The sequence below is a fragment of the Lontra canadensis genome, unplaced genomic scaffold (genome assembly GCF_010015895.1).
Source record: "Lontra canadensis isolate GAN:19392208 unplaced genomic scaffold, GSC_riverotter_1.0 scaffold18, whole genome shotgun sequence".
Classification (NCBI taxonomy): Eukaryota; Metazoa; Chordata; class Mammalia; order Carnivora; family Mustelidae; genus Lontra; species Lontra canadensis.
The window spans coordinates 13,188,832-13,332,031 of record NW_022631012.1 but is presented as its reverse complement, the minus strand read 5'-3'; the positions used below and the strand labels follow the sequence as shown (position 1 = coordinate 13,332,031).

Below are 143,200 nucleotides of genomic sequence, written 5' to 3'. Positions count from 1 at the left end.
TAAAATCTGTTACAAAACCTTAATATTTGGGGGTGACTTTTTTGATACCTGTGTCCTTACTACATTCCCAGTCAATAAATTCTTCATGCTTGTGTTTGAACATTCTCAGTTAGTAGAGAAACCCTTACCTCTTCTGTCTTATGAAATACAACTTCTGTATACCTGCGGACTACTACACTCCCAAGTACATTAGCCGCTACCCACATGTGGCTCTCCGTCACGTGGGATGTGGCTGATCTAAATTGAGAGGCGCTGTCAAATACACATTGGATTTTAAAGACTTAATAGAAAAAAGAATGTAAGACCTCTTAATAATAATTTGAATACTGAAATGTTAAAATCAGTATTTTTGATATGTTGGGTTAGAGTATACTAAAATTACACTATTTTAAGTAGTTTTAATAAAGTTCCTTCGCAATACGAGATGACATCGTGTGGCTCACAGTGTATTCCTGTTGCGCAGCAACTTCTAACTTCTAACTTCTAACTTCTCCCTCCACTCTCAGCGCTCAGGGAATCTGAAAAGAATGTGTCATTTAGCTAGATATCTTCAAATGATGGTGGCAGTTTCCTTTCCACAGCTCTTTAAAATATTTCAGAATGTTTTCACAGTGGTAACTGTGTTGCCCCTCACAGCCAGGCTGATAGAATCAGAACTCAGGGTGGAGGCTTAGAGAGGTTTCAGTGACTTACATGCAGTCGAATAATTACCCATGGTAGAACCAAGGAACATGTATTCCTATGTTCTAATGCCTAGTCCAGTGAGAATTTCTTCCACTGCGTTACCAGTTTAAGGTAAGAAATACCCATTTTCTATTTACAATACTACCAATAAGCCTGCTTTTAAAATTCTTTTTAAAACCTTCACAAAGGAAATTTTTGAAGATACCCTAGAGAGAATAGTAAAACAAACGTCTTGTCTATTACCCAACTTCCGTAATGGTTAACAGTCTGATCTGGCTGTGTCCCCACTGACTTCATCCCTCTCCCCATATTTCGAAGTATGTATCAGATAATCACTTTATCTGTAAATACATATAAACATATGTAAAAGATAAAGTCTCTAACTTGTAAGTTTTTACCGCCCAGCTTCTTCGGCAACTTGCAGGGTGGTTTTCTTAATGAAAAGTCACGTTATCAAAACCAACTCAGCATCTCCACTTGTGTGACAGATTTGATAGTGCTGAGTGGTTATTAATACAGTTTTATTTGAGTTATTAATACACCGAGCTTATTTGGGTTGCTGAAGGGGTTATTCCCTTAAATTGTTTCACTTTATTCACACATCCTGAACCAACTAGTCATACTCCTTCTGAGATACTGACTTAGCTTCCAGATCATCTTTTAGAATTTTTATCATTTTATTTTATAATGGGAATCCTTCCAGAAAGTAAGATGGAAACAATTACTAATTTTAAATGAAGGTCACTGCAAATTTTTTGTAAATATACCTCAGCCCCAGGTGGTACACTGGCAGATGACATGATGCGTACAGATGTCTGTGTGTTCGCAGCACAAGAAGACCTAGAGACCATGCAGGCATTTGCTCAGGTAAATGAGACTTTATTTATTTTGGTTAGCTACTATCCATCTGAATAGGAAGAGTCTACTTTGAAGAGGTTGCAAGTAGAAGGTTGAAGGAATTTGAACTGAAGATTTAGAGATACTTTTTGGTGCAATATAATGAAATGTGTTAAGGAAAACAAAGCAGAAAAGATTGAATTAGTTATTTTCCTACTTGTCCCTTTGGAATTAATCCATTTTTAAGAAAAACCTCAAGCTGAAAAGGAAAATCATTTCCCTGTCATGATTTCCATCATAGAATTATTCTACATATAACTTTTTTTTTTTTTTTTTTTAGGATTTTATTTATTTGAGAGAGAGCGTACAGACAGGGAGGGGTAAAGGGCAAGCAGGGGCTTGGTCCCAGGACCCTGAGATCATGACCTGAGCCAAAGTCAGACACTTAACTGACTAAGCCACCCAGGCACCCCTGCGTATAACTACTTAAAGGTGAATAGGTTATAGGCAGATTAGCTTACCAATCAAAATTTCATTTGAAGGTTTCGTACATAGTTAGGTTTGTGTTATTATAAGCAAAGAATTCAAGTGTATCTAGCCTAGAAATTGGTTGTCTGTGTCATTAGGAAAGTAAAACTATATCTGTGCTCTTACTCTATTAATATTCTACAAATGGGTAAATGACTTGTATTTGAGCAATAATTAGTCCTTGCTTTAACATTTGGCAATAAAAGTCTGTTGTGGGGTGCCTTAAGTGTTAGATCATATACTGTAGGGTTTGGGAATTGACAGACTCTTCCTAAGCTGGCTTACACAGTTTGTAAACTCGTATCCAGCAGAAGGTTTTCTTTGATGTTCTAAAGATACTGAGAGATACTCAGATCTTTTAGGAATCTGGCAACTATAGTTATGAAATTATTAAATTCCTTTCTTCATAGGTTTTTAACAAGTTAATCAGGCGCTACAAATACCTGGAGAAAGGTTTTGAAGATGAAGTAAAAAAGGTATGAAGAACAGTATGCTTTGTGGGAACAAAAGGTTGGGGTCAAAGAGGAGAACATTGTATCTTAATTCTGCCACAAATTTGAAATGATTAGCTATTTATGTGGCCTGAAAGGTGGTTTGGGGTGTATCATTTAGTTCAATTTGTTATACACAGTTTCTTAGCTTGGTGTCCAAACAAGTGACAAAAGGCTAAAAGTCAAAATGAGGTCTGGTCAAGATAGGGGATAGAGGATCAGAGCTAAGCATATTGAGAAAGAAATTTTAACATACTTGCTGTTGGAGTCTTGGGTATTCTGTGTATAGGCGGACCAAAGAATCTAGTAACATTAATAGTAACATTTATCACGTATCAGGCAGTGTTGTAATTATTAACTCATTTAATACAAAAATCTTGCGAGGCAAGTTTTATTATCCACATTTACTTATGAGGAAACTGAGGCATGGAGGTTAAGTAATTTTGCCCAGGATCACTCGGCAAACAACTGAAATAAAAATTTGGATGGTCAGACCCCAGAGCCCACACTTTCTTAACCAATACAGTTTGCCTTACTGCTCCTCTTTATGTAATGCAGTTGCTCTTTTTAACCTTTAATTATTTACTTTTATAGCTGCTGCTGTTCTTAAAGGGTTTTTCAGAGTCGGAGAGGAATAAGCTGGCTATGTTGACTGGTGTTCTTCTGGCTAATGGAACACTTAATGCATCCATTCTTAATAGCCTTTATAACGAGAATTTGGTTAAAGAAGGTAATGACCTCTTAGTAAAGAGTTGACTTTGGTTGGCTGTGGGTGGGGATAAGATCATGAAAGATGTGAACTAACACAAAAGCTAGAATATAGTTTATGTAGATATGATTTGTGTAATTGTGTTAGTTTTCTTAACTATCTTTAAATTTAACAAAATTCACTAGATGATATTTCATATATACCTTTGGCTCTCTTTAGGCATACAGCAAATATCCAAAGCTCAGACAAAATGTGGTTTTAACCTAAAAAGAGAAATGCCAGGGAAACCCAGAAAGATTAATTCCAGTTGGGGGATATGTTGTGCCAAAAAAGGAAATAAGGTCCTTTTGTCATTTTCATAGTTAAATAATTCTTTATGGCTAAAAAACTAACTTTTTACATTTTTTTAGGTTTTTGTTTTGTTTTGTTTTTTGTTTTAAGGTTTTATTTATTTATTTGACAGAGAGACAGGGGAAGTGGGAGAGGGAGAAGCAGGATTCCTGCCAAGCAGGCATCCCAGTGTGGGGCTGGATCCCAGGACCCTGGGATCATGACCTGAGCTGAAGGCTGATGCTTAACATGGAGCCACCCAGGTGCCCCAAAAACTAGCTTTAAAACTAGACAGCTAGGTACTTAATAAGACACGTTGTCAAGTGTCAGTACTATTACTGTCATTTTATACATTTCAAAAGCAGTGTTAATAACTAAAAATACATAACTAGCAAATTATAGAAGAGAAATTGGAGTGAAATGCTAAGCAGTTTAGTGGTAGAAAGAAGTTTAGGGAGAAAGTGAGTAATTCTATGCCCCTTGAAAATAAGGGGATAGAACGGGTGAAATCCACTTATCTATTAAGTAAGCTCTTTTGTTCTACAGGGGTCTCAGCAGCTTTTGCTGTAAAGCTCTTTAAATCATGGATAAATGAAAAAGATATCAATGCAGTGGCTGCAAGTCTTCGGAAAGTGAGCATGGATAACAGACTGATGGTTTGTAGTTTGCTTCGTGCTTCCGTTCTTCGCGACACTTAAAGTGTGATGGGGGAACTTTAGTTTCTAATCTGTGAAAAGGGGAGGTGTTTTTCTTGATAGGATTAAAGATCGTTTAAACCGATTAAATTCTCCTTTCAGGAACTTTTTCCTGCCAATAAACAGAGCGTTGAACACTTCACAAAGTACTTTACAGAGGCAGGCTTGAAAGAACTTTCAGAATATGTTCGGAATCAGCAAACCATAGGCGCTCGAAAGGAACTCCAGAAAGAGCTTCAAGAACAGATGTCCCGTGGTGACCCATTTAAGGATGTAAGATATTTTTGTTTAAACCATCTTAATGATTTCTTTCTGGCAGAGAAAACGTTTATTCACTTGAGAAGTTTTCAAGTATTTCACCACAGTGGGTTTTCATTAATAGCTCTAGAATGTTCTGCGGGGGCTTCTCATCAGTCTTTTTCATATTTAGTGCTTTACTGGTGCCCAGAAATTACAATGCTTGGGGATTTTGTGGGGTGCAAGCCAGTGGATAAATCATCTATTTCCATCTCTGTCCTTTCCTAGCCAGTTTGCTTGTGTGTAAATGAAGGTTTGGACTAGAGGTCCATCCCTCCCAGTTCTGAAAGGTCTCTGCTTACGTGTGGTACACATGTAGTCATTGCCAGTTGCACAGAAAGGTGTTTCTATGTTTTTGTAAAAGGTCTGCGTTTGATGTATGGAGTGTACATACCAAAATTGATTCCTTTTACTAAATTTGAATTCTTTTTGCAGATAATTTTGTATGTCAAGGAGGAAATGAAAAAAAACAACATCCCAGAACCCGTTGTCATTGGGATAGTCTGGTCCAGCGTCATGAGCACCGTGGAATGGAACAAAAAAGAAGAGCTTGTAGCAGAGCAAGCCATCAAGCACTTGAAGGTATCAGAACTATGCCATTTCAGAACATTACTCTGCTCTTTTGAAAGTGGGGACACATGAGCTGTTACTGTACTTAGAGAATGTATCCCATCCTGTGGCTCCTGGGGATGAACACCAGCGAGTAGACAAATAACTATTCATGGTAGTTACAAACTATTGATGATCTTTTAAAAAAAGTCTGACTTCAACTTTCTTTGGTTCACGAGTTAAAAACAAATACACGTTTAAAAATAGCATATACCTGCAATTTGGTGTTTGCTTTTATGGGAGTATTGGAAAATAAGAGCCCTCCTGTTTTATCCTCTAAATCACTAACATCGTATTGACAGTTGTCTGGAAGCCCTGGTGCGATACTGCGTATTTGACTTAGACACTTTGTAGCTGCTGCTTTGTTTTATTTGCTTGCTTGTTTTAGTTTGCACAACGTAGAATATAATTCACAGTGATTTTAAAAGATCTGTTCTATATCTTAGGAATTTTGAAATGGAGGGTCATTGTAATAACTGGCAAAACTTTTTCTCCTTTCCCTTTAAAAGCAATACAGCCCTCTACTTGCTGCCTTTACTACTCAAGGTCAGTCTGAGCTGACTCTGTTATTGAAGATTCAGGAGTACTGCTATGACAACATTCACTTCATGAAAGCCTTCCAGAAAATAGTGGTGCTTTTTTATAAAGGTAATTTGAAATTTCAATTTGGTGATAGAAATCCTAGGGGTGCCTGGGTGGCTCGCTCACACAGTTAAGTGTCTAACTTCAGCTCAGGTCATGATCTCAGGGTCCTGGGATTGAGCCCCCATGGGGCTCCACACTCAGCAGGGAATCTGCTTCTCTGTCTCCCTCTAAACCACCTCCCCCCCATAAAATCTTAAAAAAAAAAAAAAAAAAAAGGGAATCCTAGAATATTGCTAATAATTCCAGTGAGGAGTTCTCTGAACATCAATTCCATAAAATATTTTACTTTAATCATGGGACAAAATTGTCTCTAATTGAATTGGGTGCTTTTTAGTCCACTTATATATCAAAACATCTCTAAACCTTACTAAGTTAAAACCTAAAATTGTCTTGATGTATCCTCAAACTTCACCTCCCATTCTCTATCCGTTCTCTTCCCCAGACACGCTTGTTACATTTCTGTAGTCTTTGGCCCGTGACAAGTTGACTTCCCTTCATACAACCCCATTACCCATTGTAGACTTATACTTGTCCTTCAAGACTGTAAAGATTATAAAACCTTCTGTTTAGTTACTATTCCATTTCTGTGATCCTATTTCAGAAAACTGGTCTAAAGTGGTAATAAAAATAAGCACTTTGTTGGGAGAGAGTCCATTGCAATATTTACATGGTTGTTAATAATGTTTTCTTCAGTTCTGCATAAATCAGAGCACTTTGACCCCAGTAAGTGTGGTTTGCGTGCACATGTATTATTTCCATGCCCTGGTTTTCATAAATGATTTTGTTGGTTCGTATATTCTAAACTTAGAGATCTGTATCCCCCTCCCCAGAATTTTTTGCTCTTAAGAAAGAGTAGGGTGATGAATTCCCAAGTATTCAGGCTCTGGTTATAGTTAGGTTTCTATATATAGCTTACAGTTAGGTTTCTTGAAAGTATGTCCCCATTTACATCCGCCTCCCACTCTTAATTATTTATAAAATCCTAGAAATCTTTGTTTAATTAATTTTTCAGTATGGGTTTGTAAAGTACATGGACTTATTTTTGTTTTTAGTAAGACCACAGTACCATTGTCACACATTAAAAATTTAATGTCATCCATCAGATACCCCTAATCATTTATCACAAGGTTTCTCAGCCTTGGTACTGTTGGTATTTTGGGCCATTTAACTCTAGTTGGTAACAATCCTGTGCATTGTAGAGTGGTGAGTAGCATCTCTCCCTGCTGTAACAACCAAGAATGTCTCTAAACATTGTCAGATGTCCCAGTGAAGGGGGCTGTAAGTTGCCTTCGGTTGGGAGAATCACTGGTTCAGTAAGTGTTTCCTAGTTGCTGGTCATACGTTGGCAACAAGTTGATAAAGCTTTTCGTAATGGAGGGCTGTCCTTACAGAATTGAAGAGACCAGTTGAGTGTTTCAAATACAGTAATTATCGATACCTTTGAGTAGGCTCAGTTTTGCCAGGCAGGCAGTTCCGCTTTAGGTGGCCTCTGACTCTGCCTGAAAAGCCCCGGATGTAACAATCGCTCTCTTTGTAGCTGAAGTCCTGAGTGAGGAGCCCATTCTGAAGTGGTATAAAGATGCGCATGTTGCAAAGGGGAAGAGTGTCTTCCTTGAGCAAATGAAAAAGTTTGTAGAGTGGCTCAAAAATGCTGAAGAAGGTAAGTCTTGTCTTTGGCGCAGTTCGCGTGGTAAAGCCCAAGAACTAATTTTAAAGCAGTCATAGAATGTAACTACCTTTTTTCATTGAGATAACCATTCTGTACCTCGAGTATAGATTTTTGTTCATTCGTGACAGACCTACCAATACTCACTTGCTTTAAGGCAGGTGGGGAGAACTTGACTTGAAATACTAAAGTATTTTGATGGCTTGGCCAATATACTAACATACGTATTCGAAGGAAAATGGAAAAATTTGAGACTACTTAATAAATACTAGATTTACAAATGAAGGTTTTTGAATATCCCCCTTTTAAGTAGGTGGTTATTAATAAAATTACTTAATTATAATAAAGAGCTTCAAAGTTAATAAATGGGAACTTTTTGCTTTCTGATATTTATATAATGCTTGACTGCATTTTTCCCCTTTTCTAGAATCTGAGTCTGAAGCTGAAGAAGGTGACTGAATTCTGAAACTACATCCTCAGTAAAGCAAACAGGAGTTGTAGATAAAATGTCATGTCTCATGTGTCCTGGTTCTTACATCTTCCTACCTCCCTATATCAAGCATGATATAAGGGCTTTCATGGCAAATTTTATTTTAACTGTTTCTATGGTTACTGGAAATGTTGGGTTTAGTTTCTAAAACCATGTTTTGAGTAGCTACAGGAGCTATAGATTTGAATCTAATGTTGCATTAGTCTTTTCAGTTATCTTCTACCTCCTGTATTTTCTACTGTAATAATGTAATTTAAGGCCTTCCACAATGAACAGTTCACTTTATTCCCTGGGTTTTCTATATAAACAGTTTTCAAGATATGATTTGGTTAAAAATAATTTGTTATAAATATTCTGTTTGCAAATTAAACTGTAAAAGTATCCAAAGTCTCAAAAGGCAATGATTTGTGTGATAATTTGGTATGCCCAAAGCCCTGCTCATCAGTGAAAATCTCCTATACAATAATTGAATTCATTAACATGAATCTTGAGTATTTGGACCATTGCTTGCATGTTGATATTTTCTTAAATTTTTAACCCTGGATGTCCTTGAACTCAGTTGTTTGCTCTCTGGTTTTCATTCTTTAGTAAAGCCATAGAGAACAAGCTTAAAAGTGAGTTCTTTGGGAAATTTTATATGGCAGAGGCAGTGGGAAGAAGAAAAGTTGAGCTTTTTCCCATTGAGAAACTTCTGCATTCAGTTTGTATCTTTCCCTGAAAAACAGAGGGATATTCTTCTCGTTATACCCATTTTCAAATGTACCTAACTAAAATCTTGTCATTTAAAGTATTTTACACTTATCATGCACTTCGTTTGAAGTTTTGGAAAGGACCCAAAAGAATGTGAGTTAGGGGCGCCTAGCTGGCTCAAGTCAGTAGAGCATTTGACTCTTGATTTCAGGGTCATGAGTTTGAGCCCCACACTGGGTATAGAGATTACTTCTTGGGAAAAAAAAAAAAATAGTGTGAGTAAGGGAAATGACTATACTAAACCCAGTGAGTTGTTAAATGTTAGGTAGTCAGCATGTTCTAATTGAGGCTCTTAAGTGTAACTCATTTCCTCTTGGCTTGAAGTATTTGTTGTAAAGAATGAAGTGTAATGGCCATACATTCCCACGTGACCACGTGACCACGGGTCAGCTTCATTCTTGTAACACGCTTACAGCTCGAGCGGCAGGCTGTTAACATACCGCGCTGCCATCTTTTTAAGTTGTCATGAGCCAAATATCTCTTTTGTACAATTGATCCATTTATTTTAGTGGCTGCCTTTTAACTTCCATTTTTCTTTTCTTGCTGCTACCCATATATATATTTTATATATATATTTTATATATATATATACACACACACACATATGTGTGTGTGTGTGTGTATATATATATATTTATAGTCATTAGAAAACAAAATACGACCAGAAACTTCATGTTAAAAGTGAACATTTTGAGAGGTTTTTTTTCTCGATGAAAGAAACTAACTTGGAATAATGCCACCAGAGACTGAATGGAAATTGCCCCTTTCAAAGGTGCCATTCTCATGAGCCAAGAATTTGGTGTTTAAAAGTTCATCTTGAGGGAATAACGTGTAATATATAACCTTATGAAGAAGAGCATTATAACAGACCATTGTGAATGGGGTAAAATTGTTAAATAAATAATTTTGATAAAGTTTTCATGCACAGGCAAAATGTATTCACTAGGTTTCTACATAGTGATCTGCTTTTACTTTGTAATTTGTAGTCCTCAAAAGACTTTTTTAAAAAAATAAAGTCCATCCTTACACTTAGGTTAGAGGTCAGTCTTCTTTCATTTGTTTATTTCTGTATATTCCATGTCAATACCTAAGAGTAGGTATATGTTATGTGTTCAGATGTCTCTACTGTGTAAGCATTGAGTAATTGTCCTTCTCATCCTTACTATTCCCAAACCAAACACCCACACAGAATTCTGATGTAGCGAAAACTACATTTAGTATATCTACAGCCAAACCATTGCATGTTACTGTCGTACAAAGTGTACCCTATTTTATTATATACTGTGTATAGTGAAAGAGTGTGTAGTCTTCCAGAACTACATTATGATCTTTGTCTGATCGTTGTTTTTTTCCTTCATAATGACAAAGTAGTATTTACTTACTACAGTATTATAGTAAATGGATAAGTATAAAGAAAGGGAATGCTTCCTAAAGACTGCAGATTTTCATTTTGAATTTTAATTGGTAATTTTGGAACTTGGCCTCCAGTGCCCACCTATGGCATCAAATATGTAATGCTTAATCTAGATGTTAAAATTGTACTTGTAATTATGATTGGATAAATGTTAGTTGAGTTTCCAAACTTGGTGTTGGTTTCTAAGGATAAGTCTTCTTAGGTGCCATAATTAAACATGTTTAGAGTTGATCATAGGTTTCTTAAGTATTGTCCTAGAGATATTTATTATTCTGTTCTTATGAAAATTCCAAATACCAAAAATTCTACAGGATATTTTGACAAAAGCATAGTGATGGTGGTGAGAGGAAGTGCATGTGACTAAGAGTTGTATAACTGCTTTACACATGAAAGAGACTAAGAGTGATATTTTTGTTGGCTTTTGGTCCCGCATGGCAGTGACATCACTCCTATTGCAAATGCATGACCTAGTATATCTTATTTTAAAGGGGAGGGGACCTAATGATAGCCATTTGCATTGACAGACATCTCTTAATGCACATGTGTCTCCTGAGGCGGGATTTTTCCTGCCAATCTTAACAATTGGACTTTACACCCCAGCCTGCCATAGGCAACACAGATCATTCCCCACTGGCTTGGAAAGTCTTCACAGATTCTTACTTGATTGTAAATGTTACATTAAGTAAAATCATTTGGGATCCTTCTAATATATAAAAGTCAAAATCCTAGGTGAATGGTTTAATTAAAGTCATTAGGCTAACACGTGGAGAATGGTATTGAAATTTACTGATGAAACTACAGGAGATTAGGAACTGACAGAAATATTGGTTGGCTTTAGGTGTAACAGATGCCAAAATTTTAGTGTGCATAATCACTTGGACTACTGGATTACCTTTGTGAAAGTTTTCTTCAGACGCTATTTACAGGTGACATGTAAAATAGGTTAAGCATTTCTTTTTTTTTTTTTTAAGATTTTTTATTTATTTTTTTTGTCAGAGAGAGAGAGAGCGTGCGAGAGTGAGCACAGGCAGATAGAGTGGCAGGCAGAGGCAGAGGGAGAAGCAGGCTCCCTGCTGAGCAAGGAGCCCGATGTGGGACTCGATCCCAGGACTCTGGGATCATGACCTGAGCCGAAGGCAGCCGCTTAACCAACTGAGCCACCCAGGCGTCCCAGGTTAAGCATTTCTGTGAGAATTCTGGTAAATTGCCTTGCCAAGATTTTTATGTAAAGTATTAATCCTTTAGCATTGATAGAAGGTGTTTCTTTTCACCAGCCTACTGAGGCCTAAATTTTAATATATAATTAAATAAGTTTTTCAGTAGGTTTTATTTAAGTGGACTCTAGAAGACGTAAGTACTTTTGACTTCAAAATAATTTATAATTGGCTTTTGTTTAAAAATGAATTGCAGTGGATTTGTGCCTCAACCCAGTCATCCCTAATTGTATGACAATGTGGATTAGAAAGCCTTCCCGACTCCCTTTGCCAGCTTTTCCCTCCCTGTTGAACTGGGCAGTGAGCAGCCATATCAAATCCAAGCCATTTTTAAAAATCTCTTTTTTATTTAAATTCATTTCGTTAGCGTAATGTATTAGTTTCAGAGGTCGAGGTCAGTGATTGTTCAGTGCTGCAGAGCACCCAGTGCTCCTTATAGCACGCGCTCCTTAGTGCCCACCACCCGGTTACCGCATCTGCCTCCCCTGCCCCTCCAGCAACCCTCAGTTTGTTTCCTCTGATTAAGTCTCTTACGGGTTGTCTCCCTCTCTGGTTTTGTCTTTGTTTTTTCCCTCCCTTCCGCTGTGATCCTCTGTTTTGTTTCTTCAATCCCACATGTGAGATCATATGATAATTGTCTTTCTCTGACTGACTTACCAAATCCAGCCTTTTTTTGTTTTTCATGCCCTTACAGTTTTTTCTCGTTCTAGGAGTGTAGTCTCCCCTCTTAATGAACTGAAAAAAGGATGAGGATACTTTACAAATGCACTCAGTCACGGTCAACTTAGTCATTTGTTTTAACTTAGAAATTTTTAATAAGAACCTTATCTAAATGAAAAGTTCAGCTGCTTATGGTGCCCACTGTAGTGCCATTGAGGAAACACTGGTGAGAAATCGACTATTTGAAGAGAACAATACCTTGTTCAAACTATGACATAATTAGAATGTTGATGACTGTTAAGCACAGGCTTGGGAATTGCATTAAGTGTATACGTTGAATTTGGGGTGTGACAAAGTTTTCAAATATAATTGAGCTATTCCACTTCAGGGGTTTCCATTCCATAGAACTGTCTTAAAATAAGGACAAAAATAGTTTAAACCATTTTTTACAGCTGAAATCCCAAGGGCTGTGCTTAAGGGTTGACCTAGAGGTTACTCAGTTAGGGAAATAAGGGACCCATTATAGACTGAAGCCTCTATTACTTCAAAAAGATGTTCTATGTTCTCTGGCATCTTAAGAATATTTTCTCTGTAAATACACCTCATTTCCATTCTAGTTAGGAGTCCTGGACCCCGGCATGGCACACAGTTGAAGAACGGAGAAAACGGGATAGCTGGTGCTCCAGCTAGTTGCTGGCGCTCAGAACCGCCTCCAGCACAGCCATCCCAACCAGTAATCCCATTGCTGCATTATTTCTGTGTTTACTGTGAAAAATCTGCTTCTTGTCTGTACCCTTAAAGTTGAATAAAATTTCATGAGACTCCTTGTTAACATAAAGAGAGAAGCGATGACTCTTGTTGCATTGGCGGTTGTTTGCTGATCACCTGGAAGCGCTGGAGTTGGTTATGGCCCCTCGTCCTGGTCCTTTTGGTTTGCGCTCGGTGTTGTAAATACCGTCAGAAAGACTGTGCCTCCGGAGACCTTCTCCTTCAGGCTACTTTTGCTTTTGTTTGGCTCAAATATACTTCAGACTCGTCCAAACAGTCAAAAAATATGAGTGTTTCACTTCATGAAATACTAGTGCGTCTACCCTCCCAGGAAAGTTACAGCTCCCCTCCCTTTAAGCCCTCTCATCTAATGGATCAAGTTCCGTCCATTTCAACTCCCAACTCCAGTGCCAGTTCAGGCCACCAGCGTCCATCAACAGCCAGAGTAGTCTGAACGCAAGTGAAGCAGTTGTCGGGCGGGATCTGCACGATTGATTCGCTTAATCTGCCTTTTTCTCTTACCCCTATATGTGCAGCATCAATAGCATCATCGGGTAGCAAGCATTAAACATTAGGTAAGTGAAGAAATGAGGACAGGCACAATACTGGGTTTGGTCAGAATACTGATGTTGATAGGAAAAATGGGGTGTTGACAGCACAAAGTTCTGTGAGTTAGGTATGCATAATTATTCAGGGGCAACTTAGACAAGGTTAAATCCAAGATGTCTGTTCTGTGGTTAGGATCGCTGCAAGTGACCAGACTAAGAGAAGAACCTGTCAGTCAACAAACTAAATACGTGTCGTCCAATGCCCCGCTGAGCTTTTAGCATGATGTGATGAACAGGACTGGATACCAAAATTCAGGTTTTCCAGAGGAAGTAGGTAATCAAGAGTGAGGTGAGTGCAAAATCAAGGGCATGGCAGGTACTAGCAAGTGGGACTGTCTGGTTTCAAGGGTTACATAATCTGTAAATGATTAAAACCATGCAAGAGAAATTACACTTCAAAAAAAGTAGTTTGTAAGTCCCTAACACTGAACAAAACAGAACACACGTGCCCACCAGAAACAGCCTCCTAGCTGTGTGATGGGCAAATAAGTCAATCTCTGAGCCTTGTTTTCTGCCTGTATAAAATAAGAATGACCATGAGTGAATGATGCCTATCTCATGGAGTGGTCAAGAAGTTTATAATAAAACACTTAAATAAAAGGAAGTGCCTTAAAACAGTTACCGGTCCTAATAATCACTCCGGGAACTGTTGATCAAGGATGTGTTTGGAAGAATAAAAAGCTACTGACGCTACTAAAACCCCGAATACAGGTTTCCTGTTGGATTTGAACCAGTAGAAAGTAATGAACTTCCCAAAAATAATCATGCATTGCTTTAGCAACTGTAGAAAGAGACATGAGATGAGCTGAAATCCTCATGGCCCAGCAGCAAGAACAAAAGTCGTACTTTGTGAGTGTGGTCAAGTACGCAGTCAATGTCCATTCTAATAACAATATAAAAGTTAGAAACCCACAAAGAGTCAATGGTAGCTGATAAATACGTTGAAAGCAAGCAAACAGGTGAGCAACTGGTGTGGTTTTAGCTTTCTCTGTTCTGCTAGGCCCCTATAGTGTGGCAGAGAGCTAGCCATAACTTAGATTGATACTGCAGGACCAAGGGAAGTCTCAGAAGTTGGGGGGCACTGGTTCCTTTAAGGTAAGGAGCAGGGCTGAAAACAGATGAGCATCTTTAAAAGAAGTAGCCACCTTCTCTGTCTGCTTCCCTTAACTTACACTGCCGGTGACTGCCCTTAAATTCAGCAGAAAACAGAAGGTTTACCATCTGCAGAAAGAAGGAAAAAAGGTGGGGGCTATGGATGGTGGGTATGGTAAGAGTAAGGGCACTGTATTAAGAATCAAAAAACAAATTAGTAAAACAGGTAGATCCCAGCACTGTACACTTGTGTGGCGGAGACTAACAGTGTTCCCTGATAATTATTCCCTGTTGTTTTTTTTTTTTCTTAGAATCCCCAACTTTTAGCTGGACACATGAGTGCTCAAAGAGTATCTCCTAGCCTCCCTTGTAAGCTGGCCACATGATTAAGTTCCAGATGATGGGATGGGCTATTTCCAGTGGCCTCGAAGAGACCATGTCTTCCCTTTCTTCTTCCTGTAGCTGGGAAATGGGCATCGGGACTGGGGTTCAAACTGGGCTCTTGGACCATGAAGATGAACAACAGACTTGCTGAGATTACAAAGCAACAGACAGATCCTGAGTTCTTTTTTTTTTTTTCCCCCAAGATTTTATTTATTTATTTGACAGCACAAGCGGGGAGAGGGTCAGGCAGAGGGAGAGGAGAAGCAGGCTCTTGCTGAGCAGGGAGCCCGATTCGGGGCTTGATCCCAGGACACTGGGATCATGACTTGAGCCTAAGGCAGGCACTTGAATGACTGAGCCACCTCAGCGCCCCTGAATATATGTTTTCATTTCTCTTGAGTATACACCTAGGATGGAATTGCTGGACCACATGGCAACTCCACATCTATCTTTTTGAAGAAGGACCCAAATGTTTTCCAGAATGGATGCACAATTTTTACATTCCCTCTAGCAAATTTCTCTACATGCTCAGCACATTATTGTTGGCCTCTGGTTATAGCCAACCTAATGAGTATGAAATGTTATCTCATTTTGGTTATTTGCAAGGAAACCTGATAAATAGTAATGTTGCATATCTTCTTGGCTCTTTGTGTATATTCCTTGGAGCTCTGTCTATTCAAATCTTTGGACTATTTTTAAGTGGGGATACCTTTCATTTACTGTAAAACTTCTTAACATATTCTGCATATGAGGGCACAATTCTTTATATGTTTTGCAAATATTTTATTTGTCAGTAGATTGTCTTTTCATATTTTTTTTAAGATTTATTTATTTATTTGACAGAGAAATCACAAGTAGGGAGAGAGGCAGGCAGAGAAATACAGGGAAGCGGCCTCCCTGCTGAGCAGAGAGCCCGATGCGGGCCTTGATCTGAGGACCCTGACTGAGACCATGACCTGAGCTGAAGGCAGAGGCTTAACCCACTGTGCCACCCAGGCGCCCTGTCTTTTCATTTTTTTGATCCTGTCTTTGAAGCAAAAAAAACCTTTGAATTTGTATGAAGTCCCATTTACCTATTTTTGTCTTTTATCCCCTGTGCATTTGTTGTCATATCAAAGTAACCACTACATTATCTAAGTTCATAAAGACTTATTCCTATGCTTTTTTTGCAAAAGTATTATAGTTTTGGTTCTGACATTTAGGTATATGATCCATTTTGAGTTTATTTTTTATATGTGGTGTGAGGTAGGGATTCAACCCCACTCTATGCATGTAGAAATCTAGTTGTCTTAATGACATCTCCGGAAAATATCAGTCTTTCCCCTTTGAATTGTTTTGACACCTTTTTCAAAAATCAGTTGCCCAATTTCTCCACTCTCATTTCAACTCCATTGATCTTTAGGTCTATCCTAATGAAAGTACTATCCAATCTTGATTCTCACTGTAGCTTTGTGGTAAGTTTTGAAACTGAGAAGTGTGAACCCTCCAACTTTGTTCTCTTTTAAAATTGTCTTGGGACTGCCTTGGTGGCTGAGTGGGTTGAGCATCCAACTCTTGATTTCAGCTCGGGTCATGATCTCAGGGTCATGAGATGGAGCCCCATGTGTGACTTCACACTCACCTTGGAGTCTGCTTGTCCCTGTCCCTCTGTTCTTCACCCCACTTGTGCTCTCATTCTCTCTCTCTCTCAAATAAGAAAAATCCCCAATTAAAAAAAAATAAATAAAATTATCTTGGCTATTTTGGGTTCCTTATATTTCCACATACATTTTAGAGTTAGCATACCCATTTCTGCTAAAAAGGAAGTTGAGATTTTGTTAAGAATTGTTGTATCTTGGGGCACCTGGGTGGTTCAGTGGGTTAAGTCTCTGCTTTTGGCTCAGGTCATGATCTTAAGGTCCTGGGATCAAGCCCCGCATGGGTCTCTCTGCTCAGCAGGGAGCCTGCTTCCCCCTCCCCCCCGCTCCCCTGCCTCTCTGCCTACTTGTAATCTCTCTCTGTCAAATAAATAAATAAAATCTTTAAAAAAAAAAAAAAAAGAATTGTTATATCTTAGGGTGCCTGGGTGGCTGTTAGTTAAGCGTCTGCCTTCAGCTCAGGTCATGATCCCAGAGGCTCAGGATGGAGTCCCGCATCAGGCTTCCTGCTCAGCAGGGAGTCTGCTTCTCCCTCTCCATTTACCCCTCTCCCACTGGTTCTCTCTCTCAAATAAAGTAGTAAAATCTTTAAAAAAAGAATTGTTATATCTTAGAACAATTTATGAGTATTGCCATCTTAACATTGTCTTACAACCCATGAATATGAAATGTATTTCCACTCATTTAGGTTTTCATTAATTTCTTTCAATGATGTTTTAGTAGTTTTCAGAATATAAGCCTAGAACTTTTTTGGCTAACTTTATTCCTAAATATTTCATTCTTCTTGGTGCTATTGTAAATGGAATTTTCTGAATTTCATTTTCAAATTATTAACTGCTAGTGTATAGAGATGCAAAAAATTGATATTTATATATTGGTTTTGTATCCTACAATCTCCCAGAACACATTTATTAGTTCTAATACTTTTTTTTAGTAGACTCCTTAGGATTTTTCTTGACACATATCAAGTTCATGTCATTTGCAAGTAGAAAATTTTACATCTTCCTTCCTGAGGAATTCTTGCCTATTTTCCTTGGCTAGAATCTCCAGTTCATTATTGAACAGAAGTGCCAAGATCAGACATTCTTTTTTTGTTCCTGATCTTCAGGGGAAAGTGTTCAAATTGTTCAGTTTTTTTACCATTAAGTACAAGGTTAACTGTGGGTTTTTCATAGATGTCCTTTATCAGATTGAGGAATTTTCCTCTTTCAGCTTTATTGAGATATAATTGACAAATAAAAATTGTATGTGTGAAGGGTGTACAAAGCGATTATTTAATATATGTATATATTGAGAAATGATTACAATAAAATTAATTAATACATCAATCACCTCACATTGTTATTGTGTGTGTGTGTAGATACTTAATATCTACTCCCTTGACAAATTTCAATATTCGATACAATAATATTAACTATAGTTAACATACTGCAAACTCCAAATTTATTCATCTCATGACTGAAAGTTTGTATCCTTTGATCAACATCTCTCCCGTCCTCTTTCCCTCATTCCCTGGAAACTACCATTCTACTCTCTACTTCTGTGGTTTTTAGATTCCATATATAAATCAGAATATACAGTATGGGTCTTTCTGTGTCTGGCTCATTTCACTTAACATAATGTCTTCCAAGTTCATCCGTGTTGCCACAAATGGCGGGTTTTCTTCTTTTATATGACTGAATAATATTCTAGGAATTTCCCTTCTATTCCAAGTTTATTGAGTGTTTCTGTCATGAAAGAATGTTGGATTCATCAAAGACTTTCCCACAACTGTTGAGATTATTAAGTGTTTTTTGTCTATTTATTGGATTAATTTGGTGCATTACATTGATTGATTTTCATATATTGAGCCATATTCTTTTCATTCCTGGGATAAATCCCATTTGTTCACAGTGCAATCTTTTCATATGCTTGCTATATTTGGTTTTTAGTATTTTGTTGAAAGTTTTTGCATTTGTATTCATAAAGGACATTGGTCTATAGTTCTTTTGTTTCCTTTTTGTTTTTGTTTTGTTTTTGTGTTTTTTTTTTAAGATTTTATTTATTTGACAGAGAGAAAGAAAGATCACAAGTAGGCAGACAGGCAGGCAGAGAGAGAGGGGGAAGCAGGCTCCCTGCTGAGCAGAGAGCCTGATGCAGGGCTCAATCCCAGGACCCTGAGATCATGACCTGAGCCGAAGGCGAAGGTTTAACCCACTGAGCCACCCAGGCACCCCTGGGTAATCTTTACACCCAACAAGGGATTTGAACTCTGATTTCAACAACCCTGATTTCAAGAGTCGCATGCTCTACTGACTGAGCCAGCAAGGTCCTCTGGCCTGCAGTTTTCTTTACTTGTGAGGTCATTGTCTGGTTTTGGTACCTGGTTAACATCAGCTTCATAGAATAATTTGGGAAGTGTTCCTCTTCTGAGTTTGCTAAGAGTTTACAAAGAATTGATGGTAATTTTTTAAACATTGGTGAAATTCACCAATGAAGCCATCTGTGTCTGGGCTTTCCTTTGTGCAAAGATTTTTTTTTTTTAAGTATTATTTTAAGTAATCTCTACACCCACATGGTGCTTGAACTCACAATGCCAAGATGAAAAGTCACATACCTTTTTGACTGAGCCAGCCAGGCCCCCCTCTTCATGCAAAAGTTTTTAACTACTAATTCAATCTCTTGTTATAAGTCTTCTGTTCTATTTTTCTAAGATTTTATTTGGTTATTTGACAGAAAGAGAGAGAGAGAGAGAGAGAGAGCACAAGCAGGAGAGCAGCAGGCAGATGGAAAGAAGCAGGCTCCCGGAGAAGCAGGGAGCCCGATGTGGGGCTTGATCTTAACTGACTGAGCCACCCAGGCACCCCTAAGATTTTATTTAAAATTTTTTTTAAATTTTATTTTTAAGTAATCTCCACACCTAACTTGGGACTCGAACCCACAACCCTGAGATCAAGAGTTTCATGCTCTGCCAACTGGGCCAGCCAGGCACTCCTATTCCATTTCTTCTATTTCATCTTAAATCAGTTATCGGTGAAAGGAAATTTGGCATTATGAATCAAAATTTTATTTTTTAAAGATTTATTCATTTATTTGTCAGAGAGAGCGTGCAAGAGAGCACAAGCAGGGGGACTGGCAGGCAGAGGGAGAAGGAGAAGCAGGCTCCCCTCTGAGCAGGAAGCCCAACTCAGGGCTCGAACCCCAGGAGCCCGGGATCATGACCTGAGCTGAAGGCAGACGGTAACTGACTGAGCCACCTAGGCGCCCCTAACTCAAAATTTTAAATAAGCGTACCTTTCAATTTAGCTCTTCCAATCCAATAATTCATTTCCATTATATATTCCTATATAAAAAAAAAATCACCCCCAAATTTAGTTACATAAAAACAACAACTGTTTTATTATGTTCACAGAGTCTGCGGTTCAGGAATTTGAGTAAGGCGCCGTGGAGACTGATCGCCTCTGTGCCATAACGTCTAGGTCCTAATTCAGGAAAATCTAAAGAGTGGAGAGAGGGAAGTAACTCGAATGACAGAAGTCTGGAAACACCTGGAAGCTGATCTAGGATGACTTGGAGCCTGACTGGAGGACTTACATGTGGCCCTTCTCAGTGACTTGGGCTTCTCATAGCTCGGGAGATGGATTCCAAAACTCAGCCCCTCAAGAGGGAGCTGCTGAGACCAAGTGTTCCATAAAAACAAGATGGAACCCGCAGAACCTTTTATGATCCTTGTGTGACTTCTGCTATTGTCTATTATTTGAAGCGGTTAGCAGCTCCAAAGAACATGTGAAGTTGGAGATATTGTGGCAGATATTTTTAGAAAAAGCTGCCACACCTATCTTAGAGAAAACTTGTATTTGTTCATTAAAAAAAGCAACTGGCACAATCTTATTTGTAAAGTTTAAAAATGTGTACATATGTACAGATACAAACACAGAGAGAAGGAACTGGAAGGGAGTGGGATCTCTGTACCCGTTATCTCGGTGATGGGGATGAAGGAGATGGGGTAAACCTGGGCTTTCATATATTTCGATCTATAGTATTTAAATTGTTTGAATCTTTTACAATGAGAATTTTTTTTAAAAGATTTTATTTATTTATTTGACAGGCAGAGATCACAAGTAGGCAGAGAGGCAGGCAGAGAGAGAGGAGGAAGCAGTCTCCCTGCTGAGCAGAGAGCCCAATGCGGGGCTCGATCCCAGGACCCTGAGATCACGACCTGAGCCGAAGGCAGAGGCTTTAACCCACTGAGCCACCCAGGCGCCCCTACAATGAGAATTATTAATCTATTTTTTTGCACAACAAAATAGTAATGTTGAAAATAGTTAAAAGGGGCACCTGGGTGGCTCAGTGGTTTAAGCCTCTGCCTTCAGCTCAGGTCATGATTCCGGGGTCCTGGGATCAAGCCCCGCATCGGGCTCTCTGCTCAGCAGGGAGCCTGCTTCCCTTCCTCTCTCTCTGCCTGCCTCTCTGCCTACTTGTGATCTCTCTCTGTCAAATAAATAAATAAAAATCTTTAAAAAAATAAAAAAAATAGTTAAGAAAATACCAGTTTTCAACAAATGACATAATGTATGGATACCTTTGATTTATAAGACAAAAGAATAATGTAAGGCAGGATATATATTGTAGAGGCTGCTTTTAACTTGATCAAGGCAAAAGGACCCACACACAAAGTATCCACAGGCCTTAACCAACCAATAGGTTACTTAGAATCAGGCAGGTGTACCAAAAAACGGAAATTCCATATGTTCCCATACCTCCTCACCTTCCCTCTTTAAAAACAACCCCCACCTGCTGCCTCGTGGCAGACAGTCTTTGCTTTGCCATCCTGTTCACTGCTCCTGGCAGTGTATACACTATAAACTTCTATCACCTTTGTTCTGCCTTGGGTGAATTCTCTCACCATGCCACTGGCCTCCCCACATCATCACCCAGCATCTGACGGCCCCCATCTGATCAGGAGAAACGCTCCATGTACAACATAATAAAATGCCATTAACTAAGGCTCAGAGATTAAGAAACACAGGGGTGGAGTGTCTGGGTGGCTCAGTTGGTTAAGCCTCCGCCTTCAGCTCAGGTCCCAGCTCCTGGAGTCCTGGGACCCAGTGCAGCATCAGGCTCCCTACTTGTGGGAAACCTGCTTCTCCCTCTCCTCCCAGCTCAGTGCTCTCTCTCTCTCTCACTTTCAAATAATTAAAAAACAAAACAAAACAAAACAAAAAAACACAAGGGTTTCCAGAGAGATATGAAATATATAAAAGGAGACTTTCTAGAACCTACGATTCAAAGCTCTTTGTAAAGGCAGAGCGATGGCAGTTATCCCACGCTTGACGCTTACCAAATTTACAAATCTAGCAGTGGAGTAAATTTCACATGATGCAGGGAAACTAAGAATTTACAGTGGGTAATATCCATTTACAAATATTAGTTGCTAATCTGCATACAAAATGAAAATCCCAAGTTTTGCTGTTTAGGAGAAAGTACCAAGCGTTTTTTGTTGGTTGGTTTAAACAAAATCTGAGGGATCCTTTCCATGCTCGCTTTTCTCTCCTTCAGTATTCTGTGGCTGTGATTTTGGCTTCCGGCAATGGCAGGATAACTTCTTCCAAACAAACTCTCTTACTAAGAATAACTAGAAAATCTGAACAAAATGTAAAATACATGAGCTTGCAAACACTGAGGAGTTACCAAGGCGGTGATGACTTGTGGGGCCAGTATCCTTGAGAAAAGGAAACGGGGATGCAAGGAAGCAACGCAGCAAAGTACTGGGGAATTGACCAAGAGTGGCTGAAAGGTTGAGCAGAATTTTAGGCAGCAGCATGGGGTGGAGGGAAAAATGGTGCCGGAAGCCTGCCAAGGAGGACCCCAGGTTTTTCACTTGGGGTCCTGTGGCAGACCCCATTGGAGCCCTGCCCATTTCCCTCAGGTCTTCCCATTACAGTAACTGGAGGTTAACTTCCAGGGGCCAGTATCTCATCTGCATTTCTTTTTCCGAAGTCTTCCTTTGGCTGGCACAGCCCACGCTGCGTTTGGCAGGCTGAGGGGCCAAGAACTCATTCTCTCCAGCCCAGCAGTCCTCGACATTGCCCCTGGGGGAGAGCATTCCTCGGCTCTTCTGCCCTGGCTCCCAGAGTTCCGCAGAGCCATTAAGCTCCAGGTACCCCCAACAGGAACTTCCTTGATAACGCGTCTGTCTTGGAGGTCAACTTTTTCCCTCGCCCTTCTTTCCTCTCTGATGGGTGTTTTTCTGGAATCACCTCCCAAATAATCTACTTGCGTTTGAAATCACGTTTCAGGGGGCGCCTGGGTGACTCAGTGGGTTAAAGCCTCTGCCTTCAACTCAGGTCATGATCCCAGAGTCCTGGGATCGAGTCCCGCATCAGGTTCTCTGCTCAGCGGGGACCCTGCCTCTCTGCCTACTTGTGATCTCTTTCTGTCAAATAAATAAAATCTTTAAAAAAGAACGAAAGAAAGAAATCACGTTTCAGAGCTTCTGCTTCTGGAAAAACTACCAACTAAAGCATTTGGGCCGCGAACTGGTCCTACAGACTGGGGTTCCCAAGATGGGACTCTGGGTGGGGTCGCTCCCTGACCGGCCGGTTCGCAAGGGCCACGTGTGGGGGGAGCAGATCGCCCCGGGAACGCGGTGGCACCGCCGCTGAGACGCCCAGTCGTGAACGGAGCGAGGATGCAGGTGGCGGGAGACGTGCGGGCTTCCACGGCGCCGCGGGCGCTGGCGAGAGGGCGACGGAAGCCGGAGAGACCCGGGCTCGGTCTTGCTAAGTGCGGTGCGTGGGCCCGGCTGTGACTTCGGGGAGCCGCGCGGGAGCCTGCGGGAGTCCCGGGACCGAGCCGTGGCCGCCGCTGCGCACCCGGGCTCCGCCGGCCCCCGGGGCCGGGGCTGCGGTAGATCCGAGTCGGCTCCTCTCGGCTACAGGAGCCCAGACGGGAGGACGGGCAGGGCCGGGAGGACGCGGGAAGTCCTTGGCAGCGGCCCGAACCCGTTCCGCCGCGAGGATTTCTTCCTCCCTCGCCCGGAGCCGGCGCGGCGCGCCCGAAGCGCCTCTGGTGAAGCAGAGGAAGGAGTGAGGAGTCGTCGCGGGCCTTAGACGTCTGCTCCGGGCAAGTCCCCCCATGACTGCACTTCGGGCCCGGTCCCTCCTCGGTCATCCTGGCTGTTGAGTCCCTTTGAAGCATGTGTTCTTTTGTTTTATTTAACTTTTTTTTTTTTTTTTTTTAACTTGAGAGCGTGTGTGTGCGGGCACGAGCGGGGGAGGGGGTGCGGAGGGAGAGGCACGAGCGGCCCGTGCTGAGCTCGGCGCCCGCCCAGCCCGAGAGCACGGCCTGAGCCGAAACCCGGAGTCGATCCTTCACTGACTGAGCCGCGGCTGCACCGACTCCGGGTTTGCGTAAGTCATTTGTTCAGGTTTGCGCCGTGAAGAGGACGAAACGCCTCCCGTCCACAGGAGCCTGTGTGGAGCCATGACACAGTTAAAGGTACTGCAGCGCCCCCTGATCAGGAGCACAACCAGGGGAGGTCTGCGGGAGTCAAGACCGATTAAACCCCCTTAAAGATTTTATTTATTTATCAGAGAGAGCGAGAACACAAGCAGGGGGAGCAGGAGAGGGAGAAGCAGACTCCCTGCTGAGCAGGGAGCCCGACGCGGGACTCGATCCCAGGATCCCCGAGATCACGACCCCAGCGGAAGGCAGTCGCGCAACCGACTGAGCCGCGCAGGCGCCCTCGAGGTTGCTTGATGGCTGAGTGAAGCCAGCGCCGTGCATAGACACAGCTTGTGCGTGTGCCCTCGGCGCGTGCCCAGGACCCAGAGCGGAGTCGCGGCGGTTGTCACTGTGAAGGCCCCGCGGGAGAGGAGGGACGGGGGTGAACGGGAGGCCCGGGAAGCCCGGGAAGCCACCCGCCGGGATCCCTGCTGCCCGGGGAGCGCGCGCGCGTGTGCAGGGTGGGGAGTGCCCGCCCCTCCCAGGGGCTCCGAGGAGGAGACTGGCTGACTGTGACTAAGAAGAAAATGATTTTCATTTAACACCACCTGGCCTAAGTATCCGTTAAGCTCGGAATGGCTCTCTCGGATTTCTTCCTTCCATCGGGTTGTCTGCAAACAACAGGTTTGGGTTTGGATCTCTTTGGTCTGGGAAGCTGTTTGTCTGGTTCAGTGGGTGAGCCCCCCGCCCCCCCCCCCCGCCTTTTGGGGAAGAACAAATACTAACAAATCCGGGCTCGGTTACAGATTCGCTTCTTCTGTGTCCTTTCTGAACTTTTGACTGGGAAGATGGGGGATACTCCCGTTCCCAGATAAAGTCCGTTAGGACAGATTTTGAATAAATGGGGCAGAGAAAGAGCAGGAGGGAAAGGCAGGAGCTGGACGTAAAGAAATGTGAGTCCAAACTTAAAATGGACCTCAGCGGGGCGCCTGGGTCGCTCGGTGGGTTAAAGCCTCTGCCTTTGGCTGGGGTCATGATCCCAGGGTCCTGAGATCCAGCCCCGCATCGCATCGGGCTCTCTGCTCTGCGGGGAGCCTGCTTCCCCCTCTCTCTCTGACTGCCTCTCTGCCTACTTGTGATCTCTGTCTGTCAAATAAAGAAATAAAATCTTTTTTTTTTTTTAATGGACCTCAGCCTTGCAGGTGGCACACCAGCCTCCTCTGCCCTCGCCCCCCCCCCCCCCCCCCCCCCTTGCAGGTACCACCAGCCGCCCCCATACCATCCTCAGGGCTGGCGATGCCAGCAGCTCCTGCTCCTTACCCTCATACCCCCAGCTGCTGGGCCACCTCCTCACGAGGTTCAAACTGCAGCATCTCCCAAATCAGCAGGGGCCCCAAGAGCTCCCCTGGACTTCGACCACCCACTTCAGATTTCCCCACAGGAGCCCCAAGTCAAATGGATGGTGGGAAAGAAACGGACTTTTAGCGGACACAGGTGCAACATGTTCAGTGGTAATGTGATTTAAATTTGTTGGTTTCTTTAAACCAGACACGTCTTTAGAGCTACCAGCATTAAATGTGAAACTTTTATTTTACCAAGGCTTACTAAAGGTCAAAGAAATTCATGTCATTTCTGTAGCAACTTGTCAGCAAAAAGAGGACATAGGGGCACCTGGGCGGCTCAGTGGGTTAAGCCTCTGCCTTCGGATCAGGTCATGATCTCAGGGTCCTGGGATCGAGCCCCACATTGAGCTCTCTGCTCAGCGGAGAGCCTGCTTCACCCCTCTCTCTGCCTGTCTCTCTGCCTACTTGTGATCTCTCTCTCTGTCAAATAAATAAATAAAATCTTAAAAAAAAACATTTCTAGGAATTATGAAATAAATTCATAAATTTCCAATCTAAAGAATTCTGATGTGGGGCGCCTGGGTGGCTCAGTCGTGAAGCATCTACCTTCAGCTCAGGTCATGGTCCCGGGGCCCTGGGTTTGAGCCGCTCTTGGGGCTCCCTGCTCAGTGGGAAGCCTGCTTCTCCCTCTCCCATTCCCCTGCTTGTGTTCCCTCTCTTGCTGTGTCTCTTGTCAAATAAATAAATAAAATCTTTAAAAAACTCTGGGGTAACAGAGAGTTTACAATTGTTTAACTACTTACTGTTTTCACTGGAAACTAAGATCACATTCATTCGCTCATTTCATTCCAGTATCGTTAATAACAGTGTTATATTAGTTTCAGGTGTACGATATAGTGAGCCAGTAATTCTGTATGTTACTCGTTACTCAGTGCTCAATATAGTAAGTGTACTCTTAATCCCCTTCACCTGCTTCACACATCCCCCCCCACCCACCTCCCCTCTGGTAACCCTCAGTTCTCTTTATTTAAGAATCGGGGCGCGGGCGGGGGTGGGGGGTGCTGCGCCTGGTGACTTAGTCGTTAAGCATCTGCCTTTGGCTCAGGTCATGATCCCAGGGTCCTGGGATCCAGCTCCGCTTCGGGCTCCCTGCTAGGCAGGGAAGGCTGCTTCTCCCTCTCCCACTCTCTGTTCCCTCTCTTGCTGTCTCTCTCTCTGTCAAATAAATAAATAAATCTTTTTTTAAAAAGTGAATCTGGGATTTTGGTTTTTGTTTGTCTCTTTTTTCCTTTGTTTTGTTTTATTTCTTAAATTTCACATATGAGTGAAATCACATGGTGTTTGTCCTTCTCTGACTGACTTATTTCATTTAGCCCTAGTACCCTCTAGATCCATCCATGTTGTTGAAGATGGCAAGATTTCAGTCTTTTTACTTATTTTTATTTTTTTAATGAGGAGGGATCCTGATGGAAGGCTCGATCCCCGGACCCTGGGATCATGACCTGAGCTGAAGGCAGACGCTTAACAACTGAACCACCCAGGTACTGCAAGATTTTATTCTTCTTAATAGCTGGGTAATATTCCACTGTATATATACACTACGTTTTCTTTATCCATTTATTTATTAATAGACACGAGCTGCTTTCATATCTTGGCTATGGTAAATAATGTTGCAATAAAAATAAGGGTGCATGTAGTCTTTTGAATTAGTGTTTCTGTTTTCTTTGGGTAAATATCCAATAGTGTAATTACTGGGTTAAATGGTAATTCTGTTTTTAATTATTTTTTTTTTTTTCAGTTTTATACCTTTATTTCACAATTAGTACTCATCCACAGTAACTGTCTGTAGAATTTGGAAAGTGGTGACAGGTACATAGGTAACCAGCATGTAGAGCTTGTCTGGGGAATCTTCATTCTCGTTAACGTTTTCTGGACAACTGCGCACGGATAGGGTATGGAACATTCCTTATTCTTTTGGCCCAGACAGCTTTGTTGCTCCTGGTGTCAGTGCGCTCATCTGGAGTTCACATCTCCTTCATGGCAAATTTCTGGATCTGAGTGCCCCAGGGGCACACTTCTGAAACCCACTCCATGGATGCGCTTGGGAACGTTGATGGTGTGTTCTCTGGTCACTACGGCGTTGATGGCAGAATGGCCTTTCTTCTACTCATCACCCTTCTTTGCCAGAGCCATTCTGCTGGGCCCTGGTTGGAAAGACTATTTTTAATTTTTTGAGGGACCTCCATATTGTTTTCCATAATGGCTGCACTGGTTTGCATTCCCACTGATAGCGCACAAGGATTTCTTTTTCTCCACATCCACACCAATACTTGCTGTTTTTTGTATTGTTGATTTTAGCCATTCTGACAGGTGTGAGGTGATATCTCATTATGGTTTTGATTTGCATTTCCCTGATGAAGAGTGATGTTGAGATTTTTTTCATGTGTCTGTTGGCCATCTGTATGTCTTCTTTGGAGAAATGTCTATTCATGTCTTCTGCCCATTTTTTTTTCTTCTGCCCATTTTTAATTGGGTTGTTTTTTGGTGTTGAGTTGTATAACATTTTGGATATTAACCCCTTATCAGATAATGTCATTTGCAAATATCTTCTTCCATTCCGTGGGTTCTCTTTTTGTTTTGTTGATGGTTTCTTTCACCTTGCAAAAGCTTTTTATTTTAGTATAGTCCAATAGTTTAATTTTGCTTTTGTTTCCCTTACAAAAAGAGACACATCTAGAAAAATATTTCTATGGCTGATGTCAAAGAGATTACTGCCTGTTTTCTTCTAGGAATTTTATGGTTTCAGGTCTCTCCTGTGGGTTTTTAATCCATTTTGAGTTTATTTTTGTGTATGATATAAGAAAGTGGTCCAGTTTCATTCTTTTGCATGTAGCTGTCCAGTTTTCCCAAAACCAGTTATTGGAGAAACCATCTTTCTCACATTGTATTTCCTGCCTCATTTGTTGAAAATTAATTGACCTTTTAATTGTAGGCTCATTTCTGGGCTATTCTGTTCTTTTGATCTATGTGTCTACTTTTGTGCCAATACCATATCGTTTTGATTACTACACTGATGTGTATTTTGAAATCTGGGATTGTGATACCTCCAGTTTCGTACTTCTGTTTCAAGATTGTTTTGACTATTTGGGGACTTTTATGGTTTCATATAAATTTGAGTGTTATTTGTTCTCTTTTTATGAAAAATGCTACTGGTATTTTGATAGGGCTTGCATTATACCTGTAGATTGCTTTGGATTGTATGGCCATTTTATCAATATTTGTTCTCCCCATCCATGAACAAAGAATATCTTTCCATTGTTTGTGTCATCTTCGATTTCTTTCATCAATGTCTTATAGTTTTTAAGGGTATTTTACTTCCTTGTTTAAGTTTATTCCTAGGTATTTTATTGTTTTGGGTACAATTGTAAATGAGATTTGTTTTTGACCTATTTGTTTCTTTTTTATGTTTTGATTTTTGAGTAATCTCTACACCCAACACGGGGCTCAAACTCATGACCCCAAAATCAAGAGTTGCGGGATTCAGGGGCACCTGGGTGGTTCAGTCAGTCAAACATCTGATGCTTGATTTTGGTTCAGGTCATGATCTCAGCGTCATGAGACTGAGCCCTATGTAGGGGCTCTGTGCTCAGCAGGGAGTCTGCTTGAGATTCTCTCTCCCTCTCCTTCTGCCTCTCCCTGCTGTGTTCACACTCCCTCTCTTTCAAAATAAATAAATAAATCTTTAAAAAAAAAAAAAGTCACATTCTCCACTGACTGAGTCAGCTAGGTACCCTAAGATTGTTTTCTTAATTTCTGCTTCTGCTACTTCATTATTAGTGTATAGAAATGCAACAGATTTCTGTATATTGATTTTGTATCTTGAGACTTTACTGAGTTCATTTGTCAGTTCTAGTAGTTTTTTTTTATGGAGTCTTTAGGGTTTTCTACATGTGTTACTATGTTATCTGCAAATAGTTTTACTTCTTCCTAACCAATTTGGATGCCTCTTATTTCTTTTTCTTATCTGATTGCTGTGGCTATGATATCCAGTACTATGTTGAATAAAAGTGGTGAGAGTGGACATCCTTGTCTTGTTCCAGATCTTAGAGGAAAAGCTCTGTTTTTCACCTTTGGGTACGATGTTAGCTATGTGTTTTTCATATATGGCGTTTATCATGTTGAGGTATGTTTCCTCTGAACCTATGTTGTTGGAAGTTGGAGACTAAGACTTATAAAAGTAAAAGTTCTAATAAATGTAAGTAAGACTGCTAGAAAATAAGGAAAGAAACTTTGTATGCAAGGAAAGTAAGATAAGTCTTTTTATAAGAAAGGTATGAGGAGGGGTGCCTGGGCGGCTCAGTGGGTTAAGCCTCTGCCTTCAGCTCAGGTCATGATCTCAGGGTCCTCGAATCGAACCCCACATCGGGCTCTCTGCCCAGCAGGGAGCCTGCTTCCCTCTCTCTCTGCCTACTTGTGATTTCTCTCTCCATCAAATAAATAAATAAATAAATAAAATCTTTAAACGAAAAAGAAAGGTGTGAGGAATAGGAATACATTTTTGTTGAAGGAAAGGAAAGTAATTTTTTCCTAAAATGAGATTGGTTGTTTAGAGAGAGAAGGCTTAAGACAAAATCTGAATGAAAAAGAAAGTTGTAGGTTTTGAAGGAAACCTTTGGAAAATAATTTTAATGCATGGTCAGGGCTAAGACTGGAATGAAGTACATAACCTTCTGTAGTTGCCTTTAGAATCTCTTACTGCCACTTTGGTAAAATAGATAATTCAATTTAAGCACATTCTTTAAAACCTTCTGAGGTTTTTGTTTGTTTGTTTTTTAAAAGATTTTATTTATTTATTTGACAGAGATTACACGTAGACAGAGAGGCAGGCAGAGAGAGAGGAAGGGAAGTAGGCTCCCTGCTGAGCAGAGGGCCCAGTGATGCGGGGCTCCATCCCAGGACCCTGAGATCATGACCTGAGCCGAAGGCAGAGGCTTTAACCCACTGAGCCACCCAGGCACCCTGAAACGTTCTGAGGTTTTTAACAGATTTCCCAAGACTTGAATTCTAAATGAAGTCTTTTTAACTAACTAGGCTTGTTTATTTGGTGTGTTAAGTTATGGGGGAAGCATTATCAAACATATGATGATAAAATTTCTTAGGTTATATTGCATGGGTAAATGCTATAAATGTTCTAGAAAATTTATTAAATTCCTAAAATTGGGCCCTGGTTACAGCACCATTTAAAGAGAAACTCTTCTCTTGCAGTGAGTTTGCTAAAAAAAATCCTACGCTGTACCTGACTGTGAGAGTAGTAGAGTCTAAAGAAAGCTACATTTATAGCCCTTCAATGCTAAAATCTGGACCCTGGTAAGAGAGTGGGGCTCTCTGATCTGGGATGGGATATACTTGAGAATCTTGAACCTCCAGATTCCCTGAACCCTCTGACATGGTTGAAATTACCCACTCCCCACACCCCTTGCAAGAAGGTAATGTCTCCAGTTCTCCGGATGGCCATGAAAAACCTTCACATAAAGCAGATGCCTCACAAAATGATTTATTTCCTCCTGAAGATCCGTCCTTGCCTGTCCACATTGCTTCTAGATTATAATCAGGATTTTCATCAAATCCTATGACTGCTTTGGGAGGAAAGGTATTTACCAAAAGTGTCACAAGATCTGGCTAGTATAGAGAGGAGGAACTGGAAGGGCATGACTAGAATTGAACTTGGAGGTGTTGGACCAGGGATGGGGAGAATGACTTAACACAAGGCTAGGTAAGGGAAAATTTGTTGATATGGGGGAATTTTCCCTTGGCTGAGGACTTAATTCCAAGGGCACCTGAAACTTGAACTGTATGCTGCTGAGATCATAACTTGAAACTCAGAGAAACTAATGGCCTACAATAAAATAAGGAGGATATGCTGGAATTGTCTTGACAGAATATTGAGGAAAAGGCCCGAGTTCTCAGAGTGATAATAATAGGCTAAAATGAATTTATGATGTTAGATGAGAGAATCCATCAGCTAACCATGCTCCACAGGAGCCACAGGACACTCTCACTAAATCAATAAGGAACAGGACACCCAGCATCACTGAGAAGCTTAGAGGTAGGTCTCTCCTATCCGCTAGGATTATCACTGGGGGGTGTTACTAAAGAACTGGGTTTTTAGCATCAGTTGGAATAAATGGATTCCAGAATAGTAGAGGTCAAGGTCCAGTATTTCATCATCAGAGGTGAGGTGGATGTAATTTGTCAGCAAATTCAAGTTGGCAACTAGGGGAGCCTAGTTGCCAACAGATCCCTTCAGGGGATCTGTGATAGCTATGTCACCCCTCCTAGTGTTGAGATAGCATTTAAGAGTGTTGCTTGATGTATATAAAGACCAAAAAAGTTCAAGAAAAAAAGAGCAGAAGGCTGATGTCAGCTACTATGGTAAAAAAATCACAGTGTATTTCCAGTTGCCAGATTTGAGTTGGTTCTCAGACTGACAATTCATAGATTGAAGGGAAGGCTGGGTTCCCTTAAGGAAGACTCCTTCAACACTTCAGCAAGTGTATACAGTGCGTCTTTCTTTGCTTTCCCCAAAGGCCATTACTATAGTAAATGTAAGCTGGGGAAATTGGGGGATATCAAGCTCTTTTGAGGGCCTTTTGAGTCAGGGTCTGCTATAAGACTGGGGGCATATGTCCCTCAAAATTTATATGTTGAAACTCTGATCCCAGTGTGGTGTTATTTAAGAGATAGGGCCTTGTAGGAGGTAATTAGGAGCCTTCATGATGGGATCGGTGCCCTTTGAAGAAGATACCAGAGAGCTTGCTCCTTCTCAGTCTCTCTCTCTCTCTCTCTGACATGTGAGGATGCAGCAAGGTCTGAAAACCAGGAAAAAGGTTTTCACCAGGAACCGAATTAATCAGCACCCTAAGTCTGGACTTCCCAGTCTTCAAAATTGCAAGGAAAAAATATTACTTAAGCCACCCAGTCAATGGTATTTTTGTTATAACAGCCCCAAAATAAGACAGGGTCTGAACTGGTATTTATTCTAGGGGAAACCGAAATAACCATCATGGCCTTCCTGTTAGAGTCAAGTCCGGATGGTAAATGGAGTCCTGACCCAAGTCTGTCTCACAGGGAGTCCGATGGGTCCCAAGGTCTTACTCTACAGTCATGTCCCCATTCTTTGAAATAAGAATGGACAGTTTAGCAGTTGACGAATTCCTAACATTGATTCCCCAGCTGCAGTATAAGAGATATTGAAGTAGCAAAGGCCGAGTGGAAGCCCCTAAAACTGCTTCCCACCCCAACCAAGATCATAAATCAGAAGCAATTCTGCATCTCCCGTAGAGTATTAAAGACCCATGAATGATAACTTCAAGGTCTTTAAAAATGTGGGGATGGTTTTATTTCCCATTTAACTCACCCATCTGGCATCTACAAAAATAAGATGGTAGATAACAATGGGTTACCCTCGATTTAACCAAGTGGTAGCCCCAATTTTAGCTGCTGTGTCAGGTTTAGTATCTACTAGATCGGATCAACACAGTCTATGAAACAGTATGCAAAACAGAAAAGAAACAGAATGCGGCTAGTGATTTGGCTGGTGCAGTGTTTCTAATCACGTAAGACAGAGGATGAGGACAGAAGCATGTCACATTTACATGGAATGGCCAGCAATTCCTCCTCACGGTCTTGTCCCAAAGCCATATTAGCTCTCCTACTCTCTGCCACAGGATCTGCACACTCCACAGAACATTATGCCAGTCCATTTGATCAATGACCTCATTTAAATCCAACCTGGGGAAGTGGCAGGTATGCTGACTGTTCTGGAAACACACCTGTAAGTCAGAGGATGAGAAGTAAATCCTCAGAGATCGAGTCTGCCATATCAGTGAAATTTTCAGGAAGAGGACCTGCCAGTACATTCTCTGCCAAGTAGTGAACCCACTGTACCTTCTACCAGTGAAAGAGAGGAGCAGTGCTTGGTAGGCCTCTTTATGCTTTTGGAAATAGCATATCCCACTTAGAAATACTGTTCTTACTCACTTATCAGGTAACTGGGAAGGCTCTCAATTTTGAGCGAGGCCCAGTGCAAGACCAAGCAATGCAGCAAGTCACACTGTGGTACATACAGCCCTGCCTCTTGGGTCCGGGAATATTGCGTGGTACTGGAAGTTTCCATGTAGAGACGGATGTTGTGGGAAAGCCTCCAAAGAAGTACAGCTGCGCAGATCTCTCAGATTCTGCTGGAAGGCTGTGCTGTCTGTAGTGGAGATCTGTTCACCATTTGAAAATAGCTTCTGGCATGCAGCTAACCCTGACCGTGAGACATCAAGTGAGTTTGTGACTCGAGCTGCCCACTCTAATCCGAGTATCCTCAGACATTCCTGCCCACCAGGCGCGCATGCGCGTGCGCGCACACACACACACACACACACACACACAGCCTCCTGTGAGATGTCTGATATAGGGTGGCTGACACATCTGTGCCTTCTCCATCTTTCTCTTTTCTCTAGGAGGAAGAAGGGAGAGAGTCTCTAGGTTGGCTTTTCTTGTTGTTGTTGTTGTTGTTGTTGTTGTTTTAGATTATTTATTTATTTATTTGACAGACAGAGATCACAAGTAGGCAGAGAAGCAGGCAGAGAGAGATAGAAGGAAACAGACTCTCTGCTGAGCAGAGAGCCTGATGCGGGGCTCGATCCCAGGACCTGGGATCATGACCTGAGCCAAAGGCAGAGGCTTAACCCACTGAGCCACCCAGGCGCCCCTTCTTGTTGTTTTTAAGTAGGCTCTACACCTAATGTGGGGCTTGAACTCACCACCCCAAGATCAAGAGTCTCATGTTCTACTAACTAAGCCGGGCAGGCACCCTGAGGGTCTCTAGGTTTTATTACTCTAAGAATATAAGCAAATGGCCCCAGGGCCAATGAACCTTTGAAATTTCTGGAGTAGTTCACTTTCTCTGATTTCCAAGATATGTTTGTCACTGCGTCATTCTTTAACCCAGAACGACAGTCCTTTTTGCTCAGGAAGCCCTAACTGTGAATAAACACCAAGTGTTCATGGAGCATTGTCTTCCAACACCACCTGTTGATGGGATACATTTTAGGCAGGTCCAGAGGGCACGAGTCGGTCACCTCTTGTACTTATGTTGCACCAGCTTTTCTCCCTCATCTGACACTGTAGGCCTTGGGGCAGTGGAAGAAGGAAGCGAGTGGGTGGCCTGTCGTGGATGGGACAGCTCAGGAGGTTGGAATATCTGAAAATAGGCTGCTTTCCCAGCATAGTCCCGCCCAACAGTGACTCTCGAAGATTGTGGTGAGGGAAAGAGCAGGCAGAGCTTGGAGCAGTATACCTGGCCATTGATATGTTTTAGAGACAAAGGTGGCCTGATGGGAAGATACACATGGACTCCTGAGCCTCAGGCTAGGGGCCTGGAAGGACTAACAACTGAGAGATTGGAAACAAAAGGTCTGGAGAAAAAGCACGGAGACAGACCCACAGGTGTGGGCAGAAGATACCCGCTTACTCAGAGCACGGCAGGCGCTGAAAATCAAGTGGTTGGGATGATGCACCTGTGAAAGGCCAGCCACCCCCACCCCCCCCTTTCCTGCCCTGGGGCCTTGAAACCAGGATGACAGGAATGGAGACTATGAGTGGATCCAACAGTAAAACTGTATTCTATCTAGTGGGGACATTAAGACTGATACAAACTGCCCCACTGGTATATGTCTGCCCTGCTGGCAGCACAGGTGATGCCTCCCACTGTGGTACTTGGCCTTGAGAAGATCGGTGAACCATCGGGTGGCAAACTTACTGTATCAGACTGCTTTTGCACTGGAGGCGACGGCGATTTCCCTAAGTGGAATTTGACACATACTCCAAATACAGGTTAGCCTTCCTTGCCCTAGGGCTTTGGCCAGCCAATATCTAGGGTTTTACAGAATGTCTGCTTTATCACAGTGGGATCTCGCTTAAAAGTCATATCCAAAACAGTTTATGACAGGGGCGCCTGGGTGGCTCAGTGGTTAAGCCTCTGCCTTCGGCCCAGGTCATGATCCCAGGGTCCTGGGATCAAGCCCTGCATCGGGCTCTCTGCTCAGCAGGGAGCCTGCTTTCTCCTCTCTCTCTGCCTGCCCTTCTGCCTACTTGTGATCTCTATCCATCAAATAAATAAATAATCTTTAAAAAAAAAGTTTATGACAAAAGAGGTGTTATTTTTTTTTAAAGATTTTATTTGAGAGAGAGTGAGCGAGAGAGCATGAGGGTGAGAAGGGGCAGAGGGAGAGGGAGAAGCAGACTCCCTGCGGAGCAGGGAACCTGACATGGGGCTCGATCCCAGGACTCTGGGAACATGACGCAAGCTGAAGGTAGACACTTAACCAACTGAGCCACCCAGCAAAAGACGTGTTACAGTGGGCACATGACCATGGGATTTACCAGTCCTACTATACCACCTCACCCCACAAGCTGCTGATCAGATAGAATACTGTTAACAGCCTCTTAAAAGTGTTGTCAAGACATCAACTCAGGGGTGATAATCTGAGAGCAAGCACTATCCTTCATGGTGTGGTGATGTGGTATATACTTCGAACCAGTGGCCATTGTGTGCTGCTATGTCCCCACTGGATAGAACTTGTGTCCAGGAAACAATAAGTGGAAGTAATTGCTTCATTCACCATTGCTCCAGCAACTCACTTGGGAATAAGTCCTGAACTAGAGGTTCTGTTCCAAGGACAGGAGGAAGCTTCCACAGGGGATTCCCGGTAAGAGTTCCATCAAACCTGCTGCTATGACTGCTGCCTGAGTATTTAGGACTCTTTATGCTGGTTGACCATCAGTGAAATAAAGATGGCAGCATATCGGCAGGGAAACTGGCCTGATTCCTCTGAAAGACAGGGTTGCTGCTACAGGAGCTGAGCACACACTCTCTTGGTACATCTAAGACTTGATAATTACAAGTGGGCAATTATACCAACCATGGCCTTACAAGGGCAAGGTAAGCAGAGACTCAGTTGTCAGAAGGGATGAAGGTATGGTCATCCCATCAGGAGTAGCCTTCTAGACCAGCAGAGTACAGATCTAGAATGTATGGTACAAGAGAGAGGTGATAAATATCAGTATGGACCCCAGGGCCAGTTACAGTAATGCAGTCTTTACAGCTTATTCTAATGAACTTACTGTTGAGTTCCTTTTTCCCCCTCTTAAAAAATAAATATATAGATACCTATATATCTATATATAGATATGTAAATAGATAGATGTACATCTATCTATCTATATATTTTTAAAGATTTTATTTACTTATTTTAAAAAAGATTTTATTTATTTGACAGAGATCACAAGTAGGCAGAGAAGCAGGCGGGGGGGGTGGGGTAGTGATGCGGGGCTCGATCCCAGGACCCTGAGATCATGACCTGAGCTGAAGGCAGAGGCCTAAGCCACCAAGGCACCCAGGTGCCCCAGGAGGTTCCTGATTTTAATACTATCAGACCTGATTATTTTATTTTCAAAGAATTATGACCATATATTCAAGACAGCAACAATGGAGGACTTTAGCAAAAAAAAAACTAGGAATGATGAACTAGAATCATTATAAAAACCCTAGAGCCAAAATATATCTGAAATTAAGACTTTGATAGATGAAATTAACAGAAGACTGGACAAACTAAAGAAGATCAATAAACTAGGAAACAGACCAGAAGAAAATCCCCAAATTGAAAGATGGGAGAATATGGGGATGCCTGTGTTGCTCAGTCGGCTAAGCGCCTACCTTCCACTCAGGTCATGATCTCAGGGTCCTGGGATTGGGTCCCACATTGGGTTCCCTGCTCAGCAAGGAGTCTGCTTCTCCCTCTGCCTGCCACTCCCCCTGCTTGTTCTCTCTCCCTCTATCTGGGAAAAAAAAAAAAAAAAAAAAAAAAAACTTAAAAAAAAAATGGAGATGGGAAATATAGAGAGACACTTCCAGAAAGACAGATTGAAGTATTTTTTCCCTGCTCCTTCCACTAAGTACAACTAAAATCCCCAAGTATTATATATAAAACAGAAGAGACTCTGAAAGGTTCAGAGAAGGCAGAGCAGATGGGGACCTTAGCTATATCGGAGGACTGACATGGCTACTTTTCCTGGCTTTTCTTTTTTTAAGATTTGACAGAGAGCACGCAAGCAGGGGAAGCAGGAGAGGGAGAAGGGGGCTCCCCACTGAGCAGAGAGCCCTATTGGGGGACCTACTCAGGACCCTGGAATCATGACCTGAGCCAAAGGCAGATACTTAACCCATTTAGCCACACAGACGCCTCCTTGGCTTTTATCTATCCTAGACTTGATGCTGGATAAGTTGGCAACCTGGAAACACCAACAGGTACAGACAAAAATCTTCAATAAAGTTTGTTCTTTCTAGCCAAAGGACCAGGAAAAGGGCAGGCTAGCAAAACAGAGAACTTTTTAAAACTTTCTTTGAGAGAAAGCAAGAGAATGAGTCAGGGGCGGGGGGGTGGGGGTGGTTGGAGCGGTAAAGGGAGAGGCAGGCTCCCAGCTTGAGCAGGGAGCCCAAAGTGGGGCTCAATCCAAGCGGACCCTGAGATCATGACCCGAGCTGAAGGCAGATACTTAACTGATTCAGCCACCCAGGCACCCCAAGACAGGAAACTTTTAAAAAGACAATGAGCGCTCTACTCCAGCCAAATACCACAGAAAAAAAACATGGCATTACTTCTACTCCTGCCAGCAAAAAATCAAGCAGGGATCCCAGATTTTCACCCCTGCCAGGCTCTAACAAGATTTCTCAACCCCTGACAAGGTGTTGTCAGAGGCTTGGGAACTGGGACTCTCATCCCTGCTGCGTGATGATGCTCCTTCCAGTCTCCTGTTGTATCCACTTGGAGAGCCTGGACTTTCCTCATTTGTGGTGGTAATGAGTTACCCCTCCCTCTTCCTGCTGATGTGGCATTTCAGGAGGCCAGGTGGAGCGTCTCAGAATTGTCCAGAGATAACATGGGTTGAGGCGACTTCACCCTGTGTCAGTGGAGCCATAGGAGGCAACAAGTGAAGAAGCAATCCTGCTGCTCCCAGCTAGAATGATAGCAGAGGACCAGTGGGGAGTAAGAACTCCCAGCTCTATCCAGGAGACATTCCAAAGTCCTGCAGCTAGTCCTGGCTAATATTCAAACTAGACAGTCTGGCTCTGGAGTTGAGATCCTCATTCTAGCAACAAGAATTTACACCATGACCTACAAATATGCTCAATTTTTAAATTTCTAAAAAACCCCAAACTCTCTTCAGCAGTGCAGGAACTGGACATCCACACATAAGAAGATTAATCCTTCAACAAAAATGAACTCAAAATGGATTAGACTTAAATATGAAACACAAAACTGCAGAACAAAGAAAACCTAGATGATCTTGGGTATGCTGACTTCTGAGACACTAAATTAGGCATAACCCATTAGAATTTACAATCTAGATTCTAAGAAAACTTCTGCTCTGTGAAAGACAAGCCAGACTGGAAGAAAATATTTGTAAAACACATCTACTAAAAAACTATTATACCAAATATAAAAAGAACTCTTACTATACCCTTACTATTTGACCTAGCAATTACTTATCTACCAAAAAGAACTGGAAACTTATGTCCACACGCAAACCTAACCATAGATATTTTTAGCAGCTTTATTCAGAATTGTCTTTGAAGCATGTAAATGTCCTTTAGTAAGTGAATGGATAAGCTATGGTACATCCAGACTATGAAATACTAACTCATAAATAAAAAGAAACGAATGATAAAGCTGTAAAAGATGGAGGAAACTTAAATATACATATTTAAGTGAAAGAAACCTGAAAGGCTAATTACAGGAGTCCAATTAGAGGACATTATGTAAGAAACAAACTACAGACAGTAAAGATACCAGTGGGTGCCAGACTATGGGAGGGGAGGGCAGGATAAAAGGCAGAACACAGGATTTTCAGAGCAGTGAAAATGCTTGGTATTCTCTAATGATGGATTCACGTCCTCTTCCATTTGTACAAACTCACAGAATGTGATGCACCAAATGTCAGCTATAAAGTAGTCTTTCTAGTTGATCATCTATGATCACCAGACTTTAGGTGATCATAGTTTTAACAAACATACCCCTTGGTGAGGGATGTTGATAACAGAGACGACTATGCATGTGTGGGAGTGGGAGGTACATAGGGAATCTCTGTTCCTTCCTCTCAGTTTTGCGGAGAACCCACAACTCTAAAAGTCTTAGAGAAACTAAAAAACAAAACAGAACGGGAAAAAAACCTGACTGTAGAGTCTTAAATGGATCAAGCATAAATAAAACCATAGACAAATGCCTGACTCACTAGTCACTTAGTATTTGACACTTCGCAACAAAGTATTCCGGAAGCTTTTTATTTCCTTAACATTTTATTTATGTAATCTCTATCAAAAAACTCCCCCCCCAGAAAACCAAAAAAATAAGAACTCTCTACACCCAGTGTGGGTTGAACTCACAACCCTGAGATTAAGGGTTGCATGCTCCACTGACTGAGCCAGCTAGGTGCCTCTCTGGAAGTTTTTGTTATTAACAGTCTTGAATGAGAATAAAGGGAGAAAAAAACTGGGGACTAATCTCTAGTTCTTTGTATTCTGTAAAATTTGGACAATTACATTTGGTTTCAAGAAGGCAGGCAGATGCTGGCAATCCCTAAAATAGAAACAAATCTAAGTATTTCCAAAGACTTAAAGGAAACCTCCAAAGATGGAAATACAGAGAAGAAAATGGTGCTAAAAACAAACTACAGATTCCTATAAATTTCGTTTAAGCACAAAAATTTTATTCTGAATAAATCATTTTATACAGCAATTACTGGAAAAAATGTTCATTACTTCAGCAATTTACTTAAATCAAATTATCCAAGCAAAATAAACATAGCAATACAAAAATTTAAGAATTTTACAAAAGCTATACAAAATAACTTATTATTTAAAAATTGGACTGATACAGTCTATAAAATCTCTTCAAGAGAACTATAGATCTATGTAGCTTTTTTTAGGGGGTAAAAGAAAGGATGCTTTAAGGCTTCTTTGAGAGTAATCCTTTTAGCTGGATCATACTCTAACATTTTCTCAATGAGGTCAAAGAGAAGCTCATGTTCAGCATCCTGAGAGAGCATAAATTCCTGAAAGGAAAAGAAATAGTCAACAGTCGAAAATTTTCAACTACCATTTATCACAACTTTATTTCTCTACCATAAAAAGAAGGGAAACTCAAGGTTTTAATTGTTTAATGGCCCAGACTCACCTTCAGAGGTTTACAGCGCCTTGAGACATATCTGCCAGCAGAACTGTGTTCGTCCCAGTCTAATCGATCATGATGGAAATATTTACGTTTCCTAAAAGTCAATATCCACTGATGTTTATAATGCTGACAATGAAAACTTAAAACATCTAGTGAAAATGACTGGTTTCATCAATTATTATGCTTTTATAGCTCAAAGACTAACACTTCACTAGAGACTTGAAAACAGCCTAGCTATTGGCTTCCCAACAAAGGAATCTGTTTAAGTGAAAAAGCATTAGTCTGACTTTTTATAAAGTTCTACAGAAGACCAAGCGGTACAAAGGATGGCACCTACTCTTACGTAAAAACATACCTGGTTTTCTGTATCATATGTTTTGGTAAAGGTCCAAGAATCCTTTCCATCATTGCCAAATGCTCCTTACTATCATGTGTCTAAAACAATGAACAAAACTTGTTAAGCACATTGTGTACTTTGTTCTCATTTAACAGAGCTGCTAAATTTCTAGTCCACAGAAATCAAAAGAAAGGTGATTACTAAAAAGGACAAATTTTTAGCAAGTTACAGCTGATGATAAATACTAAGGCCCACAGAACAAGCTCACCAGTGATTATCTCCAAATGAACAGGATAACTGTTACAATATACTTGAAAATTTTTTTAAGTAAAATGATAAATTATGAAGGAAATACAAATACCCAATTGCATGTTACAGAACCTTTATTCCTTTATACTTAACAATTAGTCTATAATTAGGGGAAAAAACTGCCTAAATGTGTATACTTTGCTTTAAAATGTTCACTCACAGAAACACCTTTTTTTTTTTTAAAGCACTTTTTTTGAGCAAAGCCACTGAAACCGATCACTTACTGGAAATACTGTAAACCCAAGGTAGTATTCAATAAGAATACAACCTATACTCCAGACATCACATGGCTGGGACCATCCTAAAGCTGCAAAGCAAAAGCAAACTGTTAGGAAAAAAAGTTTTATTTCTTGAAGACACTGAAAAACAAACATGAGCTTAATATCTTTAATGTGTATGTATTTTCTTTTTTTTTAAGATTTTGTTTATTTGATAGAGATCACAAGTAGGCAGAGAGGCAGGCAGAGAGAGAGGCGGAAGCAGGCTCCCTGCCGAGCAGGGAGCCCGATGTGGGGCTCGATCCCAGGACCCCAAGATCATGACCCGAGCCGAAGGCAGAGGCTTAACCCACTGAGCCACCCAGGTACCCCTAATGTGCGGTGTTTTTCTTTTTTAAGATTTTATTTGAGAGAGAGCACACGTGCGTGTCCTTCTGCACACACGAGCTGGGTCGGGGGGAAGGCAGAGGGACAAGCCGACTCCCTGCCAAGGGTGGAGCCCCCCAAAGTGGGGTTCCATCCCAGGAACCCGATCTCATGACCTGCACTGCAGTCAGATGGTCAGCTGACTGAGCCACCCAGGCACCACCTACCCATATTGTGTTTTAAGTTATTAATCTCTTAAAGGGAAAAAGACTTTAGAAAATCCCCACAAAGAATAAGACCAGAACTACAAAGGATATATACAAGTTCCTAAAGCACAATTAAGCAACTTACCCAAAATAACTTCAGGTGCCCTATAATGCCTTGTAGATACCAATGTACTGTGATGCTCATCATCATAAGTTGCGCTTCCAAAGTCTACAACTTTAATATCTGGATTTATTAAGGTACGTTCATCACGTTTCTGAAATCACAAATGATGGGATAAGGAGGCATAATATTAAGAAGGCATATGATATTAATTAATTTCAAACAATGAGAGTGACACACTGAAGACTTACTATTTTGGGATTATATGCCTCTGTGTAGTCAGACTGCACAAATAAGATGTTTTCAGGCTTTAAGTCTGTGTGAGTCAACTTGTTACTGTGCAGAACTGAGAATGAAACAGAAAGTTGTCATCTGAAAATCAAAAACCTAATCAAACTCAGAAGTCCTAGAAACAAAAACCTCTCTGATGCTTTTTCTACATGTCCAAAGTTTAAACATTCAAGAGGCTGCTAGAAAACTACCTACTACCCTCAAAGTTATTAGTCCACCAGCAGTAACCACTCAAAAGTGAAGTTATTTTTATTCATGAAGCCAAGATTTGCCTATTTCTAATGATGGCTTTTAACATTTATAAAATTGTGTGAATTATTTTTTGGTGGGGAAAGCATAAAATCTTTCCAAAAATAAAAAAGATTAAAGTCTTAAAATCTTTTTATTTTTTTAGCCATTATTTGGAAAGCAGATCCGTAAATAAGAAAGATTATCACAGCCGATGCTACATACAGAAATGACTACAGTCAAGAATTTGAATCTGGACTTCACCATAGAGACCATCAAAGCAGGTATCAGAACCAGAGTAGCAAGGAGAAGTAGAAGCAGCAGTTATAAACCAAGCTAAACTACTCTTCTACATGACAGTATTTTATTACATGATGGACAATATACTACTTACTGAATGAAAGCAAAACTGACCAACAGCTTGTCATCAACATCTTTCTCATTCCTACTCTTAAGTCAGGCTTATGTTAGATCCTATTTTTTTCTTAAAAGATCCAAATCAGTCTGGCATTAAGTTAGTCTCAATAACCTCAAGTTTCTTGAAGACATGCCAAGTACTTACAATTCACTGACTTGCATATCTGATATGCCATCTTCCTGATATGATCCAGACGAAATGGCAGAAAACCATTTTCCTTAATGAAGTCATACGTACTAAGTCCTAGTAGTTCAAACACAATGCAAATGTGACCATGATGCTCAAACCACTCCAACATCTGGACACAGCGGCTATAAACACATAAAAAATAACTGAGTACACCTTCTCACAATTCAAATCTATCTGAGAGCATCTTCTGAGTTCTACTTTGATACTTACAACGTACTACTGGGGTCTGTTGTATTCAAGTGTTCCAGAACTTGTATTTCTGAGCGAGCAGCTTCACAGTATCTATCCACATTTTTAACTATTTTTACTGCCACATGTCTACCTCCTCTGTTAGAGAAAGTTAAAAAAAATGTTAAAAATTATACCCTCTTCCACTTTCCTATTACTCTTTTCTTTCTTTCTTTCTTTTTTTTTTTTTGTTAAAGATTTTATTTATTTGACAGCCAGATCACAAGTAGGGAGAGAGGGCAGAGAGAGAGGGCGAAGCAGGTTCTCCTCCGAGCAGAGAGCCTGACGCAGGGCTCGATCCCAGGACCCTGGGATCATGACCTGAACCGAAGGCAGAGGCTTAACCCACTGAGCCACCCAGGCACCCCCTATTACTCTTTTCAAACTGTAACTACTTCTACTTTGACCCACTGTATTTGTTTTCTTGAATTTATGGTCTAGCATTCAGTTTTATCTGATTATACCCAAGTATTCTTTTCCAACAAAATTAACCCAGTTTTATAGGACTATAGCAACTCACTGTAAGCAACAAGAATGATCTTTATTTCTTTCTAAGACTTTTCTTGTCGGAGAGAGTGAGCGAGCAAGCACAAACAGGGGTAACAGCAGGTACAGGGAGGAGCAAGCTCCCCGCCCAGCAAGGAGCCCGATGTGGGACTCCATCCCAGGACCCTGGGATCATGACCAGAGCTGAGGGCAGACACTTAACCAACTGAGCCATCCAGGCATCCCAACAATGATCTTTAAGTATATGGTGGAATCAGTTGGTACAAATACATGTTGAATGACACAATTTTTTTCATCAAACCACCACTCATATGAATTCTTTTTTTGGTCCTTCAACTAAACTATGTATTAATAGCTATAATGTAACAAGATTATTGGGGTTATCACCACTCAACTCGTAGTCTAATTAAAACTCAATACATATATGTAAAACAGTTTCTTCTTTAATACTTGTCACTGACAAATATTTTATCAAATTCTTTTTTTTTTTTTTTTTTTGAGGAATTTTTTAAAATTTATTTGAGAGACAGACAGTGAGAGAGGGAACACAAGCAGGGGAAGCGGGAGAGGGAGAAGCAGGCTTCCTGCGGAGGAGAGAACCCAATGCAGGGCTCGATCCCAGGACACTGGTTATCATGACCCGAGCCGAAGGCAGATGCCCAACCACTGAGCCACCCAGGTGCCCCATTTTATCAAATTCTTCATTTTGTCTAGGTTACCAGAAAAGTTGGGATATGGATGGGGCATAGTAAGGAACTCTACTTCTCAGAGCCATACTAACCAGTAACAGGAAGCCTTTCCCAATAATTCACTTAGAAAAGCTCTGCCATTCAGAACTCAAATAGGAAAACAAAAAAAAAAACCACGTGATACCAATTTAAGAGTTCTCAACCATGGCTGTGTCATCAATTATAGCATTTTCTAAGAATACAGTGTCCAACTACCCTGAAGAATGTGTCAATATGCCTTGGGTGAGCCCAGTTCCAAATACCCAAGAAACCAAGGCTGTGGGAAGTTCTGATTTACATTAATGACTAGGGGAAAGAGGGAGGCCACAAGAACTGGCACAACTGTGCCCAGTGGGACAACAAAATACTTTCTAAAATAATAAAATCTGGGGCACATGGGTGACTCAGTTGTTGGGTGTCTGCTTTTGGCTTGGGTCATGATCCCGAGGGTCTTGGGATCGAGCCCCACATCAAGCTCCTTGCTGGGTGGGAAGCCTGTTTCTCCCTCTCTCACTCCCCCTGCTTGTGTTCCCTCTCTGCCAAGTAAATAAAATCTTTTTAAAAATAAATAAATAAAGCCAGTGGGCCTATCTAATAATAAAAAAAAAAAAGGATAAAATCCATTCTCAACTTAAAATCAAAGGCTACACACATTATTAATAGCTAGTGTTTAAAAATCCAAAGGACTAGAGAGCCTGGGCGGCTCAGTGGGTTAAGCTTTTGCCCTCCTCCCAGGACAGGATCTTGGACTCTGGGATCAAGCCCCACATCAGGCTCCCTGCTCAGCGGGGAGCCTATTCTCCTCCCCACCCCAGCCTACTTGTGATCTCTGTCAAATAAATAAATAAAATCTTAAAGAAAAAAAAGATCTAAAGGGCTGGCCACCCCCACTCCCCCAGCTTTTTAAAATATTTATCTAAGGGATGCCTGGGTGGCTGAGTTGGTTAGGTGTCTACCTTTGGCTCAGATCATGAGCCAAAGGCAGACACCTGGGTTCCAGTCCCCACATCGGGTCCCTTGCTCAGGAGGAAGCTGGCCAATCCCTTAGCCTGCCACTCCCCCTGCTTGTGCTAGGACAAATAAATTCTTAAAAAAAAAAAAAAAAAATTATTTATCTGAGAGCACACAGAAGAGGGGGAGGTGTGGGGAGAGGAAAAGGGAGGAGCATATTCCCTGTGAATAGGGAGCCCAACACAGGGTTTGATTATAGGACCCTCAGTTCCTGAGCTGAGCCAAAGGAGATGCTTAACCAAATGAACCACCCAAGTACCCCTATCAGGCTGGAATCTTTTACTGGGAGTTTCCTAGATCAAAGCCAAAAAAAAACCAAGTGAAAGGGTATGGTCAGACAATATTCTAAAGCTAAAAAAATTCTCTCATACTGCTGACAGCCCCAAATGCAATCTCAGGCTAGGAAACTTACGCTTTATGATCAACGCACTCCACAACTTTCCCAAAAGCTCCTTCTCCTAAAGTATCAACAATTTCATCTAAAAGAGAGAAATAAATCTCAGTTATATCAAGAAGTGGGAACAGTTTACTTATCATAATAAATGCTATCAATGCAGATTATTCTAGTTGATGCTACAAATTTCCTTATCACTAGACATTTTATTGGTCAACACTGTCAAAAAACATTTATAACTATTTTTAGATCTAAATTCATTCTTAAGCTCATTTTATTAACTTGATTTACTATTTTGGAAGTTCTGCTTAACAAATATTAAATTTCTAAAGAAAGAAAGAAACACAATCCCCCCCCACCAAAAGAAATGAAGAACAAACAAACAAAAAAACAGAGAAAGAAAAGATTTCCAAATCCCTGAAATCTTTATATATAGATTATGTTATCTGAAAAGTTAATAAGTGTTGAAAAATATTCTATACATCTTGCACTTAGTACGTCTCCACTCTGACAGATCAGGTGACCCTCCTCATCATCCTCTACACTCCTGGTTCTTTTCCTTCGGTGACTCTTCTGGAAACGTCAAGTGGGCGGCACCAAGATCATCCAGCCAATCAATATACCCGAGTGAATTCAGGGCAGAATACGAAATTCATTCAGCGGGGAGATATTCAGGCATTCAGATACACGCCAGGCCACAAACGGTTGGCAGGAGCAATTTCAAATTCAGTCCCCAGAAATTCACAGGGCACATAGTTTATGTTAACAGGAGAAAAACATGGCAAGGAACAGATTTTCAGATAAGATACTCAAAGTGGCAAGGCAACAAAACATAATACAATTGTTTTTCTTAAAAAAAAAAAAAATGCTTAATTGTAGCATTCACTGAAACATAATTTTAAGTTTCTAGTGTTCTAATTTAATGTTGTTAAACTGCAGGATGAAATATTTACTTGGTCAAAGTAGACTGTGGCCAAATTAAGATTTCCTAACTAATCTAAGAAAACAAATATTGAAACAGTAAATAAAATTAAAGTCCTAATTTTGGGGAGAAAAAAAAAAGATTTGGCATACAAGAACAACACTATGTCATTTAAAATGTCATCTGAACTAATATTCAAATTAACCCATAACCCATAATGTTCAATCTGTTAAGTGATTTGCTTAGTGAAAAAATTAGAGCATGCTTTATTAGAAAAAGACATGCCTAAACCCTCAACCATACAAAAATAAAATGCTTATTCTACTTTTGTGACAAGACTTCAATTTATCAAAACAAATCAGATTTCCTGAAATACCATAAAAATAAACTAATCTAATTACCTCCACTGATTCACTGGAATGACAATTAGTTGCCAATAATAATAAAATCTATTGCTATATAACTTAATATGTACTGTATTTCAGGAATTTCCTATTCAATGCACAAACATAAAAAATCCAAGTTAAACTGAGATGACTTTTTTTAAACAGAACTTTCTCAAATGATCAAACACAAATTCAAGTATTCCTGTTCCACGTGAGAAATAAAATTTACAAAATGTTTTAAAAGAGCTCATACCCCATGTGAACGATGGTGTGAAGTACTGTGGTGAATCCTGTGTTTGCTTTTATAACTACTTCTTCCACTTCTCCCAGAAGACTTGCTACTATGGTTCTGATATCTGCTCTCATGGTCTCTATGACGATGTCCAGGTTCACATCCTTGACTGTAGTCATTTCTGTATTCATCAATGTAGCGTCGACTATGATAATCTTTCTCATTTATGGATCTGCTTTCCAAATAATGGCTAAAAAAATAAAAAGATTTTAAGACTTTATGCTTTCCCCACCAAAAAAAATCCACACAATTTTACAAACATTACAAGCCCTCATTGGAAACAGAATGGAATGTGATTCATCATTACTTACGCAATACTGTGATTTTAATCAGGAAAATATACCCCAACTTTTACTGAGATATGGTTGACGTACAGCATTGCAGTGAAATGTATTTTTATATTGAGACACTTTAAATACCATCCTTACCTATCAGATGTTTTAGAATGATTATATTTGCAGCGCTTGTTCTCCCGGGCACTGCTATGTGATCTCTTCTTTCTTTTATGACTGCTGCTGCTTCTCCATTTTCCACAGTCCCAATCCTTTTCATCCCAATCAGGACAATAAGTTCTCTTTGAGTGTCTCATCTACATAAAAGACACATTTTTCCAGTTAAGTTGTATCCCACCTGTCAACATTGAGCAGTTTAATAAAACTCTTCTTTGCAAATTCACTCTAGCTGTGACTTTTTAAATTGTTTTTTTTTTTAAGATTTTATTTTATTTTTAGATTTTATTTTATTTGACAGAGATCACAAGTGGGCAGAGAGGCAGGCAGAGAGACGCAGTCTCTGGGCTGAGCAGAGAGCCCCCCATGGGGCTCCATCCCAGGACCCTGAGACCATGACCCGAGCTGAAGGCAGAGGCTTAACCCACTGAGGCACCCAGGCGCCCCTAAAGATTTTACTTTTCAATAATCTCCACACCCAATGTGGGGCCAGAACTCAGAACCTGGAGCTGAAGAATCTCTACTGACTCAGTCAGACAGTTGCCTCTAAACTGTTCTTTTTAGGGGCTCCTGGGTTCAGTGGGTTAAGTCTCTGTTTTTGGTCTGGTCATTATCCCAGGGTCCTGGGACCAAGCCCCGTGTCCCACATCAGGCTCTCTGCTCAGAAGAGAGCCTGCTTCCTCCTCTATTTGAGATCTCTGTCTGTCAAACAAATAAATAATTTCATTTTAAAAATCTGTTCTTTTAAATCTAAGTTCATAAGTCATGGGGGGGGGGAGGGAGGGGGAGGGCGAGTGGCTAAGTCGGTTCAGAGTCTGCCTTCGGCTCAGGTCCTGATCTCAGGGTCCTGGAATCCAGCTCAGCAGGGAGCCTGCTTCCCCCGCCCCCTCTCTGCCTACTTGTGATCTGTCAAGTAAATAAATCTTAAAACCTCCCCTTTCCTGTCAGCAACATAAAAATACTATAGGTCCACATATGTGGACTGCAGGTCCCCGTTTAAATTGTTCACCAGAAACTAGCCTCCAACTCAAACGCACTCATAAACGCCCCTTGCGACAGAACTCCTATCAATTCCGTAAGGCAGATAAACCGATCAAGCTACCAACGTCTTTTATTATACACGTAAGTCAACCCTGGCATCAGGAAACCACGAAATACCATCTTTTGAGGTACCCAGCACACTACGTAACAAAACCTAGCTTTCCTAAAAGCAATCTTACATAATTAAGCGGAGGGGAGCACCTTCTTTCCATTAATGTTTCGAACAAAAAACCCTGATTACTGTTAAAATAACATTTTATGGAACTGACTTTTCATCAACTACCGTTCTTGCTTGTCCTAACTGCCGAGTCTCCGCCACGTCTTCGCACTAACTCTGAATCAAAGCGCTCCAATCGTTCGCTAGGGGTCTGGGGATAAAGGGGCGCAAAAATGCCAACGCTCCTTCAAACACACCCTACCATTTCGGCTTCTCCGGGTTTCTAGATCTGGTGTTTGTGAACGCCACCGAGAGCAAAGGCACTAGCGATTTTCACTCCAATCTTTCAAGACTGGAACAGACGTTAAGGGATACCGCCTCTATCGGGTCACTGTATTCTCTCCATTCGCTACAAACACCGCTCCTTACCCGAGCGTGACGCGCACATTCCAGGACCCAAGTAAACACCGCCCACCGCAGGAAGCCTCGCCTCCTCCGCCCCGCCGCCATCTTACAGCTCCGCTGAAGTGGACGAGGCCGTCGCCAACAAAATGGCGCCCAGAGGCGCTCGGCCCGGCCCTCCCAGCCCAGCGCTCCCTCACTACCCCCTCGCCAGTGTCTAGGCCGTCGCGGTTCAAAGAGACACTCGCGGCAACAGGCTCTGCAGCGCGGGGAAGACGAGCGAGCCGCCTTCCTGCTCGGGGGTGAGAGGAAAAAAAGGGGTCGTCGTGCCGGGGATTACAGGCAGCAAACAAGCGAGAAGAGTGGGCACCACCAGGCGCTTCCGAGGCAAAGAAAAAGGGCCCTGACTGCCCAGCCCGCTTCCTTCTGCGTCTTACCGTCCAGGCCAAAGAATCCAAGCCGAAGGAGACAAAACTTGCAACGCGAAAACGGGAAAAGCCCAACTGGCGGCGACGGGCTCCAACAACAAAATGGAGCTGACAGCCGCAGCGTCGGGACTCCACTCGAAAACAAGGGTGACGCGGCAAACGCGTCCCGCCGCAGGGCGGGGCGGGGCGGGGGAGGGGCGGTGCCTACACCCAGGGATGGAAGGAGACAGCGGTGGCCGCCGTGTGCGCAGGCGCTGCGTGGGGAGCCAGAAGACAGAAGGTGGAGGTGGGGAGTCGTGTCGGCCATGTTGGGGACCGTCTTGGTCTGAGGGAACAATGTAAGTACTGGAGAGTCGAGTCTCGAACGCGCTCATTAAAAGTGGTGTTTGGGAACGATGGGGACAAGAGAAAGTGAGGGACCGTGATACTAAATAGCCTGTACACTGATTGCAGCCACCGAACAATCCTTTAAAAAAACACGATCTCTGTCATGTAGCTCTAAATTAAGTAATTGTATTTCGACTTTGCTAAGCCTCTGAGACCTATTTAAACTAGTTGAGTCTTCAGTGGTTGGGACTCACACACACTGAAATTGGATTGCAAGGATTTTTCTCAAGGAAATGAGCGGGCAAGAGCTTGGAAATGGAAGTGAGGACCCTTCATAGTTAAACATTTTGGCGTTGAGCCAGTCCTCTCCACTGTCAAGGCCAGTGAACTCTTAATCGGTAAGTGGAAGGTCGTGAAGAAAGAGTATCAGGAAACAGCCTCTGAACAACAAAATCATCAAACTACATATTCATAGACCAAAGTAATTGCCAGTCCTGACCCCGCGCCCTTCCTCCATTTTATTTCTTGTTTACTCATCCCAAACTTAGTGGAAAACGTATAAAATTAAACATTACAACTAGGTATAATTTTACTGTTCACACTTGCACGGGAGAGCAACAAATGTAGCCAGCCCTTCACAGATGCACAATTATTGGGTAAAAAGTGATGAGGAATACGAATTTCCAAATTTCTATGGTAGTCTGCATTTCATAAGACCCTTCTCTTCATGGTTTTAAAACCATTTATACTTATAAAACCACTAATACTTAAATCTTTGTATTGGGGTCAGGGTCCCCAAATAGGAGGTAAATATTTCACAGAGGGAGAAATTCATCACAATAACTTGTGAAATTCAGGTTGTATTTAGCACTTCTGAATGTTAAGTAAACCTAGGGAATCCCCATCTTTGAAGGATAATAGGTATTCATAGTTACAGAGCTAGTTATTGTGCTAAGCACTGTACATACGTTCTCAAGCCTAACAATGTAGGAGATGGGCATCAGCTATATTCTGTTACAGGTAATATTTGCAGTGAAGGACTACAGAGCAATTTGGAAATCCAAACAGTAAGATTACAGGGGTGAAAGATGATGAACTTTGAAAAAGTCTGGTATATACTTCCAAAATTAGTTTCCGAAATGGTTTTAAGTTTAGCAAACCCTTACACCTAAACAATTACTAACTTGGTATTTTCATTCATGAGATTATTTTCTGTGTTCTTTAGTGCATGTTATTGATTGTTTTGGGGTGGCACTATGTCCCTCCAGTTCATGTTTAAGTCTTAACTGCCGATCCCCCGCCCCAAGATTGTGAGTTATTTGTAGATGCGGCCTTTACAGACCTACCTAAGGTTAAAATGAGGTCAGTAGGGTGGGTCCTAATCCTGTCTGACTGATCTTTCTTTTTAAAGAGATTAGGACACAGACACTCACTGATTGTGTGAAGATAGAAAATGGTTTTCTGCCAGCCAAAGCGAGACCTTAGAGTTAACCTGCTCACACCTTGATTTTTTTAAATTTGTAGTCTGTTTAACAGAGAATTTTAAGTTACCCAGTTTCTGGTACTTCGTTATCACAACCCTAACAAACATAGTGCACAGATTTTAAAATGGTAATTTGGAGGAAACTTGCAACTTTATTCCCTAATTAGTGAAGTTGAACGTTTTCCCTTTTCTCATTATTTGCGCATTCATATCTCATTGCTTTTTTGGAGTATACAGCTCTCATTCGTCCTTGAAGTTTTTGTTTTTTGTTTTTTAAAGATTTTATGTATGTATTTGACACAGAGAGAGACAGCGAGAGAGGGAACACAAGCAAGGGGAGTGAGAGAAGAAGTAGGCTTATTGCTGAGCAGGGATCCCAATGAGGGGCTCAATCCCAGGACCCTGGGGTCATGACCTGAGCCAAAGGCAAAGACAGACACCTAACAATTCAGCCACCCAGACACTCCAGTTCTTGAAGTTTTTTAATTGCAATCAAATTTTCGATTTTTATGTAGTTAAACTTGTTCTGTCTTTATGTTTGTGATGTTTGTAAACTGAAATTCTTTCCTTTTCAGAGGTGTTTTTTCCTTTTAAGGCATCTGCAATTTGGGGTAGAAATTGCATGTGGGGTAAAATTCTTTTGCTACTTTTCTTCATATAATTTACTGATTATCCTAACACAGTTTATGAAATAACTTTTCTTTTTAAGGATTTCAGATATTGCTTTTTTAAAATTTTTTAATTTTATTTATTTATTTTTTTATTTACTTGAGAGTGAGGGAGAAGTAGGCTCTGCTGATCTAGCCCAATGTGGGGCTCTGCGGAGCTGTATCCCAGGATCCTAAGATCCTGATCTGAGGTGAAGGCAGACGCTTAACCAACTGAGCCACCCAGACACCCATGATTTTATTTTTTTAAATAGTCTTTACACCCAATTTGGGGCTCGAAACCACAAACCTCTACCAGCCGAGCCAGTTAGGTGCACCTGATTGTAATTTGCTTTTAAAAATTTATATTATCATTTATTCTAGATTTGCTTTAGAGTTAATATCATATTGAGTTCCCATCCCTACCTTTATAGTTGGTATGAACTGAATTGAAAAGAACCATTCGTTTTCATTTAAATTCACTAGTGAAATAGTAACTAATCTATCCAGTTTGCTAAACTGATTAAAAGTTGAGTCCTATGTATTAAAATTTATCTATTTACGTATCTGTTAGCTTCCTAGAGTGTGCTCCTTCACATACAAGTCTGGAAGAAACTCAATAAATTACTTACTTGTTTTAGTCTTTTCTTTCTTTTTTTTTAAGAAAGATTTTATTTATTTATTTGACACAGGAGAGAGAGAGCAAGAGAACACAAGCAGACTCCCCACTGAGCAGGAAGCCTATTGCAGGAGCCGATCCCAGGACTCTGGGGTCATGATGAGCTGAAGGCAGACTCATAACAGACTGAGTCACCCAGGCACCTCTAGTTTTTGTTTTTTGAACAAAAAGATGAGAATACATATCTTTAGAAATACCCAACATAGCTTAGATATTGTTAAATGGATTTGGAAACTGCCAGGTTTAACCAAGGTATAAATGGTAACTATTCAATTCACCAAAGGCCTACAGAAGGAGCTCTCCTGGGATGCGTGGGTGGCTTGGTCGGTTAAGCATCTGCCTTAAGCGCTGGTCATGATCCCAGGGACCTAGGGTCGAGCTCCACATAGGGCTCCCTGTTTGGCAGAGAGCCTGCCTCTCTCTCTCCCTCTGCTGCTTTCCCTGCTTGTACTTTGTCGCTCTGTCAAATAAATAAATAAAACCTTTTCAAAGAGCTCCAAACCAAGAACTAACAGGATTTAGGTATCCTAATGGATAGGTACAGGAACATTTTTAGAGTAGTGAAGGAACTATCACGTATCTATTGATTACATTATCCGTTAAGCTCATCAAGCTCCCTTTGCAATGAAATAATGATTATCTGGCAACTTCTGATATTCTAGATCAAAGATTAGCAAATTTTCTTTTTTTTTTTTAAGATTTTTAAGATTTATTTGACACAGAGAGAGAGAGAAAGAGATCTCAAGTAGGCAGAGAGGCAGGCAGAGAGAGAGAGGTGGAAGCAGGCTCCCCGCTGAGCAGAGAGCCCGGTGCGGGGCTTCATCCCAGGACCCTGGGATCATGACCTGAGCCAAAGGCAGAGGCTTTAACCCACTGAGCCACCCAGGTGCCCCTAGCAAATTTTCTTAAATGGCAAGATAATAAATATTTTAGGCTTGTAGGCCTTTTATTCTCTGTCACAACCAATCTATACTGCTACTGTAGCACCAAGCAGTCAGAAAACACCTAAGATGGGAATGGTTGAGATCCATGAAGGCTATTTGCAGAAACAGGTGGCCAGCCTGAGGGCAGTAGTTTGCTAACCTCTGGTCCAAAAGGGAAGCCATATTACTCTTCTTCTTAAAGAGAATTTGGTTGATCAACAATATTCTAGCCTTAGTCTTAGTAATACAGTCAATTAATACATGGAACAAAGTATCCGCCGCTCAACTGCCAATGTGATGATCTGTGTGAACCAGTCAACTCAGTGTGAATGGACAGAAGATAGTGTTATGTATTTTGATCTCAAGATGTCTCCTAACAGGCCCAAGGTGGGCAGCCAGACTATCCCTCTGTCGATCTTTATAGCTATAACTAAACAGACATTGTAAGAATGAGCTCTAAAAAATCCAAAACCCACCATTTACTAGCACTTAAAAAAAACAAAAGCAGAGTTTAGAATAAAAATTGAGGGAGTGCCAGTCAGTACCAAAACATCTTGACAATCAGTAAAAGCCTCTTAAGAGAGGGGCGCCTGGGTGGCTCAGTGGGTTAAGCCTCTGCCTCCAGCTCAGGTCATGATCCCAGGACCTGGGATCGAGCCCCACATCGGGCTCTCTGCTCAGTGGGGAGTCTGCCTCCCCTTCTCCCTCTGCCTGCTTCTCTGCCTACTTGTGATTTCTGTCAAATAAATAAATAAAATCTTTAAAAAAAAAAGTCTAGAAATTTAAATGATTCAATTAAAAGGCTGAATCAAAATATGAAGGCTTTAGGGGTACCTGGCTGGCTCAGTAGGTGGAGTCTGCAATTCTTGATCTTAGGGTTATGAGTTCAAGCCCCACATTAGGCACAGAGCTCATTTAAAAAAAAACCAAAGTGAGGATGTTAGTATAACTGGCACATTAGTTTAGCAAAAGGTATAGATGGTAATTAAGAGGATATTGCAAGCTGACATCCAAACTGTAGTTAAGAAAGAAAATACTTAGATCAGCCATCTGCAGAAATGATACAAACCAAGAAATGCTGGGCATCAGTTTTAGGAATACTATCAAGGTGACTGAAGCAGACTGAAGAATATGGTTTTTTTTTTCTTTAAAGATTTTATTTATTTCACAGAGAGGGAGTACAAGCAGGGGGCGTGGGAGAGGGAGAAGCAGGCTTCCTGCTGAGCAGGGAGCCCATTGTGGGGGCTCGATCCCAGGACTTTGGGATCATGACCTGAGCCGAAGGTAGATGCTTAACCACTGAGCCACCCAGGTACCCTGAAGAATATAGTTCTTGATGAGATCAATAGTATAGCTTGCTAAATGAAGACTGATTAGGTGAGAGCCCTATGGTGGAAAGGTCAGGAGAGCAGCTTCCATTTACTCACTACAGAACACTTATCACATTCCAGAAGCTTTACACACATTGTTTGATTCAATCCTCATGAGTCTTACGAGGGGAGGAGTCTTCAGGGATGAGAAAACTTGGGAGATGTTAACCTGCCTAGTAGGAGGTAGAGCTGTGATTCAAACACAGTCCAGGACTCTACAACTGGTGCTCTTAACCATCTAACTGCATTTTTCAAATGGATCACCTGTAGAATTCTATCCTGCAATACTGTAAATGATAAGCTTTCAAAAATGTTCCATGGGCAAATGAGTTGGGAAATTGAGTGCTTAAACTGTACTTGAGGACTTCTCTGAGCCTTTACTGTAAATCTACAGACTAGAGAAAATAGCAAAACGGACTGACTGGCTTTTCTAGGTCATCTCTATCTTGCCCTTACTCTAACTGCACAAAGTGAATAATTAATGGAAAAGACTACTTCCAGGATGTGGACAAGATATGGCAGGAATATGTAATCAGAGTGCTCAAAAATGCTGTTTATATATGAATGTTTATGTATAACAAAAAATTACAAGTAGAAGAGTTTTTTAAAAAATTGAACTTAAATACATTAGATAATAGTTATAGTAAAAAATATGCTGTAATAATGGAAATGAAAGCTGTTTGGGCCCTCATGGTACCACCAACTCTTAGAAGATCTTAGCTATAAACAGGCAGGCAGATGATGTAATCTTTCTACATAATTAAAACCGGGTAAACCACAATAGGTGTGTTCCTTGAATAGTCTGCCAAATATTTTTCCAGATCTATTATAGCTATTGTGCAAATGGATTGGCATGTATTGTTATGTCCTTAATGTGTACATCGTTAAGAGGTCGATAGGTCTTCTCATTTACTGGTAACTTCTCCAATTCATCCAGAGTCTCCAGACCATCTATCACCCTGAAAGAGAAACAATTTAAATGGATGAAAATTTCCTTAGATTGAAACATAATATCCAAATACCTATTATAGCAATTACAGTTTCCTGAAAGGACCATGCTCATAGTTCTTTGAATTCCCTAGTTCAGTGGACAATAAAAAATATTGATTTTTTGCCATGGATAGGAGTCAAATTTCAGAAACAAAAATTCATTTTTATGCCTTTAGACAACAGCAATGGGTAGGAATACTACCATCAAAGTACTCACACAGCACAGCTACAAATGGATCTAATATAAACCAGTCGTAAGATTTTCTTTGGTATCGGAAAGCCCAGAGAAAGTACGGAAGGATGACTCCAAAATACTCACTTTCCAAATACTGTGTATTTCATGTCCAAATGTGGCTGCTTGCCATAGGTGATGAAGAACTGAGATCCATTGGTGTTTGGGCCGTTATTAGCCATAGATACAACACCTCTAACATTGTGCTGTAAAAGATAGGTCAAAATATTTACCTGTGTTTTAATATAAATATTCCAAATATAGGACTGAAACAAGACCTGTACTTTTTAAGGGACCAAGAAAACATTTAATCAGCTTCTATTAGGGCTAATCCAAACGTTCACTTTTTGTATTATCTGTATTTCTAAAACTTGTATGTAAATTGGTCATGTATCAAATCACATGCCCCAGTTAATTTCATTTTCACTTTGGAGGAGTACAGCCACAAACATTTTTCACAATACCAAGGTATAATAGAAATCCTTACATTTATATTAGGGAACATGCTGGCATGAAACGATCAGGCATACAACAAAACCAAAATCCCCATAATCTCTTCACATATACACTGGACTCTGGCTAGTTTCTGTATCTGTAAAACAAGGGAGGGTGGTTGGACTAGTTCAGGGGTTTATTCATAACTCAAATGCTCACAAGGGTCAGCAGGTAATAAATTAATTGGACAGAATGTACATATTGGGGAGTGATGGAGTCTGGCAAAAGGAATGGTGTTATCTCTTGCCTGATAGCACTAAACTTTTTTTTTTTAAGCCAATGGCTATTGAGAATATATCTTGGGTCTTCTACCCAAGGGCAGTCAGTTCATGACCCAGGACTGAATAATCTAAGGGAAGGTTTCCTACAGCTCTAATTTCATGATAGTATTTGTTATACAAGTAATTATTTAAAGAATTAAAAGGACTCTACTGATAAGATGGAACACATGACAGAACTGTGTTATAAGGAGGCACTGCCAATAATGATTATTCTCTCTTTAGCTATTCATCAGGAAACACTAGTGAGACAAGCAACAGAAATATAGCTACATCAAGATATTAATGTTTTGATGGACATCAAGGAGGGCATGTGATGTAATATATAATATATAAAACTGATGAATCACAGGCCTGTACCTCTGAAACCAGTACTATGTTATATGTCAATCAATTGAATTTTAAAAATGTGAAAAAAAGATATTAATGCTTGATTGTCTTCCTAAAAGGTGACTCCCAAATGTTACATTTGATACATACACAAGAGTGTAATGTACCCCTTAGTACTTAATACTCATTAATCTATTTCTAAGATTTAAGAATCCAACTTACCAAACTGTTGCATATGCCTGTATACTCCTTATCTATCACCTCAACCTCTCCGAGAACCATTATTCTACTATCTTTAAATATGCCTAAACAATATATTTTTTTCTTTTGCTTGTTTTTGAGCTAAGATCGTATCATACTATTTTAATTTTTTAAATTTAAGTTAAAAAATTAAAAAAAAAACAGGAATGCATTAGTTTTTTAATTAAAAAAAAAGAAACAACAACAAATGTTTCGTGGGGTACCTGATGAGCTCAGCTGATGAAGCATGCAACTCTTGATTTTGGGGTTGTAAGTTTGAGCCCCACGCTGGGTGTAGAGATTACTTAAAAATAAATTTTTTTTATATGAAATTAAAAAGAAAAGGTTCTTTAGAAAATTTGAAAAATCAAGAAAATGTGAAAGAAAAATGTGAAAAGAAAAAAACAGGGACCCCTGGGTGGCTCAGTTGGTTAAGCAGCTGCCTTCGGCGCAGGTCATGATCCCAGCGTCCTGGGATCGAGTCCCACTTCAGGCTCCTGGCTCGGCAGGGAACCTGCTTCTCCCTCTGCCTCTGCCTGCCTCTCTGCCTGCCTGTGTGCTCACTCGCTCTCTCTGATAAATAAATAGATTTAAAAAAGAAAAAAAAGAAAAAAACAGGAGGGAAAATAAAAATCTCTAATTTCACCATGCTCTGCCCCTCCCTTTAACCTAGCGGGACATCTAGCCCTCTCGGTACATTACCGCTTAAACATTTCAGGTTGGAGCGGAAGATAAGCTCACTTAATACTAAAATACATGGGATTGTGAGATTCCAAAATACACTTATATATTCCAAAATACATTTAAGGCATTTCTTGCCATTTTCTCCCTGACGTTTATCAAGTTTACTAAAACTACAAAAAAAGTAAGTCTGTATACTAATGACTAACCGATGACATTCACAACGTGCGTACTACAAGTTTTCACGTGTAAACGAGGCGCGAGAGCACAGATCGCCGAAGCCCCAGGGGTGTACCTTCAGATATTCACTATATTCATCCTCAAACTTCTTGCCCCAGACACTGTTACCTCCTCTTCCGGTACCTACGTTACAAGACAAGTCAAAAGAAGTCTCTAATTACAAAGAACAAAGTATCAGGGCGCCTGGGTGGCTCAGTGGGTTAAGCCGCTGCCTTCGGCTCGGGTCATGATCCCGCGGTCCTGGGATCGAGTCCCGCGTCGGGCTCTCTGCTCAGCGGGGGGCCTGCTTCCCTCTCTCTCTCTGCCTGCCTCTCTGCCTACTTGTGATCTCTGTCTGTCAAATAAATAAATAAAATATCTTAAAAAGAAAAAACAGAAACCAAAGTATCTAGTTAAAAGTTGAAAAGGTTGATTTTCTTTTCCTTTTTTTTTTTTTTTTTTTTTTAAGAGTTTATTTACTGGAGAGAGAGAGAGGCAGAGCTAGAGAGCGCAGGAGCAGGGAGGACAGGCAGGAGCAGGGAGGACAGGCCGGAGCAGGCTAGCCACTGAGCAGGGGGCCTGATGCCAGAACTCAATTCCAGGACTCCAGGATCATAAACTGAGTTGAAGGCAGTCACTTAACCAACTGAGCCACCCAAGTGGCTTCAGTTTCTAAAACATATGGGCTATTTTATAACTATTTATTTATTTTTAAGAATATTTTATTGATTCATTTGACAGAGACACAGCGAGAGAGGGGACACAAGCAGAGGGAGAGGGAGAGGGAGAAGCAGGCTTCCCACTTAGCAGGGAGCCCGATGTGGGGCTCCATCCCAGGACTCTAGGATCATGACCTGAGCCAAAAGCAGACACTTAACGAATGAGCCACCCAGGCGCCCCTGTTTATCTATTTTTATTTTATTTTATTTTATTTTTATAAGATTTTATTTATTTATTCGACACACAGAGATCACAAGTAGGCAGAGAGGCAGGCAGAGAGAGAGGAAGGGAAGCAGGCTCCCTGCTGAGCAGAGAGCCCGATATGGGGCTTGATCCCAGGACCCTGGAATCATGACCCGAGCTAAAGGCAGAGGCTTTAACCCACCGAGCCACCCAGGTGCCCCTGTTTATCTATTTTTAAAGATTTTATTTATTTGTGTGAAAGAGAAAAAGAGTGCACAGCTGGGGGAGAGGCAGAGGGAGAGGGTGAAGCAGGCTCCCTGCTGAGCAGGGAGCCCAACATGGGGTTCAATCCCAGGACCCTGAAATCATGATCCCAACCAAAGGCAGATGCTTAACCAACTGAGCTCCCCAGGCACCCCAATAATTCTTTAAATATAAATAACATTTGGGGTGGCTGGGTTGTTCAGTTGGTTTAGACTCTGCCTTCAGCTTTAGTCATGATCCCAGGGTCCTGGGATCGAGTCCCACATGGGGCTCCCTGCTCAGTGGGGAGTCTGCCTCCCCCTCCCACCCCCATTGTCATCCCCCGCCCCGGTGCGCGCACATGCATTCACTCTCTCAAAAATAAATTTAAAAAATAAAGATAAAATTTGATATGTCCTCTCTTCTCAAAATTTCACTTTACAGACCAGAAAAATAAAGTATCTCTACAAAAAAAGAAATCCTTTTACTGTCAATAGTGTTGATATTTTAAGATGTTATTTATTTATTTTGAAAAGAGACAGTGTAATGAGCAGGAGGGGCAGAGGGAAAGGAAGACGGAACTGAAGCAGACTCTGCACCCAGCACAGAGTCTGATGCAAATCTTGATCTCACTCCCCCAAGATCACAACCCAAGCCGAGACCAAGAGTTCAATGCTCAACCCACTGAGCCACGCAAGCACCCCATCCTAATTTAATTTAAAGCTAGATGCCAGTAGCTTCTACTTAAAAAATTTCTTGCTATGGTAAGGTAGCCAGGTTATAAAAACTCTATGTGCTTATATCTTTGGTTTTCTTTTATAAAAATTAATTTTATTTATTAAAAAAAATTACTTTTATATATATATTCTCTAAGTAGGCTCCAAGTCCAGCGGGGCTTGAACTTAGAACCCTGAGATCAAAACCTGGATCAAGGGGCGCCTGGGTGGCTCAGTGGGTTAAGCCGCTGCCTTCGGCTCGGGTCATGATCTCAGGGTCCTGGGATCGAGCCCCGCGTCAGGCTCTCTGCTCAGTGGGGAGCCTGCTTCCTCCTCTCTCTCTCTGCCTGCTTGTGATCTCTGTCAGATGAATGGGTAAAATCTTTAAAAAAAGCAAAAACAAAAAAAAACCTGGATCAAAATCAAGAGTCAGATAGTTAACCTCTTTGAGCCACCCAGACAACCCCCCAACTATTTTTAATTTGAGCATAGTCGATATACTGTGTTACATTAAATATTTTTTTTATTTTTTGTCTACTCTCTTTATACTATGTACCCAATTCTCTAGATATCAATGGAGAAACTTACCTGTCGGATCTCCTGTTTGAACCATGAAACCCTTGATATTTCTATGAAATATACAGCCATTGTAGTAATTACTGGCACAAAGAGCCAAAAAATTCTGAAAAGAGTAAAAATAATGATTGGGAAATGATGTAACAGAAACGCATTTAAAGCAATGAGCAAACAGTCTTATTTACTAAAAACACCATTAACAATGCATTTATGTTTTTAGGGATTACTTTGGATCTCACTTTTCTGCCCAAAACACTTTAATGGCTTCCTTTTGTTCTTGGAATAGAATAGACAATCCTACCTCTACATCTCATGTGTTAATAATTTCTTTCTGTTACTATGTTAACCCCACTATCATTCTGAAAATTCATCTGAAAGGGGTAGGCTTACCCACCTAAGGCCTTTGTACTTCTATCTCTATACCTGGAATATTCTTTTTATCTCTTTCTGTGGAAATGCCTTCATTACCTTCTGCATTCAGTTTAAGTATCACTTTCTTGGCTAGGCCTGCCCTCAACTTCTTTTAAATAATTCCTTTCCATTAGTCTCCATTTCAATGCTTTGTTTCCTACAATGCATTATCATGATCTGGAATCATTTTTTTTCTAGAATGACTCTCCCGCCCCCAACTTATTTTCTCAGAGTATTAGCTCTGTAAGGGCAAGGAATATCTCTTGTTCATTACTATATTCCTTAACCCTGGCAAGATAGTCTTTCATAAATAATTGCTGAATGAATATATAGAGAGAGCTAACTTTTCCTTTCCTTGTCATTTAAATAATTAAAATAATGTAAGAAACAGTTCTCTTACCTAATATCCTAATAAAATGAAAAGAAAAAGATACCCACGACTCTGCAGTTAAAGAAAAATTATCAATCCTTTCTTTGCTCCACCTTTAACATCAAAAGTAAGTAGAAACTGGGGCACCTGGGTGGCTCAGTTTGTTAAAGCCTCTGCCTTCGGCTCGGGTCATGATCTCAGGGTCCTGGGATCAAGCCGTGCATTGCAGGGTGTGTGGGAGGGGTCTCTGTTCAGTGGGGAGCCTGCTTCTCTCTCTCTCTCTCTCTGCCTGCCTCTCTGCCTACTTGTGATCTCTCTCTCTCTGTTAAATAAATAAAATCTTTTAAAAAAAAGAAAAAAAGTAAGTAGAAACTAAGTGAGAAATTATGATGCCTAGTTTTTCCTGACACTGGTTTTATATACAAGTGTTCATTGTTTTTTAGGATAGGTAATTTCAAAATGGTTATCCTGCTGCATTAACTCATTAACTTATAGGTACATAATGGTACTCACCTCACAAGTTTTGGGTGTCCTCTCACAGAAAACTTCTATTTTAATATCACCTACATCTGTATGCAGTGTCACTGACTAAAAACGAGAAAAAAAAATAACAAATGAGATTTCTTCATGACTTTATGCACTGTATTTATTTCCCAAACTAGGATAAAGATGACAATCTGAATGAAAACACAAAAAACAACATTTCAGAGATGAACTGTCCTCATAGCTGAGAGTAAGCTGTACTTCTTCAAAACTTATTTCAACAATAGAAAAAAAAAAAACTCCAGAAGATGAATATGTTAATGTAAAATGCTATCTACCCTACACATTTGATAGTAAATACTATAATGGAAATACTTAAGTGTGAATTTTTCATCAATAAAAATGAGAACAATGGTCATGTTAGTAATACTGATTTAAATGGCAACACACCAACATCATTTATATTGAAAAACAGTAAGAAAATGACTTTTCAAAACAGAGGTTCCACCATTTCCCTTATGTAATTTAATTCTGAGTGACAGTGTTAAAAACAATTCCTTTCTTCACTAAAGACAACAGTCTTCTGTGTTTCTAGATCCTAAATGTGCAGAGGTAACCATATTATCCTTGCTTGCTTTTTGTTTAGCTGCTGTTCCAGTAACTTGCACATTCCTTTTGCTGCTTCATTGTGGGGTTGGGGGTTACTCTGAGGCTTCCTTTTTCATTTCTCTTCTCCCAATAGTTTCTAGCAGTCAGAAAGTATGGTCAGGTTGATAGAGGGCAGGAGTGTGTGAGCCGGGGGTAGGGTGGGAGGGATACAGAGCATTATTCTCATTGCTTGTCTTCTATGTCAAGCTCTGGTTGCCACCTTAGATCCAGAACAAAAGGATTCAGTTAAAATTATCACACCTGGGTATACTCTGCAGCTCCCTCTTTCCATGTATATGTTGTAATCAATCTTTTTCTGTAAAAAGTAAATTCTGTGCATTTTAAGTGAAAACACTGAAGAATTTAAAAGTAATTTTGCTTCTGGTTTTCTTTAGAGCAGTCATCCAGTGTGTGCTTCTGTCTTACCATTTCTGTCTTGCCATTAAAGTCCATGCAGTTTTATTTCCCTTGAGTGAATTTCTAAAAATTATTTATAATGAAAGACATTAAGAATTGTACAAAACTGGGAACGCCTGGGTGGCTCAGTAGATTAAGCGTCAGCCTTGGTCTCCGGTCATGATGCCGCGGTCCTGGTACTGAGTCCCACATTGGGCTCCTTGCTCAGCCGGGAGAACCTGCTTCTCTCTCTGCCTGCTCTGCCTGCCTCTCCCCCCATTGTGCTCTCTCTCTCTCCGACAAATAAAATCTTAAAAAAAAAAAAAAATTGTACAAAACTTACCATTTTTCTTCTTGATGGTTTCAGGAAGTACTACTGCTGAATTTCTCAGTCTTATCAAGAGAAGTTGGAAAACGTGTCTCTATTCCCGAAAGAGAAAACTATGTTTATTTTCCTCTCAACTCACACATGCTCATTTTTACTGCATTTTTAAAAGAAAACGTCTCGAACAGCACCCCCAAGTAATAAAAATCTGACTATGGAAACGATGAGAACCTTCCCGACTCAAGCCCCTCAATCTCTCACTCCTATTCAAAAGTCTCCCTGCAACTCCTGCAAGTCAGGTACATTTCCGCCTTGGGGTCTAGACACTGAGTGTTCTCCCTCTGGAGCACGTAAACTCAGACGTCTGGACAGTTCCATCCCTCACGTCCAAGTCTCTGCTCAAAAGTCAGGTCTCACTGGCCTGATAACTCTATTTAAAACTGCCTTCACTGTAGGACCTGCCCAATTATCTTCTCCTATAGCACTTACCAATAATACGCTATAAATTTTTCTAAATGAGTCTGTTCCAACACCACCCTCCCCGCCCGGTACGCTCACTTGAAGCAGCCCAAGAGCCAAAACAAAGAGCTTATCAAGAATCTAGGTAAGTGTGGGGCGCCTGGGTGGCTCAGTGGGTTGAGCCTCTGCCTTCGGCTCAGGTCATGGTCTCAGGGTCCTAGGATCGAGCCCCGCGTCGGGCCCTTTGCTCGCGGTGAGCCTGCTTCCCCCTCTCTCTGCCTGCCTCTCTGCCTACTTGTGATCGATCTCTCTGTCAAATAAATAAAATCTTAAAGAAAAAAAAATCTCGGTAAGTGAAGGAGACTGAGTGATGTTACTTACCACTTCAGCTAGCACAGCTGTTGTTTAAACAACAACAACAACAAAAATCCCTTGCATAGACCCACGTTTCGAAGTTAAGAGTCTTCGGGCTACCGGAAGTCGAGCGCGGGACGGATTAGAGAGTATGCCTCTCACCTCCTCGCCTCGTTTTACCTCCTCCTTCCTTCCTATTTCAAACCAAAATGACTACAGCTAGGAAGACAATGTAATTTATCCGCACCTGGTACCTTTTGACAGCGAAAGAGAGCTCTTTTAATAAGTGTACAAGGACACGAAACGTAAACCGGAACCATTCCGCGCAACCTCTAGCAGTGCCTTGGGCTCCAACGTAAAACGGGGAGGACCAGTTCCGCCCGGCTCCTTCCCATCCCATCCTGCAGTGCCAGGAGGCCCTGCGCAGGACCGGAAGTAGTGAGTGCAGTTCGTGGCGGGCGTGTGGTTAGTGCGCTCTGTGGAGGTTACGAGGGTGCTTCTGGGAGGGAAGGCGGAGGAGGAGACGGGGAGGATATTTGTCTGTAGCTTGAGGGCACAGGGCGCTAGTGGGTAGGAGTGCCTACTCAGGAGCTTCAGGCTGGGTCTCGCCTCTTCATTGTCCTGGAAAAGGTCTGAAGTGGGACTAAAATGGGGAGGTATCTGAAGTCACGGTGCAGGGTGCAGTTTGCAGGCTGTAAAGTGGTCCATACTGCTGTCGCTTAAAAACAGTGCTGACACTGGGCATTGTTCCCAGCTGTACGGTTACATCTCGACCACACTGTAAGCGGGCACGGTTATTTTTATTCTAAGGTGGGCGAAACAACAGACGTTAGGAGATGGGTTACAACACGGCTGCGGCTCTGGGAGTCGGTCTGGTTTCAGAGTGGGTGCTTCTGCCCACCCGCTGTGCCGCCTCCCGTGGTTAATTGCGGCGTCAAGCCACGCAGCCTCGCAGTTTCCTGATCTGTGAAATGGAGGGTGTTCTCTGTTATTTTGAAGGGCTCTTTCAAATTTTGCAGTACATAACTCAAAACTGTGGTGGGCCACTAGGGCTTTACTTTGACGCCTGCCAGATTTCTAAGAGTCTGGAGAGCGGGGCGGTATCAGTACTTGGAATCCGGAGAAGGAAAGTGTGTAAGGACCTTTAGAAGATCTTCAAGACCCCAGGCTCCAGTGGGTTTTGGAGGCTCCGCATCATTTCAAATCAGATTCTGAATAAGTACACACATGTCGTAGTAAATGTTTTTTGCTGAAAAAGTACATTTTTTCTTTTTTTTTAAAGATTTTATTTATTTGACACACAGCGAGACAGTGAGAGATGCTTAACGACTGGGCCCCCCAGGCCCCCCTGAAAAAGTACATTTTTCAACAAATTTGTTAAATATTTTTGTGGAAATACTTGGTTTTGAAATTACGATTATCTGGTTAAATTTACAGTTGGCTACGCTTATCTTGTCAGTTACGCATACTATGAATGCTTTTTTTCAAAAATAGAAATGTTCCTGGATTCTAACTGAAGTTGATTGTTAGTTTTGTATAGGGCCTAGACACTGAAAAGGTTTTTTGAGAAGCTTTATTTGGGAAGTTGAAGGAGTCTTGGAAGAAAGGGTGGTATTTAAAGAACTGGAGAAGGGAGGAGAGTGGTTGAAGCAAGAATGGGGAGAACAAGAATCAGGGCTTGTGTGAGGTCCAGGAAGTGGGGAGGAACATTTTGTGTATCATGTACCAAGCTCATGCTAGGTGACTTACACGTATTAATTCATTTGCTCCTGTGAATGGCTTCTGATGTAGGTTATAGTGTCTCCCATTTTGTAAATGAGAAAATAACCTCAGGTTAAATGAGTTATCTAATATATTGTGTGATGGTAACTGGCAGAATTAGTATCTGAACCCAGGAATATGTGACTACAGCTCTTTTGCTCCTTTGCTTTGCTCCCTTGAAGGTCCAGGCCTAAAGTGTGTCTATGTACCATTTTCTGTGTTTTGACTTCAGATACTCAAGTTTTGCCTGATTTCTGTATGTTGTCATCTGTACGCCTCATTCGCAGAACAGTCCGGCTTGTTCATTCCCCAGTCTGCAATCCTTCCCGCTCCTTCATGGATTTGAAGGTGCTCGTTTCTTCCTTGAATGACTTTGCGTCCCTCTCACTTGCCGAGAGTTGGGACAATGTTGGGTTACTGGTGGAACCAAGCCCACCACACACCGTACACACTCTCTTTCTTACCATTGACTTGACCGAGCAAGTAATGGAGGAGGCACTGCAGAAGAAGGTGGATCTCATTCTCTCCTACCACCCACCCATCTTCCGACCCCTGAAGCATATAACCTGGAAAACCTGGAAGGAGCGCCTGGTGATCCGGGCTCTGGAAAACAGAGTCGGTATTTACTCTCCTCACACAGCCTATGATGCTTCACCCCAGGGAGTCAACAGCTGGTTGGCTAAAGGGCTTGGTGAGAAGCCTCTTATTCTTTCCTGTTTACTATTTTCCCTACAAATGCTTTCAAATTTTAGAATGTCTTTCCAAAAGAATTTTAACTGCTTTAGCTGTGGGTACCATGATTTTATTTTTATATATTTAAAAAATAATGTGAAATCTGGCACCTGTATTTGATAAATGAAATTTTTATCCTTAACGAATAAGGAGAGCATAGGCAATCTTCATTGCTGGATTGAGCTTTGGGAGTCCTCACTCAAGTGTCACAGTGCCTAGCACCCGGAAGTTTGAGAAGTGCTTGTTAAATTGAGTCCAGAGCTCTGGCCTCTCCAGAATATACTTCATGTGTCAGTTAAATAGACCTCAGAGTTTTATTGAATGCTTACTCCTGCCCAGTACAATGAAGGACTTTAGCCTATGCGTTTTAGTTTTACTTTTAGTAAGTTACTTTAGTTTACTCGTTTGGGGCTGAAGCTTTTATGATTGTATAACCTGGATTAATGTGGTCAAGTAGGCTATGAAAATTTGCAACCAGAATGATGGTTTACGTGAATAAATTTAGGAAGCAGTCACAAATTCCGTATATCCTCTAAGTATTCATGAGTCAAGTTATTGTGTTATTTAAGAGTCTTCTGGAAAATAATTCTGAAAACAAATTGGTTCTGTATGTACGAAATCCTCTGTGATGGCGATTTAGGTATATAGGATTTCGGTGTACATATAAGAGATACGTGTGCATGTGTGTTACTTAAGTGTCTTAGAATTGATCTTTAAAAACTCATTTCCTTAAAAATTTTGCCCATAACAGTTTATCTTTTTAATTAAAAAAAAAAAACAAAAAAACCACCATTTTTTCCCTAGGAGTTTGCACCTCCAGGCCCATACATCCTTCCAAAGCTCCCACCTACCCCACAGCGGGGACGCACAGGGTCGAATTCAGTGTTAACGGCACCGAAGACCTGGACAAAGTGATTTCTGCAGTGAAAGAAATTGCAGATGTTTCTGTCACTTCTTTTTCTACAAGGTACGATATATTTTTCTCCTTTTTTATGTATATTTATCTGTATGGATCTCCGTTATAAATTCTATAACCCTGCTATTTAGATCTATTTTCCCCCAGAGTGGGTTTCTAGGGCAGCACACTTCTCATCCGCATGTGGGTGTTCCATGGGGTCTTTTCAAAACAGTTATAATGACAAGTAGCACTGTTTTCTATGTGGGAGGGACTGTGCTACACCTTTTGCTTATAATATTTCTAATCCTCCTGATAACGTTGAAAGGTAGTTTTTTACCTGAGAGTATATAGATAAACCTATTGATAACACTGATTACATGGATTTACCTTCAGTTTCAGTTTCAGAATCACTTTCAGTGATTCCCAAGCACTTTTTTTTTTTTTTTAAGATTTTATTTATTTGACAGACAAAGATCACAAGTAGGCAGAGAAGCAGGCAGAGAGAGGAGGAAGCAGGCTCCCCACCGAGCAGAGAGCCCGATGCTGGGCTCGATCCCAGGACTGTGAGATCATGACCTGAGCTGAAGGCAGAGGCTTAACCCACTGAGCTACCTAGGCGCCCCTCCCAAGCACTTTTTAAAATTTTATTTATTTTTGGGCATCTGGGTGGCTCAGTCCATTAAGCATCTGCCTTTGGCTCAGGTCATGATCTCAGGGTCTTAGGATCGAGCCCTGCATTGGGCTCCCTGCTCAGTGGGGAGCCTGCTTCTCCCTCTCCTACTCCCCCTGCTTGTGTTCCCTCTCTTGCTGTGTCTCTCTTTGTCAAACAATAAATAAAATTTAAAAAAAAAAAGTCTCTTATGGTTTGCCTCCTCTGTTTTCATCTTATTTTATTTTTCCTTCCCTTCCCCTGTGTTCATCTGTTTTGTTTCTAAAATTCTACATACGAGTGAAGTCATACGGTATTTGTCTTCTCTTATTTTGCTTAGCATAATACTCTAGTTCATCTACATAGGTAGATTCATTATTTTTGATGGCCGAGTAATAGTCCATTATGGATATGTACCATGTTTTCTTTATCCATTTATTTGTTGATGGACATCTCTGCTCTTTCTGTATTTTGGCTATTGTGGACATTGCTGCTATAAACATTGGGGTACATGTACCACTTCCAATCACTATGTTTCTATCCTTTAGATAAATACCTAGTAGTGCAATTGCTGGGTTGTAGGGGAGTTCTATTTTTAAGTTTTGAGGAACTCGGTACTATTTTCCAGAGTGGCTGCACCCAGTTTGCATTCACAACAACAGTGCAAGAGGGTTCCCCTTTCTCCAAGTCCTCCTGAATACTTTAAAGGAAAAAATAAACAGACCATTCAGGTGTCTCTTATAAGGCCAATCATTTATTTAGGGCAGAGATAGCAAAATGGTGCCTCATAGAAGGTTTCCTTTGAAGCTAATTTATCCTCATGCCTTTTAAAACATGTTAAAAGACAAGTTATACAAAGCTGGAACTTAATAATTGTTTAACAAACAAAAATAAAGGGGCACCTGGGTGGCTCAGTGGGTTGAGCCTCTGCCTTCAGCTCAGGTCATGATCTTGGGGTCCTGGGATCAAGCCCCACGTTGGGCTCTCTGCTCAGAGGGAGCCTGCTTCCTCCTCTCTCTCTCTCTTCCTGCCTCTCTGCCTACTTCTGATCTCTGTCAAATAAATAAATAAATAAAATCTTTAAAAAAAAAAAAAAAGATTTTAATAAAATGGAAATCTATATCAGGCTACAACAAAAAGTGATTCTTTCATAAGTGGTTTGATTTTGTTTTGTTTTTAAAGATTTTATTTATTTGAGAGAGAATGAGCAAACGTGCGTGCACACACAAGCGGGGCGGGGCAGAGGGAGTGGGAGATAAGCAGACTTCTTTCAGAGCAGGGAGCGCAATGTGGGGCTCAGTCCCAGGACCATGAAATCATGACCTGGGCCAAAGTCAGATGCTTAATCAACTGAGCCAATGAGGTGCCCCTTAAGAGAGGTTTTTAAGTGTAGACCTTTTATAATTGAAAATGTTTTTTAATAGTGTTGAGGAATTTAAAGACTCTCAAGAGAAATTATAGGACTTTATAGATTCCAGTAATGGCGGTCTTGTACCTTATTGAAATACTGTGTAAGTACTGATATTAAAAGACAGTGATACAAATAAAGAAAATTTCAAACAATACAGAAGTCCTCCTTGTTCCTTTTACTCAAGTCCTATATCTTCAGTGCGAATGATCTTTTCCCTGTTTTCAGAGAAGTGGGTATCTTTCCATACAAATACAGGGATCTGAAGAAATGTATAGTTTTTTGGTTGTTTTCCCCCACTTAATTAAGTGATATGCTGTATTTGTCTTTCTTATTACCAGGGTGTCTTAGAGATCATCCCATGTAGTTATAGAAGATCTCTTTGCCTGATGTGTAATGTTTCTTATTTTAGATGTACCAGGTTTCTTTTTTTTTTTTTAAGATTTTATTTATTTGAGAGAGAGAGACAGTGAGAGAGAGCATGAGCGAGGAGAAGGTCAGAGAGAGAAGCAAACTCCCCGTGGAGCTGGGAGCCCGATGCAGGACTCGATCCCGGGATTCCAGGATCATGACCTGAGCTGAAGGCAGTCCAACCAACTGAGCCACCCAGGCGTTCCTAGATGTACCGGGTTTCTTTTATTCATCCTTCTTCTTACTTAATGAGCTTTTCCCCCCCCCCCCCACAACTGATGCACATTTGGTTTTAGTTTTTCCCTATTACAGGTAATATCTGGGTTTTACCATTAGATTGGGGTCCAGGCAGGTTTTCCTTTTTTTTTTTCAAACTCCATAGAGGATTCTAGTGTTGACAACTACTCTTCCAGATTCTTTTTTTTTTTTTTTAAGATTTTATTTATTTATTTGACAGAGATCACGAGTAGGCAGAGAGTCCGGCAGAGGGTGGGGCGGGAAGCAGACTCCCTGCTGAGCAGAGAGCCCGGCGTGGGGCTTGATCCCAGGACCCTGAGATCATGACCTGAGCCGAAAGCAGAGGCTTTAACCCACTGAGCCACCCAGGCACCCCCGCTCTTCCAGATTCTTTTAAGGTGTCTTTTAGTTCTAGACTTCTATGATTGTATTTAGAGTTTATGGTTAAATAGAGAACTTTCCTGATGCCAGTCTTTTTGGAGAGGCTGTATGGCATTGCTTTTCAGAGGGTGACTCAGGGAGCCCCTACATCAATGTTAATGGGATGCTTATGAAAAATGCGTATTTTTGGCTTTTCATTCTAGATCTATGTAACTAGAATAGAGTTTGCTTGAAAATCTGTCCCGGAGAATCTTGTATTCAGTGATATTTGAAAGTTAACTTCTGTAGGGCCTTAAAAAAATGCAGTTTGCTGTAGTCCCATTCATAGAAGTTCTTTTTCATTGGATCTGTGGAAGAGTCCAGCAGCTATCATTTTAAGAAGGTAGCAGATTGCTGATGCACACCTGGAATTAAGAGTAGTTCTGTAACAGGCCCCTGGAAGGCTCAGTAGGTTAAGCATCTGCCTTTGGCTCAGGTCATGATTCCGGGGTCCTAGGATCAAGCCCTGCATCAGGCTCCCTGCTCAGTGGAGAGTCTGCTTCTTCCTCTCCTGCTTCTCCTGCTCTGTGCTGTCTCTCTCTCTCTCTGTCAAATAAGTAAAATTAAAAAAAACAATAGTTCCGTAACAATGGTTTCAAAATGAGGTCCCTGGGTCAGCAACATCAGCATCACCTGGAACTTGTTAGAAAGGTCTCAGATCACAACCTAGAACTACTGAATCTGGGGGGTAGAGCTCAGCAATCTGTGTTTTATTAAGTCTACAGGGAGATTTTGTGGTGCCTGGGTTACTCCTGGGTTAAGCATCTGACTCTTGGTTTCCGCTCAGGTGGTGACCTCAGGGTCATGAGAGTAAGCCCCTTGTTGGGATCTGTACTGAACACAGAGACTGCTTGAGATTTTCTCTCCCTCTTCTTCTCTCTCGCTCTCATAAATGAATCTTAAAAAAAGAAGTTTACAAGAAGATTTTGATGCATACAGAAGTTTTTTGTTTTTAAAAATATTTTATTTATTTATTTAACAGAGAAATCACAAGTAGGCAGAGAGGCAGGCAGAGAGAGGTGGGGGAGCAGGCTCCCTGCTGAGCAGAGAGCCTGATTCGGGGCTCGATCCCAGGGCCCTGAGATCATGACCTGAGACGAGGGCAGAGGCTTAACCCTCTGAGCTACCCAGGTGCCCCTGATGCATACGGAAGTTTGAGAAATTACTGTTCTAGAAAATAGTTTGGTTTGGGATCGAATCCTAAATTTCATGGAATCTAATCTCTTTTACAGGAGTTGTAAAATGGATTGTTTAAAAATACATTTCATGGGGCATCTAGGTGGCTCGGTCGGTTAAGTGCCTGGTTAAGCATCTGTCTCTTGGTTTCCGCTCAGGTCACGATCTTAGAGTGACGAGACTGAGCCTCTTGGCAGCGAGGTCCAAGCTCAGCCCAAAGTCTGTCTGGGATTCTCCCTCCCTCTCCCTCTGCCCCTTTTGTGAGCACGTGCTTGTGCGTGCTCTCTCTCAAATAGGTAAATAAAATCTTTATGAAAAATAAAATACATTTCACTTACATTTATCCTAAAGGAGCAAGTGATTTTTTTTTTCTTTTATAGGACTGATGATGAGGAGCAAACACGGATTAGTCTGAATTGTAGTCAGGAGGCTTTGATGCAAGTGGTGGCTTTTCTTTCCCAGAGCAGACAGTTCTATCAGAAGACCGAAATTCTGTCACTGGAGAAGGTAATAAAAATACATTACTGTGCATTTTTGTTTGACAGTTTCATTTGTAGATTGGTAGATCGACAGGCTATGATAACTATTACTTAAAGAAGCACAAGGTGATATAGAGTGCATAAAACATCCTGAAAAAATAAATTGAGAAAGGGAGACATGCCAGGAGTGGAAAACTGTTGGTAGATGTTTCAGTCCATTTGGGCTGCTGTAACACATTTGGGCTGCTATGACAAAATACCCCAGACTGGATAGCTTGTGAACAACAGAAATTTTATTTCTCACAGTTCTGGAGGCTGGGAAGTCCAAGATAACAGTAACAGATTTGGAGTGGTGGCTGGTGAGGGCCTACTTCCTGGTTCATCAGCGGCACCTTCTCTCTGCATTCTCACATAAAAGGAAGGACTAGGGATACCCCTTGGAGCACTATTGTATAAGCGAATCCCATCATGTGGGCTCCCCACTTATGACTTAAGTACCCCCCCCAGATACCTCCTCATAGGGCTCCACCTCCTAATACCATCACCTTTGGGCGTTAGGATTTCAACATTTGAATTTGTGTGGGGGCAGAAACATTTGGATCATAGCAGTGCAGGACTTTAAAAAAAAAAGTTCTGATGTGGGGGCACCTGGGTGGCTCAGTCCATTAAGTGTCCAATTTTTGCTTTTGGTTCGGGTCCTGATCTCAGGGTCATGAGGTGCAGCTCCACACTGGGTGTAGATCCTGCTCAAAACTCCCCCTCCCCCCAAGCTCATATATCCATGCTCTCTCAAAAAAAAATAAAATAACTTTTTAAATTCTGGGTTTTTCTTTTAAGATTAAAAAAATTTATTTAGTTGTGAGAGCAAGAGAGAGCTCACAAGCAGAGTGAGAGGCAGAAGGAGAAGCAGACTCCCCACTGAACAGGGAGCTGGATGCAAAGTTCGATCCCAGGACTCCAGGATCATGACCTAGGCTAAAGGCAGATGCTTAACTAACTGAGCCATCCAGATGCCCCTTAAGTTTCTGTTTTTTATCGTTAAGTGCGGTTGACACCCAGTATTACAGAGCACTACTTTCTAGGGTTAGAAACTCAGTTACAGGTTCCAGGTTCTATCTCTTTTATACCCTCCACCTGGACCATTTTATTTGCTCCTTTAACCTGATTGCTCTTTATATAATGATTCCTATATCTTGATTTTTTAGCTCAGAATGCTTTCTTAATGTAAAAAGTTAAAAAACAAACCCATATTTCCAGGGACTTTCTGACATTTTCCTCTTAATGGATTCCACAGGTACTTCAGTATATACAATTACTGACCTTATTCCCTGTATCACCCCTTTATTTATTTTCATTTTTTTAGAGACAGCGTGAACACCTGTGAGAGCAGGGGTTGGAGGGAGGGGCAGAGAGAGGGAGAGGGGGAGAATTTGCCTTTCCAGAAGTCTGAGCTTGTAGAAGTCAGAGAATGTCTTCGTCAGGTTTCCATCCCCAGGCTTTAGCCTGGTGCTGACATACTAAGTTCCCAGTGTGCATGTTTTCTTCTCATCACGTGCTGTTTGTTTACTAGGACGAAGATGAACAGTTTTTCTAACTTCTGTTTCTCCTCAGCCTCTGCTCCTGCATGCTGGAATGGGACGGTTATGCACACTGGATGAATCTGTTTCCTTGGCTACCATGATTGAGCGAATCAAAAGGCACCTTAAACTACCTCATGTTCGCCTTGCTCTTGGGGTAGGAAGGACCTTAGGTAAATATGTACCATTTATTTGTCCGGTGTATTCACTAAGTAGTATTATGTAGTGTTTGGGCAAAAGTTGAAGTTCTTGGTTTTATTAATATAAGTGACAGGAAACATGTTCATGGGAGATGACTGGTTTCTTTTATCAGTCAGGGTAGACTAGATTATGCAGTGGTAAACATCTTATTGTCAAGCAAGATTTATGTCTCTCTCATATTTGCTGTTCATTTCAAGTCAGCAGAAGTCTTCTCACCGCAGACTGATTTCTATTGTAGGGAGGTAGTTTTAGAGGGTCTTAAACCATATTCTAGCGTGGAAATGATCCATTTTCTGTTCAACTCATTGTCCAGAATTAATCACATTGCCAGTACAAGCCAGGACGTGAAATGCAGTCCTACCATGGGCCAAGAGGAGAGCCGGAAATTGTTATTGCTCCAATTAACAATGCAAATGTTATATTTTACCATATGGTGATATTTTATAGTGAGGTGCAGAGTGACCCACTGCAGTTTGTGTCTTGTAGCCACTGTCTTGTCTTTTGGCTTTTCCCAGTATTTTGGGGAACAAAGAATACTTGTTGGGACTCCTACAGTGAGCTTAGCAGTGTACGGAATGTCCTAAGTATGTGAATTCCCACTGCAAAGGCAGGGGGTAGAGCGTAATTGTTGAGTGGATCCTGAATGCCGTGGGTTCAGATTTCTGTGTCCTCTTTGCTGCATAACTATGACAGGTCAGTGAACACCTCTGTGTCATGGTAGTCTCATCTATAAGAACTGCAGTAAAAATAATAAAACCTTACTCATCGAGTTAGTATAATCCATGTGACAGGGCACAGTGACTGGCGTACATTAAGTATAGTACATGCTAGCTGTTAGTTATATGGAAGGTATTATTATTGCTATTATATTACAGGTGATAAAACTGAGGTTCAGACAAATAGGTAACTTAGTCCACAGACAACTCATGGGGGTTAGTGTCCAAAGAAAATGGATGGCAGAGATGGGATTTGATTTCTGATCCAACTCCAGAGCTGCTTTTTAAATTTTTTTCTTTCAGACTTTAAAGTTTTATTGTATTTATTTCTTTTTTTTTTTTTTTTTTTTTTTGACAGATCACAAGTAGGCAGAGAGGGACAGGAGGAGGAGGCAGGCTCCCTGCTGAGCAGAGAGCCCGATGTGGGACTCGATCCCAGGACCCTGAGATCATGACCTGAGCCGAAGGCAGAGGCTTTAACCACTGAGCCACCCAGGCGCCCTATTGTATTTATTTCTTGATTGACTTAATATTTGAAAGATTTATCTCTTTCTTTGGGGGAGAGAGAGCATGCATGCATATGGGCGTGCATGGAATGTGGGAAGGGGCAGAGGGAGAGGCAGAGACAATCCCAAGCAGACTTTGCACTGAGCAAAGTGGAGCCCAGTGTGGGTCTTGATCTCATGACCCCTAAGATCATGAAGCAAGTTAAAACCAAGAGTCGGATGCTTAGCCAACTGTGCCACCCTGGTGCCCCTGTTTTATTTATTTTTTAATTGAAGTATACTTAACATACAATGTTAGGTTAGTTTCAGGTGTACAACATAATTATTCAACAAGTCTGTAGATTATGCTCTGCTCACGAAGTGTGACTACCCATCTGTCACCACACAATAGTATTACGATACCATTAACCACATTTCCTGTGCTGTACCTTTTGTGCCTGTGACTTATTCATTCTGTAACTGGACGTGTCTCCTGCCCGCCGCGCAGACTTTGCCCGTCCCCCTCCCCTCTGGCCGCCATCTGTGCTCTGTATTTATGGGTCTCCTGCCTTTTGTTTATTTCTTTTGTTTGCTTTAAATATTTTATTTATTTGTTTTTTGACAGAGAAAGACAGTGAGAGAGGGAACCCAAGCAGGGGGAGTGGGCGAGGGAGAAGCAGGCTTCCTGCAGAGCAGGGAGCCCAATGTGGGGCTGGAGCCCAATGTGGGGCTCGATCCCAGGACCCTGGGATCGTGACCTGAGCCGAAGGCAGCTGCTTAATCAACTGAGCCACCCAGGCGCCCCTCTTTTTTTTTAAGATTCCATGTGTGATTCCTCATGGTATTTGTCTTTCTCTGTCTGACTTTTATTTTACTTAGTGTCATACCTTCTAGGTCCATCTGTATCATTGCAAGTGGCAGGATCTCCTTTTTTGTGGCAGAGTAATGTTTCATTATGTATACTTACCACATCACCTTGGTCCATTTATCTATTAATGAGCATTTGGGTTGCTTCCTTAGCTTGGCTGTGGTAAATAATGCTGCAGTAAACATAGGGGTGCATATGTCTTTTCAAGTTAGTGTTTTTATTTTCTTTGCATAAATAGTGGAATTACTGGGTCGTATGGTATTCCTATTTTTATTTTTTTTTGAGGAACCTCCATACTGTTTTCCACAGTGGCTGCACCAGTTTGCATTCCCACCAATAGTATGTGAAGGTTCCTTTTTCTCCCATCCTCACCAACACTTGTTATTTCTTGTCTTCTTGAGTTCATCCTTTCTGACAGATGTGAATGATACCTCCTTGTGGTTTCAATGTGCATTTCTCTGATGAGTTATGTTTACTACCTCATCATGTGTTTATTGGCCATCTGTATGTCTTTGAAAAAAATGTTCAGGTTTTCTGGCCATTTAAATTGGACTATGTGGATTTTTTTTTTCTTTTAGTTGTATAAGTTCTTTATGTATTTTGGATGTTAATTTGTTATTGGATTTATCATTGCAAATATCTATTCCCTTTTAGTAAATTGCCTCTTCATTTTGTTTATGGTTTCCTTTGCTGTGCAAAAGTTAGTTTGTTTTTTAATTAAGATTTTGTTTTTTTGAGACAGACAATGAGCAGGAGAGTGAGCACAAGCAGGGTGAGGGGCAGGAAAGGCAGACTCCCTGCTGAGCAGGGATTTCCCCATGTGGGGCTCGATCCTGGACTCCAGGATCTTGACCTGAGCCGAAAGCAGATGCTTAACCAACTGAGCCACTCAGGCATGCCTGTGCAAAAACTTTTTATTTTGGTGTAGTCCCAATAGTTAATTTTTGCTTTTGTTTACCTTGCTTCAGGAGATCTATCTAGAAAAGTATTCTTAAGGCCAATGTAAGAGAAATTACTGCCTATGTTTTCTTTTAGGAGTTTTATGGTTTCAGGTCTTACATTTATGTTTTTAATCCATCTTGAGTTTATTTTTGTGTTGGTGTAAGACACAGGTCCAGTTTCATTCTTTTGCAGGTAACTGTCCAGTTTTCCCAGCATCATTTGTTGAACAGACTTCTTCCCATTGCATATTCTTGCCTCCTTTGTTGAAGATTAATTGAGCATATATAAATGTAGGTTTATTTCTGGGCTCTATTCAATTCCATTGATCTAGGTGTCTGTTTTTGTGCCGGTACCATACTGTTTTGATTATTAAGCCTTTGTGGTATGTCTTGAAATTAGGAAGTGTGATGCCTCCAGCTTTGTTCTTTCTCAAGAGTGCTTTGGCTATTCGAGACTTTGATGATTCCATACAAATTTGAGTATTATTTGTTCTAGTTTCATGATCAATCCTGTTGGTATCTTGATAGGGATTGCATTGAATCTGTAGATTGTTTTTGGCAGTATGGACATTTTAGCAGTATTCTTCAAATCCATGATAATGGAATATCTTCCCATTTGTGTCATCTTCAGTATCTTAAATCAGTGTTTTATAGTTTTCAGAGTATAGGACTTTGACCTCATTGGTTAAGTTTATTCCTATTTTATTTTTGGTGCAATTGTAAATGGAATTGTTTCCTTAATTTCTCTTTCTGCTACTTCATTATTAGTGTATAGAAATGTAACAGATAACTGCATATTAATTTTTTATTTTACAACATTATTGAATTCATTTATTATTTTAATGGTTTTTTGTGGAGTCTTGGGCGTTTTGTTGTTGTTGTTGTTGTTGTTTTTAAAGATTTATTTATTTTACAGAGAGAGAGATCAGAAGTAGGCAGAGAGGCAGGCAGAGAGAGAGGGGAAAGCAGGCTCCCCACTGAGCAGAGAGCCCTATGTGGGTCTCGATCCCAGGACCCCGAGATCATGACCCGAGCCGAAGGCAGAGGCTCAACCCACTAAGTCACACAGGTGCCCCTTGGGGTTTTTTTTATGTATACTATTACATCACTGACAGATAGAGTTTTATTTCTTCCTTATCAATTTGGATACCTTTTATTTCTTGTTTGATTGTATGACTACAGCTTATGGTGGCTAGAGTGGGCATTCATGTCTTATTCCTGATCTTAGAGGAAAAGTTTTTAGTTTTTCACCATTGAGTATGATGTTAGCTGTGGGTTTTTCATATATGGCCTTTATTATGTTGAGGAATGTTTCCTCTAAACCCACTTTATCGAGCAGATGTTGAATTTTGTCGGTTGACTTTCCCGCACCTCTTGAATGATCATCCGATTTTTATCCTTCGCCTTGTTCACGTGGTGTATTACATTGGTTTTATGACTGTTCAAGCATCCTTGCGTCCTTGGAATAAATGCTGCTTGATTGTGGTGAATGCATTTTTGACTGTGGTTGGCTAATGTTTTATTGAGGATTTTTGCATCTATGTTCAGTGAGGATCTTGGCCTCTAGTTTGGGAGTGTCTTTGGTTTTGGAATCGAAGTAATGCTGGCCTTGTAGAATGTATTTGGAAGACTTCCTTCCTCTTCTATTTTTTTGAATAGTTTGGGGGAGAATAAGTATTAACTCTTCTTTAAGTGTTTGGTAGAATTCACCTGTAAATTCATCTAGACTTGTATTTGTTGGGAGTTTTTTGATTACCAATTCAGTTCCATTACTAGGAAATCAGTCTGTTCAGATTTTCTATTTATTCCTGATTCAATATTGGAAGATTGTGTATTTCCAGGAGTTCATCCATTTCTTCTGGGTTGTTCAGTTTGTTGGCATGTAGTTTTTCAAAGTAGTGTCTCATCTTTTGTGTTTCTGTTGTGTCAGTTTTTACTTCTCTTTCATTTGTGATTTTTAAAATTTGGGTCCTTTCTGTTTTTCTTGAGTCTGGCCAAAGTTTTATTAATTTTGTTTACCTTTTCAAAGAGATGCCTCTTGGTTTCATTGATCTTTCCTATTGTTTGAGCCTTTTTTTTTTTTTTCAGTCTTTTGCATTTATTTCTGCTCTGATCTTTTGTTTCATTCCTCTACTGACCTTGGGTTTTGTTCTTTTTTTAGTTCCTTTAAGTATAAGGTTAGATTGTTTACTTCAGATATTTCTTGTTTCTTGAGGTAGGCCTGTATCACTGTAAATTTTCCTTTAGAATTGCTTTTACTGTGTCTCAGATTTTGGACCATTGTGCTTTCATTTCTGTTTGTCTCTCTGTATTTTTTTATTTTCTTCTTGGATTTCTTTGTTGACCCATTGGTTGTTTAAGTTTTTTTAAGTTGTTTGTGTTTTCTTCCAGTTTTTTTCTTGTGGTTGATTTCTAGTTTCTTGCCTTGTGGTCGGAAAAGATGGATGATACAACTTCATCCTTCTCAAATATATTGAGACTTTGGGGTGCCTGGGTGGCTCAGATGGTTAAGCATCTGCCTTAAGCTCAGGTCATGACCCCAGGGTCCTGGGATCAAGCCCCACATCAGGCTCCCTGCTCAGAGGGGAGCCTGCTTCTCCCTCTCCTTCGACTGCTCCCACTGCTTGTGTTCTCTTGATGTATGTCATGCTGAAATCAAGAATTGGCTGCCCAATTGACTGAGACACCCAGGTGCCCCACTTGGAACTCATTTTAAAAGGACTTCTTCTTTACTCCCTCCTCCATGTTTTTTGTATACATTATCTTATTTTACATATTTTTCTTCATAACTTTCTTCTAATTGTGTCTTTTTCTTATCTGCCTCAAGAAGTTCTTTGACATTTTTTGTAAGTCTGGTTTAGTGGTGATGAGCTCCTTTGGGAAGCTCATTTTATCTCCTTCAAATCTGAATGATAATCTTGCTGGGTAGATTATTCTTGATGGTAAGATTTTTTCCATTTAGCACTTTATGTCATCAACATTCCCTTTTGGCCTGCAAAAGTTCTCCTAGAAATGAGCTGATAAAATTCTCTTTTAGTCTGACATTTCAATTATTATGTGTCATGGTATGGGCCTCCTTGGCTTCATCTTGTTTGGAACTCTCTGTGCTTCCTGAACTTGGATGTCTGTTTCCTTCTGGTCAGGGAAGTTTTCAGCTAATTTTTCTTCAAATAAGTTTTCTGACTCTTTCTTTCTCTCTTCTCCTTCTGGGACACACATAATGCTAATGTTTGTTAGCTTGATGTTGTTGAAAAGATCCATTACCATATCCTCATTTTAAAAAATGGTTTTCTTCTTGCCGTTCCAGTTGGCTGTGCTCCAGATTGCTGATCAATGCTTCCGCACCCACTAATCTGTTGATTCCCTCGAGTGTATTTTTCATTTCAGTTCTATTTTTCAAACTTGGTAGGTTTTTGTTTTCTGGCTCTATATTGAAGTTTTCACTGAGTTCTTCCACTTTCCTCTCGTTAGGACCATTTAAACTTTGCTTGGCATTTTACTTAACTGTGTCTCGTCTAGTTCTTTTTCTGAGGTTTCATCTTGTTCTTTCATTGGGAATTTATTCCTCAATCTTCTCGTTTTGCTTGACTTTCTGTGTTCATTTCTATGAATTAGGTGGAACAGCTGCTTCTAACCTTGAAGGGATGGTCTTGTGTATGACCATCCCTGTGTAGGCTGTGTGTGCCCAGTGGCTTTGGCTGGGTGGAGCGGTGTTGGGCATGGGCTTGGAGTCCCAGGGCACTCTCTATTGGGGCTGTCCTAGTGGGATGGCAGGAGCTAAAGTGGGCATGGACTGGGACGGTCCTGAGGCTCTCAGAGAATGCCCTGACAGGACAGCTGTAGGGGAAGTGGGTGCACACTGGGGTGTCCCTCGGCTCTTGGTGTAGAGGATATCCCAACATGGTAACTGAAGCTGAAGTGGGTGTAAAGCTAGTGTCCCAGGGTGCTCTGTGCAGGGGGTACCTCAGAGGGGCAGCTGGAACGGCGGTGGTGCATGGGCTGGGGAGGTCCCAAGGGGCTTTATGCAGGGGGCACCCTGGCAGGACAGCTGTAGCTGAAGTGGGTACAGGCCTGGGGATCCTGGGACTCTCCATGCAGAGGGTGCCCTCAGCCACTCTTTTAAAGCACCCCTAGGAGTGCCTGTGTGGCTCAGTCAGTTAAGCATCTGACTCTAGATTTCGGCTCAGGTCATGATCTCAGGGTCCTGGGATGGAGTCCTGTGTCAGGCTCCCCGTTCAGTGGGGGGTGTGCTTGAGGATTCTCTGTCCTTCGCCCCAACCCTGTGCACACGTGCATGCACTCTCGCTTTCAAATCAGTAAATCTAAAATACCTCTAATGGAGTGATCACTAATGAAGTATCCATTCTACAACCCTATTTCTAGGGTGAAATACTTGTGGATTTGGGCTTCAAAGCTTCTGTCGTTTTACTCTTCAACTCTTCAAAGGTTGTTCTTTTAGAGTAAATCTATTTAAAAATATATGTCAAATCAATTTGGTAGCATTCCTTTAAGTAGCTGTTTTGGTTCCTCACTTGAGAACAGTGACAGTACCTGCCTACCTCTCACCGTTGGCCGGAAACCCAGGAGAGGTCACTTTACCTTGCAGCAGGGACAAAGCCTAGAGCCGCGCAGTTAGCACTGTTCAGTGGTGCCTGACGTGGGCTTGTGCAGCCGCATACGTCTGAAGAAATAATAGCCCTGTGTTGGGTTATTTATGCAATATCCAAAAATAATCTGCTGCTTTCTGTGAAGACATGTTTTGTTACTTTTTAAAACTCAGTAAGCAAAGTTCTTGTACTGGTGATGAGACCAGGGCTGAAGTCTGCATTATGTGAAGGATTCTTGGTACAAATTACAATGTTAAAATGAAGGGGAATTGTAAAGTATTGGTCTTCTTGTTTCTTTTATTTTGAAGAGTCTCCAGTCAAAGTCGTGGCCCTGTGCGCTGGTTCTGGGAGCAAGGTGCTGCAGGGGACGGAGGCCGACCTTTACCTCGCAGGTAGGACAGCCTTTGGGTCGCCTTTTCTTTTCATGTGTGTATCCTTCCCCAACCTTGGTTTATGTTTTATGAGATAAAACATAGATTTTAGAACAGCACTTGGTAGATAAATGGATCTAATAACTATTGTTTGAACCTGAACTAAACAGGAACTACACTGAAATTGGAGACAGGCCATATTTTTTGTAGAGGGGAAAAAATCATTTAGCAATTTATTATTAGATTATATAAAAGACCGATTGATGTTGAGCATTTATTTAACCTGTCTTCTTTCCTACACGTGATTCATGTCAGTTAATAGGACACTTTCTACCCTCCCACCTTAGGCAGAAAATGGTTCTTACTCAGCCCTATAGCCAGTCATTAGCTCCTATCAGCTCTAGCTCCAGAATCTTCATAGAGCCTTTCCTTTTCTCTCTACTCAGGCATCATCACCTACTTGAAATACTTCATCAAGTCCCTAATCTTAGTCTTCCACATATGCCCCCCAAACGAACTGTTCTTCACAAGTATAAATTTATTGGGTATGATACTATCCTAGCTACAAAGCCTTTGGCGATTTCCTTTATGTGTCTCGGGCGAGCCTAAACGTTCGTTCTCTTCCATACGGCCTCTGCTTATGCGGTTTTCTCTGGCTAGAATGTCTTTCTGCCCCTTCCTTTACACGTCCAGTGATAAGCTCAGATACTTCCTCAGAGAAACGTTTCCTGTCACTGACTCCTGCCCTGATGGTCACGCCTTCCTCTCCTGTCCCTGTCGCTTTGTCCTTCAGCTCCAGGATGCATTTCTGTCAGACAGTCATTGTTTGGCACCCAGGCGTTACTCTCTGTCATAGGGGAAAGCATCTGACAGGTGACCTGGCCTCTCATTCAGAGGATTTGGAGGCACCTTGTACACTTCCTGATACCGGCTGCATTTCCACCTCTGTTCCTCCTTAGGGTTAAGAATTAACTTTTTCCGGGGCACCTGGCTGGCTCAGTCAGTAAGAGTACGTAACGTTTGGTCTCAGGGTTGTAAGTTCAAGACCCACGTTGGGTATAGAGATTACTTAAAATCTTTTTAAAAAATTACTTTTTTGACTTCTAGGACTGGAATCGAGGGTCTTAACCCCTGTGGCTACTTCCTAGGCCTTTGCATTATTACTCCTTTCCTGCCCACCATGTCCATGCCCCTTATTATCTGTCTAGCACACTCTCCTTCAGAGGCTGCTGGACTTAATACTGTCACATCTGGAAGTATCACGGAGCAGTATCTGAGCTTATTAAAAACGTACACAACCATTACCCGTTTTCTATTCTTCTAAAGACATAAAATTTTTATAAGTCCTCCAACTTGTACCAGATTGAAATAAACTTCCAGTGTATAAACAATTTGACAAAATAGCTTCTAGCATTATATGACTATTTAATTTTAATATTTATTTTAATTTTTTAAATATTTATTAGCATGAAAGCAAGCGGGGCACGGGTAGAGGAGAGAATCTTCAAGCAGACAGTCTGCTGAGCATAGAGACAACCTGGGGCCCCATCCCACAGCCCTGAGATCATGACCTGAGCTGAAACCAAGAGTTGGACGCTTAACTAACTGAGCATTTAACTGACTTTAAAACAGTCATGGGGGCACCTGGGTGGCTCATTTGGTTAAGTGTTTGACTCTTGGTTTTGGCTTAGGTCATAATCTCGGGGTCATGGGATTGGACCCTGCATCAGGCTCCCTGCTCTGCAGGGAGTCTGCGTGTCTCCCTCACCCTCTGCTCTTCCCCTTACTCTCTCTTTCTCTCTCTCTGTTAAATAAATAAGTAAATCTTTAAAAAATGATGTTAATTATAACATTTTACTTTGAAAGAATTTCAGACCTGTAGAAAGTTGCAAGGATAGTACAATAAACTTTCGTATGCCCTTCACTTAAGATTACTAATTGTTATAGGGGCATCTGGGTGGCTTAGTCAGTTAAACATCTGATTCTTGATCTCAGCTCAGGTCTTGATTTCACAGTCGTTCAAGCCCCATGCTGGGCTCCACACTGGGCAAGGAGCTACTTAAATGAATAATAAAGATCAGTAATGGTTATATTTTGCCACATCTGCATATTCTGTGTCATATACATGTTATATATGTCTGCATGTATGTATATGTGTGTGTATAAATATCTGTGGGTGTGTGTACAAATATATTTCTACTTACATGTTTCCCCCAAAACCATTTTAAAATAAATTGTATAATGACCTTTTGTCTTCTCCCTAAATACCTCATCATATGTGTCCTAAGAATGAAGATATGACCATGGACAGTGATCAAATATAGGAATTTAATATTGTTAAAACATTTATTTAATATGTCATCTATCTGGAATGCTTCTTTGTCCAGAGCACTGGCATTTTTAAGGGTACAGACCATTTGTTGTGGCATATCTCAATTTGGCACCTGTGGTTGTTTTCTTATAAATAATGACTTTTTTTTTTTTTTAAGATTTTATTTATTTGAGAGTATGAAAGGAGGGAGGGTCAGGAGGAGCAGACTCCCTGCCAAGCAGAAGCCTGTCATTGGACTCGATCCCAGGACTCTAGGATCATGACCTGAGCCAAAGGCAGTTGCTTTACCAACTGAGCCACCCAGGTGCCCAAATAATGACCTTCTTAAAACTAGGTGTTTTCTTTTTTTTTTTTTTTAAATTATTAAGCAGTATGTGCATAAGGTAAATTAATGCAATTCAAATTTGTTAAAATAGTCTTCCTATCTGGTTATTTGGGGAAATAGAAAGTGTCTTCTTATCTGGCTGACCTTGGACGTCTGTGATCTGTGAGGTACCACTTTGAGTATAACTTTAGGGATAAAAAGTACCAGCTCAGAGACCACACACACAGGCCTCCGCTGATGTTCGTCACTCCGCCTTTGAGCAGAGCATGGTAGTATCAGGTCGTTAGGGTGATATTGTGGGAAGACCAGCAGATTGGGAACTTGCTCCTTGCAGGTATAAATCCTCTCATTTGCTCTTTCTTTCCCCAGTGACCCTCCGAGCTAGGCTTCTCACCACCTTGCCTTCAGCTGTTACTGTGGAGTCTTCGCAGAGTCTCCGCTTTCATGCCTTCTTAGAGCCTTTGTAAAATAGTCCAGGCCACCAGACTTGTCTCTCCTGAAGCACAGCTTCTAGGTGGGCCCATTAGGGTCTTCTTTCTATTACAGATTTAAATACTTTACTATTACAGATGAAGATGTTTTAGGCGCCCCTGGGTGGCTCAGTAGGTTAAGCGTCTGACACTTGGTTTCAGCTCAGGTGGTGATCTCAGCGTCGCGTGGCAGGCACCGCACTCAGCTGGCAGTCTGCTTGAGATTTTCTCTTTCCCTCTGCCCCTCTGCTCTTGCATCCTCTCTCTAAAATAAATAGTAAAATCTTAAAAAAAAGAATAAAAATTATTCTATATATGAAGTTTCAAATGTATTGAGGAGCAGGGTGAAGTGTGGGGGGTTGGAAATTTCTCAGGGGAAAAAAAATGTTATTTTTCCCCTTAAGAACCTTCTCTCAATTTTTTTATGCTTTTAGGGTTCTAAACATATTTCAGAATTATGCTTATTATGAATAAGCCAAATTGTGCAGTGTCTTTTTGCTGTTAAATTTGAAGTCATCAGGGCGCCTGGGTGGCTCAGTGGGTCAGATGTCTGCCTTTGGCTCAGGTCATGATCATAGGGTTCTGGAATTGAGCCCCACATTGGGCTCCCTGCTCAGTGGAGAGTCTGCTTCTCCCTCTCTTCCCCACTCATGGTCTCTGTCACTATTTCTGTCTCTCTGCCTCTCATTTAAATAAATAAAATCTTTAAAAAAATTTTTTTTGAAGTCATCAGATTCACAAATGGGTTTTTTAAAAATTCAGAACACTTGAGTTTTCCCAAAATCTGTTTACAAAAGATGAGATCCTCTTCTACCGGTAACTTCAGAATTTCTAGAAATTTTGCCTAGGTCAAAGGAAAATAAATGCCCTGTTTTTATTTATTTATTTATTTTTACCTTGTCTTTAATTTAGAAATAGCCTTAAAACTCATTTCATCTTTATGAATTAGACTGGAGTTGATATTGAAAAATTTGGTGTTCACAAAGCATAAAGGAGTCTTTGGGAAGTATACCTAGGATTTTCTGGAGGTATTTGTTATTTAATATTTATATGAGAGAGTTTTCTGAAAGCCCCATTTCACTTAACAGTGGTCATTTATTTTATAATGGAAATGTTTGTATTTTTTTTTTTTTTTTTGAAGTAGGCTTCAGTCCCAGCATCTTCATCTTCAGAGCCCAATGTGGGGCTCAAATTCATAACCCTGAGCTGAGCAGAGATGGAGAGTCAGAGAAGCTTAACCAGTGAGCGCCCCCCCCCCCCCCCCCCCCCGCCCAGGGGCCCCAAATGGAAGCATTTTGAATGGACGTTCTTATGGGTCTGGCAGTAGGAGATACTGTTGCATATGCGGCTTTTAGATTCTTGTTTTCAACGGGCCACAGAGAAAGAATTTGGAATTCTCTGTGGGATGGCCTGTCTCTCTCTAAATTAGAGGACATGAAAGAAAACCTGTACCTAACTTTCTAGATTTGTGTGTAAAGTTCTGCTTTTTACACAGCGCGAACTTGGTGTTTCTGCAGTGGTGGTTCGGCACCCGGCAGACTGCTCGTCTGGTATTTACGTATTTGCCCTTTCCTCTGGTGGCAGGTGAGATGTCCCACCATGATGTTCTGGATGCCGCGTCCCAGGGGATAACTGTCATCCTCTGTGAACACAGCAACACCGAACGAGGCTTTCTTTCTGATCTTCGAGATACGCTGCGTGCTCACTTGGAAAACAAGATTAATATTATCCTGTCAGAGGCAGACAGAGACCCTCTTTGTGTGGTATAGAGCATACTGGAGTAGCGGTTGGACAGCCCGAGCCTGAATGCATAACGTGAATCAGTGCACCTCGAATCGTCCTGGAAGAACGTCTTAGAATGTACATTTATTTCTGGTTTGTAAATCTGCTTCCTCAAATGTTCTGTAGCTCATATGGTAAAAATCATAACAATGACCATTCATTATAAGAGGAAATAAGATGATGATACAATGTAAATCGTATTTCATTATAAACTCCTGGAAAGATCCACTGAAATCTGTTTACTTAACATTCTGGGGAAGTTGCTCAAGCAGTCTTCTCCTTAGCTTGTGTTCTTCTAGATATTTCTGCCCTTGGTTAGTTTAGAAATATACTTTAAGAAACTTGAGATTGGAACACTTATTTCTAGATAGTGGCCTCTAGGGGGTGATAAGGTCTTGTCTCTATGTTCCCATTTGTAGATCACTAGTCTTTGACTTTCTGATTCCAGAATCAGGATGAGGTTTTGTTTTTTTGTTCTTTAATATACATGATCATTATTCATGATGATTTTATTGCTTTTTAGGTAACTTACCTGAAATTTTACTAGTAATACAGAAAGATAGCTTTTAAAATAATCCCAGTTATCATGCAATATTAATTTCATGCTAGGCATTCTCGGGTATGTTATAAACACTTTCAATCTGTAGAAACAAGAATGTGGGTATTATGATTTCCATTTTACAGATGATTAAACTGAAACAGGTTATGGAGTTTGCCTGAGACCACGTGGCTAGGAAATGATGGGAGTTTGAACATAGACTCAGGTAGTGTGGCTCCAGAGTCTGTGTTCTTAACTGCTTCTTAATGAACAGTGATGATAAACCTGATAGAGGAGATATTTAGGCAATCCAGGAGAAATCCATTTTAACTGGGATTTTCTCCAGGAGGTATGGGAGGTTTTTCTTTTGAATTCTTTCAGATTTCCAGTTGCTCTGGGGAGTTTTTTCCTTTGGTAATGACAAAAGCTAGTCTTTTAAAATACTTTATAAGGGGCGCCTGGGTGGCTCAGGGGATTAAAGCCTCTGCCTTTGGCTCAGGTCATGATCCCAGGGTCCTGGGATCGAGTCCTGCATCGGGCTCTCTGCTCAGCGGGGAGCCTGCTTCCTCCTCTCTTTCTCTGCCTGCCTCTCAGACTACTTGTGATCTGTCAAATAAATAAATTTAAAAAATAAAATAAAATACTGTCTAAGATGAGAAAGGAAAGAATTTTACATTTATTCTGTAGGACCCTTTTCCTACCAGTCATCTCCTGGAGGATTTGGGATCCAAACTTACAAATTATTCGTGGTGGTTCACCTGTAACATTGATTCACCACAGAAAAAACCAATAGGACTGAGTCTTTAGAAAATAGGACTGAGCCTTTAGAAACGCCCCCCAATTCAAGGGTCGGAGGAGGAGCCAGGAGAGGAGGTGGGAGGAGAATCAGCAAAGCATCAGAAGCCAAGTAGAAAGCTTTGATGAGGGATGGCCGACCTCAAAAGACGAGCCATTGGAGAGCAGACAGCTTCGAGACTCTTGACAGCATTTTCCTCAGTCATTGCTTGTGTTCTTTGTGCTGGGCCAATGAAGAGGCAGGAGTAGGACAAAAGTTTGGATGATACGGAAGAGTTTATTGTAATTACCTATGCTAAAGATACGCAGAGGGCTTATAGGGAAGGTTTCCTGGGGATGTGGGGAGGGTAGAATTCAGTCAAGAGATAGAGCTTATACAAACACTAGTGTAGAGAAACAGCACAATGCATTGAAAGAGCCCAAGTAAGTCATCCATTGTTAGGACAGAGAGCAGAGGCAGAAATGATGTGGTCAGAGATGCTGCTTAATAGCTTCGGGGCAGTGATTCTTAAACCTTTTTTTTCCTTTATGGCACACTGAAGGTAAGGCATGATTTCACCTTTAACTAAAATTATTAGTCCTGAAGGTTGTGGATTAAAAATTTATGATTGGACATGCTTATTGCCAAATTTTTTTTTTTTCTTAAAGAATGCCATTGTTACCGCAATTGTTAAAGTTTATTTACTGGCTTGCTAACATTTCCGAATAACTAAAAATACCCCCAAATATGTCCTTTGGAGTTTTTTAAAATTAAAGTATCACCAAAGATGAATTATTTTCACTTGTCAAATTTTCTGAACTGTTAACTTTAAGGTGTTGATGGTTTAGTTATATATCTCATTGCTTTTCAAACTTTAATGTGCAGAAGAATGTATGGAGATTTTTTTTTTTTTAAAATTTTACTTATTTATTTGACAGGGAGAGAGCAGGAGAAGGAGAGGGAGATTTGACAGGGAGAGAGCAGGAGAAGGAGAGGGAGAAGCAGGCTCCCCATTGAGCAAGGAGGTGGACGCAGGACTCAATCCCAGGACTACTGAGATCATGACCTGAGCTGAAGGCAGATGCTTAACCGACTGAGCCACCCAGGCGCCCAGAGACGTGGTTTACAAAATGCAGACTGATTCAGAAGCTTGAGTGGGGCCCAAGCACTTCTGTGTTCCCAAGAGAATGCTGCTGCCATCAAGGACCACACGTTAGGTAGCAGAAGTAAAGATCGTGACCTAAACACGTGGGCAGGCTCAAGGCCAGAGAGTGCTGCTCTCTACCAAGATTGTTAGGAGTGTGATAATTAGCTTTCTATTTAAACTCATATTTAAAGTCACATTTTCCTTAGCATCGGTTATTTCAAACTTATTTCCAGCGTATTAAGACTACTGTAACTTTTTAATGCTATTAACAGCCCATATTTCTTCCTTCACATTCCTTACAACTCCTCTATCTGGCACAGAGCCTTCTACATAGGAAGGGTTCAACAAACATGAATGAGAATGTTTTAACAGCAATTTGAAATCTCAAAAGGTAGGACTCTCCTAAGGGGGTAGTCAGGTAATTACAGAAAGCCCAAGAACAAAGTCATTTGCATAATACTTCTTTTTATTCCTCAGTTTTAGGAGCCACACAGTCTGTGGTAAGACAGACCCTCCCGATTTGTCATCTCTGATGATTACTCGGTACTAAGCTGGAAGTCTTCTCACCATCCAGAATGTAGGAAAAAAAAACATTTTGAACAATACTACTGGCTCCACAATGAATTAAAGGGGAAAAATCTTCTAAAGTGGTTTTTTTTTTTTTAGATAAGCATTCTCTATTAACCATCCCCTAAACTCACCGATCTTTTATATGAATGAAATGTTCATGTATTAAACTGACGAACATGCTAGGAAAATCCATTTCTTAGAGTACCACAAGAGCTGATTTAGAACTCTCTGCATCAGGAATACAATGTTATGTCAACTTCGGTAGAGTGTAAGGATGCTTATTCTGCCTCTCCTGTGCCTTTTTTTGGGCCTGTTTATTTGGCCATTTTATTAAGAGCAGCCAGAAAAATCCTTCAGGATTTTCAGGTTTGTTCACTCTTGTCAGAAGCAAGGAATAGAAGTTGGGAGTCTTAGTAGTCAGGCTTTAACTGGTAAGAGTACGAGGAGCACGGATACTGAAACAAATGGAGAGTGTAGAATAATTCTGCTCAGATCTTCAGATCTGTAAGATGCACTTATAAAATTTTTGAAGGACTTAAAAATACTTTTAGTACGAGGTGCCTGGGTGCCTCAGTGGGTTAAAGCCTCTGCCTTCGGCTCAGGTCATGGTCCCAGGGTCCTGGGATTGAGCCCCACATCAGGCTCTCTGCTCAGCCGGGAGCCTGCTTCCTCCTCTCTCTCTTTCTGCCTCTCTGCCTACTTGTGATCTGTCAAATAAATAAAATCTTTAAAAATATATATTTGTAGTAAAAAACCAGTACTATGAAAAAATGATTCTATCCAAATTGGCTTTTTATTTATTGATAGATTGTTGATACATACTGTTTGCAGATAGTATGGACACAAAAATTATAAAAATAAACCAGTAGATATTTAAGGGCAAATGCAAAATTTGCATATTAGGTAAAGATTTTATATACTTTTTTATACTATAAGTTATAAACTAGATATATTAAGCAAAAAAAGCAAGGTGCAAACAAGCACATATCATATGCTACCATTTGTGTTTTTAAAAGGAGATACACATACCTTCCGTGTGCATAGAATACCTCTGCAGGAGGGAACTCCTATCGCCGGTTGCATAAGGGACTGGATCGGTGAAGGGGAAGGAAACTCACTTTTTAGTGAATATCCTTTGGTAACAATTTTTAGAATCAAATTCATGTACTAGTTTAAATATTTTGATTATATGTGACTGAACCCTCACACATGGATTTAAATCATATGCCACAAAGAGAAAGGACTTAAATTCTGAGCATTTTGGAAAGTTTCATGAAAGGGGTTTACAAGACAAAGTAGCTACTGCCTCAGCAGTTCTCACTTGTTCATGACAGTGGTATTTTAATGGAAGGATTTCACTTCCAAGTATGAAATGTTTTTAGACAGTATGTGAAGACTATAAGCTGACCAGTGGCCAAAGTTAGCCTTTTTCTCTTTCCTAATGAAAAAGGCTTGTGTAAATATTTAGAGGGCTTGAAATTGTTAAAGAAAAAAACAGAAATGTCTTACAGTGAGTTCTGGGTCTACTTGATAGAGAAATCAAGATTAAAATCTGCCATTAATATGCTACTCACTTGTAAGTTATTGAAGAAAAATGTCAATACAAGAATAATTGAATTTTTATTTTCTGTTGTCTTAAAAACAATGACTAAACTGTAGTTCAGGACTGTGTTTCTTCTCTAGCCTGGCTTCCTTCTTGTGTCAGGGTGATGACACAGATGTTGGCCATTCCAAGGATCATGATTGTTGTTCATGTGCTTTCTAAGGTGGGTATACGCCCTGTAGGCTCATTATGCTTTTCCCACTAACCCAGCTGAAGAGGGTCATGTCCTCCTGCTCCACCCCACCAGCATGGAGTCTAAATCCAAAAGAGAAAGCTAGATCACCCACTCTTCCCCAGTGTTACACACCTTTCGTTAGGCCTTTCGAGAAGAGTAAGCTGATCTGCCTTCTTTACACTCATCAGCTCTGACAGAGGAGCAAGTAGATTTATGTGATGTCAGTGTTTTTGTACCTCCATGCTCTGGAACAAACTCATCTGCAAACAGTCCGCTCTGGGAGCGTTTAAAAGGCCCTCAAAAAATTGGGAATAATATCATCTCTAGTATAAAAGAATCCGAAAACATCCAGCTCCAAATAGTCCCTGAGCACACAGTTCATTCCAGCACGAAGTCTCCAGAGAGGTAATGAATGAAAGGCACGTTTTCTCCGACTTGAGGACCGCTGCATAGTACGAGGTGGTGTACCAGCCAGGCTAAATCAAGGTTCTCAGTGACGACATTCCTCCCCTCCCAACTTGAAGTCTTGTACACTGGAAGGATCTAATGTTAGATGTAAACACAATACTTCAGACCAGAGGAGTGGCAGCTGGGGTACAACCCTTCCTTCCACAGAAGATTCAAGAGTAAAGGACAACTTCAAGACTCCTCTTCTTCCTTTTCCAGGAACTCACTCAGCGTTCCACTGTCCACAGGAATTAGTAGGTACTCTACCCCGTCGGTTCCCTGAAAGTGAGAAGACCCTGGATGTTAGTCATTTGTAAAGAGATAGAAGGTGAACCCTGTTGTAAGTTAAACAAAAAAGATGGATTTAATATCTTATATAAATACAGAAATGTAAAGATTAAGGCAAAAGGGTATATAGACTTATCTATCTAAATACACTGAGTTTATAGTTAAACCACTTCCCAGTGGAAAAGATTAGAGGGTCAGTAGATCTCTTTACACTCCTGCTCTGCTCTTGATTTCTCTGTCGTTTTATTCAGGTATCTCCACACCCCCCCCCCCTTTTAAAAAATCCCAGGGGCACGTGGGTGGCTTAGTCAGCTAAGCATCTGCCTTCTGCTCGGGTTATAATCCCAGGGTCCTGGACGCCCCACTCTGGGAAGTCTGCTTCCCTCTGCCTCTGTCCTTACCCTGCTCATACTCTCTCTCAACTAAAGTAATCTCCACACTGAATGTGGGCTGGAACTCATGACCCTGAGCTCAAGAGTCAAATGCTGTACGGACTGAGTCAGCCAGGTCCTGCCCTTCTTAAATAACCCTCGCTAGACTCTCATTTCTATCACCCAACCTCTGTACCTTTCCAGAAGAATTGTCAGTAATTGCTGGTCTCCATTTCTTCACCTTTCACCCAACCCAGTCCAACCTAGCTACTACCACCATTATCATGTCATTAGAAGAGCTTCTGTTTGGACCGCCAGAAATTCCTTACTCCTAAATCCAATACATATTTTCATCTTTTTGGCCTCTTAGCAGAACCTGTACTGCTGACTGTTCTTTCTTAAAACATGCTTCTCTTAGCTTCTATGACCTCATATTCTGGTTTTCTTCCTGGCTGTCTGGCTATTTCTCCTGCCTCTACACGTTTATCTTCTACTTGGCCATTACATGTCACACTTCTAGGCTTAGTTCCTGCCTTCAAATCTCACTGCCACCAATGCCTGCTTTTCATTATAACCTAAATACACAGGGACTGATCTATCTCTAGCCCAGATCTTTCCCCTGGTTTCTTGTCCTAGGAAAACCCAATTGCCTAGCTGACGTCTCCATTTGGAAGTCTCAAAGAGTTAAGTCCAAATATACTACAGTTAGGAACTCATGATCTGTCTCCCCCAAAATGTGTCTCACCTAATCTCACCAACTCTCTAGTTCTTCAAGCCAGACAGCAGAAATCATTCTTGACACTTTTCCTTCGTGCTCATATCCATCCATCAGTTCTTGTCAGTTCTGCCTCCCAGGTGTATCTGAACCCAACCACTTTTACTCTTCATCATCAGCTCTACCTACTAACACACCTTCCTAGCCGGTCTCTGTGCACTGACATTTAGCAATCCCTACCCCACTCTGCCCCATTCCATTCTCCATACCAGAGCCAGAACAATTTTTTTAAGGACTTCCCTTAATTTTCAAATGAAGATTAAAATCCTTTCCTTGGCCTAAAAGTAGTGCATGGGCTAGCCCTTACATCTCTTGTCTTTTCAGCCTTGTCTGGGGGACACTGGCCTTTATGGTTTTCTCTGACCAGTTATCTCCTAGTGTCTTTCTAGATCTCAGATCAGGGGTCTGATAACCAGAATTAACATAACATGTGAACCCGACTTCTTTCAGAACCAGGTTACTTTTCTGATCATAGGACACCACAGTTAAAGCTTTAGATGTGTGTGACTATTTGACAAATATCTGTCTCCTCCATTAGACTCTAAGCTCTATCAGAAAGGAGTCAGGTTTTTGCTTACTACTGTATGTTAATACTTAGTGCTCCATAAAGACCCAGTTAATGAATGTGGTAGAAGGAAGAGAGGGAAAAGGGAATAATTTCTAAGGGCCTATTACTCTGGACTAGAACCTTTTAAAAGGCTGAGTACTTTCAACTTTATCTCTTTCTGCAGAACTCAAATGGCACACTGCCTAAATGGATCCTTGTGACCCATCACGGAAGCTGCATTTTATTATCAAAGCTGAGTCAAAGGCATACTTGTCCTTAAGGTGTTCCTAACATATATAATGCTGTCATAGAAAACTCTCACCTTCTTTGTCCTTAAAAGCTTGTGGTCCCTAAATTCAGTTAACTGGGCCCGAAGTGTCAGATCACTATTGACCAAGAATGCCTCCCGACACTGTTGGTAAAAATCTTGAAAAGAAAATCCTAGAGAGTTCAAAAGGAGATGTGAACATAAGTCAGCACTGAAGACATGACCCCACATATCAAGGAACACAAAAAAAGTGCTGTTGCCATAATATGTCAAAGCGGTCTGTTAAGCATTGCTTTAAAAACAAAACAATAATAAAAAAACAAACTTCTGGAAGAAGCAAAACTAGAGAACACTTAAGTATTAAACATTGTGGCTTACATTTTAAAGAGAACTGATTGGCTGAAAATACTCATCTGTGACCAAGTAAAACATAAATCTTGTGGGAGCTTTAAACAGCATGAATAAAGTGGACTTTGAAAGACGGAACTACTAGTAAGTCAAGAGAGCTGTACGATTATTAAAATATTTGTCTAAATGAACACATAATTTTCATCTAAGGGGAAGAAAATCTGCTAAGATGCCCAGCATATGAAATATAAATAATTGGTAGACACATGTCCACAGTTACCATAGGAACTTGGGAAATTTTACACAGGAACAGTAAAAATGGGCCAGGCAGGTCTTTCAAAGTGCCCTGGCCAGCAGCCTACTCAGCAGTGTCTCTGTGGGGTTCTTGAAAGTGTGCCACGTGGCAGACAAACTGATCCCAGAGCAAACCATTAATTGGCTCCTGTGAAACACTGCAGTGCTATTATTAGATTCCAGAAAAAGGAATTTATGGGGTGAAACAAAAGTCACACACAATTTAATATCATAAATATTAGATACCAATGTAAGAAGGGTTATCCTGGTTATCCAGCTGATACTTTATCAGTAGCCTGAAAATCCCCCTAAGGGAAAAAAAAGCAAAAAACAAAAAACAATTCAAATCCAGAATGTTAACATCAAAAGAGAACAGTAAAACAGACAAAGATAATGTGAACTACTTGGTTTACTTTTTGTATTTTCTTCTGTTCCCTTCTCCAGGGAACATCCTTTCCTGGCCTACTTAAAAAGGAGAATCTTTTAAAAATTTCCTTTTAAGGAAAATCTCAGAATTTTTTTAAGGCTACAGGTTGTTCAAGTTAGAAAATGTGGAATATATAATAAAATGTACAGAGAAAAATACTAATGCCATAACCCTAAAATAACAGCCACTAACATTTGATGTAGAAATCATATTTGTGTGCTGTCTTTTCAAATCTTCATGGAATGAAGTAGGGTGGAAACACATTAATTCATGCATTTATGTATAGTATACACCATTTTATATCTCACCCTTCTACTTACTCATTTTTCCATCATTAAAAAGTCTTCCTAAATTTTTCATATCAATTTCTACGGAAGTGTACAAAGCGGAATTACAGGGCTGAAAGCATGCTACACTAAGATTTCCAGGAGTCCTTTGGTGTGGCAGAAACTTTAAACCTTTATATTTACATTTTTAAGATAATCTAGACAATAATTACTATCAGCATATTTGGATCATATGAATGGCCACATCATAACTAGATACTGCCAGTGACTCCACAGCTAAACATTGGTTAAAGTTTTTGATCACATTCATACCAAGGAAAGACTACATGATATTGGAGTTTGCATAATGAAACAAAATTTCATAGGTTAAAAAAAAAACAAGCAGTGGAGTCTAGTACGCAGACATTTAGGGTACGCCAAACTACAAACTACTCGCATTAGAGCAGTCCGAGTCATCTCTAATGTCGAGTACTCACGCTGCACGGATTCCCAACTTCCCAAATAGCAGCTTGCATAGTCCGTTAACAGTAAGCACAGTTAAGACTGAATGAGACTTTTTCTGTTGCAATTCCATAGAAATTTTGATTACTCATTTAATGCACATTTCAACATTAATGCAATGCTAATCTTCAGGTATACAAAGCAGCTTTATAGAGTAAAAAAACTGATCATTAAAGTGTGAAAAGGGGGCGCCTGGGTGGCTCAGTGGGTGAAAGCCTCTGCCTTCGGCCCAGGTCATGATTCCGGGGTCCTGGGATTGAGCCCCGCATCGGGCTCTCTGCTCAGCGGGGAACCTGCTTCCCCCTTTCTCTCTGCCTGCCTCTCTGCCTACTTGTGATCTCTGTCTGTCAAATAAATAAATAAAAATTGTTTTAAAAATGTGAAAAGTATTATACCATTTGACTAGAAGTGCCATTGCTCTTGGGAAAAAAGATTTCGCTAGTCTCACCTGCTTCTTTAAGAAACTTAAAACAATAAAAATCATCGCTGTTTGGATTAATTTATAGGTCTAATACATTCTAATTTGGGAGGAGTTAGTTATACTACCTTTATAATATTCAGTCCACTCATCCAAGAACACAGTATTTTTCTTCATCTTTTCAAATTTTAGTAATTCTCAACAAGGTTTGTTTTTAAACAATTCATCTTGTTAACTGTTCTAGAATTCTGTGCTGGGGGGGGAGAATCTACCCTCAAAGCCTTTTTCAACAGGTTAATTATCATGCCCTTTATGTTTTGCCAGTTTATGCTATATCCAGCTTTTCTTAGCTTTTATTAATTCAGATACTCCTCTAGGCGAGGCTGCTGAAAGGGCTTCACTGGAGACATTACAGAGATGTTTAAAACCAAGAGTCTGCAAGTCAGGTAGATTCGGATCAAAATCTCTGTGCCCTTTGCTATCTACCGTACAGTGGTGGTGAGGATCAAAGGAGTTATTTTATGTCAGTGGCCCTATGTCTGTATCACAGTGTTCAATATATAATTAAAAATAACCATCAGATTGAAGTAAAACCCATCAAAATTCTTTTTCCTCCACAATGACCATTATCTTGAGATGCTCTTATTTAGAAATATAAAAATTAAGAAAAAAAAATGTTGACATTACCGTTAAGGAGTCTGCCTATTGCATAACCCAGTACTGGCAACTCTATTTTTTACTCTCTTAATCCTGCAAACTAAGTAGAGACTTTAGAATTTTAGAATTGCCATTAAAACCTACTCATGAATATCATATAATGTACATTTTTTTAGAAAAAGACATTAGAGTTTTCATTCTTACCTTGCATTAGGGGTAAGGCTTCGTAAGACATGAATTAGGGAACTAAGTGGTAATGATCCAGATTGTTTAACCAGAAGCGAATTCTCATAGGAGGTTTCTTCAGTATAAGGACTATATGTAGTAGTTTCATACCAGAGCCAGTTATAAAGACTCTGCTTTGCATGATCCCACACTACAGCATGTGATTAAAGGAAACAGAAGTTACGAATTAGTGTTATCATGTTACTAGAGTCCACTCTAGGAAAGAAAGTATTAAATAAAAAATGAACCCTGGGGGCGCGGGCGCGGCTCAGTGGGTTAAGCCTCTGCCTTTGGCTCGGGTCAGGATCTCGTGGTCCCTCGATCGAGTCCTACATTGAGTCCCCTGCCAAGCAGAGAGCCTGCTTCCTCCTCTCTCTCTCTCTGCCTGCCTCTTTGCCTACTTGTGATCTCTGTCAAACAAAATCTTTAAAAAATAAAATCTTAAAAAAAAAAATCCCGAAAATTTTTCATTTTTGCCATTTCCCCATCCGTATCAGTACCTCACAACTTAATTTCATTGTCAACCAACATGTGGATTTTTATTTGTCTATTAACTACAATTTAAAATATATTAGTGTTACCAGGGCACAGGGATTTTCACAAAGTCTCAGAATTAAATGCATAAAATAAATGTTGCAATACCACAAAGAGTAGAAAGAGACCAAAATAATAGTTGGGCTGCTTCTCTTCGTGAAACTTCAGGTGTAAAACACCCCCTTTAGAATCTGAATTTTTTCCCCAAGAATTATGTTCTGAATCAGACTGAGAACACTTTTACTTTTAGCAATCTGTGACCTTATGTATGCAACAAAAGAAAAAGTGTACTGAAAAACAATAAAAATGTTATGATTTACAACATTAAGAAATTTCTTAAGACTGATATCCTGAGAAAGAAAAATGGTAATACTTACTGAGAGGGGCATTGAGGTGATCGATAGATGCTATAAGGTATATGTTACGTAAGGAGGACAACTGTCCAATAATTTGCTGGCTTTTGTCTCCTCTCAACATTTGGCTATCCAAATTGTGGATGAGAAGGAAGAGTTCCAAAGAAGAATCTAAAAGGAAAGACTATTCAATTATTATTTATAAGGAGTATTTGTAAAGTCCTTAACTACACACAATGCCTGTGTATTAAAAGATGTGTCACAGTAGTACGGGACAAAGTAACTATTGCATAGAGGTATGTACTTTATTTGAGAAGACAGTTTCTCAAAAGAGGCAACAGGTTACTGAAGTCTTAAGGAAATTCACTGAAAATCAGTCGGGAATGAACGTTAAGTGGAATGGTTAGCACCTGAATCAGGTCATCAGGCAGTTTCAGTAAGGCACAGGAAATAAGGCTCCATGCATTTTGGGTTGGAGGTAAATCTGTACACGTTGCATTGCAGGGCGGGAGGGGAGAGGGGACACGCACACACCAAAAGTTCTCTCTATGCATTAAGAGACAGAAAACCCTGATTATCACAAAAGCCAAAGAAGACAAAAAAGGGGGGGTGTGGAATTTAGGATATTGCTCAAGGCATCAGGAAAGTCAGAGAGGTAAAAAAAATGTCTTAAAGGTCAATGAAGGCAGCATTTGGAGGTACTTGCAGAGACCAAGATAGAAGAAGGATGAGCCAAGGCCACCTGTGTTTAGTAAGAAAATTACAGGTGATCTTCAAGCATATAGTTCAGGTAGCACAGAAGTAAGAAGTTAAGAAAAATGTAGAAGCGGGATATGTCTTCAAAAAATCTGAGATCATTGAACTAGGAAAAATCAAATAGTGTGGAAGGGCAGCAGAATCAGGTAAACCTTTTCTTATGCTGGAAGAAGCCCTATACGTGTTCAAAAGCCACTGACAAGTCTCTCCAAGGCTGTTAAGAAATAGGACATAATGGAGGATGAGCCTTTTCGAGAGAGTAAGTAAATTTTTCTCTCACTGTGGCTAGAGGGACAAGAGAGACAATATAGGAACAAAGACTCTGACAACATTTTGAAAGTCAAGATGCCACCATAATCAATAGTACCTAAGTTATATATAAACATATTTCTATTTTAGAATTGAATTATACTTAATGTTGATATATTTACATTTATATCATATGCATACTACATAATTCTGAATTATGTAATTATATATTCAAATTATATACCCATATGTAAAAACTTTTATATAACTTATATAATTACAATTTATATAATTACAAGTATGTTTTATAGAAACAATATATAAAATAGGCATTATATATGAATAGGCACCTATTTTCATGAACATATAAACAATATCAAAATTCTCTGTCAGATCAATTATTACTTTTTTTTTCCCTTTTTTAAGTAGATTCCATGCCCAGCATGAAGCCTAATGTAGGGCTTGAAATCATCACCCTGAGATTGAGACCTGAGCTGATACCAAGAGTAAGACACTTAACTGAGCCACCCAGGCACCCCACTCCTTTTAATTCATTAGTGGCTAAGTGGCAACTGTTGGACCCTAAATAATTTTATTTTTCATGTTCTGATATGCTCACATAGCCAAAACATTCACACCAAATGAAAAACAATAATGTTTCTTTCCATTCCACAGATTTTAGTGTATGAAACTGTTCAAATGCAATGATATTTACTCCAAATAAAGAGATAAAAATATTTCATAAAAATAGTAAACAATATAAAAATACCAAGGATGCATCTATCACCTGGGGGCATTTCACACGGACCAAGTAAAACCTGAGAACTATTCTGAAATAACAGGCTTTGGGTTATACAAATTCAGGGTAGTATGAGCAATTCTTTCCTGTTAGGTATTAGTGAAGTTCACAGAAAAACTTCACAGAAAGGACAAATTATTTCAGAGAAACCTAATCAGCATTGAGAGTAGTAGTATTATTGAAATAACCCACATTTTTGGATACAATAATACAGATATTCCTTGGTTTCAGATGGGGATATGTTCCAATAAACCCATCCTAACTTGAAAATATAAGTCAAAAATGCATTTAATACACTCAACCTACCAAACATCATAGCTTAGCCTGGCCCACCTTAACTGTACTCAGAACTCTTACATTGGCCTACAGCTGGGCAAAAACACAAAGCCTATTTTACAATAGTGTTGAAAGTCCCATGTCATTTATTGAATACTGTACTGAAATTAAAAAAGAGAATGGTTGTATGGGTACAGAATAGTTAAAAGTTTATTGGTTATTTACTTCCATGGTTGTGTGGCTGACTGGGAGCCTTGGCTCTCTGTCACTGCCTAGCATCACAAGAAGAGTATAGTACCACATATGGCTAGCCCAGGAAAAGATCAAAATTCAAAATTGGAAGTATGGTTTCTAGTGAATGTATATTGCTTTTCCACCATCACAAAGTCAAAAAATGGCACGTCAATCCATTTTAAGTTGGGGACCATCTATCTGTACATGAATAAGCAGACGTGTATGCTTAGCTTCACCCTAAAACTAGAGCATCTACTTCATGTTACCTTCTTTAAATCTGTTTACTATCCAGTCTAGCTGATCCAATGCACTGCGGAAAGTACCCATATGATCCAGGACTTCTTCTGTTACAGAATTCAGGATCTATGTCATAAAAGTGCAAGAGGTACATCAATTACTACTTATTCTGTCATATAGGATAAATACAACTAAGAAATCAATCCTTTTTTAGAAGTTAAAAATGCATTGAGATTTCCCATCAAGTCTGAAAAACCACTTAAAAATCCTACTGGTGCTTAAGGATATCGAATTCATTTTTTGGCCCAAGTTATAGTTAAAATGGAACATGGGAGAACAATAAAGATGTACAGGTAAGAGGGTAGCAAAAATATCACCCCCCACCAATATGGCAAACGCTAGAATACCACAGAGCTATCAAAGAAAACAGGATACAAATATTAAAGGCACTTTTTAAAAGGAATACTGTGCTGGTTAATAGCCAGCACCAAAAGGTTTAGTTTTCAAATGATGAAGAAACACAAATGATCTATAATAAATGCATTATAAAACTACAAACTATTATTTATATTATTACTTTCAGAGTAGCAAAGTGACACAAAAGCATAATAAAACTAATGTCTTCCATAATCCTGTCTTTCAGAGAAGCACAGTTGATATTTGGTATAGGAAACAACATAACATTCCTCTAAGACTTAATACATTTATCAGTTACAAAGTAGAAAATTCAGAGATGAGGATTCAAAGCTAGAACCCTGAGTCCAAACACATGATCTTAAGCACTATGCAATCCTACCTATTGTAAAGGCTAAAAAAATTTGAACATGCCGGAATGAGAAGCACCCTCATTCATGTGGGGGTACAGACAGGCAGGGATATAATGTTGCTCCTTTTAACATTTTTGAAACTTACTGATTTCACACTTATTCCAGGAAAGAAGCCATTGATGACAACATGAATGGAATCTTGCAGCACACTGGTTCGAAACCTTTCTAGTAAATCTCTCTTAGAACCCAAACCATAAAGCACAATGTTGAACCCCAGGCTGTTAGGAAAGATAGCATTCATGACATTAAAGTTCGGTACCTCTTAATTTTTTATAATCAACTAGTTTCTTTAAGTTGATGAAGAACACGGAAAGGACTAGGGTAACTGAGTAACTACACCAATTCCCAGTTTATACGCAGGAGAAGCACAGCTTTACTGTGTCCACGCCACACTTCAGTTCCAGCTTCGGGAGCTTTCTTTCCAGCTCTTTATTATCTCTCAAGTGATCACGGGCTGGAGGCAAGGGAAAACAGCAGGGACAAGGCACTAAGGGTTCCACAGGCTGAAGCAGAGTTTTAATTGATAGATTAAACAGGAAAGGTTTAGCAGAGGCCAGGCCACAAAGGTCTTGTTAAGTCAACTAATACATTAAGTAGACTTTATTTGAAGGACAATGACCATTTAAAAGCAACTACTCAGGTGTTAACGGAAATGTTCTAAGTAGGAAAGTAGCATGATATTTTTAGGAAGATAGTACTGGCTGAACGTGGGGAATGGACAGAAGGAGAGACCGACCGCCAAAGACTATGGACTTGAATTAGGTATTATGGAGAAAAATCACAGTTGTCAGGAGCTTTACATGTCCAGTCAACAGGATTTGGAGTGGTTAGATGTGGAAAGTGATGGAAAAGGAGTATTTCAAAATAACTTTTTTTTGGCATAGGCAACTCCATGAATGGGGAGACATTCATTGTGCCAGGTTCCTGGGGCAGGTGGGAATGATGGGTTTAAGAGGAATTAAATTTTATGTATACTGAATTATTTATAGGACATCCACTTGGAAACCTCCAACATACACTGAGATACCTTTATCTGTTGCTGAGGAGTGATACCTGGGCTGGGCCAGAGACACAACTATGGGAATTTTTCACTGCGAAAAGCAACCAAAGCCGAGAGAGTCAGAAGATCCAGAACACCAAGCACTATGGGTCAAGCTAAAGCTCGACTCCACGACCGTTCATAGAGGTCAGTCGGGAACAGTATTTACGTGGCACCCTGTAGCAACGCAGGGGAGCCTAGAAACAGAAGAAAAGCAATGACCCCCACGCATAGATCAGCAAGGTGGCAGCAGCGGAAAAAAGCGGAATTCAGAGAGTTGGCAATTCTGCTTAAGTAGCTGACTGAGGTCTAGGCTGGGAAGCAAAGCTGAACAAGTTATCAGAACTGACCTATTAGAAGGAGGAACTGGTCTGTAGGGGATGGGATCAGAGTGAAGAGCTACTTTACAAATTTATAACGAACAGATCTATAAACACTTACTGGGAAGAAACACTTACTGTAAGAAACACTTACAGGAAGACAAGCATGACCCTTTGATGTATTATTGGCAAAAGAAAACCAGGATCAATTGGGAAAATTGTGTCGATTTCTGTTTTTACTGCTTGGTGGACCTACCTTCTTACTTATTCCAGTGACCATGTAACCGTGAGTATACATTTACAATAGAACACTTTTTAAGCACTTCCTTATACTAAGATCCTTTTTAATAAAAGTAATTATAGCAAAAAAAAGTTTTAATAATTCTTCTGGTTATTTTAATGGGAATTTAAATTTTAACCTGAAGTATCTGAAAAATGGTAAAACTGAGAAACTATTCTAAGAAACAATTTTAAAATGGTAAAGTAATGTTTATAGGACAGATATCACAAAATTCTGAAGATCTATAGTACATGAAAATAGAATGAGATCAAAATAAATATTATATCCTCTTTAGGAACTTTGCTGTAGAAAACTGGACTTAAATGTAACTGATATCAATCTTGACAAAATAGATTTTCAAATACTTAGGTAAGTAGTAACAGAATTCCTTAGGAATTTCTTACCATTCCTTAGGAATTCCTTAGGAATATTTTACCATTGGCTTTCACATCTGATAAATTTAGACACATTTCTTGAAAACTAGAATTTGAGATGAGTCATACAACATGAAATTTCTACATATGAGTCATAAAATTAGGAAAATACCTATTTTTTTCAAATTTTTATATATAAAAAGTATATTGCAAAAAGTTGATTGCAAAAAGAAAATTCAATGTTAAACTGCTTTAACACAGACATATAAATATGTTATTTTACAAGGGTATGAAATGTTGATAGTACATACCGTAACTGCAACATCCATTTATGAAATAATTGTTCATATTGTTGATTTAGTTGTTTAAGTTCAGCAGAAAAGGAAGGAGAAACTTTGCCCAATAAGTTACGCAAAGTTTGCTTTAAAAAAAAAAAAAAGAAAAGAAAATCATTCTCAAACCATAAACATCAAAATCAGTCCAAACTAAAAATATTTCACTAGAGGTAGAGGTTGGAAGAAGCCAGTGGTAGAAATATTACTGTAATCAGGTTTCATAATGAGTGCATTAACAGAATACACATAATATTTCAAGTATGATTTAAGTGTTTTCTTTAAAAAAAATTTTTTTAGAGAGCATGAGTCTGAAAGCAAGGGAGAGAATGCACATGAGTGCAGGGGGAGAGGGAATAAGAGAATCCCAAGCAGGCCCCCCACCTAGTGCAGAGCACAGTCCAACATGGGGCTAGATCCCATGACCCCGAAATCATGACCGCAGGTAAAACCAAGAGCCAGACCCTCAAATGAGCTACGCCGGCACTCCTGTTTTCTTAAAAATTTTTAAGCATCGTTTTCAGGACAAATATATAACAGTAAAGAACTTCCCAAGTTTTGTTTAGAACCATTTCCATGATTATAAATTCCAAATATAAGGCTTTAATTTCTAAAAAGATCATTACCATAAGTAGATGATTAAGCCTGCCTCCCAGCTTTTACAACAAATCCAAACAGATTTTTAAAAAAAAATTTTTTTTAAAGATTTTATTCATTTATTTGACAGAGAGAGAGAGATCACAAGTAGACAGAGAGGCAGGCAGAGAGAGGGGGAAGAGCCCAATGTGGGCCTCAATCCCAGGACCCTGGGATCATGACCTGAGCTGAAGGCAGAGGTTTAACCCACTGAGCCACCCAGGCGCTCGTCCAAACAGATTTTTAAAAACCTACAAATTTGAAGAAATGTGAAAGCTTATAACAGTGAAATATGAATTCTCAGAAAACATTAAAGGTTCTTTATAATTTACCATTATCACTAGTAAAATAAACTTTTATCATTGTTTCTCTACCAAGAGCTGATGCTGCTTTTTTTAAAGTAGGCTCCACACCCAGAATGGGGCTTGAACTCTTGACCCTGAGATCAAGACCTGAGGTTGAGTCAGTAAATCCCGCTCTACTGACTGAGCCACCCAGATGCCTCATTAACATTTAATTTTTAAAAAATTTTTATTTATTAAATATCTCTACCCTCAACAATGATCCCAAGATCAAGAGTCACGGATGCCAGCCAGGTAAGCCCCAAAGCTTCTTCTAACAAATCCATCTTTGATAAGTACAGCAAAGTTTTGTGTTTTTCTTTCAGGTTTTTTTTTTTTTTTAAGATTTTATTTATTTACTTGACAGACACAGAGAGAGAGGGAACACAAGCAGGGCGAGTGGAAGAGGGAGAAGCAGGCTTCCTGCTGAGCAGGGAGGCCCATGTGGGGCTCGGTCCCAGGACCAGGGGACCATGACATGAGCCAAAGGCAGACGCTTAACGACGTAGGTGCCCCTAGATTTTAAGGAAGTGCCTGGGTGGCACAGTGAGATAAGCATCCAACTCTTGATCTCAGGTCGGTTCTTGATCTCAGGGTTGTGAGAGCATGGACAGGACTTAAAATAATAAATGAATGAATGAATAAGATTTTAAGTAATCTACACACCCAATGTGGGACTCAAACTCACAATTCCAAGATAAGAGTCATATGCTCTACTGACTGAGCCAGCCAGATGCCCCAGTATGGCAAAGTTTTTTAAACAATAACGTAAATAAACTATGGAACGTACATTGCCCTGTACCCAAAACTTAGAAATTCATGCTGGTGAATCAAATATAGCTCACTGTCTGAAAAGAAAACTCTAGCAAAAAGCTGTATATGCATTTTACCTTGGGGCTATCATTTTCCCATGATTCTATCCCTTAAGTAAAATATTTTTTTAATACTAAAGGGTAGAGTTGGTTAGCTATGTCTGCAGCCAGTGCAAGACCTTCCCTTCCCTCATTACTGGTAACAGGTGTTCCTTTCATTTTAGCTCTTTCGGCATCTCAGTCCTGTGAAACCTGCTTTTTTTTTTTTAAGATTTTATTTATTTATTTGACAGAGAGAGATCACAAGTAGACAGAGAGGCAGGCAGAGAGAGAGAGAGAGAGAGGGAAGCAGGCTCCCTGTCAAGCAGAGACACTGAGATCATGACCTGAGCTGAAGGCAGCGGGTCAACCCACTGAGTCACCCAGGCGCCCCGAAACCCTGCTTTGACTCTAGACTCATTCACCCTTCTCCCATGTTGCTTATATCGAAATAGATGCACTATGCAGATGTTAGTTCCATCTCCTCCCTGAAATAGTTTGGTTTCTTGACATGTTTTCAGTTAGTCTTTGATCTGAGTCGCAATACGAATAAGCCAGCTGACAAAAACAGAAACAATGACATCGCATCATGTCTTCTAGGTCACAGCAGCTTATCCTCTATATATCTCTTTTCTGTGTCTGTGAGAAACCCTGTATACCCTAGAAAACTGCAAAAATTCTAGTTTAAAAATAGTTAAGTCTCCATGCTCTTGGAGCCAGTAACAATCTCTTCTTGACCCAGATTATCCACCCCACTTTCTACTGAAAAATTTTCTCATTCAAATGGGTTCTCTCTTCTCTCTGGGAGGTGATCAATCAAAACCCTGAGTATAACTGGTATTTTTTATAAACTAAGATACCAGAATCATAGTATACGGTAACCTTGTTACCTTACGGTACTGAGCATGTTTGCCATAATTTCAAGAAGCAGATTCACTCTGCTCTTTGCAAGGTCTGTAACTAAGAGGCCGGTCACAGTCTACTTTATGACCAGTGTGCAGTTCAATGAATATGTGAGTTCAAGAATAACAGAGATTAATGCTGCATGGATATCCAAGAAACTATAGCCCTAATGATTATCATAAATCCTGAAGAAATAATAAAGTACTTAGAGAAAAAATTTTGATTATAGTACATCAAACAGATATCAAGTTAACCATTTACCATTTTATATAATGAAGTATCTATCAGGTCACTTTAATTTGTGTTTCATTTTATCAGGACAATAATTCAGTTTGTGTAAATTCACCCTTCAAATTTGTTGTTTATGTGGTGTACTTTTTATTTTTATTTATTTTTTAAAAAGATTTTATTTATTTATTTGATAGAGATCACAAGTAGGCAGAGGGGCAGGCACAGAGAGAGAGGAGGGGAAGCAGGCTCCCTGCTGAGCAGAGAGCCTGATGCAGGGCTCCATCCCAGGACCCTGAGACCATGACCTGAGCCGAAGGCAGAGGCTTAACCCACTGAGCCACCCAGGCGCCCCTGTAGTGTACTTTTTAGTTCACAATTTAAAAAAAATATAGAAGCAACATTCCTTACAACATACCTGATCCAGTTTGGCTCGCTTTAGTTTCTGCAGTGTTCTGTCAGAGGTCAAAACTTTTGAACTGCTATGAGCTTCAAAATATTCTTCTACCAAATCACTCTGAAAGCAGATACAGCAAAATCAATTCTTAGTTTCAGATATTTTTAAAATTCTGAAGAATTTTTAATTTTTTCAAAAGATTTTATTTATTGGGGTGGAGTGGGCGGGGAGAACAAGCAAGAGCCCAAGAGCCAGGGCAGAGAGAAGCAGACTCCCTGCTTGGTAGGGAGCCTGATGCGGGGCTCGATCCCAGGACCCTGGGATCATGACCTGAGCCTGGAGGCAGACGCTTAACCCACTGAGCCACCCAGGCATCCCTAGATACTTGATTTTGTTTTGTTTTGTCTTTAAAGATTTTATTTATTGATTTTACATAGAGACAGTGAGAGAGGGAACACAAGCAGGGGGAGTAGGAGAGGGAGAAGCAGGCTTCCCGCGGAGCAGGGAGCCCAACGTGGGGCCCAATCCCAGGACCCCAGGGTCATGACCTGAAGCAAAGACAAATGCTTAATGACTGAGCCACCTAGGTGCCCCTAGATATTTGTTTTTATCAAAACTAGACTGTAACATTAGGATAAAATAGGATACGTGGAATTCTTTATTTGGCACTATTTTCTTTCTGAAGCAACACCACAGATTAAGGACCAAGGACATTTAATTCTAGTAGTAAAACGGAGTAACTCTTAGGATCATAAAAGTTAAAGAAATGACTAGATGGAAGTAGTCTGTTCACAAAAACGATTCCTAAGTTCCAACATAAAATTTCCATTCAGACTCCTATCGGGACCTTCATTTTGCCTTGCACAGTTCTAACAAATCCTTTAACAGCTGAAGAACTGGAAATGAGGAAGATATCGACAATAAAGTAAAAGACCAGCTTACCGTTGCAGTGAAATGGCTTGCTACTTGTTCGGCAGACGTGGGGCAGGACTCACTGCCATGGGGGTGAGAAGGGATGGAAAACCTTCCAAGCAGTATAGGCTTCCTAGACTCCCCTGAATCTTTACACACAGCACCAGGTAATGAGCCTTTTCTCAGGCCACGGCACTTACAGTGATCTTCCCAACAACTCAACACGACCCACAGCCACTTTGCTTACCACTTGTATTGACTTGAATATATCAACAATGTTATAAAAACCAAACTATCTAAAAAGGTATTCACTGAGAAGTCTTGCTTCCAATTATCCAATTGAAATTTATTTAAAAGCTCATTTTTTTAAAAGATTTTATTTGTTTATTTGACAGACAGAGATCACAAGTAGGCAGAGAGGCAGGCAGAGAGAGAGGAAGGGAAGCAGGCTCCCTGCTGAGCAGAGAGCCCGATACGGGACTCGATCCCAGGACCCTGAGATCATGACCTGAGCTGAAGGCAGCGGCCCAACCCACTGAGCCACCCAGGCGCCCCTAAAAGCTCATTTTTATACAACTGAACTGAGATGTCACCTTTAGCATGTGGCACTGACACATGAGTATGAATGCAGACAGGCAAAACAGAAAGTTCGGAAACAGACACAAATACAGATGGGCATACTTACGGGAAAGACTGAAAATACAGAAGTAAAGAAAAAAAATTATGTTGATCCCCAAAGTGAATCTCTTTGGGGTAGCTTAGCTTTAAGAAAGTACACAATTTTTTTTTAAGGTTAAAGTCTCCACTTACTGTTTTATCTCTTTTCATTTTCTTAGAAGGTGTTTCTTTGCAAACAGGAGCTGACATAGCTCTATTCTGAGATGGACTCTTTTGGCTCAAGATGACTTCCTCAGTGTCCTCTTCATGTTCTTGGGCAACGCCATCATCATCTTCTGAGTTGGAAGCAGAATATTCACTTTCACTGTCAGAATGAGACCTTGGAACTGGTGGGGGGAAAGCAAGTGGGAAAATTTGAGAGTCTGACGAGAGGCACTGGAGGGTAATGGAAAGCGCGTGGACTTTGAAATAAGAGAATTTCACTCCTGGTTTTGTCATTACTTTCTGATTTTCCCAGAGCTAGTTATTATATAAAGTTTTCCGAGCACCAGTTTCCTCATTTCTCAAATGAAGCTCACAGTGCCTAATTTATAATGAACCGTTGTGAAGATCACAACGAAAGGTATGCAAAGCAACTAAGAATGCCTGACACCCAGGAACTGTCGATCGTACCTAGTATCGTTTTTTCTTCTTCCTTGCTAACGAACTCCCATTTTGTAAAATGTGGCAATGTGTCTCACCCTAAGGAATAAATCATCGTGGTAATTATCTTTTCTTCTGTCAGATACTTGTTTTCCCAGCCTCTTTTGCAACTAGGATTGGCTATGCAACACTCTGATCAATGAAACTTGAAGGAAAATTTGCTAGAAGCTTCTGGGAAATATTTCCCTCACTTATGGAGGGAAAGCCACTGATTTATACCAATAGCTTAAAGGTAAAAAAGCCATTTGCAATATGAAGCATCAAACTGAAAGAGGAAAAACGCTGGTGACAGAACAAAAAGATTGGAAGAACCTGGGTCCTTTATGACACTGGAGTTACCTCAACCATGGAATGGTCTATCCCTACACTTTTCATGATGTAAGATAAGTATATGTCTACGGCTTAAGCCATTATTGTAGAATTTTCTGTCGCTGCCTATACAAAAAATACCATCCTTAATTGACTCAATAAATGGTAGCTACTATTCTAAGTATTACTAAGAGACAGGCACATTCCATCCCAGAGCTGATACAAGCATTTTATTTTTAAACAAACCATAGCAACCTCCACTACTCCCCAGAAATAATAAAGCTAGTTTTACACTCATGAAGAATAAAACTATTTTACACTCAACAAAGTAAGTATAAAACTTTTATAAAAAGTTAACTTCCAAAATAAGAAAGTTCTTAAGCCAAATCAGTGTATCAATTTCAAACAACACATTTCAGAATATCTAGAGTCCGCATATAATAACACACAGGTCTAAAGGAAGAGAAAAAAGGATTTGATTTTGGGAGCACATATACCTTAGCAGAGTCATTTTTATACTGACTGCTGCCCACGGCACATGCGTGGGTTAGAAGTAGCAGGAGGAGCCAGAAAACGCTTCTACCTCATTGACATGTACACTTCTACATGTCTGGTGGGGACTGAGAAGGAAGAGGAAGTTTACCTTCTCTCTAAAAGGGATGATTCTTGATCTCAGGGTCGTGAGTTCAACCCCATGGTGGGCCTAGAGCTTACTTGGGGGAAAAAAAAAAAAAAAAAAAAAGGATGGGGCGCCTGGGTGGCTCAGTCAGTTGGGCATCTGACTCACTCTTGATTCTGCCTCAGGTAAGGGTCTCAGGGTGGTGAGATGAAGCCCCACATGGAGCTCTGGAGCTCCACACTCCGCAGAGAGTCTGTCTCCCCAACGCCCCAACATCCCCCCCACCGCCTGCTCATGCACTCTCTCAAATGAATACATCTTTAAAAAAATAAATTTAAAAGATAACAGCAACTAACACCGGTGAAACGCACCTCAAGGTCAAGCACTGTATTAAGCACTTTTGACATCTTTTATTTCCATTCCTCTCAGAACGACTCCGGGGCTGGTACAATTTTCACCCCTATTTTGTAAATGAAAAGCCTGAGCCATAGAGAGGTCTCTACAAGTGGCAGCCGAAGATAAAAAACAAGGAGCCTAAGACTAGAACCAACATAAACCAGGACTGCCCCTTGTTTAGGTGCTTTTTGTAAAAACTCAGTTTCAAAAGAAATACATACCTATTAATCTTTTCCTCAGACCACTAGGTGCTGTTGACAGATTTTCACTTTTATCGCTGTTCTGTTTAAAAATAAAGCAATACGGTTTCATTAATCAAATAATAATGATGACATGTAAATTAATGATGGATGCGTGAAAGAGGCTAGAAAAGAAAACGTTTTGTTTTTTTTAGACTACCTTTGAATTAGAAGACAATGACAATTGACTCGGTTAGGAAAAAATAGCAGAAAGCAACAAAAACAATGCAACAAATTCCAAAGGACTCCTACAATGATTCTAGAAGTTGTATTCCAGACATCTCTAAAGTATTTTCTATTACGTAAGAAAAAACAAAAGTATATGAATTAGCCTTTTGAACCACTTTCACCCATCAGATTAGCCGAATATTTCTTTTTAAAAAATTGATAATATCCAATGATAATGAGTAGGTGAGGAAATGGGCACTCGTATACATATGGCAGTAGGCCTTTAAATGTGTTTGAAATTTACTGGTGTTGAAGTATCACCTTCTGTGAGGAGGAGAGAAAGATCTCTACATTTTACTCCATTATGTTAAGATTTTTAAGCACTTCACGGAAGTATAAAGTCTGTTTTTCTTTTCCTCCACACAACATAATACTCTAATACCAATAAATTTCTATAGCACATTAAAATGCCCACTGTTGTATAATGTTAGTATTGATAAAAGATAAAGTCCCGGGGTGCCTGGGTGGCTAAGTGGGTTAAAGCCTGTGCCTTTGGCAAAGGTCATGATCCCAGGGTCCTGGGATAGAGCCCCACATTGGGCTCTCTGCTCGGGAGGGAGCGTGCTTCCCTTCCTCTCTCTCTGCCTGCCTCTCTGCCTACTTGTGATCTCTGTCAAATGAATAAATAAAATCTTTAAAAAAAAAAAAAAAGTCCCTGTGTTATTTTTGGCAATATGAAATTATGACAAAAAATTCACATCTGTTGTCTCGTAATAGGTTGTTAGTGTTAAATTTTCAATGTTAACACAATCTGATTTGGGATATTAAAAATAGTAGTGTAATAAATGAACTGAGCCCAATGGATTTATAAAGTATATGAACTTTTCTGATCCAGATCCTTAAAAAATGTTTTTACATTTTGCACATTTTGATCCACATGTGCATACAGCATACAATTGAAACAAATTATAATGAAATAATACTTACAAAATAGACATTCTCAATTTTATTTTCTCATTTTTTAAACTGCAGGTCATAGCTACTAAACTCATCTCAAGACTGAAAGGTGAGACAGCTGCCTCCATATAGATTAATTATCAGGGATGGGAATACCTGTGTCAAAATAACCGTTGTGGAAAATTCTTGCTCAAAAAGGTAAGGCTATAAATTAATAAATAACGACAGTGTTTGCTACAGAAATTTTTGCAAACTACCTTATCTAGACAGTTTGCTCATTTGGGCAACCTGGTCTCCCATCAGGATAACAGATAATTCAGCAGGGCAAGCAGCTAATCCAACAAGATTTCATTCTTCAAGACTCAGTTCAAGACCCTCTCTTTTCTGTGTCCACCAATCCTCAAGTATCATATAATGAGTTTTGTCTATACATATCAGTTTCCCATCCTGATAGCTGTACGTAAGCCTTTTGAGTCCAGATCTCCAAGCCCTATAAATATTCTCTCCTGAACCCCCCCTTCTAAGTGCACTAAGACTGCCACTGTGATGTCTCTCATTGTGGTAGGTCTTCTGATGGTTTCTTGGGGGAACTGACAAGATCCATTTATGTGTTGTGATCCACACCTTAAAAAGGAATGTGCTAATATATCTATATTCTTGACTGAATTATGGGAATGAGTTTTGTTCTTTCATGTCATACAGTATACACGATATAATACAGGAAGAAAGCATTATCAAAGACAAAAGGAGGCTCTAACATGTCTACTCAAGTCTACTCTCATATCTAGACTTGCCTAAATAGGACATTTGTACACAGGCCATAACCATGACCCTGAATGTCTATACTCACATTCTTATAAGGAGTTCCCCAAACTTAGCATATGCACAATTCTAGGCATGTCAAAATTTATAGCCATCAAGCCTGGACACACTCACACATACTCCTTGTGATGGGTTCACTGATGCCCATCTGGGCTTGTTCATATCCAGAGAGGGCCACTTGACAAGGCATAATGAAAAAACAAAAACACAAAGAGAAGAATAAAAATTGTCAATTCTTTTCAGCTACCCTGGAACGAATTTACCAAAACCAACCTGGTATTCAAATGTAAATTATGAAAGGATATACTAATGGATTTAATGGATCTTGGCATCAGTCCCGCAAGAAACAACAGAACATTATGTATAAAAGCAAAGCAAAGCAAAACCAAACAAAACCCATAAAATTTCCAGGCCAGTTCTACTAAGGTAAAAATATCCAGAGATAGTTCTGACAGAAATGGCACAGTGGTTGGGTGTAGAAGACCTGGCTTCATTTTTCATCTTTTCGCTTTCCGAGTTAGATCAACTCAGACAATCACTTCCCCTCGCGGAACCTTGGATTCTTTTTTTTTCTTTTTAAAGATTTATTTATTTATTTATTTATTTATTTGACAGAGATCACAAGTAGGCAGAGAGGCAGGCAGAGAGAGGAGGAAGCAGGCTCCCCGCTGAGCAGAGAGCCTGACGCGGGGCTCGATCCCAGAACTCTGAGATCATGACCTGAGCCAAAGGCAGAGGCTTTAACCCACTGAGCCACCCAGGCGCCCCAGAACCTCGGATTCTTCACCTAATGTAAGGTGTCCCGTACACTGAGATGAGTGCCCCGCTGTCATCATGTCCTTGTAACACTAACGTTTTTGCTTGTTTTCAATCAACCGCTTACCTTCAACTGAACTTTGTCTGAAGCAGAATGCCCTGAAGAATAAAACAAAAAGGCATTACTTACCACAGTACTTCAATTTTCATCATAGTCTAGTTTCATTAAACTGCTCCACACTATCCATAAAATGTGACTTCCAAACCCCCAAAGCCTTATTTCAAATAGAACGTGGCAAAGCAGTTCCTTCATGAGCAATCGGCTAACTCAAGCCAATGATAAGAGGGTTTTTTTTTTTTTAATTAATATATAATGTGTTACCTGTTTCAGGGGTACAGGTCTGTGATTCGTCAGTCTTACACAACACACAGCGCTCACCACAACACATACCCTCTGATCACAGGGTTTGAAGAGTATTTCTAGTTGACCCTGTCAATTTGCACAACTTCAATCAGCACAATTATTTCCCCCTTTTATTGAGAGCTACATATGGGCATACTAAGGCACAAACTGGGTATTAACTCTATTTTGTTGAATTTTCAGAACAGTAGAGAGTATATAGCAATGCAGTTAGATAAAAAAAAAGAAGCATAACTTGAAGCAACTATGAAAACTCTATTCAAAGAGCTGAGACAGAATCTTACCCTTGCTACACTGAGGAATGTTTATCATAATTTCAGGATCATTTTTCAAACTGAACGAAACATTTTTTCTTGGTGTGTTTGCTAGTTCTGAAGCTGTAAACAGACAAAAGTATATAAAACAATCTTTAATGGATGACAGCAGATGAAGGTGGAAATAGCTTTATTTCACTTACATAAGTTCTTTTTTTTTTTTTTAAAGATTCATTTATTTATTTTAGAGAGAGAGAGAGAGCGCGCCCATGTGCTAGAGAGTAGGAGGAAGGGTAGAGGGAGAGAATCTTCAAGCAGACTCCCACCAAGCGCGGAGCCTGACATGGGGCTCAACCCCATGACCCATGAGACCTGAGCCAAGATCAAGAGTTGGCTGCTTAAAAAAAAAAAAAAAGAAAGAAAAAAAGTGGTTGCTTAACCAACTGAGCAACCCAGATGCCCCTCACTTACATAAATTCTTATGGAAAAACAAAAAAAGAATCTGCCTGCTACTATTACCAGGAAGATAAACAAACCTACCCATCTTAAGAGCACTGCCTCTTACCTTTGTTTGCTATGTTCCAAACATCTTAAGTCGTCTTTCAATTATCTACAGGTGTCTCAAGAAAATACAAATAAACAGTTTTGGCCTTACTGCTTTCTATTATTGTCATTCTCTCTCCCTCTCCTCTCCACTGACAACTTAACACTCTTTCCATTTCTTTATCATACATACTTGAGGCATACCTTTGCTAGGGGTAAGAAAGAATGGCCAGAAAATAGGATCTAGAATCAAATGGAAGTTGTGTATGTTTAAAACTCTGCTTTAAAAATTCTTAACTCTCCCACCACATGTGGTATATTTTATTTTGTGTCTAAAGTTCTGTAATACATGTGAATAATATATAAACTATAATAGAGCACTGAACAGATGGCTGTTTCTTCAACTGAGCAGCAGATTAAATAGTTGGTCTAAAATACAGGGCCATTTTAAATGAAAACGATAATCTTTACCTTTAAAGATACTTACGTTCTCAATAGCATGAGAGCCATGCGGAATGGAGCCTAACTAAGGAATGGATTTATATTTCCCAATTTAACATATACTGGCCCATTGTTCACTGAGAAAAAAAGGGATATACTATTCAAATTATATCCTTGCCCCCTTTTGCTTTTAAAGGAGAAAGTATACTTGAATTTGTGTAAGTTAAAGCCACTTTACTGACTCAAATTCTTCCTAACCTGTTTCACAGTTTTAGCCTCCAAACTTGAAATGGATCCAGAATACCCAGGACCGTCTCCACAAATGAACTGCCTTCTTTTTTCTTAACTAACCTCCTTGGTCTTCTGTATCATTTACTAGAAATTTTTTTTTTTTTATCTTTCTTTGAAATTATTCCTCCATTTGGGTTCTGTGACATTATTCTGGCCCACAGCTACTGTTGGTAGTTATTCCATCTTTTCTCTGCTTTCTCCTTTGCATATTCTATCTCTAAGTCTTCCTAAAAACCAGCCCTTTGCTTTCTCTTCACACCAGAAGAATGTACTATGTTTAGATTAAAGGCTGTTGATCTAAAGGATAGGAAAAAAAGCTTTACATCAACAAAAAGCTACATTAAGCACAAAGTGATTTAGCTGGGATCATTTTGGTTATATGTTGCAACATGGAAAAATTCTGTTTTTAAGTAACTCTTAAACTACAAAAGGAAAAGAAAAGGAAGAATTGAAGAGGAAAAAGAGTAAAAGACAGTTAACCACATATGGCTCTTTACGAATAAAAAATTGAGGCATAAATTGTTTGTCTTTTTCATTTTTCTAATATTCATTTGTACTATATTTTACACAGCTGGTCTGCAACATATCAGAAATTATAAAATAAAACTGTAAAATCTTCTTTGCTTTCTCATTAGGCTATTATTTATCCTATCAACCAATCTATTTTTTAATTTCCCTAAGGTCATCCCTTTCTACAAGCTTGCTAAACTCCTTCCTGTTCTCTATTAGTATTTCTACCAAGTTTGCTCTTTATTTGCTCTTTTGCTTGCGTTCATTTACTTATCCAAGACATGTATTTTAAAAAGCCGCCCAGTCTAACTCCTAGTGTATTTCTAGTCCTGTATCTTCATTAGCCCAATTACATTTAACCATTTATACACAGTAGCATATGACTTTATGGCAGGTTAGAGTAATCTAAAAACTACTAAGGCTGGAGCGCCTGGGTGGCTCAGTTGGTTAAGTGTCTGACTTGGGCTCAGGTCATGATCTCACCGTCCTGGGATCAAGCCCTGCAGGGGGAAAATCTATGCTCAGCGGGGAGTCTGCTTCCTCCCTCCCTCGGCCCCGCCCCTGCTCTCTTACTCTCTCAAATAAATAAAATCTTTAAAAAAGAAAAAAATACTAAGGCCTTCTACTTCACTGATATAATTAGATGTAAATACAATTAGCGACAATACTAAGTAAGTCAAAGAAACTATTTAAAGACCATTACAGGGGAGCCTGGGTGGCTCAGTGGGTTAAGCCTCTGCCATCAGCTCAGGTCATAATCTTAGGGTCCTGGGATCGAGCCTGGCATCGGGCTCTCTGCTCAGCAGGGAGCCTGCTTCCTCCTCTCTCTCTGTCTACTTGTGATCTCTCTCTCTCTCTCTCTGTCAAATAAATAAAATCCTTAAAAAATATATTAAATAAAAATTAAAAAATAAAGACCATTATAACTAAACATTAGTCCTAACTAAAACACGGATTTTATAAAGTATGATCAATTTCAAATTATCTAGAAAACCATCTTTTCATGACCGTATATATATATTTTTTTCCTTTTTTAATGATTTTATTTATTTGACAGAGGGAAAGAGAGCATGAGTAGGGGTAGCAGAAGAGAGAGAAGCAGGTTCCCCACTGAGCAGGGAGCCCGATGTGGGGCTCAATCCCAGGAACCTGGGATCATGACCTGAGCTGAAGGCAGACAGCCAACCAACTGAGCTGCCCAGGCGCCCCCATGACTCTATATTTCTTTCATTTGTGTTGACAGAAATGTACAACATAACAATACTTAAGTTTCTTGCATCCCATATAATGGAAGACCTGCATCATGGTTATTATATGCATGTTGAAGATCTACTAGGAGAACTTCTATGTGGCTACTCTTCTGGGGCTCCTCTCCACTATTAGTTCTCTTTCTCCAATGTTCTTTGTCCTGTTTCACAGTTCTGGGGTTTCAGGTTAGTCTTGGTGTCTATCTGATCCTTTCTGTAATAATTGTTTTAGCATTTATTCTCTGGTTTCTCAGCGATCCTACACAGAATCCAGTCATTTTTACAAATCAAAAAACTTTCAATTTCTTGATGTGGATTATAAACACTACGAAATAGATCAGTTACTGTAAATTATCGTACTTGCCATGTTAGTTTCAAAATTAATGAATTTCATATTAAACCTTTTAGAAAAACTGCATTTTGCAAATAATTTATTATGTTCTATTACATAGGTCTTATAATTATTTCTCATATGTCCCTCATCAGTATCAACACTTAAGTTTCTCACTTGATCTTAAATGTTTACCTGGTTACTGGCCAGAATGACTGCATAAAAATACACTACTTCAGAAATACATGTTGGTGTTCTATGATTACAGATTAAAAACCCTATTACACCATTATTACATTTTACCGGGTGGTTAATTATTATTCTCTTACTCTTGATTTCTTGGTGTCCCAAACCTTCATATACTTATGGGCCTCCTTAATTTTCAAACTGCTTTCACATGTTATTTCCCTTCCTCCAAGCTTTTAAATCTAACCCCATACCACAGAACCCAAATAAAGTTTAACTTAAATGTTGTATGTAATTTATTTTAGTCTAGTTTTTAAGAATCAGTAATTCATGTGTAATTAGTGTAAGTGATTAAATTGAGTAAGAAAATGTCACAATAGCCCATTTGTAACAATTTATAGTTTTCTACAATATAAACATTTTTCCATACATAGTATAAAATTCTTATTTAATAAACTCAAAATATTTGTGATTTCGGCGACTCATATACTTAAAAATTTGTTCAGAGCCTGTGCTACATGTGGGAAGAAGATGAAGCCAGGAGTCCCAAGATGAGAACCTTAGAACCTAGCTGGGAACAGAAGACATATAGGAGCATGAAAATCTGACTTTATGTATGCTTGAAAATGTGATCATAAAATGACATCCCTCATTCTTCTAGGGAATGCAATAAGATGATAACTGTGGGGAACGTGGTGAAGTACACCTTCTTAGAAGAGCAACTTACCTAATTTAGCCATCTTTTCAGAATGTTTTCTGTTCTGAAAAGAATAAACTTTATTCCCACCATCTGCAGCAGAGCCATTTTTCAAGGATTCTAAAAGAGAAAATGCAATATGTTTTGGAAAAATAAGCAATAATAACAGAAAAAAATCTTTACTAAAAACCTAGATTTGTACCCCCTATTGTCTTGCATAAAGGTTTAACAATACATATTTATACATAAAGTATTTTTAGAAATACAAAAGAACTGTTTATATAAACTTGAAACACAGAAAACCTATTATTCTTCACAATAAACACACACACACACACACACACACACACACACACACAGCTCCCCTCCCAAAAGCCCCTCCAGACTGAGGGATATGCATTCATCATACTGTTGCCCCTAAGGCGGGAAAACCAAAGAGACTCTAGTATGTTTTCTTTCTGAAGCAAATACACAAAGTGCGATGGAGCTGAGGCTGAGATTTAAATAGTTGTTACACGGTTGCAGCTCTCTTACTCCCTATTGAGATAGTGACTTAATTTCATGCAATCATCCACTTAAATGAAACTGCTACCTGCGACATACCAGATGCGCATGGCTAGTAGCACAGCAATTCTCAAAGTGTGGTGGCGTCAGGTATCCCAGGTCCCCGAGGCCAAAACTATTTCATAACACTAAGATATTATTTGACTTTTTCTCAATCAAGAGTGGAGAGTGAGGGGCGCCTGGGTGGCTCAGTGGGTTAAAGCCTCTGCCTTCGGCTCAGGTCATGATCTCAGGGTCCTGGGATGGAGCCCGGCATCAGGCTCTCTGCTCAGCAGGGAGCCTGCTTCCCCCTCTCTCTCTGCCTGCCTCTCTGCCTACTTGTGATTTCTGCCAAATAAATAAATAAAATCTTAAAAAAAAAAAAAGAGCAGAGAGTGAGGTATTCCAGATGTGTGACACGTGATGATGTGTGATGACAGCACCATCCCGTGGGTTAAAATGGAGTGTGTGAAGCAGATATGAAAACTCAGTTCTTTGCCAGACATTAAAGAGATTTGCAAAAATGTAAAACAGTGACTTCTTCACTTCTTTTGAAAGTTGTTTTTCATCTAAATATATGTAATTTCTGTCAATATGTAATGGGCTTATTACTGTTATTACAAAACAGTGCCAACTTGTCCAAAGTCAGTGCTCACTATCCTTACTGTTTGAGTCCCCATTATGTAAGCACTAATACTTGGCATTACCCAGACTCCTTAATCTTTGCCAATCGAGTGAGTGTAAAAATGAGTCTTATGGGGAGAGCTGTTTCAATTTCCCTTTTCCTAATCACTAATGAGGTTGAACATCCTTCCACAACTTTATTTCCAAGGAATAAATACCTTCTTTATCCTGTGACTTGCCATCTTACTTCTTTATGATGACATTTGATGAAGAGAAGTCCTAAATTTTTTTTTTCAAAGACTTTATGTTTTAAAAGCAGTTTTAGATTAGAGCCAACCTGAATAGAAGGTACAGAGGTTTCCTATAGACTTTCTGCCCTCACAAATGCACAGCCTCAACAACCCACACCCTCATGGTAATTTGTTACAATCATGAACCTACACTGACACTTCTTTAACATCCCAAGTCCACAGCTTATATTAAGGTTTACTCTTGGTGTGGTACATTCTATAGGCTTTTTTTTTAAGTTTTTATTTACATTCTAGTTAGTTAACATACAGTTACCCAATATAGTTAATATTGATTTCAGAGGTAGAACTTTGTGATACAGGCTTACACATAACACCCAGCGCTCGTCACAAGTGCCTTCCTTGACACCCATCAACCCTTTAGCTCACTCCCCACCCACTTCCCCTCCAGCAACCCTCGGTTTGTTCTCAATAGTTGAGAGTCTCTTATGGTTTGCCTCCCTTTTTTTTTTTAACCCCCCTCCCCTATATTCATGTTTTGTGAACTCATGACTGAAATCATATGGTATCTGTCTTTCTGATTTATTTCACTTAGCATAATACATTCTAGCTCCATCCATGGGGTTGCGGGCGGCAAGATTTCATTCTTTTTGATGGCTTCCTATAGGCTTTGACAAAAGTCTAATGACCTGTATCCACCACTGTAGTATAATACAAAATAGTTTCAGTGCCCTAAAAATTCTCTGTACTCTACCTAGTCATAGCTCCCATCCCCTGACACCTGGCAACTACTGATCTCCTCACTGTCTCTGAGGTTTTGCCTTCCCTAGAATGTCATATAGTTGGAATCATAGTCAGTAGCCGCCTTTTCAGATTGGCTTCTTTCAATTAATAATCATATTTAAGGTTCTTCCATATCTTTTCATGTCTTGATACCTTTTTTTAAGTGCTGAATAATATCCCACTGTATGGATGTATCAGTCTATTCTTTTTTTTTTTTAAAGATTTTATTTATTTGACAGAGAGAGAGATCACAAATAGGCAGAGAGTGAGAGGGGGAAGTAGGCTCCCCACTGAGCAGAGAGCCTGGCATGGGGCTCGATCCTGGGACCCTGAGATCATGACCGGAGCCGCAGGGAGAGGCTTAACCCACTGAGCCATCCAGGCCCCCCTCAGTTTACTTATTCATTGTTAACTTTTTGGTTGCAATTGCAATTGCAAACCACTGCAATTATGAACAAAGCTTCTATTAACATCCGCGTGCAGGTTTTTTTTGAATGAACACGAGTTTTCAACTCATATAAGTAAATACGAAGAAGCACAATTGCTAGATCATATAGTACGAATATGTTTAGTTTGCAAGAAACTGGCAAACTGTCATCCAAAGAGCTGTTCCATTTTGCACTCCCGCCAGCAATAAATGAGAGTTCCTGTTGTTCCACAGATTTGCCAGAATTTGGTGATGTCAAGATTTTGCACTTGGGCCATTCTAATAGGTGTGTAAGTGGTATCTCGCTGTTTCAATTTGCAATTTCCTAATGACATACAATGCTTTTAGTATATTTTCATATGCTTATTTGCCATCTGCGTATCTTCTTGGTGAGATGTCTGGTTCCTCTGCTCATTTTTATTATTTATTTATTCAATGGATTATTCATTCATTTATAATTATTGATTATTAATATTACATATTAATATATTATAAATACATAATTATAATGTACAGTATACTCTAAATAACTGATATATTAATTATAAATTACTGTTTAATTAATAAATAAAATTTATTAAATAAATCAATAAAAGATTTTACTTATTTATCTGCCAGAGAGCGTACAAGCAGGGGAGCGGCAGGCAGAGGGAAGAGCAGGCTCCCTGCTGAGTCCTCTGCTCATTTTTAAATCAGATTATTCATTTTCTGACTGTTGATTTTTAAGAGGTCTTTGTATATTTTGGATAAAATTTCTTTTAGTTTTTTTAAAGATTTTATTTATTTATTTGACAGATCACAAGCAGGCAGAGAGGCAGGTGGGGTGGGGGGGATTGGAGGGGTGGGGAGCAGGCTCCCTGCCAAGCTGAGAGCCCAATGCAGGGCTCAATCCCAGGACCCTGGGATCATGACCTGAGCCGAAGGCAGAGGCTTTAACCCACTGAGTCACCCAGGCGCCCCACTGGGTAACATTTCTTTAACAGATGTGTTTTGCAAATATTTTCTCCTAATCTGTTGTTTAATCTTCTTGAGAAGCATTGAATTTTAATTAGTTGAATATGTCAGTCTTGTCTTTTGATTACATTAAACTAAAAGAAATTCCTCTATAATCAAGTCAAAACCATATTCTCTTATATTTTCTTATAAAAGCATTTATATTTGCTTTATGTAAATCTTAAATTAAGGTAATTAACTTGCTTATGATGGGAGGAAGAGATCAAGTTCTTTTCATAAGGATACCCAATTGGCCCAACGTTGTCTACTGACCAGGTGATCCTTAGCTGAGTGGTCTCCAGCGCTACCTCTGTCATGTATCTGATTTTCATGTATGCATGAGTCTGTTTATGGCAAACTTAAAAGGCACAGAAACGAAATATTTAAAGGTACTGTGTGCTTTCTATGTAAACTAAATTAAATGCTTGAGAAATATTTGATAAAAGTTATTAACTAAAACAAATGGTTTCAAATTAGGTATGAATGAGAAACCATAAAAGATTTAAGAAAAGGGGCGCCTGGGTAGCTCAGTGGGCTAAAGCCTCTGCCTTCGGCTCAGGTCATGATCTCAGGGTCCTGGGATTGAGCCCCGCATCAGGCTCTCTGCTCAGCAGGGAGCCTGCTTCCTCCTCTCTCTCTGCTGGCTCTCTGCTTACTTGTGATCTCTGTCAAATAAATAAATAAAATCTTTAAAAACAACAAAAAAAAGATTTAAGAAAAAATTTGAAAAAATATAAAAGCATACTATACCAAGGCTGCATCAAGTGTCTTTAAATGTACAATCTAATGGAATCCCAGATGCTGCATGCATTATGGATATACTGTCTAAAAAAATCCAACACCAAAATCAAAAGGTAGTGCAGTTCTTCAATCAGCTGACCTCTACCGAACTTCTAATTAAAGAAAAGACTATGTGTGTGTGTTTGCTTATATATACACACATATATACATATGTTTATATATAAAAATGTTTAGAGTACAGTAGTTACCTTTATGATTTTCTGGTTCTGACATTTTGATTGACTAATTAACAATGGCTATTATCACAATGGGCAAGAGTTTACTATAATATATATAGAACTTTTTAATAGGTTTTAAATTACTCAAAATGCACAAAACCAAAATGTTATGTATATAAAAACCACGGAAGAGGGGCGCCTGGGTGGCTCAGTGGGTTAAAGCCTTTGCCTTCGGCTCAGGTCATGATCTCAGGGTCCTAGGATCGAGCCCCACATGAGGCTCTCTGCTCTGCGGGGAGCCTGTTTCCTCCTCTCTCTCTGCCTGCCTCTCTGCCTACTTGTGATCTCTCTCTGTCAAAAATAAATAAAATCTTTAAAAAAAAATGCTTAAAAAAAACACATGGAAGAAACTGAAGTGGGTAATAAATATAAGAAAAAATGTTTAATGCCAATGAGGGATCTTAATACTAGTTGATATAATCTTTCTAGAAATTTGGGAATATGTACGAACACCTTCACCAATAATTCTACAGCTAGGAGTCTCTTCCGAAGAAATAAAAGATCTAAACAAATATTTATGCCCAAGGATAATCACTACTGCATTAGTTACAATGAAAATTTAGAAATAATCCAAAAGCCTAATAGAAGCCAACTATATTATTTATAAATTTGAATCGGTATTACAGAAATAACACTAATATTTCACACCCATTAGGAAGGCTACTAAAAAAAAAAAAGTGTTGGTAAGCATACAGAGAAATTGAAATGCTTATGCACTGTTGGTGGAAATCTAATTTGGTGTAGCTGCTGTGGAAAACATTATGGCAGCTCTTCAAAAAATTAAAAATAGAATTACCATATGATCCAGCAATTCTACTTCTGGGAATATACCCAAAAGAATTCAAATCAGGGTCTCAAAAAGATACTTGTACACCCATGCTCATAGCAGCATTATTCATAGTAGCCTAAAGGCTGAAGCCACCCAAATGTCCATTGACAGATGAATGGATAAACAAATGTATATACATACAATGCAGTAGTATTCAGCCTCAAAAAGGAAATTCTGACACATGCCACAACATGGATGAAACTTGAGAACCTTATGCTAAGTGAAATAAGCCAGTCACACACAAAAATACTGTATGATTCCACTTACATGAAGTACCTAAAATAGTCAAATTCAGAGAGAAAGTAAAATGGTGGTTGTTGGGCTGTGGAGAAAAGGGACTAGGGAGTTTTTAATGGCTAGAACTCCAGTTTTGTAAAATGAAAAGAGTTCTGGAGACTGCTAAACAATGGGAATGTATTTAATACTGAACTATACACTTTAAGATGGGAAATTTTATATTACATATATTTTATCACAACTTTTATTTATTTATTTTCTCATAATTTTTTTAAAAAAGATTTATTTATTTTAGAGAGAGAGAGCGTGAGGATGGGGGTATGGACAAAGGGACAGGGAGAGAGAACCTCAAGCAAACTCCACACTGAGCCCAATGCGTGTCTCGATCCTGCAATCCTGAGATCATGACTAAGCCAAAACCAAGAGCTGGATGCTTAGATGACTGAGCTACCCAGGTGCCCCTCTCATAATTTTTAAAGAGATTTTATTTAAACACAATTAAAAATCTGATATAATCCTTAAGTTCAAAAATGGAACTGTGAATAAGGCAAAATTAAATATAATATGAATGGGGTGCCTGGGTGGCTCAGTCAGTTAAGTGGCTGACTTCAGCTCAGGTCATGATCTCAGGTCCTGGGTTGGAGCATCGCCTCAGACTCTGTACTCAGCAGAGAATCTACTTCTCCTTCTCCCTTCTCCCACTCGTGCATGCACACAGTCTCTCTCTCAAGTAAACCAAAAAAATTTTAGAAAGAAAGAACGAGCAAACCACATATTTGTCACAGAATTTTCTAGCAGCTAACTTACAAAGAATCAAGTATAGAATTACACTGTTCATAAGACTAAAAAACAAACCAACTGTTCAAGAGAAACATCAATAAGACAAATCATTCTTGAGAACACCTACCTAACTGCGTTGGGAAAAATCTTCTACTTAAGGCTGAGATCAACTAGCACTTCCATGCAATGATTGTTCTCCAGACTAGATGGATTAACAGACTATAAGAATTAAACCAGGTACGTCAAGATGTGTGCTGCTTATAAGCAGTAGCTTATAATAATAAATATCGTATAATAAATTTTATAAGTAAAGGGATTAATCAATAAAGTATTTAGAGGTCCTTGTTAAAAGGTCATTCTATTCCAAAGATTCTTTGCCAAATGTCCTTCTGTGTCTTAAAAATAATGCATATTTGTTTTCTATTATAATAAAAGATTAGGCAGAAGCTTATTGTTCATGATTTCAAATGAGGCTAAAAAAGATTGCAGTAGATGTCACCATTTCTTCTCTAAAAAAAAAACCTTAAAAGAAAACTCTTCTTCCTACACCTTAACTGAAACACCGTTTTCCATCCTATCCACATATTGGGAAACAAGAAAAAACAAATCAAAATAGTAAAAACCATGTCCTTGAGACAACTGTAAGTTATGAGCTCATCTGTAGTACATGCCCATAGCCAAATGAACAGCTCCATTTCCTGGACTCAGAGACTGTGTATGCACAAGGTTATGTATGTGCATGCACATTCAGACGGAAAATACACACCCAACTGTTAATAGTTCCATGTTCTCTAAAAGCATGCATTCTCAATAGGATTATATTGCTCTTAATGGATTAAAAAATAGCTCCTAGTGGGAGGAGAGAGAATGTGAAAAACACCTTAGATATTACAAACGGTCTGTGGTCTTCCCAATGGCCACAGACATGTACACTGATATATAAACAGATTTGTATCATATATGTAGTATTAAAATTTTGTGGGTGGGGCAATTAGGAGAAAATGTATAAAAGAAGGCTCTTGAGGGGATGACCGTAAAAAAACAGGTTGAGGAACACTGGTCTGAGGCAGTTTCCCAGAAGGTGTGCAAAACTAAAGGCATAGGTTACAGATGTGCTGAGTAACGATCCTCTTAGGCCTTTGAGCATGCCAGTCAGGGCTTGCAGAAGGGGCAGGAATAGGGGTCAGAAGCCCGAGGGCATTTATGGGTCTGGAGCATTCTCCTCCATTTATTCCAGTATGCTCCCGAATATCATTTGCTGTGAATGCTATTATGTAAGATAAAATGGACTTTACTACAAATATGTATTACTTTTTTTTTTTTAATTAAAGATTTTATTTATTTATTTGACAGACAGAGATCACAAGTAGGTAGAGAGGCAGGCAGAGAGAGAGGAGGAAGCAGGCTCCCTGCTGAGCAGACAGCCTGATGTGGGGCTTGATCCCAGGACCCTGAGATCATGACCTGAGCAGAAGACAGAGGCTGAACCCACTGAGCCACCCAGGTGCCCCCAAATATATATTACTTTTTTCTTAAGATTATTTTTTTTAAAGTAATCTCTACATCCAACATGGGACTTGAACTTACAACCCCCAACATCAAGAGTCGCATGCTCTACCAACCAAGCCAGCCAGGAGCCTCTTTTACAAAAAGAAACAATTTAAAAAAAAATAAAAACACTCTAGGGGTGCCCAGGTAGCACAATCATTTTAACTTGCTACTCTTGGTTTTGGTTCAGAATATGAACTCAAGATCATGGAATTGACGCCCATGTCAGTTTCTGAGCTCAGTGGGGGGTCTGCTTGAGATTCTCTCTCCCTCTGCCCCTTCTGTTCATGTTATCTCCCAAATAAAAAATAAACCTTTTTTTAAAAGATTTTATTTATTTCTTCAATGAAGAGAAAGAGAGCATGAGCCCACAAGCAAGGGAAGCAGCAGAGGGAGAGGGAGAAGCAGGCTCCCAACGGAGCAGAGAGCCCGATATGGGACTGGATCCCAGGTCCCTGCAATCAAGACCTGAGACAAAGGCAGATGCTTAACCGACGAAGCCACCCAGGGACCCCAAAAGACAGTTTAAAGACAAATATATTGTTTTCAATCTCTTCTTCGGTCTACCATAACATGAATGAAGAACTCAAAGTTCTGGGGCGCCTGGATGGCTCAGCCGGGTAGGCATCTGACAAGTCTGCTTGTCCCTCTGCCCTTCCCCCTGGCTCATGCTTGCTCTTGCTCTCTCTCAAATAAATAAAAATCTTAGAAAAAAAAAAAGAAGAAGAAGAATCCAAAATTCTACTCAGAACATGCCCTAAAAAATGTCAACTATCTAACTGGGGACACTTTTAAAAAATCCACTCTGCCTACTTAGTCTATTAAGGGATAATGGTTTTTTTGTTGTTTTTTTGTTTGTTTGTTTTTTATATCATGCCATTTAACACCAGGAACTAAACCAGAAGCATTATGACTCAAGTGACAAAAAGGTCAGGAGTAGCGATGATGGCCATTTATAGGACAAATATGAGTAAAAAAGCATGTAAATGACAGAAATAGGTAAGAGAGAAAGAGAATGGGTGCACAGAGGTGACCTGAGGAAGACTAGGAGATCCATACAAGCAAAGTCCCTATGTTTTTAATGTGGTCTCAGTTCCAACGTCTCTAGTGCCCAACAATACTGATTTTGTTCCTTGGTCTTTATTTTTTTTAAGCCAACTTAAGTAAATCTGTGTTCCTTGAGCCCTAGCTAAAACATAATAGACCTAAAAATTTTAAATATAACCCGGCAGGAATCTGGCTTAGGTGTAAAAAGAAGAAAAACAACACCAGCATGCTAGTTTGAAGCAATATTACTTCTTGGAATGTTCCTTCTCTCTCCCTCCCTCCTTCCTTCTTTCCCTCCGTCTTTCCCTCCTTCCCTCACTCACTCCTTCCTTCCTTCCTTCCTTCAGGAAGAGACAGAGAGAGTGGTGAGCTTGAGGCAAGGAGGGGAGAGGGGCAGAGAGAGAGGGAGTGAGAGAATCTCAAGCAGGCTCCACACCCAGCATGGAGCCCAACATGGGACCAACCCTACAGCCCTGAAATCATGACCCAAGCTGAAATCAAGAGTCAGATGCCCCACTGACAGAGCCACCCAGGTGCTCCCTTTCTAAATATTTCTGTAAAAACCAAAGTAATAATGAAGTGATTTGCTTTATGAAATTATTTCAAATTAGTTAAAAGTGTAAATATCTTAACATATAACTTTAGATTGTGCTGTAGACTCTAAAAATAATTAAGTGCAGGATTGGTTGCTTATTAAAAAAAAAAAAAGAAAAAAACTGTAGTTGAGGGGCGCCTGGGTGGCTCAGTGGGTTAAGCCTCTGCCTTCAGCTCAGGTCATGGTCTCAGGGTCCTGGGACTGAGCCCCACATCAGGGTCTCTGCTCAGTGGGGAGTCCGCTTCCCCCTCTCCCTCTGCCTCTCTGCCTACTTGTGATCTCTCTCTGTCAAAATAATAAATAAAAGCTTTAAAATAAAAAAAAAAAACCGTAGTTGAAGTCAGTGCTTCCAACCTTTCCAACTATACATAAAAACCTTAAGCGCATGCTTTTCTGATGAGAAATATAACAACATAGCACGCCTGATGAAGAGTTCTGGAGATGGATGGCGACAGTAGCACAGCATCACGAATATATTCAACACAACTGAAGTATACACTTAATGTTAAATATGGTAAAGTTTATATGTTGTTTACAGTAAAAAAAAATAACATAGTTTGCCACTGCCTAACCTACCAGACTACTGCTACGAATCCAGCAAAGCAGTTTCGGCTACTAGCAGAAATTTAAGTATACTTTCCCCACCCCAACCACCAAAATACCTTGAATATCTCGTCCTAAAACTTCCACATAATTCTGATCTTTTAAGACTTCCTGGTCATCTTCTTCCAAATCATATTCTGGCTTTTTTATTATTTTTTTTGTGTTGACCAAAAGCTGAGCTCGCTCCTTTTTTAATTTAGCTCCTATAAGAACATCCAAAGAATTAGAACACGACAGGTATAAATGCTTTCCAAATATTACATTTAAATAAGTAAATAAACTGTAATACTTATATTGTCATTATTTAAAATCAGGAAAAAAATTCAGTGTTTTCTCTTTGACGAATGTATGTACTACTCTTTACCACAGTTTATATAAAGAAAAACCTTGAAAGTTTGTTATGGGGGGGGTGTCACATTTTAATTACAAGGGATAGTTATCACTTACCCCTAATACTATTTCATTTCAGATAAGGCTTTATTATTTTTAATTTTCAAAAGTTTCAATGGAGTAAACTAAAAAAGTAGTTTTTATTTAGTCTTACTAGATCAGATACTTTATGCTATATTTTTTAAGTAGGTTAAAATATTTTACAAAAGTGACATAATCCATAACCATCACATAAACATCTCTTCAATTTTATAATTGTATAATCAGTACCTCCTTCTCTATCAAGAATGTGATTAAGGACATCATCATCTCCCACAAACTGAACCTCCATGATCTTGTCTTCCTTTAATTCCAGTTTACTCATCATTGCCAACCTAAACAAAAGCAATGAAGAACACAAACATGATGAAAAATTCATTTCAACAACGAAATAAACATTCACATAATACATACATGTATTTATATGACATTTTAAAAAGTCTCAAGTATGAAAAATGTATTATGCATTATTGCATTAATATTATGCTTTTGATAACAGGTAGATCAACTCTTTATCTGAAAAATGGAAAAGACAGGAAGTGGTGTCTGAGAGTTGGAAAAAGCCAAATTCAATCAAGGCAACTAAAATATAATAATAGGAAAGCAATTCTTCCTGTAAAGAAAGCCCTAACCAATCTACAGAATGATAACATTACCAGAAAGGAGGTGTTTAATACATGAGAGTTTAGAGAAGGGGCAGACAAGCAAAGAATAATAATTTGGTAGATTTTAGTATCTATTCACTAGAAATAAATAGTCAATTGGGGGAAGTCCATGCATTTCACTGGTATACCAAACCTGGATCAAATAATCCTAAAGCACCCCCCTTTACTATTATCGCATGCTTACCAAACAATTTTATAGTTAGAATAAGGCTTTCTGGGTATCCTGGTAACCAAACAGTAAACATGCATCTTTCCAATACTTTTTACAGTCAGTTCTTCACTGAACAGACTTCAGAATTTGGCAAACAAAAACTTGATCAACTCTTCCTACTCTGAAAAAAATTTTGTCTCAGAACTATATATTACTAATGGCTTGAAACGAAATAAGGATGATCCCAACTGGCTCCCAGCTAATCTGTTTACCCCAAAAATGAATTTTTTCTCTCCTCTCTCTCCTATAAATCCTATTTTCCTTTTATCTACTAATAATAGGAACTACGGACTATGTCACTTGTGAGTCAGTTATTTGCATGCATTAACTTACTAAAGGTTGTCAAGTTTTCTTTTGTAACTAGCACACTTTTTTTTCTTTTTTTAAAGTTTATTTTTTTATAATCTCTATACCCAACGTGGGGTCAAACTCACAACCAGGAGTTGTATGCTCTACCAACTGAGCCACACACCTCCCCTCCGCCACACTTTTTTTCTAAAAAATGACATCTTTACATTTTTAAAGTTTTATTTATTTAAGTTATCTCTACACCCAACATAGGGCTCAAACACAACCTTAAGATTAAGAGTCATATATTCTGGGGCGCCTGGATGGCTCAGTGGGTTAAAGCCTCTGCCTTCGGTTCAGGTCATGATCCCAGGGTCCTGGGATCGAGCCCCGCATCGGGCTCTCTGCTCGGCAGGGAGCCTGCTTCCTCCTCTCTCTCTGCCTGCCTCTCTGCCTACTTGTGATCTCTGTCTGTCAAATAAATAAATAAAATCTTTAAAAAAAAAAAAAAAAAGAGTCATATATTCTTCCAACTGAGCCAGCCAGATGCCCCTAAAACTAGCACACTTAAATGGCTTGTCTTTATTTTCACTTACCTTTAAAAGCACTACACATTCTGCAGCTGGAAAATTCAGGTAGAGTCACCTGCAATTGTAAAAAGAACTTGGTCAAGGTCGGCTAATAGGAAATGAAAGCAACCAAAGAAGTTCACGAGTTTAATAAACAAGATGAATAGATAAATGCAGTTCTTACAAAGTTATCACGATGGCATAGCAAAGGACAAAACAACCATCAGTATTTTGGCCAGGAAGTACTAGAGACCGAGAGGATCTGGACACTGGGGGCAAGTGGCTGGAAAGAGGAAGCCAACATTTGAGCACTTACTATATGCTGGACACAATTTTGAATATTCTATATGTTATCTTCATTTAACCCTCATAACAACTCTATTAAGGCTTATGTTTTGTGTATAAAGATAATACATCTATAACTTATATGACCACTGCCAGCAGAACATAACCTTTTGGGTCATCTTTCTAGTCATGATACTGCTTTCTATTACGGGGAATTTGGATGTATTGGAGGAAAAGTTTGATGCATATACATGATATTTGTATATAATAAAGGAACTTATGATTTCATTATATTTGTTTTCTGAGGGGCTATTTGTCAGGCACCCTATTACGTACTTTCATGTATAGTAGATCATTAAATCCTCAGATTCTTTGAGATGGTTAAAATATATATAATTCCCCCAGTATACAGATGAGTAAACTTAGGTTAACTATGAAATTACTCATCCAAATTTATACAACTAGAAAGTGTGTTAGGGCTAAAACCCAAGTCTGACTGATTCCAAAGTCCCTAATCATTCTACTACACACTTCTCCTGCCATTAAATACAAATTTGTTACCTTTTTTTTTTTTTTTTAAGATTTTGTTTATTTATTTGACAGAGATCACAGGTAGGCAGAGAGGCAGGCAGAGAGAGGAGGAAGCAGGCTCCCTGCTGAGCAGAGAGCCCGATGTGGGGCTCGATCCCAGGACCCTGGGATCATGACCTGAGCCAAAGGCAGAGGCTTACCCACTGATCCACCCAAGCGCCCTCCCTTTTTTTTTCTTTAAAGATTTACTTATTTATTTTAGAGAGTGAGAGAGAAAGAAAGAGTGGAGGAGGGGCAGAAGGAGAGGGAGAAAGAAAGAATGTCCAGCAGACTCCTAGATGAGCGCACAACTGGACTCAGGGCTCGATCCCAAGATCTTGAGACCAGAACCTGAGCCAAAACCAAGAGTTGGGACACTTAACCTATGAGCCACCCAGGCACCCCCAAATCCGTTATCCTAAATGCTTGTTCTGACCTCTGGATATCATTCATAATATCCCTAATCATTTTCCCACCTGGCAGTTTACACATCCAAAGATTTCTATAGTTCCTCTGTGTTTCCAGTTGATTAAGTTAAACATGCCTAGTTCTCTATCAAGCATACTTTTAAAAGCATGGCCAGATTCCATCTAATCTACTTTGTTTTAAAATATAAACAGCTATGTTCTACAAAGGATATGAAGTAGTGACAATAAGCAAATGCAATAAAACAAATAATAAACTATAATACTAACAGGCAGTCTGGATCCAGGAAATTATATAAAGAAAGCAGAAAATACACCATACAAAGAATGTGGGCTCTGAGCTAACCGACAAAGTGAAAAAGGAGCAAAGCTCAGTTACGTGATTCTCATGAGCAAAAGTTCAGTGGTTCCTTTGGGGAAAGATTTTCAAGAAAAATTTAAAAACAGAAATTCCAGACAACTGAATATTGTCCAATTTCCCTATGGTATTTTACATAAGAACTGCCTGGACAGAAGCACCCTAACTTAATCTTGTTTGTAGTTGAATGCATTTATACATAATTTCTTTTTCTAGATTTTAAGGCATCTTATTACAGTACAGAACCAGCAAACTGAAGAAACTTCTACAAAGACCTTGAAAGAAACCTTTCCTTCCTTCTTCAACAATTTCTGGAAAACAAAACACAAAAAAACAACTTGACAACCACACAATAAAATGCAAATTTTTGGTGACCATCTACTTTTCAAGGCACTGTCTTTGGGTGCTTACTTTTAAGTGGGACTCCTTTCAAGGAGTTAACAAGACAGGTAATAATACAGCAGCACCAAAAGAGTATTAACAGCAACACACCCTCCTTTGAGAGCAAATAGATGGCTACAATTTTTAAAAACATAATCCTTATTTTTTTTAAAAAAAAAGCTAAATACCAATTTTAATATCAGATAGAGCTGGGTTCTGATCTTAACGCCACCCTCATACCTGTGTGATTTGGGACAAAATTGTGGCGATTACACGAGATCATATGCTTGGCAAAAGAAAATGCTAATTAAATGTTTCCTATCATCAGCTTCTTTAACCTTCCACTTAACCACCTAGAGCTCTTGCATTTCTCTACGTCTAACACAAAAGGTGGCCAGGAAATGAATGAGTGTGTGCAGCGCCACACACGAAGGTGTGGAGCCACGCTATTCTTCTTCGGATTTTGCAACTACGGTGGGGAGGTATAACGGTTTTATCAGGATTTCAGCTGTAAGACGGCAAGTAACGCATCCACATCCTTTGAATTTAAAAGGCTCCCCCTGAAGAGCCTGGTTCATCCACATGGTACCGCCAAGCCTGGTCGCAGGGTGACTGCTCGGGGAGGATGCTTCGTTTGGGGCCTTCGGGCGGGGATGACATGTAAGGTTCTCACTCCTGCGGTAGTCTGGGGACGGAGTCTTCCTCCGCAGCCTCACTGTGCCCGCTCCCCTCGGGTCACTCCTGCGCTTCGGCTACACAGGTTCAGTTTTCTCTTTACAAGCACGAAGGCTCTTGGAGCCGAGAAACTGACAGGCGGGTAGCGCGTCAGCTGCACGGAAGGCCTCGCAGGGCTGGCGAAGCCCCCAACGGTGCTTCCAGAAGGAGCCTCTAACCCCGACGAGGATTTACGTACTTTGGCGGGTGCCTCGCGCCGCCGACCAGTTGGCCGCGCTCCGCCAGCCCGAGGGTCCTCGGGCCCGCGGGGGCCGCGGGGAGCCCGGGGAGGGCAAAGAGGCAGGCGCAGCGACCCAGCCCGGAGCGCCGGGAGGCAGCCCTCTCCGAGACGCGGGCCCCAGCTCGGCTGCGGGGCTGGGCGTCCCCGGACTCACCTCACAAACCCCGAGCTAAGCGGGAGAGGGAAGCCGGCTGCCGCGTTGTCCCACCACGCACCTCTAGGTCTCCGCCAGGAGCCGCTGCGGCCTCCCCGCGCCTGCCGGACGGTACTCGGGTGACTGGGCGCCGCAGGCAGGGTGGCTTGGGCCCCGGCAAGAAAGGCCAAATTCCGGCTTAAGCACAGCCGGAGAGGGTCGTGGAGTCTCAAGAGCCAGTAGGGAAGCCCGGAAGCCGGCTGGGGGATGGGAGGCCTGCCTGCCGCACACCGAATCTCCCGCCCTGCTCAGGGGGCGGAGTCCAGGAAAGCCAATAAAAAGTGGAGTCAGCCGAGAGCGACGTCGCTGCCCGCCAGTCGGTCTCCGCCTGTCCGCCCCGCCCATCAAGAAACCTGAGGAGAACGAATCCCTAAACCCTGAGTTCTGGGCCTTTCCTGTTCTGTTTTCGTTTCCGGGGAACGGGGAAGTGAGTGTTGGTTACACCTGGGGAAGTTTGCAGAGGTGTAGCTGGTGTGTCTTTAGGCAATCTTAGAAGTCCTCATTAATTTCTCTACACATCTTCTTTTGAGGAAGAAGATAATGCGAATGAATCTGCGTTTGTGGCTTGTTTTCGTTTTTGTTTTGTTTTTATTTGACATAGAGCACAAGCAGAGGGAGTGGAAGAGGGAGAAGTAAGCCTCCGGCTGAGCAGGGAGGCCTATGCGGGACTTGATCCCATGACGCCAGATCATGACCTGAGCCGGAGGCAGTCGCTTAACCCACTGAGCCACTGACTGAGACACCCAAGCATCCCGTTTGGTTTGGTTTGGTTAATTTATTTCTTGGGGTTGAAAGGTAGGATTCCATATATCTAAAGAGTTTGGAGTAGGGAAGAAGGGAGATATTCCTCTCTGGAAACAAAAGAATATGGAAATGAGATCAGACTACTAAGGGGAATGTAAAGACTAAGAACGAGCAGATGTACAAAGAGCTAATGAAGAAAAGATTGAACCTATTAGGATACAGTCTTACCCACTCACAGAATACGATTTCATTTGGATTCGACAACAATAAAAAATCCCCTGCGTAGCAGATAATGATACACCATTGAGTGGGACAAACACCATCTCTGCTGTCACCAGACAGCTTCCTCTATTAGAGGAAGATACTGAAGGGACAAGACTGAGAAAAACGCTACCATATGAGAAGTTCAGTGTTTACTGGACCACGTGGCAGAAGTATCTAACCAAAGGACAGAAGTCAGGAACAATTTCCTTGGAGGAAGAGATGTTTAAACTGAGAGTTGAGTAGATTTAAGCCAGGCAAAGAGGAAGCGTAAAATTTTCCAGGTAGAAAGCCCAAATCAATATAGCATGTGCATAAAGGGCCAAGAGGCAAGTGCCAAAGCTGGGTCTGTTGTTTTGAGGGCTAGTTTGGCCCTTGGTGCACTAGTCAGTGCTGCACTAAAAGATCACTCTGGACAAAGGAGGTAAGAATGGAAGCATAAGGAAGGAAGAGATGGAATCACCATTTTGGAAGATGTTTAGGAAATCCACTTGAGAAAGAAAAATGATGACAACCCGAATACCTCAATATTCCATTTTGGTTGCCAGAATTTAAGAAAACAAAGGATAAAGGTAATTTTCTCTACATTGGAAATAATCTGGGGAAGCGTGAGCAGAAAAAAGAGTAAAGAACATAGTCAACATTTAATAAAGTACTTGATAAGTTTTTAAAAATGTGAAGATCTAGGAATACTGAATATTTAACTAATATATTCTTTAACTAATATATTCTTTGTTTCTATGATGTAAACTCTCATCTCCTCTTCAGATCTACACAAAAGTCTATAGACTCAGTGGCCTTGAGTGGTGGGTTTTGAGTATGTTTTTATGGTATATTTGTGGAAAATAGAGGGAAAGGGATGGGTGTCCACGTGTCTTTTTCTTCCTTTTTTTTTAAGATTATCTATTTGACAGGGAAAGAGAGCAAGAGAGAACAAGCAGGGGAAGTGTCGGGCAGAGGGAGGGGGAGAAGCAGGCTCCCCACTGAGCAGGGAGCCTGATGCAAGGCTCCATCCCAGGACCCCAGGATCATGACCTGAGCTGAAGGCAGACGCTTAAGTGATGGAGCCACCCAGGTGCCCCTGTCTTTTTCTTTGGATAGTTCAATTTACTCAGTTAACTTTGAGCACCTACCTGTATTGTGAACATAGTGCCCAGATATGTTCCTTACCATTAGGGAACTTAAAATTCTTGTTTGATAGAAAGAATCAGGTAATTTCATTACAATAAGGTTTAAGTGCAAGGATAAAATGTGCAGAGATTTACTAGGACAATGATCACTTAGTTCAGCTTAGCTAAGCAGAGAAAAGGCAGCAGAGGAAAAGCCTATCCAACTACAGATGACAGAGAATAGGGGTGGAAAAGGGATTTCAGGAAGAGTATGGTATTACAAACTGGGTGTGCTAGTACAAAGAAGTTTGGTGTTAATTTAACCTTAAGTAAAAGTTAAGAATGGTAGGGGATGGAATGGGAGAAGTCTGGGGCTAAAGAATAGAATTTATCCTCTATAATGGAACCATTGAATAATTGTAGCCAGGGACTGATGGGTGTTTTATATTAATCACTAATGAAGGTAAATTTGAGAGGGGTAGGGGTCTAGTTAGGAAGCTATCAAAGAACTCTGGATATGAAGATGAAGATAGGAGCTTGAGATGTAGTAATAGAACCGGAAAGGAAAGGATGACTTTGAGGAAAAAAAAAAAAAAATAGGCAAAGTCAGCAGGATTTGGAAACTGGATATAGAAGGAAGGAAGAAGGAAAATATAAGTCCCAGGTTTCTGGCATGGTTATCTGGGTATCAGCTCCCCAGTGTTCTGCGAAAGATTACAGATAGAGGGAAAGAGTTTCGCTTGAGGCATCTTGACTTTGAAATCCCTTTGAAAGAGAGACCAAATTATCCTGCAAACAGTGGTTTTAAGAGTTTGAAATTCATCCAAGAGATCGACAGAGAGAGATCTAGGGGTCACCAGTGTATAGATTAAAGCCAAAGGGAGAAAAAAAGAATTGCCTTAGGATGATGAATAAAAGATTAAATGAAGTACCTCATCTTCTGAGATACGCAGCAAGTAGATGCGCATAGTTGTGGACATAGTTGTTCTTTGAAGTGGTGGGAGAAGACAGGAAATTAAAACCTTCTAGCATTATGGCCTCCATTTAATGAAAAAGAGCTGAGGCTCCTGGGAAAGTGGTACTTCAAGTGATGAAGCCTTTGAATAGAAACTGAAGGGAATGAGACAAGTAAGCAGGCCAAGAAGTAGAAGGACTCAAAGTGTTGGGGGCTTAAGGTTGGGGCCAGTGAAGTTGTACTGATGCCTATAATGTTCAGTGAACTGAGTAAGGGAATAGAAAAGGTGGTGTGTAGCATTGAAATGGACAAGTTACACACACACACACACACACACACTGCATTAATCTCTTTCTTATACTGGCATTTACTATTTTATATACTTCTCTGGGAAAAAAATTCTTGAGTCAGTGGTTCCGGGTGGAAGAGGAAAGCTTACCTATGAAGGCAAAAGACTGTTACAGAACTAAAGAGTTTTCAGTGCTGATTTCACATGAAAATTACCTGGGGAGGTGATAAAATTGCTAATGCTAGATCCCAATCCCAGGGAGTGTGAATGTGGCCTTAAATGTGGTCATCAGAAATTTCCCAGATGATTTTAACATGCAAGCTAGGGTTGAGAACCACTGAGCCAGGGAGAATGAAAATTTTTGTCAAATGTGAAATCACCTAGATGCTATGCATTAAACACATACTTGCTAAGGATATGATAGGTCTAGAATGGCAGTGGCAAATGCCTCAGCAAATAATATCTACCCAGAGTTTTTAAGATACAAATTTGATTTCAACCCTGCTCAGGAGAAAGCGATTACTTCTATCCAAACATTTAGGAATAAAAGAGAATAGTAGTAAAATCCTATTTTATCTCCAGGATTTTCTCATGCCAGGGATGATGAGGAGGCCCTTCTAAGGCACAACTTAGTAATACAAGATTTGGCATATTACTCCTTTAAAAATATACACATAGTAATTCAAACTCTGGGAAATGAGTCTTAAAATCTAATCTTCAATACAGAAAGTTTTACCATGTTCATAAAGCCATTATTTATAGTTGTTAGTAGATTTCTTGAAATTCTGATTTTCCTTGAGGAAATGATATTTCCTCCTGAATACTGATTGGGGAGAATAAAAAATATTTTTTAATTGTTTTTAAATTATACAATGATTCAGAATTTAATTTTGTACTGGGTAGCATGATCTGGCCATAAAAAAAAGTTTTCATTCCTAATGTGTATTAAATATTGTTAAAGTGCTAAAAGTGACTGGTCCTTCAAGTGAGGTTTTTTTTTTTTAATATTTTTATTTATTTGACAGAGAGAGATCACAAGTGGGCAGAGAGGCAGGCAGAGGCGGGGGGCGGGGACACAGGGTCCCTGCTGAGCAGAGAGCCCGATGCGGGGCTTGATTCCAGAACCCTGAGATCGTGACCTGAGCTGAAGGCAGAGGCTTAACCCACTGAGCCACTCAGGAGCCCCTCAAGTGAGTTTTAGAAGAGAGCCCCACCCCTTTCTGATGTAACATGTGAGGAAAAGTGGGGGTGTAACTACGGACTATCATCCATTTTACTTGGATTAGGACTCAGGGCCAGATTTAGACCTTTAGAAACCCTCAACATAAATGACCGTTATTTGTACCCTCTCCTGTGTTGTTCAAAACAATATTAAATCATAAAATAATTATAAGGAAGTCCAACAAAATTCCGATTTCCTCCCAAGCCACCTGGCAACATTTTTTGCAAAAGAGGGATGCAGGTAAGGACCTGTAAAATATTTTTAAGTTCTTTGAGAGCTTTCTCTGCATTGTTATACTATAAACCAGGTTTTCTCAACTTAGGTTCCTCATATAAACCACAGAAAGACTATTTTTTTTTAAATTTTCCTCTTAAGAATGGTACTCAAGGATAGTACACAACTGGAACTATACATAGGAGATAATTTATAATTGTGCATTCCTAAATGTTTAGGGCTTGAATCTTTCATGGGTTTAGTTTGTCTATTAGTAATCTAGCTCTGCTGAGATCCCATCTCCCCTTCCTTTCTATCCCCTATAGGGGCCTTGGCCTTGTGGGGGGATAGGACAAGTATACCAGTAGTTGAGAATAAGCAATACTGTATGAAGCAGCATCCCGTGGTAGTTAAGTGCACAAGCCCATAAGCCTGAGTGTCTGTTCAATCCTAGCTGTACCACTTACTACCTCTGTGACCTTAGACAGATGAACTTTCCTTTTCTTATAAAAGGAGAATAATAGTATTTATCAGACACCATTATATTATTGAATTATTGCATTTCCTTTAAAGTGGCTAGAATAGTGCTTGGGATGTCCTAGAACCCGGTAAATGTTATCGTTTAACTCACATGAGAAGAATCTCTGGACCCTAAATTGTGACCTGGACCACAGTTGTGTATGTGTTAGCAGGACAGTGTCTCTACTATCTTAATATTCACTATTTTACTACAGTACCTTAAAGTGGCTTTTCCCTTTGTATTTGCCCTGTATTTTCTAAGGTTTTCAAAATGAGCAAATACTGCGTTTTTAGTAAAAGGAGAAAATGGAAACTGTCCAACCGGTGAATCTGATCCTCCCTAACTACGGCAGATCAAGAGTAAAGGCAAAAACAAATTAATCCAGGCTTCATACTTTGCCTTAACCCATTCTCTTCTGGCACTGCTATTCTTTATCAGCAATTTTGGATTAAGGCATAATAAGAATTTTCAAAATGCATTTTATATTGCTTGGATCGGAAATAGAAGGGAGAATAAAGCCTTGGTCCATAAACAAAGAATAATAGCTATGGGGACAGGGGAGGCCTGAGACTTTTCTAGAAAGTACAAGTAAAGAAAGGAAGAGAGGGCCTGGGGCTGAGCTCTTCATTCAACCCCTATTCTAGGACAAGGCTAAAGTCTGTCTTTTAGAAAACACACTGTGGGAAGGACCAAAAAGTTCACTGACTAGAGAACTAACTACTGGTAAGATGACAGGGGAAACAGGCACTTTCACACGTTGCTGAAGAGAGTGTAAATGACAGCAGTAATGCTGGCTCATCTTTAGAAGGACCTTAGGAGAGAAAATTTTCTAACATTTCAGTTTTAGAAACAGTTGTGCTTCACCTGAGAAACTGATTTGTTTTATATTAAGGATTCTGAAGGGCATGTAATTAATCTCTCTATACATTTGGCTGCTTTAAAGTTCAGAGATAAATTCGTATCTCAACAATAACATACAGAAACATATGGCACATATTTTATGTATTAATTTCACTTCTGCCTTCATGTTATTTATTATTTTACGGGAGTATATGTAATTTTATATATTGCTTTAATTAGTTTTATAAATTGCCTTAATAGGGTGTCCTATAAACAAAAAGTTCAGACATACATAAATAAAATGGCATGCTTTGAAAAAAATACAACAAAGGACCATTTTAAGGTGTAAAATTCAGGTAAGATATAAAATTAACTCGGGAATCAGGTCAAAAGCCAAATAAAGCTGTATTTTTATACTGTACAAAAGAAAATTTACATTCTCAATGTAACTAGATACATCTAGGGGAAAATTACACATCTCTCAAGAAACACAATATTTAACATCTTAAGATATGTTTCTGCATTGCAGACTGATAATGAATTTTGTACATCTTTATTTACAATAAATTAAAATAGTTTTTATCTCTGGCAGATATTTACAAGGTCAACAAGGACTACATTTCACATTTCAACAATCAACAGCATTAACCAATTCAGTAAGACAGTTAAGATAATGGCTTACATGCACCAATAAATATGATCTTAAATGTGCGTTTTTTTCCTTCAGCTCTGAAAAAATGAAAGTTTTCACTAGTCCTAGTTTTGAAAGGACATCAGTCAATAGAAATCGTATTTTTCTCATGCCTATCCTATTTAAATATTCACCAGCACAATTCTCTGAATGCTTGGGACATTTATACCAAGCTGCAGGCTGATGCTGGTCTTTAAAAACAACAAAACAAAACAAAACAAGAAGAGCTGATCTATACATTCCATATCCTTTCATAAGCAAATATGTGAAAGTGGGATATCTCCTGTTTACTTGTCCACTGTGACAGATCAGACTACATAAAGCTATAATAAAAACCCTTCATTGTAGCTAAGAAGAGCCAAATTATGAAAAAAATAGTGGGAAAATAATCCTTGCACCATAAAAATGGTTTCTCTTAACCAGTTACAATGAACGCATAGTCAGCATAATTTTTAGAATGAGAAGCAAAAAGATTCATTGAAAGTAGTTGAATTTATTACAAGTATTTATTTGTTTTAAAATAGTTTTTAAGTAATCTCTACACCCAATGTGGGGCTTAAACTTACAACATACAAGAATCACATGCTCTAAGAACTGAGCCAGCCAGGCACCCCACAAATATTTTTAAGCAACATATGGAGCATTGAGCTTATCTCTCAATTCAGTCTGGATGATAAAACTTAAAAAAAAAAAAAAAATCCAAAACCTACATTAGTAATTAGAAGTATTTAGTAATTAAAAGTAATTAAAAGTAAAAAAGCCAATCTGCCAATCTTCTCTTTCCAAGACAGCTGATCAATACATTCATTACTTTTTAACTACCACCTGATATGAAAGGAAAAAAATCATGAAACACAAAAATCACAAAAAAAAATGTTTGCAACATTAGTTGCATT

At 40.1% G+C, this 143,200-nt stretch overlaps 5 protein-coding genes, 1 long non-coding RNA gene and 1 pseudogene across 17 annotated transcripts in view; 3 read left to right on the top strand and 4 right to left on the bottom strand.

The window, feature by feature from the left end:
* BZW1 (basic leucine zipper and W2 domains 1) overlaps positions 1 to 8,377 on the top strand; it is an 11,905-nt gene extending 3,528 nt beyond the window's left edge. For 2 of the 3 annotated variants that reach the window (XM_032860118.1, XM_032860116.1), the window contains exons 4-12: positions 1,457 to 1,551; positions 2,460 to 2,525; positions 3,135 to 3,270; positions 4,126 to 4,235; positions 4,377 to 4,547; positions 5,007 to 5,153; positions 5,690 to 5,828; positions 7,363 to 7,485; positions 7,919 to 8,377. In XM_032860118.1, the coding sequence (XP_032716009.1) occupies positions 1,457 to 1,551; positions 2,460 to 2,525; positions 3,135 to 3,270; positions 4,126 to 4,235; positions 4,377 to 4,547; positions 5,007 to 5,153; positions 5,690 to 5,828; positions 7,363 to 7,485; positions 7,919 to 7,950 (1,019 nt within the window). In that variant the 3' untranslated portion in view covers positions 7,951 to 8,377. The remainder of the gene's footprint in view (positions 1 to 1,456; positions 1,552 to 2,459; positions 2,526 to 3,134; positions 3,271 to 4,125; positions 4,236 to 4,376; positions 4,548 to 5,006; positions 5,154 to 5,689; positions 5,829 to 7,362; positions 7,486 to 7,918) is intronic. The other variant, XM_032860119.1, reaches the window with a different exon arrangement.
* Positions 8,378 to 27,095: 18,718 nt separating this feature from the next.
* Positions 27,096 to 27,469, bottom strand: LOC116869039 (annotated as a pseudogene).
* Positions 27,470 to 40,071: 12,602 nt separating this feature from the next.
* On the bottom strand, positions 40,072 to 50,336 carry CLK1 (CDC like kinase 1). The gene is made up of 13 exons (XM_032860106.1): positions 50,195 to 50,336; positions 48,137 to 48,297; positions 47,670 to 47,898; positions 46,591 to 46,681; positions 46,127 to 46,193; positions 43,451 to 43,567; positions 43,196 to 43,362; positions 42,366 to 42,460; positions 42,139 to 42,268; positions 41,428 to 41,510; positions 40,913 to 40,992; positions 40,561 to 40,651; positions 40,072 to 40,438 (listed from the first exon to the last, which is right to left on the bottom strand). The coding sequence occupies exons 2-13, from the start codon at positions 48,295 to 48,297 to the stop codon at positions 40,295 to 40,297; spliced, it is 1,455 nt and encodes a 484-aa protein (XP_032715997.1). The 5' UTR covers positions 50,195 to 50,336; the 3' UTR covers positions 40,072 to 40,294.
* Positions 50,337 to 50,476: 140 nt separating this feature from the next.
* NIF3L1 (NGG1 interacting factor 3 like 1) lies at positions 50,477 to 87,963 on the top strand. 6 transcript variants are annotated; one of them, XM_032860112.1, is made up of 7 exons: positions 50,477 to 50,523; positions 67,012 to 67,415; positions 68,261 to 68,423; positions 73,036 to 73,162; positions 74,746 to 74,884; positions 82,838 to 82,921; positions 87,612 to 87,963. In XM_032860112.1, exons 2-7 carry the CDS (start codon positions 67,061 to 67,063, stop codon positions 87,794 to 87,796), a joined length of 1,053 nt encoding a protein of 350 aa, XP_032716003.1. In that variant the 5' UTR covers positions 50,477 to 50,523; positions 67,012 to 67,060; the 3' UTR covers positions 87,797 to 87,963. The 6 variants fall into 6 exon arrangements, with proteins under 6 accessions (XP_032716003.1, XP_032716002.1, XP_032716001.1 ...); XM_032860111.1 differs by lacking the exon at positions 50,477 to 50,523 and adding an exon at positions 65,410 to 65,428; XM_032860110.1 differs by lacking the exon at positions 50,477 to 50,523 and adding an exon at positions 65,459 to 65,593.
* Positions 56,147 to 65,336, bottom strand: PPIL3 (peptidylprolyl isomerase like 3). 2 transcript variants are annotated; one of them, XM_032860114.1, is made up of 7 exons: positions 65,211 to 65,336; positions 64,169 to 64,247; positions 62,812 to 62,886; positions 61,530 to 61,623; positions 59,156 to 59,223; positions 56,924 to 57,042; positions 56,147 to 56,573 (listed from the first exon to the last, which is right to left on the bottom strand). In XM_032860114.1, the coding sequence occupies exons 2-7, from the start codon at positions 64,169 to 64,171 to the stop codon at positions 56,447 to 56,449; spliced, it is 486 nt and encodes a 161-aa protein (XP_032716005.1). In that variant the 5' UTR covers positions 64,172 to 64,247; positions 65,211 to 65,336; the 3' UTR covers positions 56,147 to 56,446. The 2 variants fall into 2 exon arrangements, with proteins under 2 accessions (XP_032716005.1, XP_032716006.1); XM_032860115.1 differs by lacking the exon at positions 65,211 to 65,336 and adding an exon at positions 64,991 to 65,015.
* Positions 87,964 to 92,436: 4,473 nt separating the features above from the next.
* ORC2 (origin recognition complex subunit 2) lies at positions 92,437 to 135,694 on the bottom strand. 4 transcript variants are annotated; one of them, XM_032860103.1, is made up of 18 exons: positions 135,422 to 135,694; positions 132,321 to 132,375; positions 130,792 to 130,895; positions 130,191 to 130,334; positions 119,886 to 119,975; positions 115,640 to 115,732; positions 115,062 to 115,093; positions 112,214 to 112,274; positions 110,159 to 110,352; positions 108,458 to 108,556; positions 105,060 to 105,169; positions 102,821 to 102,953; positions 101,938 to 102,034; positions 99,382 to 99,528; positions 98,450 to 98,621; positions 96,202 to 96,263; positions 95,368 to 95,486; positions 92,437 to 93,343 (listed from the first exon to the last, which is right to left on the bottom strand). In XM_032860103.1, exons 3-18 carry the CDS (start codon positions 130,886 to 130,888, stop codon positions 93,257 to 93,259), a joined length of 1,737 nt encoding a protein of 578 aa, XP_032715994.1. In that variant the 5' UTR covers positions 130,889 to 130,895; positions 132,321 to 132,375; positions 135,422 to 135,694; the 3' UTR covers positions 92,437 to 93,256. The 4 variants fall into 4 exon arrangements, with proteins under 4 accessions (XP_032715994.1, XP_032715993.1, XP_032715996.1 ...); XM_032860102.1 differs by having other exon boundaries at positions 132,321 to 132,369; XM_032860105.1 differs by having other exon boundaries at positions 135,483 to 135,694.
* On the top strand, positions 113,488 to 134,247 carry LOC116869138. Its single transcript, XR_004382968.1, has 3 exons — positions 113,488 to 113,554; positions 126,498 to 126,575; positions 134,148 to 134,247. It is a non-coding gene; the product is annotated as an uncharacterized LOC116869138 (long non-coding RNA).
* Positions 135,695 to 143,200: the final 7,506 nt, after the last annotated feature.

Coding starts and splice junctions, on each gene's coding strand:
- NIF3L1 (XM_032860108.1), top strand. CDS start 66,983: ATGTTGTCATCTGTACGCCTCATTCGCAGAACAGTCCGGCTTGTTCAT. Junction 67,416..68,260: donor CTGGTTGGCTAAAGGGCTTG/GTGAGAAGCCTC, acceptor TTTTTTCCCTAG/GAGTTTGCACCTCCAGGCCC. Junction 73,163..74,745: donor AAATTCTGTCACTGGAGAAG/GTAATAAAAATA, acceptor GTTTCTCCTCAG/CCTCTGCTCCTGCATGCTGG.
- CLK1 (XM_032860106.1), bottom strand. CDS start 48,297: ATGAGACACTCAAAGAGAACTTATTGTCCTGATTGGGATGAAAAGGAT. Junction 46,682..47,669: donor CACACCATCGTTCACATGGG/GTATGAGCTCTT, acceptor TGACGTTTCCAG/AAGAGTCACCGAAGGAAAAG. Junction 43,568..46,126: donor GAGTGCGTTGATCATAAAGC/GTAAGTTTCCTA, acceptor TTTCTCTAACAG/AGGAGGTAGACATGTGGCAG.
- ORC2 (XM_032860103.1), bottom strand. CDS start 130,888: ATGATGAGTAAACTGGAATTAAAGGAAGACAAGATCATGGAGGTTCAG. Junction 112,275..115,061: donor CAGACAAAGTTCAGTTGAAG/GTAAGCGGTTGA, acceptor ATTTTTAAACAG/AACAGCGATAAAAGTGAAAA. Junction 102,035..102,820: donor CTGGAATAAGTGTGAAATCA/GTAAGTTTCAAA, acceptor TTTATGACATAG/ATCCTGAATTCTGTAACAGA.
- PPIL3 (XM_032860114.1), bottom strand. Junction 57,043..59,155: donor AATATAGTGAATATCTGAAG/GTACACCCCTGG, acceptor TATCTTTTACAG/CACAATGTTAGAGGTGTTGT. Junction 56,574..56,923: donor AAATACACAGTATTTGGAAA/GTGAGTATTTTG, acceptor TTTCTCTTTCAG/GGTGATAGATGGTCTGGAGA.